Source organism: Ascaphus truei, chromosome 1 (genome assembly GCF_040206685.1).
Source record: "Ascaphus truei isolate aAscTru1 chromosome 1, aAscTru1.hap1, whole genome shotgun sequence".
Lineage (NCBI taxonomy): Eukaryota > Metazoa > Chordata > Amphibia > Anura > Ascaphidae > Ascaphus > Ascaphus truei.
Genome location: NC_134483.1, coordinates 293,342,425 through 293,486,603, shown reverse-complemented (window position 1 = coordinate 293,486,603; position 144,179 = coordinate 293,342,425).

Here is a 144,179-nt window from a genome sequence, read left to right as displayed (position 1 = left end):
AAGCAGGGCATTCTGGCAGCCAAGTGGCTTGTCCTTTATTAGTGAGCCTGGTTACCCCCTCTCGGAACCACAGACTTAGAAATCGCCAGCTCATATACAGTGCATAAAATATATTTATATATATACCCTTATACTGTACACCATTTTAATAAAAAATATCACAAACTTCTTCTAAGTCCCTCGGGAAGAGTGAAAGACGCGCACGTTCATTTTCAGAGCTCCAAGACCTTCCTATAAGAAGTTAGCCAAAAAGTAGCTTCGAAAAACGCTTAGGTTAAGTTTCAGAGTTGCTTCTAATGTACCAATGCTGGACTTAGACATAATTTCACTCTCACAACATTATGGCTGGTTGGAGACAGTCCGAACCACAAGTACCGGGTCCATGGTTCTGGCCGTATACTGGGGGGACGGGGACGACTCCCATTAACCCCTGACTATACCGGGGATACGCTTATCACAATGCCTATCTGGTCTGTGCTGAAGCAGGGCATTCTGGCAGCCAAGTGGCTTGACCTTTATTAGTGAGCCTGGTTACCCCCTCTCGGAACCACAGACTTAGAAATCGCCAGCTCATATACAGTGCATAAAATATATTTATATATATACCCTTATACACCATTTTAATAAAAAATATCACAAAATTCTTCTAAGTCCCTCGGGAAGAGTGAAAGACGCGCACGTTCATTTTGTGAGCTCCTAGACCTTCCTATAAGAAGTTAGCCAAAAAGTAGCTTCGAAAAACGCTTAGGTTGAGTTTCAGAGTTGCTTCTAATGTACCAAAGCTGGACTTAGACATAATTTCACTCTCACAACATTATGGCTGGTTGGAGACAGTCCGAACCACAAGTACCAGGTCCATGGTTCTGGGAGTATACTGGGGGGGACGGGGACGACTCCCATTAACCCCTGACTATACCGGGGATACGCTTATCACAATGCCTTTCTGGTCTGTGCTGAAGCAGGGCATTCTGGCAGCCAAGTGGCTTGACCTTTATTAGTGAGCCTGGTTACCCCCTCTCGGAACCACAGACTTAGAAATCGCCAGCTCATATACAGTGCATAAAATATATTTATATATATACCCTTATACACCATTTTAATTAAAAAATATCACAAAATTCTTCTAAGTCCCTCGGGAAGAGTGAAAGACGCGCACGTTCATTTTGAGAGCTCCTAGACCTTCCTATAAGAAGTTAGCCAAAAAGTAGCTTCGAAAAACGCTTAGGTTGAGTTTCAGAGTTGCTTCTAATGTACCAAAGCTGGACTTAGACATAATTTCACTCTCACAACATTATGGCTGGTTGGAGACAGTCCGAACCACAAGTACCGGGTCCATGGTTCTGGGCGTATACTGGGGGGGACGGGGACGACTCCCATTAACCTCTGACTATACCGGGGATACGCTTATCACAATGACTTTCTGGTCTGTGCTGAAGCAGGGCATTCTGGCAGCCAAGTGGCTTGACCTTTATTAGTGAGCCTGGTTACCCCCTCTCGGAACCACAGACTTAGAAATCGCCAGCTCATATACAGTGCATAAAATATATTTATATATATACCCTTATACACCATTTTAATAAAAAATATCACAAACTTCTTCTAAGTCCCTCGGGAAGAGTGAAAGACGCGCACGTTCATTTTCAGAGCTCCAAGACCTTCCTATAAGAAGTTAGCCAAAAAGTAGCTTCGAAAAACGCTTAGGTTGAGTTTCAGAGTTGCTTCTAATGTACCAAAGCTGGACTTAGACATAATTTCACTCTCACAACATTATGGCTGGTTGGAGACAGTCCGAACCACAAGTACCAGGTCCATTGTTCTGGGCGTATACTGGGGGGGACGGGGACGACTCCCATTAACCCCTGACTATACCGGGGATACGCTTATCACAATGCCTTTTTGGTCTGTGCTGAAGCAGGGCATTCTGGCAGCCAAGTGGCTTGACCTTTATTAGTGAGCCTGGTTACCCCCTCTCGGAACCACAGACTTAGAAATCGCCAGCTCATATACAGTGCATAAAATATATTTATATATATACCCTTATACACCATTTTAATTAAAAAATATCACAAAATTCTTCTAAGTCCCTCGGGAAGAGTGAAAGACGCGCACGTTCATTTTTAGAGCTCCTAGACCTTCCTATAAGAAGTTAGCCAAAAAGTAGCTTCGAAAAACGCTTAGGTTAAGTTTCAGAGTTGCTTCTAATGTACCACAGCTGGACTTAGACATAATTTCACTCTCACAACATTATGGCTGGTTGGAGACAGTCCGAACCACAAGTACCGGGTCCATGGTTCTGGGCGTATACTGGGGGGGACGGGGACGACTCCCATTAACCCCTGACTATACCGGGGATACACTTATCACAATGACTTTCTGGTCTGTGCTGAAGCAGGGCATTCTGGCAGCCAAGTGGCTTGACCTTTATTAGTGAGCCTGGTTACCCCCTCTCGGAACCACAGACTTAGAAATCGCCAGCTCATATACAGTGCATAAAATATATTTATATATATACCCTTATACTGTACACCATTTTAATAAAAAATATCACAAACTTCTTCTAAGTCCCTCGGGAAGAGTGAAAGACGCGCACGTTCATTTTCAGAGCTCCAAGACCTTCCTATAAGAAGTTAGCCAAAAAGTAGCTTCGAAAAACGCTTAGGTTAAGTTTCAGAGTTGCTTCTAATGTACCAATGCTGGACTTAGACATAATTTCACTCTCACAACATTATGGCTGGTTGGAGACAGTCCGAACCACAAGTACCGGGTCCATGGTTCTGGCCGTATACTGGGGGGACGGGGACGACTCCCATTAACCCCTGACTATACCGGGGATACGCTTATCACAATGCCTATCTGGTCTGTGCTGAAGCAGGGCATTCTGGCAGCCAAGTGGCTTGACCTTTATTAGTGAGCCTGGTTACCCCCTCTCGGAACCACAGACTTAGAAATCGCCAGCTCATATACAGTGCATAAAATATATTTATATATATACCCTTATACACCATTTTAATAAAAAATATCACAAAATTCTTCTAAGTCCCTCGGGAAGAGTGAAAGACGCGCACGTTCATTTTGTGAGCTCCTAGACCTTCCTATAAGAAGTTAGCCAAAAAGTAGCTTCGAAAAACGCTTAGGTTGAGTTTCAGAGTTGCTTCTAATGTACCAAAGCTGGACTTAGACATAATTTCACTCTCACAACATTATGGCTGGTTGGAGACAGTCCGAACCACAAGTACCAGGTCCATGGTTCTGGGAGTATACTGGGGGGGACGGGGACGACTCCCATTAACCCCTGACTATACCGGGGATACGCTTATCACAATGCCTTTCTGGTCTGTGCTGAAGCAGGGCATTCTGGCAGCCAAGTGGCTTGACCTTTATTAGTGAGCCTGGTTACCCCCTCTCGGAACCACAGACTTAGAAATCGCCAGCTCATATACAGTGCATAAAATTTATTTATATATATACCCTTATACACCATTTTAATTAAAAAATATCACAAAATTCTTCTAAGTCCCTCGGGAAGAGTGAAAGACGCGCACGTTCATTTTGAGAGCTCCTAGACCTTCCTATAAGAAGTTAGCCAAAAAGTAGCTTCGAAAAACGCTTAGGTTGAGTTTCAGAGTTGCTTCTAATGTACCAAAGCTGGACTTAGACATAATTTCACTCTCACAACATTATGGCTGGTTGGAGACAGTCCGAACCACAAGTACCGGGTCCATGGTTCTGGGCGTATACTGGGGGGGACGGGGACGACTCCCATTAACCCCTGACTATACCGGGGATACGCTTATCACAATGACTTTCTGGTCTGTGCTGAAGCAGGGCATTCTGGCAGCCAAGTGGCTTGACCTTTATTAGTGAGCCTGGTTACCCCCTCTCGGAACCACAGACTTAGAAATCGCCAGCTCATATACAGTGCATAAAATATATTTATATATATACCCTTATACACCATTTTAATAAAAAATATCACAAAATTCTTCTAAGTCCCTCGGGAAGAGTGAGAGACGCGCACGTTCATTTTCAGAGCTCCAAGACCTTCCTATAAGAAGTTAGCCAAAAAGTAGCTTCGAAAAACGCTTAGGTTAAGTTTCAGAGTTGCTTCTAATGTACCAATGCTGGACTTAGACATAATTTCACTCTCACAACATTATGGCTGGTTGGAGACAGTCCGAACCACAAGTACCGGGTCCATGGTTCTGGGCGTATACTGGGGGGGACGGGGACGACTCCCATTAACCCCTGACTATACCGGGGATACGCTTATCACAATGACTTTCTGGTCTGTGCTGAAGCAGGGCATTCTGGCAGCCAAGTGGCTTGACCTTTATTAGTGAGCCTGGTTACCCCCTCTCGGAACCACAGACTTAGAAATCGCCAGCTCATATACAGTGCATAAAATATATTTATATATATACCCTTATACACCATTTTAATAAAAAATATCACAAACTTCTTCTAAGTCCCTCGGGAAGAGTGAGAGACGCGCACGTTCATTTTCAGAGCTCCAAGACCTTCCTATAAGAAGTTAGCTAAAAAGTAGCTTCGAAAAACGCTTAGGTTAAGTTTCAGAGTTGCTTCTAATGTACCAATGCTGGACTTAGACATAATTTCACTCTCACAACATTATGGCTGGTTGGAGACAGTCCGAACCACAAGTACCGGGTCCATGGTTCTGGCCGTAAACTGGGGGGACGGGGACGACTCCCATTAACCCCTGACTATACCGGGGATACGCTTATCACAATGCCTTTCTGGTCTGTGCTGAAGCAGGGCATTCTGGCAGCCAAGTGGCTTGACCTTTATTAGTGAGCCTGGTTACCCCCTCTCGGAACCACAGACTTAGAAATCGCCAGCTCATATACAGTGCATAAAATATATTTATATATATACCCTTATACACCATTTTAATAAAAAATATCACAAAATTCTTCTAAGTCCCTCGGGAAGAGTGAAAGACGCGCACGTTCATTTTCAGAGCTCCAAGACCTTCCTATAAGAAGTTAGCCAAAAAGTAGCTTCGAAAAACGCTTAGGTTAAGTTTCAGAGTTGCTTCTAATGTACCAATGCTGGACTTAGACATAATTTCACTCTCACAACATTATGGCTGGTTGGAGACAGTCCGAACCACAAGTACCGGGTCCATGGTTCTGGCCGTATACTGGGGGGACGGGGACGACTCCCATTAACCCCTGACTATACCGGGGATACGCTTATCACAATGCCTTTCTGGTCTGTGCTGAAGCAGGGCATTCTGGCAGCCAAGTGGCTTGACCTTTATTAGTGAGCCTGGTTACCCCCTCTCGGAACCACAGACTTAGAAATCGCCAGCTCATATACAGTGCATAAAATATATTTATATATATACCCTTATACACCATTTTAATAAAAAATATCACAAACTTCTTCTAAGTCCCTCGGGAAGAGTGAGAGACGCGCACGTTCATTTTCAGAGCTCCAAGACCTTCCTATAAGAAGTTAGCTAAAAAGTAGCTTCGAAAAACGCTTAGGTTAAGTTTCAGAGTTGCTTCTAATGTACCAATGCTGGACTTAGACATAATTTCACTCTCACAACATTATGGCTGGTTGGAGACAGTCCGAACCACAAGTACCGGGTCCATGGTTCTGGCCGTATACTGGGGGGACGGGGACGACTCCCATTAACCCCTGACTATACCGGGGATACGCTTATCACAATGCCTTTCTGGTCTGTGCTGAAGCAGGGCATTCTGGCAGCCAAGTGGCTTGACCTTTATTAGTGAGCCTGGTTACCCCCTCTCGGAACCACAGACTTAGAAATCGCCAGCTCATATACAGTGCATAAAATATATTTATATATATACCCTTATACACCATTTTAATAAAAAATATCACAAACTTCTTCTAAGTCCCTCGGGAAGAGTGAGAGACGCGCACGTTCATTTTCAGAGCTCCAAGACCTTCCTATAAGAAGTTAGCTAAAAAGTAGCTTCGAAAAACGCTTAGGTTGAGTTTCAGAGTTGCTTCTAATGTACCAAAGCTGGACTTAGACATAATTTCACTCTCACAACATTATGGCTGGTTGGAGACAGTCCGAACCACAAGTACCGGGTCCATGGTTCTGGCCGTATACTGGGGGGACGGGGACGACTCCCATTAACCCCTGACTATACCGGGGATACGCTTATCACAATGCCTTTCTGGTCTGTGCTGAAGCAGGGCATTCTGGCAGCCAAGTGGCTTGACCTTTATTAGTGAGCCTGGTTACCCCCTCTCGGAACCACAGACTTAGAAATCGCCAGCTCATATACAGTGCATAAAATATATTTATATATATACCCTTATACACCATTTTAATAAAAAATATCACAAACTTCTTCTAAGTCCCTCGGGAAGAGTGAGAGACGCGCACGTTCATTTTCAGAGCTCCAAGACCTTCCTATAAGAAGTTAGCTAAAAAGTATCTTCGAAAAACGCTTAGGTTAAGTTTCAGAGTTGCTTCTAATGTACCAATGCTGGACTTAGACATAATTTCACTCTCACAACATTATGGCTGGTTGGAGACAGTCCGAACCACAAGTACCGGGTCCATGGTTCTGGCCGTATACTGGGGGGACGGGGACGACTCCCATTAACCCCTGACTATACCGGGGATACGCTTATCACAATGCCTTTCTGGTCTGTGCTGAAGCAGGGCATTCTGGCAGCCAAGTGGCTTGACCTTTATTAGTGAGCCTGGTTACCCCCTCTCGGAACCACAGACTTAGAAATCGCCAGCTCATATACAGTGCATAAAATATATTTATATATATACCCTTATACACCATTTTAATAAAAAATATCACAAAATTCTTCTAAGTCCCTCGGGAAGAGTGAAAGACGCGCACGTTCATTTTGAGAGCTCCTAGACCTTCCTATAAGAAGTTAGCCAAAAAGTAGCTTCGAAAAACGCTTAGGTTGAGTTTCAGAGTTGCTTCTAATGTACCAAAGCTGGACTTAGACATAATTTCACTCTCACAACATTATGGCTGGTTGGAGACAGTCCGAACCACAAGTACCGGGTCCATGGTTCTGGGCGTATACTGGGGGGGACGGGGACGACTCCCATTAACCCCTGACTATACCGGGGATACGCTTATCACAATGACTTTCTGGTCTGTGCTGAAGCAGGGCATTCTGGCAGCCAAGTGGCTTGACCTTTATTAGTGAGCCTGGTTACCCCCTCTCGGAACCAGAGACTTAGAAATCGCCAGCTCATATACAGTGCATAAAATATATTTATATATATACCCTTATACACCATTTTAATAAAAAATATCACAAAATTCTTCTAAGTCCCTCGGGAAGAGTGAAAGACGCGCACGTTCATTTTCAGAGCTCCAAGACCTTCCTATAAGAAGTTAGCCAAAAAGTAGCTTCGAAAAACGCTTAGGTTAAGTTTCAGAGTTGCTTCTAATGTACCAATGCTGGACTTAGACATAATTTCACTCTCACAACATTATGGCTGGTTGGAGACAGTCCGAACCACAAGTACCGGGTCCATGGTTCTGGCCGTATACTGGGGGGACGGGGACGACTCCCATTAACCCCTGACTATACCGGGGATACGCTTATCACAATGCCTTTCTGGTCTGTGCTGAAGCAGGGCATTCTGGCAGCCAAGTGGCTTGACCTTTATTAGTGAGCCTGGTTACCCCCTCTCGGAACCACAGACTTAGAAATCGCCAGCTCATATACAGTGCATAAAATATATTTATATATATACCCTTATACACCATTTTAATAAAAAAATATCACAAACTTCTTCTAAGTCCCTCGGGAAGAGTGAGAGACGCGCACGTTCATTTTCAGAGCTCCAAGACCTTCCTATAAGAAGTTAGCTAAAAAGTAGCTTCGAAAAACGCTTAGGTTAAGTTTCAGAGTTGCTTCTAATGTACCAATGCTGGACTTAGACATAATTTCACTCTCACAACATTATGGCTGGTTGGAGACAGTCCGAACCACAAGTACCGGGTCCATGGTTCTGGCCGTATACTGGGGGGACGGGGACGACTCCCATTAACCCCTGACTATACCGGGGATACGCTTATCACAATGACTTTCTGGTCTGTGCTGAAGCAGGGCATTCTGGCAGCCAAGTGGCTTGACCTTTATTAGTGAGCCTGGTTACCCCCTCTCGGAACCACAGACTTAGAAATCGCCAGCTCATATACAGTGCATAAAATATATTTATATATATACCCTTATACACCATTTTAATAAAAAATATCACAAACTTCTTCTAAGTCCCTCGGGAAGAGTGAAAGACGCGCACGTTCATTTTTAGAGCTCCTAGACCTTCCTATAAGAAGTTAGCCAAAAAGTAGCTTCGAAAAACGCTTAGGTTAAGTTTCAGAGTTGCTTCTAATGTACCACAGCTGGACTTAGACATAATTTCACTCTCACAACATTATGGCTGGTTGGAGACAGTCCGAACCACAAGTACCGGGTCCATGGTTCTGGGCGTATACTGGGGGGGACGGGGACGACTCCCATTAACCCCTGACTATACCGGGGATACACTTATCACAATGACTTTCTGGTCTGTGCTGAAGCAGGGCATTCTGGCAGCCAAGTGGCTTGACCTTTATTAGTGAGCCTGGTTACCCCCTCTCGGAACCACAGACTTAGAAATCGCCAGCTCATATACAGTGCATAAAATATATTTATATATATACCCTTATACTGTACACCATTTTAATAAAAAATATCACAAACTTCTTCTAAGTCCCTCGGGAAGAGTGAAAGACGCGCACGTTCATTTTCAGAGCTCCAAGACCTTCCTATAAGAAGTTAGCCAAAAAGTAGCTTCGAAAAACGCTTAGGTTAAGTTTCAGAGTTGCTTCTAATGTACCAATGCTGGACTTAGACATAATTTCACTCTCACAACATTATGGCTGGTTGGAGACAGTCCGAACCACAAGTACCGGGTCCATGGTTCTGGCCGTATACTGGGGGGACGGGGACGACTCCCATTAACCCCTGACTATACCGGGGATACGCTTATCACAATGCCTTTCTGGTCTGTGCTGAAGCAGGGCATTCTGGCAGCCAAGTGGCTTGACCTTTATTAGTGAGCCTGGTTACCCCCTCTCGGAACCACAGACTTAGAAATCGCCAGCTCATATACAGTGCATAAAATATATTTATATATATACCCTTATACACCATTTTAATAAAAAATATCACAAAATTCTTCTAAGTCCCTCGGGAAGAGTGAAAGACGCGCACGTTCATTTTGAGAGCTCCTAGACCTTCCTATAAGAAGTTAGCCAAAAAGTAGCTTCGAAAAACGCTTAGGTTAAGTTTCAGAGTTGCTTCTAATGTACCAAAGCTGGACTTAGACATAATTTCACTCTCACAACATTATGGCTGGTTGGAGACACTCCGAACCACAATTACCGGGTCCATGGTTCTGGGCGTATACTGGGGGGGACGGGGACGACTCCCATTAACCCCTGACTATACCGGGGATACGCTTATCACAATGACTTTCTGGTCTGTGCTGAAGCAGGGCATTCTGGCAGCCAAGTGGCTTGACCTTTATCAGTGAGCCTGGTTACCCCCTCTCGGAACCACAGACTTAGAAATCGCCAGCTCATATACAGTGCATAAAATATATTTATATATATACCCTTATACACCATTTTAATAAAAAATATCACAAAATTCTTCTAAGTCCCTCGGGAAGAGTGAAAGACGCGCACGTTCATTTTGAGAGCTCCTAGACCTTCCTATAAGAAGTTAGCCAAAAAGTAGCTTCGAAAAACGCTTAGGTTGAGTTTCAGAGTTGCTTCTAATGTACCAAAGCTGGACTTAGACATAATTTCACTCTCACAACATTATGGCTGGTTGGAGACAGTCCGAACCACAAGTACCAGGTCCATGGTTCTGGGAGTATACTGGGGGGGACGGGGACGACTCCCATTAACCCCTGACTATACCGGGGATACGCTTATCACAATGCCTTTCTGGTCTGTGCTGAAGCAGGGCATTCTGGCAGCCAAGTGGCTTGACCTTTATTAGTGAGCCTGGTTACCCCCTCTCGGAACCACAGACTTAGAAATCGCCAGCTCATATACAGTGCATAAAATATATTTATATATATACCCTTATACACCATTTTAATTAAAAAATATCACAAAATTCTTCTAAGTCCCTCGGGAAGAGTGAAAGACGCGCACGTTCATTTTGAGAGCTCCTAGACCTTCCTATAAGAAGTTAGCCAAAAAGTAGCTTCGAAAAACGCTTAGGTTGAGTTTCAGAGTTGCTTCTAATGTACCAAAGCTGGACTTAGACATAATTTCACTCTCACAACATTATGGCTGGTTGGAGACAGTCCGAACCACAAGTACCGGGTCCATGGTTCTGGGCGTATACTGGGGGGGACGGGGACGACTCCCATTAACCCCTGACTATACCGGGGATACGCTTATCACAATGACTTTCTGGTCTGTGCTGAAGCAGGGCATTCTGGCAGCCAAGTGGCTTGACCTTTATCAGTGAGCCTGGTTACCCCCTCTCGGAACCACAGACTTAGAAATCGCCAGCTCATATACAGTGCATAAAATATATTTATATATATACCCTTATACACCATTTTAATAAAAAATATCACAAAATTCTTCTAAGTCCCTCGGGAAGAGTGAAAGACGCGCACGTTCATTTTGAGAGCTCCTAGACCTTCCTATAAGAAGTTAGCCAAAAAGTAGCTTCGAAAAACGCTTAGGTTGAGTTTCAGAGTTGCTTCTAATGTACCAAAGCTGGACTTAGACATAATTTCACTCTCACAACATTATGGCTGGTTGGAGACAGTCCGAACCACAAGTACCAGGTCCATGGTTCTGGGAGTATACTGGGGGGGACGGGGACGACTCCCATTAACCCCTGACTATACCGGGGATACGCTTATCACAATGACTTTCTGGTCTGTGCTGAAGCAGGGCATTCTGGCAGCCAAGTGGCTTGACCTTTATTAGTGAGCCTGGTTACCCCCTCTCGGAACCACAGACTTAGAAATCGCCAGCTCATATACAGTGCATAAAATATATTTATATATATACCCTTATACACCATTTTAATAAAAAATATCACAAAATTCTTCTAAGTCCCTCGGGAAGAGTGAAAGACGCGCACGTTCATTTTCAGAGCTCCAAGACCTTCCTATAAGAAGTTAGCCAAAAAGTAGCTTCGAAAAACGCTTAGGTTAAGTTTCAGAGTTGCTTCTAATGTACCAATGCTGGACTTAGACATAATTTCACTCTCACAACATTATGGCTGGTTGGAGACACTCCGAACCACAAGTACCGGGTCCATGGTTCTGGCCGTATACTGGGGGGACGGGGACGACTCCCATTAACCCCTGACTATACCGGGGATACGCTTATCACAATGCCTTTCTGGTCTGTGCTGAAGCAGGGCATTCTGGCAGCCAAGTGGCTTGACCTTTATTAGTGAGCCTGGTTACCCCCTCTCGGAACCACAGACTTAGAAATCGCCAGCTCATATACAGTGCATAAAATATATTTATATATATACCCTTATACACCATTTTAATAAAAAATATCACAAAATTCTTCTAAGTCCCTCGGGAAGAGTGAAAGACGCGCACGTTCATTTTGAGAGCTCCTAGACCTTCCTATAAGAAGTTAGCCAAAAAGTAGCTTCGAAAAACGCTTAGGTTAAGTTTCAGAGTTGCTTCTAATGTACCAAAGCTGGACTTAGACATAATTTCACTCTCACAACATTATGGCTGGTTGGAGACACTCCGAACCACAATTACCGGGTCCATGGTTCTGGGCGTATACTGGGGGGGACGGGGACGACTCCCATTAACCCCTGACTATACCGGGGATACGCTTATCACAATGACTTTCTGGTCTGTGCTGAAGCAGGGCATTCTGGCAGCCAAGTGGCTTGACCTTTATCAGTGAGCCTGGTTACCCCCTCTCGGAACCACAGACTTAGAAATCGCCAGCTCATATACAGTGCATAAAATATATTTATATATATACCCTTATACACCATTTTAATAAAAAATATCACAAAATTCTTCTAAGTCCCTCGGGAAGAGTGAAAGACGCGCACGTTCATTTTGAGAGCTCCTAGACCTTCCTATAAGAAGTTAGCCAAAAAGTAGCTTCGAAAAACGCTTAGGTTGAGTTTCAGAGTTGCTTCTAATGTACCAAAGCTGGACTTAGACATAATTTCACTCTCACAACATTATGGCTGGTTGGAGACAGTCCGAACCACATGTACCAGGTCCATGGTTCTGGGAGTATACTGGGGGGGACGGGGACGACTCCCATTAACCCCTGACTATACCGGGGATACGCTTATCACAATGCCTTTCTGGTCTGTGCTGAAGCAGGGCATTCTGGCAGCCAAGTGGCTTGACCTTTATTAGTGAGCCTGGTTACCCCCTCTCGGAACCACAGACTTAGAAATCGCCAGCTCATATACAGTGCATAAAATATATTTATATATATACCCTTATACACCATTTTAATTAAAAAATATCACAAAATTCTTCTAAGTCCCTCGGGAAGAGTGAAAGACGCGCACGTTCATTTTGAGAGCTCCTAGACCTTCCTATAAGAAGTTAGCCAAAAAGTAGCTTCGAAAAACGCTTAGGTTGAGTTTCAGAGTTGCTTCTAATGTACCAAAGCTGGACTTAGACATAATTTCACTCTCACAACATTATGGCTGGTTGGAGACAGTCCGAACCACAAGTACCGGGTCCATGGTTCTGGGCGTATACTGGGGGGGACGGGGACGACTCCCATTAACCCCTGACTATACCGGGGATACGCTTATCACAATGACTTTCTGGTCTGTGCTGAAGCAGGGCATTCTGGCAGCCAAGTGGCTTGACCTTTATTAGTGAGCCTGGTTACCCCCTCTCGGAACCACAGACTTAGAAATCGCCAGCTCATATACAGTGCATAAAATATATTTATATATATACCCTTATACACCATTTTAATAAAAAATATCACAAAATTCTTCTAAGTCCCTCGGGAAGAGTGAGAGACGCGCACGTTCATTTTCAGAGTTCCAAGACCTTCCTATAAGAAGTTAGCCAAAAAGTAGCTTCGAAAAACGCTTAGGTTAAGTTTCAGAGTTGCTTCTAATGTACCAATGCTGGACTTAGACATAATTTCACTCTCACAACATTATGGCTGGTTGGAGACAGTCCGAACCACAAGTACCGGGTCCATGGTTCTGGGCGTATACTGGGGGTAACGGGGACGACTCCCATTAACCCCTGACTATACCGGGGATACGCTTATCACAATGACTTTCTGGTCTGTGCTGAAGCAGGGCATTCTGGCAGCCAAGTGGCTTGACCTTTATTAGTGAGCCTGGTTACCCCCTCTCGTAACCACAGACTTAGAAATCGCCAGCTCATATACAGTGCATAAAATATATTTATATATATACCCTTATACACCATTTTAATAAAAAATATCACAAAATTCTTCTAAGTCCCTCGGGAAGAGTGAAAGACGCGCACGTTCATTTTGAAAGCTCCTAGACCTTCCTATAAGAAGTTAGCCAAAAAGTAGCTTCGAAAAACGCTTAGGTTGAGTTTCAGAGTTGCTTCTAATGTACCAAAGCTGGACTTAGACATAATTTCACTCTCACAACATTATGGCTGGTTGGAGACAGTCCGAACCACAAGTACCGGGTCCATGGTTCTGGGCGTATACTGGGGGGGACGGGGACGACTCCCATTAACCCCTGACTATACCGGGGATACGCTTATCACAATGACTTTCTGGTCTGTGCTGAAGCAGGGCATTCTGGCAGCCAAGTGGCTTGACCTTTATTAGTGAGCCTGGTTACCCCCTCTCGGAACCACAGACTTAGAAATCGCCAGCTCATATACAGTGCATAAAATATATTTATATATATACCCTTATACACCATTTTAATAAAAAATATCACAAAATTCTTCTAAGTCCCTCGGGAAGAGTGAAAGACGCGCACGTTCATTTTGAGAGCTCCTAGACCTTCCTATAAGAAGTTAGCCAAAAAGTAGCTTCGAAAAATGCTTAGGTTGAGTTTCAGAGTTGCTTCTAATGTACCAAAGCTGGACTTAGACATAATTTCACTCTCACAACATTATGGCTGGTTGGAGACAGTCCGAACCACAAGTACCGGGTCCATGGTTCTGGGCGTATACTGGGGGGGACGGGGACGACTCCCATTAACCCCTGACTATACCGGGGATACGCTTATCACAATGACTTTCTGGTCTGTGCTGAAGCAGGGCATTCTGGCAGCCAAGTGGCTTGACCTTTATTAGTGAGCCTGGTTACCCCCTCTCGGAACCACAGACTTAGAAATCGCCAGCTCATATACAGTGCATAAAATATATTTATATATATACCCTTATACACCATTTTAATAAAAAATATCACAAAATTCTTCTAAGTCCCTCGGGAAGAGTGAAAGACGCGCACGTTCATTTTGAGAGCTCCTAGACCTTCCTATAAGAAGTTAGCCAAAAAGTAGCTTCGAAAAACGCTTAGGTTGAGTTTCAGAGTTGCTTCTAATGTACCAAAGCTGGACTTAGACATAATTTCACTCTCACAACATTATGGCTGGTTGGAGACAGTCCGAACCACAAGTACCGGGTCCATGGTTCTGGGCGTATACTGGGGGGGACGGGGACGACTCCCATTAACCCCTGACTATACCGGGGATACGCTTATCACAATGACTTTCTGGTCTGTGCTGAAGCAGGGCATTCTGGCAGCCAAGTGGCTTGACCTTTATTAGTGAGCCTGGTTACCCCCTCTCGGAACCACAGACTTAGAAATCGCCAGCTCATATACAGTGCATAAAATATATTTATATATATACCCTTATACACCATTTTAATAAAAAATATCACAAAATTCTTCTAAGTCCCTCGGGAAGAGTGAAAGACGCGCACGTTCATTTTGAGAGCTCCTAGACCTTCCTATAAGAAGTTAGCCAAAAAGTAGCTTCGAAAAACGCTTAGGTTGAGTTTCAGAGTTGCTTCTAATGTACCAAAGCTGGACTTAGACATAATTTCACTCTCACAACATTATGGCTGGTTGGAGACAGTCCGAACCACAAGTACCGGGTCCATGGTTCTGGGCGTATACTGGGGGGGACGGGGACGACTCCCATTAACCCCTGACTATACCGGGGATACGCTTATCACAATGACTTTCTGGTCTGTGCTGAAGCAGGGCATTCTGGCAGCCAAGTGGCTTGACCTTTATTAGTGAGCCTGGTTACCCCCTCTCGGAACCACAGACTTAGAAATCGCCAGCTCATATACAGTGCATAAAATATATTTATATATATACCCTTATACACCATTTTAATAAAAAATATCACAAAATTCTTCTAAGTCCCTCGGGAAGAGTGAAAGACGCGCACGTTCATTTTCAGAGCTCCAAGACCTTCCTATAAGAAGTTAGCCAAAAAGTAGCTTCGAAAAACGCTTAGGTTAAGTTTCAGAGTTGCTTCTAATGTACCAATGCTGGACTTAGACATAATTTCACTCTCACAACATTATGGCTGGTTGGAGACAGTCCGAACCACAAGTACCGGGTCCATGGTTCTGGCCGTATACTGGGGGGGACGGGGACGACGCCCATTAACCCCTGACTATACCGGGGATACGCTTATCACAATGACTTTCTGGTCTGTGCTGAAGCAGGGCCTTCTGGCAGCCAAGTGGCTTGACCTTTATTAGTGAGCCTGGTTACCCCCTCTCGGAACCACAGACTTAGAAATCGCCAGCTCATATACAGTGCATAAAATATATTTATATATATACCCTTATACACCATTTTAATAAAAAATATCACAAAATTCTTCTAAGTCCCTCGGGAAGAGTGAAAGACGCGCACGTTCATTTTGAGAGCTCCTAGACCTTCCTATAAGAAGTTAGCCAAAAAGTAGCTTCGAAAAACGCTTAGGTTGAGTTTCAGAGTTGCTTCTAATGTACCAAAGCTGGACTTAGACATAATTTCACTCTCACAACATTATGGCTGGTTGGAGACAGTCCGAACCACAAGTACCGGGTCCATGGTTCTGGCCGTATACTGGGGGGGACGGGGACGACTCCCATTAACCCCTGACTATACCGGGGATACGCTTATCACAATGACTTTCTGGTCTGTGCTGAAGCAGGGCATTCTGGCAGCCAAGTGGCTTGACCTTTATTAGTGAGCCTGGTTACCCCCTCTCGGAACCACAGACTTAGAAATCGCCAGCTCATATACAGTGCATAAAATATATTTATATATATACCCTTATACACCATTTTAATAAAAAATATCACAAAATTCTTCTAAGTCCCTCGGGAAGAGTGAAAGACGCGCACGTTCATTTTGAAAGCTCCTAGACCTTCCTATAAGAAGTTAGCCAAAAAGTAGCTTCGAAAAACGCTTAGGTTGAGTTTCAGAGTTGCTTCTAATGTACCAAAGCTGGACTTAGACATAATTTCACTCTCAAAACATTATGGCTGGTTGGAGACAGTCCGAACCACAAGTACCGGGTCCATGGTTCTGGGCGTATACTGGGGGGGACGGGGACGACTCCCATTAACCCCTGACTATACCGGGGATACGCTTATCACAATGACTTTCTGGTCTGTGCTGAAGCAGGGCATTCTGGCAGCCAAGTGGCTTGACCTTTATTAGTGAGCCTGGTTAACCCCTCTCGGAACCACAGACTTAGAAATCGCCAGCTCATATACAGTGCATAAAATATATTTATATATACTGTATACCCTTATACACCATTTTAATTAAAAAATATCACAAAATTCTTCTAAGTCCCTCGGGAAGAGTGAAAGACGCGCACGTTCATTTTTAGAGCTCCTAGACCTTCCTATAAGAAGTTAGCCAAAAAGTAGCTTCGAAAAACGCTTAGGTTAAATTTCAGAGTTGCTTCTAATGTACCAAAGCTGGACTTAGACATAATTTCACTCTCACAACATTATGGCTGGTTGGAGACAGTCCGAACCACAAGTACCGGGTCCATGGTTCTGGGCGTATACTGGGGGGGACGGGGACGACTCCCATTAACCCCTGACTATACCGGGGATACGCTTATCACAATGACTTTCTGGTCTGTGCTGAAGCAGGGCATTCTGGCAGCCAAGTGGCTTGACCTTTATTAGTGAGCCTGGTTACCCCCTCTCGGAACCACAGACTTAGAAATCGCCAGCTCATATACAGTGCATAAAATATATTTATATATATACCCTTATACACCATTTTAATAAAAAATATCACAAAATTCTTCTAAGTCCCTCGGGAAGAGTGAAAGACGCGCACGTTCATTTTGAGAGCTCCTAGACCTTCCTATAAGAAGTTAGCCAAAAAGTAGCTTCGAAAAACGCTTAGGTTGAGTTTCAGAGTTGCTTCTAATGTACCAAAGCTGGACTTAGACATAATTTCACTCTCACAACATTATGGCTGGTTGGAGACAGTCCGAACCACAAGTACCGGGTCCATGGTTCTGGGCGTATACTGGGGGGGACGGGGACGACTCCCATTAACCCCTGACTATACCGGGGATACGCTTATCACAATGACTTTCTGGTCTGTGCTGAAGCAGGGCATTCTGGCAGCCAAGTGGCTTGACCTTTATTAGTGAGCCTGGTTACCCCCTCTCGGAACCACAGACTTAGAAATCGCCAGCTCATATACAGTGCATAAAATATATTTATATATATACCCTTATACACCATTTTAATAAAAAATATCACAAAATTCTTCTAAGTCCCTCGGGAAGAGTGAAAGACGCGCACGTTCATTTTCAGAGCTCCAAGACCTTCCTATAAGAAGTTAGCCAAAAAGTAGCTTCGAAAAACGCTTAGGTTAAGTTTCAGAGTTGCTTCTAATGTACCAATGCTGGACTTAGACATAATTTCACTCTCACAACATTATGGCTGGTTGGAGACAGTCCGAACCACAAGTACCGGGTCCATGGTTCTGGCCGTATACTGGGGGGGACGGGGACGACGCCCATTAACCCCTGACTATACCGGGGATACGCTTATCACAATGACTTTCTGGTCTGTGCTGAAGCAGGGCCTTCTGGCAGCCAAGTGGCTTGACCTTTATTAGTGAGCCTGGTTACCCCCTCTCGGAACCACAGACTTAGAAATCGCCAGCTCATATACAGTGCATAAAATATTTATATATATACCCTTATACACCATTTTAATAAAAAATATCACAAAATTCTTCTAAGTCCCTCGGGAAGAGTGAAAGACGCGCACGTTCATTTTGAGAGCTCCTAGACCTTCCTATAAGAAGTTAGCCAAAAAGTAGCTTCGAAAAACGCTTAGGTTGAGTTTCAGAGTTGCTTCTAATGTACCAAAGCTGGACTTAGACATAATTTCACTCTCACAACATTATGGCTGGTTGGAGACAGTCCGAACCACAAGTACCGGGTCCATGGTTCTGGGCGTATACTGGGGGGGACGGGGACGACTCCCATTAACCCCTGACTATACCGGGGATACGCTTATCACAATGACTTTCTGGTCTGTGCTGAAGCAGGGCATTCTGGCAGCCAAGTGGCTTGACCTTTATTAGTGAGCCTGGTTACCCCCTCTCGGAACCACAGACTTAGAAATCGCCAGCTCATATACAGTGCATAAAATATATTTATATATATACCCTTATACACCATTTTAATAAAAAATATCACAAAATTCTTCTAAGTCCCTCGGGAAGAGTGAAAGACGCGCACGTTCATTTTGAAAGCTCCTAGACCTTCCTATAAGAAGTTAGCCAAAAAGTAGCTTCGAAAAACGCTTAGGTTGAGTTTCAGAGTTGCTTCTAATGTACCAAAGCTGGACTTAGACATAATTTCACTCTCAAAACATTATGGCTGGTTGGAGACAGTCCGAACCACAAGTACCGGGTCCATGGTTCTGGGCGTATACTGGGGGGGACGGGGACGACTCCCATTAACCCCTGACTATACCGGGGATACGCTTATCACAATGACTTTCTGGTCTGTGCTGAAGCAGGGCATTCTGGCAGCCAAGTGGCTTGACCTTTATTAGTGAGCCTGGTTAACCCCTCTCGGAACCACAGACTTAGAAATCGCCAGCTCATATACAGTGCATAAAATATATTTATATATACTGTATACCCTTATACACCATTTTAATTAAAAAATATCACAAAATTCTTCTAAGTCCCTCGGGAAGAGTGAAAGACGCGCACGTTCATTTTTAGAGCTCCTAGACCTTCCTATAAGAAGTTAGCCAAAAAGTAGCTTCGAAAAACGCTTAGGTTAAGTTTCAGAGTTGCTTCTAATGTACCAAAGCTGGACTTAGACATAATTTCACTCTCACAACATTATGGCTGGTTGGAGACAGTCCGAACCACAAGTACCGGGTCCATGGTTCTGGCCGTATACTGGGGGGACGGGGACGACTCCCATTAACCCCTGACTATACCGGGGATACGCTTATCACAATGCCTTTCTGGTCTGTGCTGAAGCAGGGCATTCTGGCAGCCAAGTGGCTTGACCTTTATTAGTGAGCCTGGTTACCCCCTCTCGGAACCACAGACTTAGAAATCGCCAGCTCATATACAGTGCATAAAATATATTTATATATATACCCTTATACACCATTTTAATAAAAAATATCACAAAATTCTTCTAAGTCCCTCGGGAAGAGTGAAAGACGCGCACGTTCATTTTGAGAGCTCCTAGACCTTCCTATAAGAAGTTAGCCAAAAAGTAGCTTCGAAAAACGCTTAGGTTGAGTTTCAGAGTTGCTTCTAATGTACCAAAGCTGGACTTAGACATAATTTCACTCTCACAACATTATGGCTGGTTGGAGACAGTCCGAACCACAAGTACCGGGTCCATGGTTCTGGGCGTATACTGGGGGGGACGGGGACGACTCCCATTAACCCCTGACTATACCGGGGATACGCTTATCACAATGACTTTCTGGTCTGTGCTGAAGCAGGGCATTCTGGCAGCCAAGTGGCTTGACCTTTATTAGTGAGCCTGGTTACCCCCTCTCGGAACCACAGACTTAGAAATCGCCAGCTCATATACAGTGCATAAAATATATTTATATATATACCCTTATACACCATTTTAATAAAAAATATCACAAAATTCTTCTAAGTCCCTCGGGAAAAGTGAAAGACGCGCACGTTCATTTTGAGAGCTCCTAGACCTTACTATAAGAAGTTAGCCAAAAAGTAGCTTCGAAAAACGCTTAGGTTGAGTTTCAGAGTTGCTTCTAATGTACCAAAGCTGGACTTAGACATAATTTCACTCTCACAACATTATGGCTGGTTGGAGACAGTCCGAACCACAAGTACCGGGTCCATGGTTCTGGGCGTATACTGGGGGGGACGGGGACGACTCCCATTAACCCCTGACTATACCGGGGATACGCTTATCACAATGACTTTCTGGTCTGTGCTGAAGCAGGGCATTCTGGCAGCCAAGTGGCTTGACCTTTATTAGTGAGCCTGGTTACCCCCTCTCGGAACCACAGACTTAGAAATCGCCAGCTCATATACAGTGCATAAAATATATTTATATAATATACCTTTATACACCATTTTAATAAAAAATATCACAAAATTCTTCTAAGTCCCTCGGGAAGAGTGAAAGACGCGCACGTTCATTTTGAAAGCTCCTAGACCTTCCTATAAGAAGTTAGCCAAAAAGTAGCTTCGAAAAACGCTTAGGTTGAGTTTCAGAGTTGCTTCTAATGTACCAAAGCTGGACTTAGACATAATTTCACTCTGACAACATTATGGCTGGTTGGAGACAGTCCGAACCACAAGTACCGGGTCCATGGTTCTGGGCGTATACTGGGGGGGACGGGGACGACTCCCATTAACCCCTGACTATACCGGGGATACGCTTATCACAATGACTTTCTGGTCTGTGCTGAAGCAGGGCATTCTGGCAGCCAAGTGGCTTGACCTTTATTAGTGAGCCTGGTTAACCCCTCTCGGAACCACAGACTTAGAAATCGCCAGCTCATATACAGTGCATAAAATATATTTATATATACTGTATACCCTTATACACCATTTTAATTAAAAAATATCACAAAATTCTTCTAAGTCCCTCGGGAAGAGTGAAAGACGCGCACGTTCATTTTTAGAGCTCCTAGACCTTCCTATAAGAAGTTAGCCAAAAAGTAGCTTCGAAAAACGCTTAGGTTAAGTTTCAGAGTTGCTTCTAATGTACCAAAGCTGGACTTAGACATAATTTCACTCTCACAACATTATGGCTGGTTGGAGACAGTCCGAACCACAAGTACCGGGTCCATGGTTCTGGCCGTATACTGGGGGGACGGGGACGACTCCCATTAACCCCTGACTATACCGGGGATACGCTTATCACAATGCCTTTCTGGTCTGTGCTGAAGCAGGGCATTCTGGCAGCCAAGTGGCTTGACCTTTATTAGTGAGCCTGGTTACCCCCTCTCGGAACCACAGACTTAGAAATCGCCAGCTCATATACAGTGCATAAAATATATTTATATATATACCCTTATACACCATTTTAATAAAAAATATCACAAAATTCTTCTAAGTCCCTCGGGAAGAGTGAAAGACGCGCACGTTCATTTTGAGAGCTCCTAGACCTTCCTATAAGAAGTTAGCCAAAAAGTAGCTTCGAAAAACGCTTAGGTTGAGTTTCAGAGTTGCTTCTAATGTACCAAAGCTGGACTTAGACATAATTTCACTCTCACAACATTATGGCTGGTTGGAGACAGTCCGAACCACAAGTACCGGGTCCATGGTTCTGGGCGTATACTGGGGGGGACGGGGACGACTCCCATTAACCCCTGACTATACCGGGGATACGCTTATCACAATGACTTTCTGGTCTGTGCTGAAGCAGGGCATTCTGGCAGCCAAGTGGCTTGACCTTTATTAGTGAGCCTGGTTACCCCCTCTCGGAACCACAGACTTAGAAATCGCCAGCTCATATACAGTGCATAAAATATATTTATATATATACCCTTATACACCATTTTAATAAAAAATATCACAAAATTCTTCTAAGTCCCTCGGGAAAAGTGAAAGACGCGCACGTTCATTTTGAGAGCTCCTAGACCTTACTATAAGAAGTTAGCCAAAAAGTAGCTTCGAAAAACGCTTAGGTTGAGTTTCAGAGTTGCTTCTAATGTACCAAAGCTGGACTTAGACATAATTTCACTCTCACAACATTATGGCTGGTTGGAGACAGTCCGAACCACAAGTACCGGGTCCATGGTTCTGGGCGTATACTGGGGGGGACGGGGACGACTCCCATTAACCCCTGACTATACCGGGGATACGCTTATCACAATGACTTTCTGGTCTGTGCTGAAGCAGGGCATTCTGGCAGCCAAGTGGCTTGACCTTTATTAGTGAGCCTGGTTACCCCCTCTCGGAACCACAGACTTAGAAATCGCCAGCTCATATACAGTGCATAAAATATATTTATATAATATACCCTTATACACCATTTTAATAAAAAATATCACAAAATTCTTCTAAGTCCCTCGGGAAGAGTGAAAGACGCGCACGTTCATTTTGAAAGCTCCTAGACCTTCCTATAAGAAGTTAGCCAAAAAGTAGCTTCGAAAAACGCTTAGGTTGAGTTTCAGAGTTGCTTCTAATGTACCAAAGCTGGACTTAGACATAATTTCACTCTGACAACATTATGGCTGGTTGGAGACAGTCCGAACCACAAGTACCGGGTCCATGGTTCTGGGCGTATACTGGGGGGGACGGGGACGACTCCCATTAACCCCTGACTATACCGGGGATACGCTTATCACAATGACTTTCTGGTCTGTGCTGAAGCAGGGCATTCTGGCAGCCAAGTGGCTTGACCTTTATTAGTGAGCCTGGTTAACCCCTCTCGGAACCACAGACTTAGAAATCGCCAGCTCATATACAGTGCATAAAATATATTTATATATACTGTATACCCTTATACACCATTTTAATTAAAAAATATCACAAAATTCTTCTAAGTCCCTCGGGAAGAGTGAAAGACGCGCACGTTCATTTTTAGAGCTCCTAGACCTTCCTATAAGAAGTTAGCCAAAAAGTAGCTTCGAAAAACGCTTAGGTTAAGTTTCAGAGTTGCTTCTAATGTACCAAAGCTGGACTTAGACATAATTTCACTCTCACAACATTATGGCTGGTTGGAGACAGTCCGAACCACAAGTACCGGGTCCATGGTTCTGGGCGTATACTGGGGGGGACGGGGACGACTCCCATTAACCCCTGACTATACCGGGGATACGCTTATCACAATGACTTTCTGGTCTGTGCTGAAGCAGGGCATTCTGGCAGCCAAGTGGCTTGACCTTTATTAGTGAGCCTGGTTACCCCCTCTCGGAACCACAGACTTAGAAATCGCCAGCTCATATACAGTGCATAAAATATATTTATATATATACCCTTATACACCATTTTAATAAAAAATATCACAAAATTCTTCTAAGTCCCTCGGGAAGAGTGAAAGACGCGCACGTTCATTTTGAAAGCTCCTAGACCTTCCTATAAGAAGTTAGCCAAAAAGTAGCTTCGAAAAACGCTTAGGTTGAGTTTCAGAGTTGCTTCTAATGTACCAAAGCTGGACTTAGACATAATTTCACTCTCAAAACATTATGGCTGGTTGGAGACAGTCCGAACCACAAGTACCGGGTCCATGGTTCTGGGCGTATACTGGGGGGGACGGGGACGACTCCCATTAACCCCTGACTATACCGGGGATACGCTTATCACAATGACTTTCTGGTCTGTGCTGAAGCAGGGCATTCTGGCAGCCAAGTGGCTTGACCTTTATTAGTGAGCCTGGTTAACCCCTCTCGGAACCACAGACTTAGAAATCGCCAGCTCATATACAGTGCATAAAATATATTTATATATACTGTATACCCTTATACACCATTTTAATTAAAAAATATCACAAAATTCTTCTAAGTCCCTCGGGAAGAGTGAAAGACGCGCACGTTCATTTTTAGAGCTCCTAGACCTTCCTATAAGAAGTTAGCCAAAAAGTAGCTTCGAAAAACGCTTAGGTTAAATTTCAGAGTTGCTTCTAATGTACCAAAGCTGGACTTAGACATAATTTCACTCTCACAACATTATGGCTGGTTGGAGACAGTCCGAACCACAAGTACCGGGTCCATGGTTCTGGGCGTATACTGGGGGGGACGGGGACGACTCCCATTAACCCCTGACTATACCGGGGATACGCTTATCACAATGACTTTCTGGTCTGTGCTGAAGCAGGGCATTCTGGCAGCCAAGTGGCTTGACCTTTATTAGTGAGCCTGGTTACCCCCTCTCGGAACCACAGACTTAGAAATCGCCAGCTCATATACAGTGCATAAAATATATTTATATATATACCCTTATACACCATTTTAATAAAAAATATCACAAAATTCTTCTAAGTCCCTCGGGAAGAGTGAAAGACGCGCACGTTCATTTTGAGAGCTCCTAGACCTTCCTATAAGAAGTTAGCCAAAAAGTAGCTTCGAAAAACGCTTAGGTTGAGTTTCAGAGTTGCTTCTAATGTACCAAAGCTGGACTTAGACATAATTTCACTCTCACAACATTATGGCTGGTTGGAGACAGTCCGAACCACAAGTACCGGGTCCATGGTTCTGGGCGTATACTGGGGGGGACGGGGACGACTCCCATTAACCCCTGACTATACCGGGGATACGCTTATCACAATGACTTTCTGGTCTGTGCTGAAGCAGGGCATTCTGGCAGCCAAGTGGCTTGACCTTTATTAGTGAGCCTGGTTACCCCCTCTCGGAACCACAGACTTAGAAATCGCCAGCTCATATACAGTGCATAAAATATATTTATATATATACCCTTATACACCATTTTAATAAAAAATATCACAAAATTCTTCTAAGTCCCTCGGGAAGAGTGAAAGACGCGCACGTTCATTTTCAGAGCTCCAAGACCTTCCTATAAGAAGTTAGCCAAAAAGTAGCTTCGAAAAACGCTTAGGTTAAGTTTCAGAGTTGCTTCTAATGTACCAATGCTGGACTTAGACATAATTTCACTCTCACAACATTATGGCTGGTTGGAGACAGTCCGAACCACAAGTACCGGGTCCATGGTTCTGGCCGTATACTGGGGGGGACGGGGACGACGCCCATTAACCCCTGACTATACCGGGGATACGCTTATCACAATGACTTTCTGGTCTGTGCTGAAGCAGGGCCTTCTGGCAGCCAAGTGGCTTGACCTTTATTAGTGAGCCTGGTTACCCCCTCTCGGAACCACAGACTTAGAAATCGCCAGCTCATATACAGTGCATAAAATATATTTATATATATACCCTTATACACCATTTTAATAAAAAATATCACAAAATTCTTCTAAGTCCCTCGGGAAGAGTGAAAGACGCGCACGTTCATTTTGAGAGCTCCTAGACCTTCCTATAAGAAGTTAGCCAAAAAGTAGCTTCGAAAAACGCTTAGGTTGAGTTTCAGAGTTGCTTCTAATGTACCAAAGCTGGACTTAGACATAATTTCACTCTCACAACATTATGGCTGGTTGGAGACAGTCCGAACCACAAGTACCGGGTCCATGGTTCTGGGCGTATACTGGGGGGGACGGGGACGACTCCCATTAACCCCTGACTATACCGGGGATACGCTTATCACAATGACTTTCTGGTCTGTGCTGAAGCAGGGCATTCTGGCAGCCAAGTGGCTTGACCTTTATTAGTGAGCCTGGTTACCCCCTCTCGGAACCACAGACTTAGAAATCGCCAGCTCATATACAGTGCATAAAATATATTTATATATATACCCTTATACACCATTTTAATAAAAAATATCACAAAATTCTTCTAAGTCCCTCGGGAAGAGTGAAAGACGCGCACGTTCATTTTGAAAGCTCCTAGACCTTCCTATAAGAAGTTAGCCAAAAAGTAGCTTCGAAAAACGCTTAGGTTGAGTTTCAGAGTTGCTTCTAATGTACCAAAGCTGGACTTAGACATAATTTCACTCTCAAAACATTATGGCTGGTTGGAGACAGTCCGAACCACAAGTACCGGGTCCATGGTTCTGGGCGTATACTGGGGGGGACGGGGACGACTCCCATTAACCCCTGACTATACCGGGGATACGCTTATCACAATGACTTTCTGGTCTGTGCTGAAGCAGGGCATTCTGGCAGCCAAGTGGCTTGACCTTTATTAGTGAGCCTGGTTAACCCCTCTCGGAACCACAGACTTAGAAATCGCCAGCTCATATACAGTGCATAAAATATATTTATATATACTGTATACCCTTATACACCATTTTAATTAAAAAATATCACAAAATTCTTCTAAGTCCCTCGGGAAGAGTGAAAGACGCGCACGTTCATTTTTAGAGCTCCTAGACCTTCCTATAAGAAGTTAGCCAAAAAGTAGCTTCGAAAAACGCTTAGGTTAAGTTTCAGAGTTGCTTCTAATGTACCAAAGCTGGACTTAGACATAATTTCACTCTCACAACATTATGGCTGGTTGGAGACAGTCCGAACCACAAGTACCGGGTCCATGGTTCTGGCCGTATACTGGGGGGACGGGGACGACTCCCATTAACCCCTGACTATACCGGGGATACGCTTATCACAATGCCTTTCTGGTCTGTGCTGAAGCAGGGCATTCTGGCAGCCAAGTGGCTTGACCTTTATTAGTGAGCCTGGTTACCCCCTCTCGGAACCACAGACTTAGAAATCGCCAGCTCATATACAGTGCATAAAATATATTTATATATATACCCTTATACACCATTTTAATAAAAAATATCACAAAATTCTTCTAAGTCCCTCGGGAAGAGTGAAAGACGCGCACGTTCATTTTGAGAGCTCCTAGACCTTCCTATAAGAAGTTAGCCAAAAAGTAGCTTCGAAAAACGCTTAGGTTGAGTTTCAGAGTTGCTTCTAATGTACCAAAGCTGGACTTAGACATAATTTCACTCTCACAACATTATGGCTGGTTGGAGACAGTCCGAACCACAAGTACCGGGTCCATGGTTCTGGGCGTATACTGGGGGGGACGGGGACGACTCCCATTAACCCCTGACTATACCGGGGATACGCTTATCACAATGACTTTCTGGTCTGTGCTGAAGCAGGGCATTCTGGCAGCCAAGTGGCTTGACCTTTATTAGTGAGCCTGGTTACCCCCTCTCGGAACCACAGACTTAGAAATCGCCAGCTCATATACAGTGCATAAAATATATTTATATATATACCCTTATACACCATTTTAATAAAAAATATCACAAAATTCTTCTAAGTCCCTCGGGAAAAGTGAAAGACGCGCACGTTCATTTTGAGAGCTCCTAGACCTTACTATAAGAAGTTAGCCAAAAAGTAGCTTCGAAAAACGCTTAGGTTGAGTTTCAGAGTTGCTTCTAATGTACCAAAGCTGGACTTAGACATAATTTCACTCTCACAACATTATGGCTGGTTGGAGACAGTCCGAACCACAAGTACCGGGTCCATGGTTCTGGGCGTATACTGGGGGGGACGGGGACGACTCCCATTAACCCCTGACTATACCGGGGATACGCTTATCACAATGACTTTCTGGTCTGTGCTGAAGCAGGGCATTCTGGCAGCCAAGTGGCTTGACCTTTATTAGTGAGCCTGGTTACCCCCTCTCGGAACCACAGACTTAGAAATCGCCAGCTCATATACAGTGCATAAAATATATTTATATAATATACCCTTATACACCATTTTAATAAAAAATATCACAAAATTCTTCTAAGTCCCTCGGGAAGAGTGAAAGACGCGCACGTTCATTTTGAAAGCTCCTAGACCTTCCTATAAGAAGTTAGCCAAAAAGTAGCTTCGAAAAACGCTTAGGTTGAGTTTCAGAGTTGCTTCTAATGTACCAAAGCTGGACTTAGACATAATTTCACTCTGACAACATTATGGCTGGTTGGAGACAGTCCGAACCACAAGTACTGGGTCCATGGTTCTGGGCGTATACTGGGGGGGACGGGGACGACTCCCATTAACCCCTGACTATACCGGGGATACGCTTATCACAATGACTTTCTGGTCTGTGCTGAAGCAGGGCATTCTGGCAGCCAAGTGGCTTGACCTTTATTAGTGAGCCTGGTTAACCCCTCTCGGAACCACAGACTTAGAAATCGCCAGCTCATATACAGTGCATAAAATATATTTATATATACTGTATACCCTTATACACCATTTTAATTAAAAAATATCACAAAATTCTTCTAAGTCCCTCGGGAAGAGTGAAAGACGCGCACGTTCATTTTTAGAGCTCCTAGACCTTCCTATAAGAAGTTAGCCAAAAAGTAGCTTCGAAAAACGCTTAGGTTAAGTTTCAGAGTTGCTTCTAATGTACCAAAGCTGGACTTAGACATAATTTCACTCTCACAACATTATGGCTGGTTGGAGACAGTCCGAACCACAAGTACCGGGTCCATGGTTCTGGCCGTATACTGGGGGGACGGGGACGACTCCCATTAACCCCTGACTATACCGGGGATACGCTTATCACAATGCCTTTCTGGTCTGTGCTGAAGCAGGGCATTCTGGCAGCCAAGTGGCTTGACCTTTATTAGTGAGCCTGGTTACCCCCTCTCGGAACCACAGACTTAGAAATCGCCAGCTCATATACAGTGCATAAAATATATTTATATATATACCCTTATACACCATTTTAATAAAAAATATCACAAAATTCTTCTAAGTCCCTCGGGAAGAGTGAAAGACGCGCACGTTCATTTTGAGAGCTCCTAGACCTTCCTATAAGAAGTTAGCCAAAAAGTAGCTTCGAAAAACGCTTAGGTTGAGTTTCAGAGTTGCTTCTAATGTACCAAAGCTGGACTTAGACATAATTTCACTCTCAAAACATTATGGCTGGTTGGAGACAGTCCGAACCACAAGTACCGGGTCCATGGTTCTGGGCGTATACTGGGGGGGACGGGGACGACTCCCATTAACCCCTGACTATACCGGGGATACGCTTATCACAATGACTTTCTGGTCTGTGCTGAAGCAGGGCATTCTGGCAGCCAAGTGGCTTGACCTTTATTAGTGAGCCTGGTTAACCCCTCTCGGAACCACAGACTTAGAAATCGCCAGCTCATATACAGTGCATAAAATATATTTATATATACTGTATACCCTTATACACCATTTTAATTAAAAAATATCACAAAATTCTTCTAAGTCCCTCGGGAAGAGTGAAAGACGCGCACGTTCATTTTTAGAGCTCCTAGACCTTCCTATAAGAAGTTAGCCAAAAAGTAGCTTCGAAAAACGCTTAGGTTAAGTTTCAGAGTTGCTTCTAATGTACCAAAGCTGGACTTAGACATAATTTCACTCTCACAACATTATGGCTGGTTGGAGACAGTCCGAACCACAAGTACCGGGTCCATGGTTCTGGCCGTATACTGGGGGGACGGGGACGACTCCCATTAACCCCTGACTATACCGGGGATACGCTTATCACAATGCCTTTCTGGTCTGTGCTGAAGCAGGGCATTCTGGCAGCCAAGTGGCTTGACCTTTATTAGTGAGCCTGGTTACCCCCTCTCGGAACCACAGACTTAGAAATCGCCAGCTCATATACAGTGCATAAAATATATTTATATATATACCCTTATACACCATTTTAATAAAAAATATCACAAAATTCTTCTAAGTCCCTCGGGAAGAGTGAAAGACGCGCACGTTCATTTTGAGAGCTCCTAGACCTTCCTATAAGAAGTTAGCCAAAAAGTAGCTTCGAAAAACGCTTAGGTTGAGTTTCAGAGTTGCTTCTAATGTACCAAAGCTGGACTTAGACATAATTTCACTCTCACAACATTATGGCTGGTTGGAGACAGTCCGAACCACAAGTACCGGGTCCATGGTTCTGGGCGTATACTGGGGGGGACGGGGACGACTCCCATTAACCCCTGACTATACCGGGGATACGCTTATCACAATGACTTTCTGGTCTGTGCTGAAGCAGGGCATTCTGGCAGCCAAGTGGCTTGACCTTTATTAGTGAGCCTGGTTACCCCCACTCGGAACCACAGACTTAGAAATCGCCAGCTCATATACAGTGCATAAAATATATTTATATATATACCCTTATACACCATTTTAATAAAAAATATCACAAAATTCTTCTAAGTCCCTCGGGAAAAGTGAAAGACGCGCACGTTCATTTTGAGAGCTCCTAGACCTTACTATAAGAAGTTAGCCAAAAAGTAGCTTCGAAAAACGCTTAGGTTGAGTTTCAGAGTTGCTTCTAATGTACCAAAGCTGGACTTAGACATAATTTCACTCTCACAACATTATGGCTGGTTGGAGACAGTCCGAACCACAAGTACCGGGTCCATGGTTCTGGGCGTATACTGGGGGGGACGGGGACGACTCCCATTAACCCCTGACTATACCGGGGATACGCTTATCACAATGACTTTCTGGTCTGTGCTGAAGCAGGGCATTCTGGCAGCCAAGTGGCTTGACCTTTATTAGTGAGCCTGGTTACCCCCTCTCGGAACCACAGACTTAGAAATCGCCAGCTCATATACAGTGCATAAAATATATTTATATAATATACCCTTATACACCATTTTAATAAAAAATATCACAAAATTCTTCTAAGTCCCTCGGGAAGAGTGAAAGACGCGCACGTTCATTTTGAAAGCTCCTAGACCTTCCTATAAGAAGTTAGCCAAAAAGTAGCTTCGAAAAACGCTTAGGTTGAGTTTCAGAGTTGCTTCTAATGTACCAAAGCTGGACTTAGACATAATTTCACTCTGACAACATTATGGCTGGTTGGAGACAGTCCGAACCACAAGTACCGGGTCCATGGTTCTGGGCGTATACTGGGGGGGGACGGGGACGACTCCCATTAACCCCTGACTATACCGGGGATACGCTTATCACAATGACTTTCTGGTCTGTGCTGAAGCAGGGCATTCTGGCAGCCAAGTGGCTTGACCTTTATTAGTGAGCCTGGTTAACCCCTCTCGGAACCACAGACTTAGAAATCGCCAGCTCATATACAGTGCATAAAATATATTTATATATACTGTATACCCTTATACACCATTTTAATTAAAAAATATCACAAAATTCTTCTAAGTCCCTCGGGAAGAGTGAAAGACGCGCACGTTCATTTTTAGAGCTCCTAGACCTTCCTATAAGAAGTTAGCCAAAAAGTAGCTTCGAAAAACGCTTAGGTTAAGTTTCAGAGTTGCTTCTAATGTACCAAAGCTGGACTTAGACATAATTTCACTCTCACAACATTATGGCTGGTTGGAGACAGTCCGAACCACAAGTACCGGGTCCATGTTTCTGGCCGTATACTGGGGGGACGGGGACGACTCCCATTAACCCCTGACTATACCGGGGATACGCTTATCACAATTCCTTTCTGGTCTGTGCTGAAGCAGGGCATTCTGGCAGCCAAGTGGCTTGACCTTTATTAGTGAGCCTGGTTACCCCCTCTCGGAACCACAGACTTAGAAATCGCCAGCTCATATACAGTGCATAAAATATATTTATATATATACCCTTATACACCATTTTAATAAAAAATATCACAAAATTCTTCTAAGTCCCTCGGGAAGAGTGAAAGACGCGCACGTTCATTTTGAGAGCTCCTAGACCTTCCTATAAGAAGTTAGCCAAAAAGTAGCTTCGAAAAACGCTTAGGTTGAGTTTCAGAGTTGCTTCTAATGTACCAAAGCTGGACTTAGACATAATTTCACTCTCACAACATTATGGCTGGTTGGAGACAGTCCGAACCACAAGTACCGGGTCCATGGTTCTGGGCGTATACTGGGGGGGACGGGGACGACTCCCATTAACCCCTGACTATACCGGGGATACGCTTATCACAATGACTTTCTGGTCTGTGCTGAAGCAGGGCATTCTGGCAGCCAAGTGGCTTGACCTTTATTAGTGAGCCTGGTTACCCCCTCTCGTAACCACAGACTTAGAAATCGCCAGCTCATATACAGTGCATAAAATATATTTATATATATACCCTTATACACCATTTTAATAAAAAATATCACAAAATTCTTCTAAGTCCCTCGGGAAGAGTGAAAGACGCGCACGTTCATTTTGAAAGCTCCTAGACCTTCCTATAAGAAGTTAGCCAAAAAGTAGCTTCGAAAAACGCTTAGGTTGAGTTTCAGAGTTGCTTCTAATGTACCAAAGCTGGACTTAGACATAATTTCACTCTCACAACATTATGGCTGGTTGGAGACAGTCCGAACCACAAGTACCGGGTCCATGGTTCTGGGCGTATACTGGGGGGGACGGGGACGACTCCCATTAACCCCTGACTATACCGGGGATACGCTTATCACAATGACTTTCTGGTCTGTGCTGAAGCAGGGCATTCTGGCAGCCAAGTGGCTTGACCTTTATTAGTGAGCCTGGTTAACCCCTCTCGGAACCACAGACTTAGAAATCGCCAGCTCATATACAGTGCATAAAATATATTTATATATATACCCTTATACACCATTTTAATTAAAAAATATCACAAAATTCTTCTAAGTCCCTCGGGAAGAGTGAAAGACGCGCACGTTCATTTTTAGAGCTTCTAGACCTTCCTATAAGAAGTTAGCCAAAAAGTAGCTTCGAAAAACGCTTAGGTTAAGTTTCAGAGTTGCTTCTAATGTACCAAAGCTGGACTTAGACATAATTTCACTCTCACAACATTATGGCTGGTTGGAGACAGTCCGAAACACAAGTACCGGGTCCATGGTTCTGGGCGTATACTGGGGGGGACGGGGACGACTCCCATTAACCCCTGACTATACCGGGGATACGCTTATCACAATGACTTTCTGGTCTGTGCTGAAGCAGGGCATTCTGGCAGCCAAGTGGCTTGACCTTTATTAGTGAGCCTGGTTACCCCCTCTCGGAACCACAGACTTAGAAATCGCCAGCTCATATACAGTGCATAAAATATATTTATATATATACCCTTATACACCATTTTAATAAAAAATATCACAAAATTCTTCTAAGTCCCTCGGGAAGAGTGAAAGACGCGCACGTTCATTTTCAGAGCTCCAAGACCTTCCTATAAGAAGTTAGCCAAAAAGTAGCTTCGAAAAACGCTTAGGTTAAGTTTCAGAGTTGCTTCTAATGTACCAATGCTGGACTTAGACATAATTTCACTCTCACAACATTATGGCTGGTTGGAGACAGTCCGAACCACAAGTACCGGGTCCATGGTTCTGGGCGTATACTGGGGGGGACGGGGACGACTCCCATTAACCCCTGACTATACCGGGGATACGCTTATCACAATGACTTTCTGGTCTGTGCTGAAGCAGGGCCTTCTGGCAGCCAAGTGACTTGACCTTTATTAGTGAGCCTGGTTACCCCCTCTCGGAACCACAGACTTAGAAATCGCCAGCTCATATACAGTGCATAAAATATATTTATATATATACCCTTATACACCATTTTAATAAAAAATATCACAAACTTCTTCTAAGTCCCTCGGGAAGAGTGAAAGACGCGCACGTTCATTTTCAGAGCTCCAAGACCTTCCTATAAGAAGTTAGCCAAAAAGTAGCTTCGAAAAACGCTTAGGTTAAGTTTCAGAGTTGCTTCTAATGTACCAAAGCTGGACTTAGACATAATTTCACTCTCACAACATTATGGCTGGTTGGAGACAGTCCGAACCACAAGTACCGGGTCCATGGTTCTGGGCGTATACTGGGGGGGACGGGGACGACTCCCATTAACCCCTGACTATACCGGGAATACGCTTATCACAATGACTTTCTGGTCTGTGCTGAAGCAGGGCATTCTGGCAGCCAAGTGGCTTGACCTTTATTAGTGAGCCTGGTTACCCCCTCTCGGAACCACAGACTTAGAAATCGCCAGCTCATATACAGTGCATAAAATATATTTATATATATACCCTTATACACCATTTTAATAAAAAATATCACAAAATTCTTCTAAGTCCCTCGGGAAGAGTGAAAGACGCGCACGTTCATTTTGAGAGCTCCTAGACCTTCCTATAAGAAGTTAGCCAAAAAGTAGCTTCGAAAAACGCTTAGGTTGAGTTTCAGAGTTGCTTCTAATGTACCAAAGCTGGACTTAGACATAATTTCACTCTCACAACATTATGGCTGGTTGGAGACAGTCCGAACCACAAGTACCGGGTCCATGGTTCTGGGCGTATACTGGGGGGGACGGGGACGACTCCCATTAACCCCTGACTATACCGGGGATACGCTTATCACAATGACTTTCTGGTCTGTGCTGAAGCAGGGCATTCTGGCAGCCAAGTGGCTTGACCTTTATTAGTGAGCCTGGTTACCCCCTCTCGTAACCACAGACTTAGAAATCGCCAGCTCATATACAGTGCATAAAATATATTTATATATATACCCTTATACACCATTTTAATAAAAAATATCACAAAATTCTTCTAAGTCCCTCGGGAAGAGTGAAAGACGCGCACGTTCATTTTGAAAGCTCCTAGACCTTCCTATAAGAAGTTAGCCAAAAAGTAGCTTCGAAAAACGCTTAGGTTGAGTTTCAGAGTTGCTTCTAATGTACCAAAGCTGGACTTAGACATAATTTCACTCTCACAACATTATGGCTGGTTGGAGACAGTCCGAACCACAAGTACCGGGTCCATGGTTCTGGGCGTATACTGGGGGGGACGGGGACGACTCCCATTAACCCCTGACTATACCGGGAATACGCTTATCACAATGACTTTCTGGTCTGTGCTGAAGCAGGGCATTCTGGCAGCCAAGTGGCTTGACCTTTATTAGTGAGCCTGGTTACCCCCTCTCGGAACCACAGACTTAGAAATCGCCAGCTCATATACAGTGCATAAAATATATTTATATATATACCCTTATACACCATTTTAATAAAAAATATCACAAAATTCTTCTAAGTCCCTCGGGAAGAGTGAAAGACGCGCACGTTCATTTTGAGAGCTCCTAGACCTTCCTATAAGAAGTTAGCCAAAAAGTAGCTTCGAAAAACGCTTAGGTTGAGTTTCAGAGTTGCTTCTAATGTACCAAAGCTGGACTTAGACATAATTTCACTCTCACAACATTATGGCTGGTTGGAGACAGTCCGAACCACAAGTACCGGGTCCATGGTTCTGGGCGTATACTGGGGGGGACGGGGACGACTCCCATTAACCCCTGACTATACCGGGGATACGCTTATCACAATGACTTTCTGGTCTGTGCTGAAGCAGGGCATTCTGGCAGCCAAGTGGCTTGACCTTTATTAGTGAGCCTGGTTACCCCCTCTCGTAACCACAGACTTAGAAATCGCCAGCTCATATACAGTGCATAAAATATATTTATATATATACCCTTATACACCATTTTAATAAAAAATATCACAAAATTCTTCTAAGTCCCTCGGGAAGAGTGAAAGACGCGCACGTTCATTTTGAAAGCTCCTAGACCTTCCTATAAGAAGTTAGCCAAAAAGTAGCTTCGAAAAACGCTTAGGTTGAGTTTCAGAGTTGCTTCTAATGTACCAAAGCTGGACTTAGACATAATTTCACTCTCACAACATTATGGCTGGTTGGAGACAGTCCGAACCACAAGTACCGGGTCCATGGTTCTGGGCGTATACTGGGGGGGACGGGGACGACTCCCATTAACCCCTGACTATACCGGGGATACGCTTATCACAATGACTTTCTGGTCTGTGCTGAAGCAGGGCATTCTGGCAGCCAAGTGGCTTGACCTTTATTAGTGAGCCTGGTTAACCCCTCTCGGAACCACAGACTTAGAAATCGCCAGCTCATATACAGTGCATAAAATATATTTATATATATACCCTTATACACCATTTTAATTAAAAAATATCACACAATTCTTCTAAGTCCCTCGGGAAGAGTGAAAGACGCGCACGTTCATTTTTAGAGCTTCTAGACCTTCCTATAAGAAGTTAGCCAAAAAGTAGCTTCGAAAAACGCTTAGGTTAAGTTTCAGAGTTGCTTCTAATGTACCAAAGCTGGACTTAGACATAATTTCACTCTCACAACATTATGGCTGGTTGGAGACAGTCCGAACCACAAGTACCGGGTCCATGGTTCTGGGCGTATACTGGGGGGGACGGGGACGACTCCCATTAACCCCTGACTATACCGGGGATACGCTTATCACAATGACTTTCTGGTCTGTGCTGAAGCAGGGCATTCTGGCAGCCAAGTGGCTTGACCTTTATTAGTGAGCCTGGTTACCCCCTCTCGGAACCACAGACTTAGAAATCGCCAGCTCATATACAGTGCATAAAATATATTTATATATATACCCTTATACACCATTTTAATAAAAAATATCACAAAATTCTTCTAAGTCCCTCGGGAAGAGTGAAAGACGCGCACGTTCATTTTGAGAGCTCCTAGACCTTCCTATAAGAAGTTAGCCAAAAAGTAGCTTCGAAAAACGCTTAGGTTGAGTTTCAGAGTTGCTTCTAATGTACCAAAGCTGGACTTAGACATAATTTCACTCTCACAACATTATGGCTGGTTGGAGACAGTCCGAAACACAAGTACCGGGTCCATGGTTCTGGGCGTATACTGGGGGGGACGGGGACGACTCCCATTAACCCCTGACTATACCGGGGATACGCTTATCACAATGACTTTCTGGTCTGTGCTGAAGCAGGGCATTCTGGCAGCCAAGTGGCTTGACCTTTATTAGTGAGCCTGGTTACCCCCTCTCGGAACCACAGACTTAGAAATCGCCAGCTCATATACAGTGCATAAAATATATTTATATATATACCCTTATACACCATTTTAATAAAAAATATCACAAAATTCTTCTAAGTCCCTCGGGAAGAGTGAAAGACGCGCACGTTCATTTTGAGAGCTCCTAGACCTTCCTATAAGAAGTTAGCCAAAAAGTAGCTTCGAAAAACGCTTAGGTTGAGTTTCAGAGTTGCTTCTAATGTACCAAAGCTGGACTTAGACGTAATTTCACTCTCACAACATTATGGCTGGTTGGAGACAGTCCGAACCACAAGTACCGGGTCCATGGTTTTGGGCGTATACTGGGGGGGACGGGGACGACTCCCATTAACCCCTGACTATACCGGGAATACGCTTATCACAATGACTTTCTGGTCTGTGCTGAAGCAGGGCATTCTGGCAGCCAAGTGGCTTGACCTTTATTAGTGAGCCTGGTTACCCCCTCTCGGAACCACAGACTTAGAAATCGCCAGCTCATATACAGTGCATAAAATATATTTATATATATACCCTTATACACCATTTTAATAAAAAATATCACAAAATTCTTCTAAGTCCCTCGGGAAGAGTGAAAGACGCGCACGTTCATTTTGAGAGCTCCTAGACCTTCCTATAAGAAGTTAGCCAAAAAGTAGCTTCGAAAAACGCTTAGGTTGAGTTTCAGAGTTGCTTCTAATGTACCAAAGCTGGACTTAGACATAATTTCACTCTCACAACATTATGGCTGGTTGGAGACAGTCCGAACCACAAGTACCGGGTCCATGGTTCTGGGCGTATACTGGGGGGGACGGGGACGACTCCCATTAACCCCTGACTATACCGGGGATACGCTTATCACAATGACTTTCTGGTCTGTGCTGAAGCAGGGCATTCTGGCAGCCAAGTGGCTTGACCTTTATTAGTGAGCCTGGTTACCCCCTCTCGTAACCACAGACTTAGAAATCGCCAGCTCATATACAGTGCATAAAATATATTTATATATATACCCTTATACACCATTTTAATAAAAAATATCACAAAATTCTTCTAAGTCCCTCGGGAAGAGTGAAAGACGCGCACGTTCATTTTGAAAGCTCCTAGACCTTCCTATAAGAAGTTAGCCAAAAAGTAGCTTCGAAAAACGCTTAGGTTGAGTTTCAGAGTTGCTTCTAATGTACCAAAGCTGGACTTAGACATAATTTCACTCTCACAACATTATGGCTGGTTGGAGACAGTCCGAACCACAAGTACCGGGTCCATGGTTCTGGGCGTATACTGGGGGGGACGGGGACGACTCCCATTAACCCCTGACTATACCGGGGATACGCTTATCACAATGACTTTCTGGTCTGTGCTGAAGCAGGGCATTCTGGCAGCCAAGTGGCTTGACCTTTATTAGTGAGCCTGGTTAACCCCTCTCGGAACCACAGACTTAGAAATCGCCAGCTCATATACAGTGCATAAAATATATTTATATATATACCCTTATACACCATTTTAATTAAAAAATATCACACAATTCTTCTAAGTCCCTCGGGAAGAGTGAAAGACGCGCACGTTCATTTTTAGAGCTTCTAGACCTTCCTATAAGAAGTTAGCCAAAAAGTAGCTTCGAAAAACGCTTAGGTTAAGTTTCAGAGTTGCTTCTAATGTACCAAAGCTGGACTTAGACATAATTTCACTCTCACAACATTATGGCTGGTTGGAGACAGTCCGAACCACAAGTACCGGGTCCATGGTTCTGGGCGTATACTGGGGGGGACGGGGACGACTCCCATTAACCCCTGACTATACCGGGGATACGCTTATCACAATGACTTTCTGGTCTGTGCTGAAGCAGGGCATTCTGGCAGCCAAGTGGCTTGACCTTTATTAGTGAGCCTGGTTACCCCCTCTCGGAACCACAGACTTAGAAATCGCCAGCTCATATACAGTGCATAAAATATATTTATATATATACCCTTATACACCATTTTAATAAAAAATATCACAAAATTCTTCTAAGTCCCTCGGGAAGAGTGAAAGACGCGCACGTTCATTTTGAGAGCTCCTAGACCTTCCTATAAGAAGTTAGCCAAAAAGTAGCTTCGAAAAACGCTTAGGTTGAGTTTCAGAGTTGCTTCTAATGTACCAAAGCTGGACTTAGACATAATTTCACTCTCACAACATTATGGCTGGTTGGAGACAGTCCGAAACACAAGTACCGGGTCCATGGTTCTGGGCGTATACTGGGGGGGACGGGGACGACTCCCATTAACCCCTGACTATACCGGGGATACGCTTATCACAATGACTTTCTGGTCTGTGCTGAAGCAGGGCATTCTGGCAGCCAAGTGGCTTGACCTTTATTAGTGAGCCTGGTTACCCCCTCTCGGAACCACAGACTTAGAAATCGCCAGCTCATATACAGTGCATAAAATATATTTATATATATACCCTTATACACCATTTTAATAAAAAATATCACAAAATTCTTCTAAGTCCCTCGGGAAGAGTGAAAGACGCGCACGTTCATTTTGAGAGCTCCTAGACCTTCCTATAAGAAGTTAGCCAAAAAGTAGCTTCGAAAAACGCTTAGGTTGAGTTTCAGAGTTGCTTCTAATGTACCAAAGCTGGACTTAGACGTAATTTCACTCTCACAACATTATGGCTGGTTGGAGACAGTCCGAACCACAAGTACCGGGTCCATGGTTTTGGGCGTATACTGGGGGGGACGGGGACGACTCCCATTAACCCCTGACTATACCGGGGATACGCTTATCACAACGACTTTCTGGTCTGTGCTGAAGCAGGGCATTCTGGCAGCCAAGTGGCTTGACCTTTATTAGTGAGCCTGGTTACCCCCTCTCGGAACCACAGACTTAGAAATCGCCAGCTCATATACAGTGCATAAAATATATTTATATATATACCCTTATACACCATTTTAATAAAAAATATCACAAAATTCTTCTAAGTCCCTCGGGAAGAGTGAAAGACGCGCACGTTCATTTTCAGAGCTCCAAGACCTTCCTATAAGAAGTTAGCCAAAAAGTAGCTTCGAAAAACGCTTAGGTTAAGTTTCAGAGTTGCTTCTAATGTACCAATGCTGGACTTAGACATAATTTCACTCTCACAACATTATGGCTGGTTGGAGACAGTCCGAACCACAAGTACCGGGTCCATGGTTCTGGCCGTATACTGGGGGGGACGGGGACGACTCCCATTAACCCCTGACTATACCGGGGATACGCTTATCACAATGACTTTCTGGTCTGTGCTGAAGCAGGGCCTTCTGGCAGCCAAGTGACTTGACCTTTATTAGTGAGCCTGGTTACCCCCTCTCGGAACCACAGACTTAGAAATCGCCAGCTCATATACAGTGCATAAAATATATTTATATATATACCCTTATACACCATTTTAATAAAAAATATCACAAACTTCTTCTAAGTCCCTCGGGAAGAGTGAAAGACGCGCACGTTCATTTTCAGAGCTCCAAGACCTTCCTATAAGAAGTTAGCCAAAAAGTAGCTTCGAAAAACGCTTAGGTTAAGTTTCAGAGTTGCTTCTAATGTACCAAAGCTGGACTTAGACATAATTTCACTCTCACAACATTATGGCTGGTTGGAGACAGTCCGAACCACAAGTACCGGGTCCATGGTTCTGGCCGTATACTGGGGGGACGGGGACGACTCCCATTAACCCCTGACTATACCGGGGATACGCTTATCACAATGCCTTTCTGGTCTGTGCTGAAGCAGGGCATTCTGGCAGCCAAGTGGCTTGACCTTTATTAGTGAGCCTGGTTACCCCCTCTCGGAACCACAGACTTAGAAATCGCCAGCTCATATACAGTGCATAAAATATATTTATATATATACCCTTATACACCATTTTAATAAAAAATATCACAAAATTCTTCTAAGTCCCTCGGGAAGAGTGAAAGACGCGCACGTTCATTTTGAGAGCTCCTAGACCTTCCTATAAGAAGTTAGCCAAAAAGTAGCTTCGAAAAACGCTTAGGTTGAGTTTCAGAGTTGCTTCTAATGTACCAAAGCTGGACTTAGACATAATTTCACTCTCACAACATTATGGCTGGTTGGAGACAGTCCGAACCACAAGTACCGGGTCCATGGTTCTGGGCGTATACTGGGGGGGACGGGGACGACTCCCATTAACCCCTGACTATACCGGGGATACGCTTATCACAATGACTTTCTGGTCTGTGCTGAAGCAGGGCATTCTGGCAGCCAAGTGGCTTGACCTTTATTAGTGAGCCTGGTTACCCCCTCTCGGAACCACAGACTTAGAAATCGCCAGCTCATATACAGTGCATAAAATATATTTATATATATACCCTTATACACCATTTTAATAAAAATATCACAAAATTCTTCTAAGTCCCTCGGGAAGAGTGAAAGACGCGCACGTTCATTTTGAGAGCTCCTAGACCTTCCTATAAGAAGTTAGCCAAAAAGTAGCTTCGAAAAACGCTTAGGTTGAGTTTCAGAGTTGCTTCTAATGTACCAAAGCTGGACTTAGACATAATTTCACTCTCACAACATTATGGCTGGTTGGAGACAGTCCGAACCACAAGTACCGGGTCCATGGTTCTGGGCGTATACTGGGGGGGACGGGGACGACTCCCATTAACCCCTGACTATACCGGGGATACGCTTATCACAATGACTTTCTGGTCTGTGCTGAAGCAGGGCATTCTGGCAGCCAAGTGGCTTGACCTTTATTAGTGAGCCTGGTTACCCCCTCTCGGAACCACAGACTTAGAAATCGCCAGCTCATATACAGTGCATAAAATATATTTATATATATACCCTTATACACCATTTTAATAAAAAATATCACAAAATTCTTCTAAGTCCCTCGGGAAGAGTGAAAGACGCGCACGTTCATTGTGAGAGCTCCTAGACCTTCCTATAAGAAGTTAGCCAAAAAGTAGCTTCGAAAAACGCTTAGGTTGAGTTTCAGAGTTGCTTCTAATGTACCAAAGCTGGACTTAGACATAATTTCACTCTCACAACATTATGGCTAGTTGGAGACAGTCCGAACCACAAGTACCGGGTCCATGGTTTTGGGCGTATACTGGGGGGGACGGGGACGACTCCCATTAACCCCTGACTATACCGGGGATACGCTTATCACAATGACTTTCTGGTCTGTGCTGAAGCAGGGCATTCTGGCAGCCAAGTGGCTTGACCTTTATTAGTGAGCCTGGTTACCCCCTCTCGGAACCACAGACTTAGAAATCGCCAGCTCATATACAGTGCATAAAATATATTTATATATATACCCTTATACACCATTTTAATAAAAAATATCACAAAATTCTTCTAAGTCCCTCGGGAAGAGTGAAAGACGCGCACGTTCATTTTCAGAGCTCCAAGACCTTCCTATAAGAAGTTAGCCAAAAAGTAGCTTCGAAAAACGCTTAGGTTAAGTTTCAGAGTTGCTTCTAATGTACCAATGCTGGACTTAGACATAATTTCACTCTAACAACATTATGGCTGGTTGGAGACAGTCCGAACCACAAGTACCGGGTCCATGGTTCTGGCCGTATACTGGGGGGGACGGGGACGACTCCCATTAACCCCTGACTATACCGGTGATACGCTTATCACAATGACTTTCTGGTCTGTGCTGAAGCAGGGCCTTCTGGCAGCCAAGTGACTTGACCTTTATTAGTGAGCCTGGTTACCCCCTCTCGGAACCACAGACTTAGAAATCGCCAGCTCATATACAGTGCATAAAATATATTTATATATATACCCTTATACACCATTTTAATAAAAAATATCACAAACTTCTTCTAAGTCCCTCGGGAAGAGTGAAAGACGCGCACGTTCATTTTCAGAGCTCCAAGACCTTTCTATAAGAAGTTAGCCAAAAAGTAGCTTCGAAAAACGCTTAGGTTAAGTTTCAGAGTTGCTTCTAATGTACCAAAGCTGGACTTAGACATAATTTCACTCTCACAACATTATGGCTGGTTGGAGACAGTCCGAACCACAAGTACCGGGTCCATGGTTCTGGCCGTATACTGGGGGGACGGGGACGACTCCCATTAACCCCTGACTATACCGGGGATACGCTTATCACAATGCCTTTCTGGTCTGTGCTGAAGCAGGGCATTCTGGCAGCCAAGTGGCTTGACCTTTATTAGTGAGCCTGGTTACCCCCTCTCGGAACCACAGACTTAGAAATCGCCAGCTCATATACAGTGCATAAAATATATTTATATATATACCCTTATACACCATTTTAATAAAAAATATCACAAAATTCTTCTAAGTCCCTCGGGAAGAGTGAAAGACGCGCACGTTCATTTTGAGAGCTCCTAGACCTTCCTATAAGAAGTTAGCCAAAAAGTAGCTTCGAAAAACGCTTAGGTTGAGTTTCAGAGTTGCTTCTAATGTACCAAAGCTGGACTTAGACATAATTTCACTCTCACAACATTATGGCTGGTTGGAGACAGTCCGAACCACAAGTACCGGGTCCATGGTTCTGGGCGTATACTGGGGGGGACGGGGACGACTCCCATTAACCCCTGACTATACCGGATATACGCTTATCACAATGACTTTCTGGTCTGTGCTGAAGCAGGGCATTCTGGCAGCCAAGTGGCTTGACCTTTATTAGTGAGCCTGGTTACCCCCTCTCGGAACCACAGACTTAGAAATCGCCAGCTCATATACAGTGCATAAAATATATTTATATATATACCCTTATACACCATTTTAATAAAAAATATCACAAAATTCTTCTAAGTCCCTCGGGAAGAGTGAAAGACGCGGACGTTCATTTTGAGAGCTCCTAGACCTTCCTATAAGAAGTTAGCCAAAAAGTAGCTTCGAAAAACGCTTAGGTTGAGTTTCAGAGTTGCTTCTAATGTACCAAAGCTGGACTTAGACATAATTTCACTCTCACAACATTATGGCTGGTTGGAGACAGTCCGAACCACAAGTACCGGGTCCATGGTTCTGGCCGTATACTGGGGGGACGGGGACGACTCCCATTAACCCCTGACTATACCGGGGATACGCTTATCACAATGCCTTTCTGGTCTGTGCTGAAGCAGGGCATTCTGGCAGCCAAGTGGCTTGACCTTTATTAGTGAGCCTGGTTACCCCCTCTCGGAACCACAGACTTAGAAATCGCCAGCTCATATACAGTGCATAAAATATATTTATATATATACCCTTATACACCATTTTAATAAAAAATATCACAAAATTCTTCTAAGTCCCTCGGGAAGAGTGAAAGACGCGCACGTTCATTTTCAGAGCTCCTACTGTAGACCTTCCTATAAGAAGTTAGCCAAAAAGTAGCTTCGAAAAACGCTTAGGTTGAGTTTCAGAGTTGCTTCTAATGTACCAAAGCTGGACTTAGACATAATTTCACTCTCACAACATTATGGCTGGTTGGAGACAGTCCGAACCACAAGTACCGGGTCCATGGTTCTGGCCGTATACTGGGGGGGACGGGGACGACTCCCATTAACCCCTGACTATACCGGGGATACGCTTATCACAATGACTTTCTGGTCTGTGCTGAAGCAGGGCATTCTGGCAGCCAAGTGGCTTGACCTTTATTAGTGAGCCTGGTTACCCCCTCTCGGAACCACAGACTTAGAAATCGCCAGCTCATATACAGTGCATAAAATATATTTATATATATACCCTTATACACCATTTTAATAAAAAATATCACAAAATTCTTCTAAGTCCCTCGGGAAGAGTGAAAGACGCGGACGTTCATTTTGAGAGCTCCTAGACCTTCCTATAAGAAGTTAGCCAAAAAGTAGCTTCGAAAAACGCTTAGGTTGAGTTTCAGAGTTGCTTCTAATGTACCAAAGCTGGACTTAGACATAATTTCACTCTCACAACATTATGGCTGGTTGGAGACAGTCCGAACCACAAGTACCGGGTCCATGGTTCTGGCCGTATACTGGGGGGACGGGGACGACTCCCATTAACCCCTGACTATACCGGGGATACGCTTATCACAATGCCTTTCTGGTCTGTGCTGAAGCAGGGCATTCTGGCAGCCAAGTGGCTTGACCTTTATTAGTGAGCCTGGTTACCCCCTCTCGGAACCACAGACTTAGAAATCGCCAGCTCATATACAGTGCATAAAATATATTTATATATATACCCTTATACACCATTTTAATAAAAAATATCACAAAATTCTTCTAAGTCCCTCGGGAAGAGTGAAAGACGCGCACGTTCATTTTGAGAGCTCCTAGACCTTCCTATAAGAAGTTAGCCAAAAAGTAGCTTCGAAAAACGCTTAGGTTGAGTTTCAGAGTTGCTTCTAATGTACCAAAGCTGGACTTAGACATAATTTCACTCTCACAACATTATGGCTGGTTGGAGACAGTCCGAACCACAAGTACCGGGTCCATGGTTCTGGGCGTATACTGGGGGGGACGGGGACGACTCCCATTAACCCCTGACTATACCGGGGATACGCTTATCACAATGACTTTCTGGTCTGTGCTGAAGCAGGGCATTCTGGCAGCCAAGTGGCTTGACCTTTATTAGTGAGCCTGGTTACCCCTCTCGGAACCACAGACTTAGAAATCGCCAGCTCATATACAGTGCATAAAATATATTTATATAATATACCCTTATACACCATTTTAATAAAAAATATCACAAAATTCTTCTAAGTCCCTCGGGAAGAGTGAAAGACGCGCACGTTCATTTTGAAAGCTCCTAGACCTTCCTATAAGAAGTTAGCCAAAAAGTAGCTTCGAAAAACGCTTAGGTTGAGTTTCAGAGTTGCTTCTAATGTACCAAAGCTGGACTTAGACATAATTTCACTCTCACAACATTATGGCTGGTTGGAGACAGTCCGAACCACAAGTACCGGGTCCATGGTTCTGGGCGTATACTGGGGGGGACGGGGACGACTCCCATTAACCCCTGACTATACCGGGGATACGCTTATCACAATGACTTTCTGGTCTGTGCTGAAGCAGGGCATTCTGGCAGCCAAGTGGCTTGACCTTTATTAGTGAGCCTGGTTAACCCCTCTCGGAACCACAGACTTAGAAATCGCCAGCTCATATACAGTGCATAAAATATATTTATATATATACCCTTATACACCATTTTAATTAAAAAATATCACAAAATTCTTCTAAGTCCCTCGGGAAGAGTGAAAGACGCGCACGTTCATTTTTAGAGCTCCTAGACCTTCCTATAAGAAGTTAGCCAAAAAGTAGCTTCGAAAAACGCTTAGGTTAAGTTTCAGAGTTGCTTCTAATGTACCAAAGCTGGACTTAGACATAATTTCACTCTCACAACATTATGGATGGTTGGAGACAGTCCGAACCACAAGTACCGGGTCCATGGTTCTGGCCGTATACTGGGGGGACGGGGACGACTCCCATTAACCCCTGACTATACCGGGGATACGCTTATCACAATGCCTTTCTGGTCTGTGCTGAAGCAGGGCATTCTGGCAGCCAAGTGGCTTGACCTTTATTAGTGAGCCTGGTTACCCCCTCTCGGAACCACAGACTTAGAAATCGCCAGCTCATATACAGTGCATAAAATATATTTATATATATACCCTTATACACCATTTTAATAAAAAATATCACAAAATTCTTCTAAGTCCCTCGGGAAGAGTGAAAGACGCGCACGTTCATTTTGAGAGCTCCTAGACCTTCCTATAAGAAGTTAGCCAAAAAGTAGCTTCGATAAACGCTTAGGTTGAGTTTCAGAGTTGCTTCTAATGTACCAAAGCTGGACTTAGACATAATTTCACTCTCACAACATTATGGCTGGTTGGAGACAGTCCGAACCACAAGTACCGGGTCCATGGTTCTGGGCGTATACTGGGGGGGACGGGGACGACTCCCATTAACCCCTGACTATACCGGGGATACGCTTATCACAATGACTTTCTGGTCTGTGCTGAAGCAGGGCATTCTGGCAGCCAAGTGGCTTGACCTTTATTAGTGAGCCTGGTTACCCCCTCTCGGAACCACAGACTTAGAAATCGCCAGCTCATATACAGTGCATAAAATATATTTATATATATACCCTTATACACCATTTTAATAAAAAATATCACAAAATTCTTCTAAGTCCCTCGGGAAGAGTGAAAGACGCGCACGTTCATTTTGAGAGCTCCTAAACCTTCCTATAAGAAGTTAGCCAAAAAGTAGCTTCGAAAAACGCTTAGGTTGAGTTTCAGAGTTGCTTCTAATGTACCAAAGCTGGACTTAGACATAATTTCACTCTCACAACATTATGGCTGGTTGGAGACAGTCCGAACCACAAGTACCGGGTCCATGGTTCTGGGCGTATACTGGGGGGGACGGGGACGACTCCCATTAACCCCTGACTATACCGGATATACGCTTATCACAATGACTTTCTGGTCTGTGCTGAAGCAGGGCATTCTGGCAGCCAAGTGGCTTGACCTTTATTAGTGAGCCTGGTTACCCCCTCTCGGAACCACAGACTTAGAAATCGCCAGCTCATATACAGTGCATAAAATATATTTATATATATACCCTTATACACCATTTTAATAACAAATATCACAAAATTCTTCTAAGTCCCTCGGGAAGAGTGAAAGACGCGCACGTTCATTTTCAGAGCTCCTAGACCTTCCTATAAGAAGTTAGCCAAAAAGTAGCTTCGAAAAACGCTTAGGTTGAGTTTCAGAGTTGCTTCTAATGTACCAAAGCTGGACTTAGACATAATTTCACTCTCACAACATTATGGCTGGTTGGAGACAGTCCGAACCACAAGTACCGGGTCCATGGTTCTGGGCGTATACTGGGGGGGACGGGGACGACTCCCATTAACCCCTGACTATACCGGGGATACGCTTATCACAATGACTTTCTGGTCTGTGCTGAAGCAGGGCATTCTGGCAGCCAAGTGGCTTGACCTTTATTAGTGAGCCTGGTTAACCCCTCTCGGAACCACAGACTTAGAAATCGCCAGCTCATATACAGTGCATAAAATATATTTATATATATACCCTTATACACCATTTTAATTAAAAAATATCACAAAATTCTTCTAAGTCCCTCGGGAAGAGTGAAAGACGCGCACGTTCATTTTTAGAGCTCCTAGACCTTCCTATAAGAAGTTAGCCAAAAAGTAGCTTCGAAAAACGCTTAGGTAAAGTTTCAGAGTTGCTTCTAATGTACCAAAGCTGGACTTAGACATAATTTCACTCTCACAACATTATGGCTGGTTGGAGACAGTCCGAACCACAAGTACCGGGTCCATGGTTCTGGGCGTATACTGGGGGGGACGGGGACGACTCCCATTAACCCCTGACTATACCGGGGATACGCTTATCACAATGACTTTCTGGTCTGTGCTGAAGCAGGGCATTCTGGCAGCCAAGTGGCTTGACCTTTATTAGTGAGCCTGGTTACCCCCTCTCGGAACCACAGACTTAGAAATCGCCAGCTCATATACAGTGCATAAAATATATTTATATATATACCCTTATACACCATTTTAATAAAAAATATCACAAAATTCTTCTAAGTCCCTCGGGAAGAGTGAAAGACGCGCACGTTCATTTTGAGAGCTCCTAGACCTTCCTATAAGAAGTTAGCCAAAAAGTAGCTTCGAAAAACGCTTAGGTTGAGTTTCAGAGTTGCTTCTAATGTACCAAAGCTGGACTTAGACATAATTTCACTCTCACAACATTATGGCTGGTTGGAGACAGTCCGAACCACAAGTACCGGGTCCATGGTTCTGGGCGTATACTGGGGGGGACGGGGACGACTCCCATTAACCCCTGACTATACCGGATATACGCTTATCACAATGACTTTCTGGTCTGTGCTGAAGCAGGGCATTCTGGCAGCCAAGTGGCTTGACCTTTATTAGTGAGCCTGGTTACCCCCTCTCGGAACCACAGACTTAGAAATCGCCAGCTCATATACAGTGCATAAAATATATTTATATATACCCTTATACACCATTTTAATAAAAAATATCACAAAATTCTTCTAAGTCCCTCGGGAAGAGTGAAAGACGCGCACGTTCATTTTCAGAGCTCCTACACCTTCCTATAAGAAGTTAGCCAAAAAGTAGCTTCGAAAAACCCTTAGGTTGAGTTTCAGAGTTGCTTCTAATGTACCAAAGCTGGACTTAGACATAATTTCACTCTCACAACATTATGGCTGGTTGGAGACAGTCCGAACCACAAGTACCGGGTCCATGGTTCTGGCCGTATACTGGGGGGGACGGGGACGACTCCCATTAACCCCTGACTATACCGGGGATACGCTTATCACAATGACTTTCTGGTCTGTGCTGAAGCAGGGCATTCTGGCAGCCAAGTGGCTTGACCTTTATTAGTGAGCCTGGTTACCCCCTCTCGGAACCACAGACTTAGAAATCGCCAGCTCATATACAGTGCATAAAATATATTTATATATATACCCTTATACACCATTTTAATAAAAAATATCACAAAATTCTTCTAAGTCCCTCGGGAAGAGTGAAAGACGCGGACGTTCATTTTGAGAGCTCCTAGACCTTCCTATAAGAAGTTAGCCAAAAAGTAGCTTCGAAAAACGCTTAGGTTGAGTTTCAGAGTTGCTTCTAATGTACCAAAGCTGGACTTAGACATAATTTCACTCTCACAACATTATGGCTGGTTGGAGACAGTCCGAACCACAAGTACCGGGTCCATGGTTCTGGCCGTATACTGGGGGGACGGGGACGACTCCCATTAACCCCTGACTATACCGGGGATACGCTTATCACAATGCCTTTCTGGTCTGTGCTGAAGCAGGGCATACTGGCAGCCAAGTGGCTTGACCTTTATTAGTGAGCCTGGTTACCCCCTCTCGGAACCACAGACTTAGAAATCGCCAGCTCATATACAGTGCATAAAATATATTTATATATATACCCTTATACACCATTTTAATAAAAAATATCACAAAATTCTTCTAAGTCCCTCGGGAAGAGTGAAAGACGCGCACGTTCATTTTGAGAGCTCCTAGACCTTCCTATAAGAAGTTAGCCAAAAAGTAGCTTCGAAAAACGCTTAGGTTGAGTTTCAGAGTTGCTTCTAATGTATCAAAGCTGGACTTAGACATAATTTCACTCTCACAACATTATGGCTGGTTGGAGACAGTCCGAACCACAAGTACCGGGTCCATGGTTCTGGGCGTATACTGGGGGGGACGGGGACGACTCCCATTAACCCCTGACTATACCGGGGATACGCTTATCACAATGACTTTCTGGTCTGTGCTGAAGCAGGGCATTCTGGCAGCCAAGTGGCTTGACCTTTATTAGTGAGCCTGGTTACCCCCTCTCGGAACCACAGACTTAGAAATCGCCAGCTCATATACAGTGCATAAAATATATTTATATATATACCCTTATACACCATTTTAATAAAAAATATCACAAAATTCTTCTAAGTCCCTCGGGAAGAGTGAAAGACGCGCACGTTCATTTTGAGAGCTCCTAGACCTTCCTATAAGAAGTTAGCCAAAAAGTAGCTTCGAAAAACGCTTAGGTTGAGTTTCAGAGTTGCTTCTAATGTACCAAAGCTGGACTTAGACATAATTTCACTCTCACAACATTATGGCTGGTTGGAGACAGTCCGAACCACAAGTACCGGGTCCATGGTTCTGGGCGTATACTGGGGGGGACGGGGACGACTCCCATTAACCCCTGACTATACCGGGGATACGCTTATCACAATGACTTTCTGGTCTGTGCTGAAGCAGGGCATTCTGGCAGCCAAGTGGCTTGACCTTTATTAGTGAGCCTGGTTACCCCCTCTCGGAACCACAGACTTAGAAATCGCCAGCTCATATACAGTGCATAAAATATATTTATATATATACCCTTATACACCATTTTAATAAAAAATATCACAAAATTCTTCTAAGTCCCTCGGAAAGAGTGAAAGACGCGCACGTTCATTTTCAGAGCTCCAAGACCTTCCTATAAGAAGTTAGCCAAAAAGTAGCTTCGAAAAACGCTTAGGTTAAGTTTCAGAGTTGCTTCTAATGTACCAATGCTGGACTTAGACATAATTTCACTCTCACAACATTATGGCTGGTTGGAGACAGTCCGAACCACAAGTACCGGGTCCATGGTTCTGGCCGTATACTGGGGGGGACGGGGACGACTCCCATTAACCCCTGACTATACCGGGGATACGCTTATCACAATGACTTTCTGGTCTGTGCTGAAGCAGGGCCTTCTGGCAGCCAAGTGACTTGACCTTTATTAGTGAGCCTGGTTACCCCCTCTCGGAACCACAGACTTAGAAATCGCCAGCTCATATACAGTGCATAAAATATATTTATATATATACCCTTATACACCATTTTAATAAAAAATATCACAAACTTCTTCTAAGTCCCTCGGGAAGAGTGAAAGACGCGCACGTTCATTTTCAGAGCTCCAAGACCTTCCTATAAGAAGTTAGCCAAAAAGTAGCTTCGAAAAACGCTTAGGTTAAGTTTCAGAGTTGCTTCTAATGTACCAAAGCTGGACTTAGACATAATTTCACTCTCACAACATTATGGCTGGTTGGAGACAGTCCGAACCACAAGTACCGGGTCCATGGTTCTGGCCGTATACTGGGGGGACGGGGACGACTCCCATTAACCCCTGACTATACCGGGGATAAGTTTATCACAATGCCTTTCTGGTCTGTGCTGAAGCAGGGCATTCTGGCAGCCAAGTGGCTTGACCTTTATTAGTGAGCCTGGTTACCCCCTCTCGGAACCACAGACTTAGAAATCGCCAGCTCATATACAGTGCATAAAATATATTTATATATATACTGTACCCTTATACACCATTTTAATAAAAAATATCACAAAATTCTTCTAAGTCCCTCGGGAAGAGTGAAAGACGCGCACGTTCATTTTGAGAGCTCCTAGACCTTCCTATAAGAAGTTAGCCAAAAAGTAGCTTCGAAAAACGCTTAGGTTGAGTTTCAGAGTTGCTTCTAATGTACCAAAGCTGGACTTAGACATAATTTCACTCTCACAACATTATGGCTGGTTGGAGACAGTCCGAACCACAAGTACCGGGTCCATGGTTCTGGGCGTATACTGGGGGGGACGGGGACGACTCCCATTAACCCCTGACTATACCGGATATACGCTTATCACAATGACTTTCTGGTCTGTGCTGAAGCAGGGCATTCTGGCAGCCAAGTGGCTTGACCTTTATTAGTGAGCCTGGTTACCCCCTCTCGGAACCACAGACTTAGAAATCGCCAGCTCATATACAGTGCATAAAATATATTTATATATATACCCTTATACACCATTTTAATAAAAAATATCACAAAATTCTTCTAAGTCCCTCGGGAAGAGTGAAAGACGCGCACGTTCATTTTGAGAGCTCCTAGACCTTCCTATAAGAAGTTAGCCAAAAAGTAGCTTCGAAAAACGCTTAGGTTGAGTTTCAGAGTTGCTTCTAATGTACCAAAGCTGGACTTAGACATAATTTCACTCTCACAACATTATGGCTGGTTGGAGACAGTCCGAACCACAAGTACCGGGTCCATGGTTCTGGGCGTATACTGGGGGGGACGGGGACGACTCCCATTAACCCCTGACAATACCGGGGATACGCTTATCACAATGACTTTCTGGTCTGTGCTGAAGCAGGGCATTCTGGCAGCCAAGTGGCTTGACCTTTATTAGTGAGCCTGGTTACCCCCTCTCGGAACCACAGACTTAGAAATCGCCAGCTCATATACAGTGCATAAAATATATTTATATATATACCCTTATACACCATTTTAATAAAAAATATCACAAAATTCTTCTAAGTCCCTCGGGAAGAGTGAAAAACGCGCACGTTCATTTTGAGAGCTCCTAGACCTTCCTATAAGAAGTTAGCCAAAAAGTAGCTTCGAAAAACGCTTAGGTTGAGTTTCAGAGTTGCTTCTAATGTACCAAAGCTGGACTTAGACATAATTTCACTCTCACAACATTATGGCTGGTTGGAGACAGTCCGAACCACAAGTACCGGGTCCATGGTTCTGGGCGTATACTGGGGGGGACGGGGACGACTCCCATTAACCCCTGACTATACCGGGGATACGCTTATCACAATGACTTTCTGGTCTGTGCTGAAGCAGGGCATTCTGGCAGCCAAGTGGCTTGACCTTTATTAGTGAGCCTGGTTACCCCCTCTCGGAACCACAGACTTAGAAATCGCCAGCTCATATACAGTGCATAAAATATATTTATATATATACCCTTATACACCATTTTAATAAAAAATATCACAAACTTCTTCTAAGTCCCTCGGGAAGAGTGAAAGACGCGCACGTTCATTTTCAGAGCTCCAAGACCTTCCTATAAGAAGTTAGCCAAAAAGTAGCTTCGAAAAACGCTTAGGTTAAGTTTCAGAGTTGCTTCTAATGTACCAATGCTGGACTTAGACATAATTTCACTCTCACAACATTATGGCTGGTTGGAGACAGTCTGAACCACAAGTACCGGGTCCATGGTTCTGGGCGTATACTGGGGGGACGGGGACGACTCCCATTAACCCCTGACTATACCGGATATACGCTTATCACAATGACTTTCTGGTCTGTGCTGAAGCAGGGCATTCTGGCAGCCAAGTGGCTTGACCTTTATTAGTGAGCCTGGTTACCCCCTCTCGGAACCACAGACTTAGAAATCGCCAGCTCATATACAGTGCATAAAATATATTTATATATATACCCTTATACACCATTTTAATAAAAAATATCACAAAATTCTTCTAAGTCCCTCGGGAAGAGTGAAAGACGCGCACGTTCATTTTCAGAGCTCCTACACCTTCCTATAAGAAGTTAGCCAAAAAGTAGCTTCGAAAAACGCTTAGGTTGAGTTTCAGAGTTGCTTCTAATGTACCAAAGCTGGACTTAGACATAATTTCACTCTCACAACATTATGGCTGGTTGGAGACAGTCCGAACCACAAGTACCGGGTCCATGGTTCTGGCCGTATACTGGGGGGGACGGGGACGACTCCCATTAACCCCTGACTATACCGGGGATACGCTTATCACAATGACTTTCTGGTCTGTGCTGAAGCAGGGCATTCTGGCAGCCAAGTGGCTTGACCTTTATTAGTGAGCCTGGTTACCCCCTCTCGGAACCACAGACTTAGAAATCGCCAGCTCATATACAGTGCATAAAATATATTTATATATATACCCTTATACACCATTTTAATAAAAAATATCACAAAATTCTTCTAAGTCCCTCGGGAAGAGTGAAAGACGCGGACGTTCATTTTGAGAGCTCCTAGACCTTCCTATAAGAAGTTAGCCAAAAAGTAGCTTCGAAAAACGCTTAGGTTGAGTTTCAGAGTTGCTTCTAATGTACCAAAGCTGGACTTAGACATAATTTCACTCTCACAACATTATGGCTGGTTGGAGACAGTCCGAACCACAAGTACCGGGTCCATGGTTCTGGGCGTATACTGGGGGGGACGGGGACGACTCCCATTAACCCCTGACTATACCGGATATACGCTTATCACAATGACTTTCTGGTCTGTGCTGAAGCAGGGCATTCTGGCAGCCAAGTGGCTTGACCTTTATTAGTGAGCCTGGTTACCCCCTCTCGGAACCACAGACTTAGAAATCGCCAGCTCATATACAGTGCATAAAATATATTTATATATATACCCTTATACACCATTTTAATAAAAAATATCACAAAATTCTTCTAAGTCCCTCGGGAAGAGTGAAACACGCGCACGTTCATTTTGAGAGCTCCTAGACCTTCCTATAAGAAGTTAGCCAAAAAGTAGCTTCGAAAAACGCTTAGGTTGAGTTTCAGAGTTGCTTCTAATGTACCAAAGCTGGACTTAGACATAATTTCACTCTCACAACATTATGGCTGGTTGGAGACAGTCCGAACCACAAGTACCGGGTCCATGGTTCTGGGCGTATACTGGGGGGGACGGGGACGACTCCCATTAACCCCTGACTATACCGGGGATACGCTTATCACAATGACTTTCTGGTCTGTGCTGAAGCAGGGCATTCTGGCAGCCAAGTGGCTTGACCTTTATTAGTGAGCCTGGTTACCCCCTCTCGGAACCACAGACTTAGAAATCGCCAGCTCATATACAGTGCATAAAATATATTTATATATATACCCTTATACACCATTTTAATAAAAAATATCACAAAATTCTTCTAAGTCCCTCGGGAAGAGTGAAAGACGCGCACGTTCATTTTGAGAGCTCCTAGACCTTCCTATAAGAAGTTAGCCAAAAAGTAGCTTCGAAAAACGCTTAGGTTGAGTTTCAGAGTTGCTTCTAATGTACCAAAGCTGGACTTAGACATAATTTCACTCTCACAACATTATGGCTGGTTGGAGACAGTCCGAACCACAAGTACCGGGTCCATGGTTCTGGGCGTATACTGGGGGGGACGGGGACGACTCCCATTAACCCCTGACTATACCGGGGATACGCTTATCACAATGACTTTCTGGTCTGTGCTGAAGCAGGGCATTCTGGCAGCCAAGTGGCTTGACCTTTATTAGTGAGCCTGGTTACCCCCTCTCGGAACCACAGACTTAGAAATCGCCAGCTCATATACAGTGCATAAAATATATTTATATATATACCCTTATACACCATTTTAATAAAAAATATCACAAACTTCTTCTAAGTCCCTCGGGAAGAGTGAAAGACGCGCACGTTCATTTTCAGAGCTCCAAGACCTTCCTATAAGAAGTTAGCCAAAAAGTAGCTTCGAAAAACGCTTAGGTTAAGTTTCAGAGTTGCTTCTAATGTACCAATGCTGGACTTAGACATAATTTCACTCTCACAACATTATGGCTGGTTGGAGACAGTCTGAACCACAAGTACCGGGTCCATGGTTCTGGGCGTATACTGGGGGGACGGGGACGACTCCCATTAACCCCTGACTATACCGGATATACGCTTATCACAATGACTTTCTGGTCTGTGCTGAAGCAGGGCATTCTGGCAGCCAAGTGGCTTGACCTTTATTAGTGAGCCTGGTTACCCCCTCTCGGAACCACAGACTTAGAAATCGCCAGCTCATATACAGTGCATAAAATATATTTATATATATACCCTTATACACCATTTTAATAAAAAATATCACAAAATTCTTCTAAGTCCCTCGGGAAGAGTGAAAGACGCGCACGTTCATTTTCAGAGCTCCTACACCTTCCTATAAGAAGTTAGCCAAAAAGTAGCTTCGAAAAACGCTTAGGTTGAGTTTCAGAGTTGCTTCTAATGTACCAAAGCTGGACTTAGACATAATTTCACTCTCACAACATTATGGCTGGTTGGAGACAGTCCGAACCACAAGTACCGGGTCCATGGTTCTGGCCGTATACTGGGGGGGACGGGGACGACTCCCATTAACCCCTGACTATACCGGGGATACGCTTATCACAATGACTTTCTGGTCTGTGCTGAAGCAGGGCATTCTGGCAGCCAAGTGGCTTGACCTTTATTAGTGAGCCTGGTTACCCCCTCTCGGAACCACAGACTTAGAAATCGCCAGCTCATATACAGTGCATAAAATATATTTATATATATACCCTTATACACCATTTTAATAAAAAATATCACAAAATTCTTCTAAGTCCCTCGGGAAGAGTGAAAGACGCGGACGTTCATTTTGAGAGCTCCTAGACCTTCCTATAAGAAGTTAGCCAAAAAGTAGCTTCGAAAAACGCTTAGGTTGAGTTTCAGAGTTGCTTCTAATGTACCAAAGCTGGACTTAGACATAATTTCACTCTCACAACATTATGGCTGGTTGGAGACAGTCCGAACCACAAGTACCGGGTCCATGGTTCTGGCCGTATACTGGGGGGACGGGGACGACTCCCATTAACCCCTGACTATACCGGGGATACGCTTATCACAATGCCTTTCTGGTCTGTGCTGAAGCAGGGCATACTGGCAGCCAAGTGGCTTGACCTTTATTAGTGAGCCTGGTTACCCCCTCTCGGAACCACAGACTTAGAAATCGCCAGCTCATATACAGTGCATAAAATATATTTATATATATACCCTTATACACCATTTTAATAAAAAATATCACAAAATTCTTCTAAGTCCCTCGGGAAGAGTGAAAGACGCGCACGTTCATTTTGAGAGCTCCTAGACCTTCCTATAAGAAGTTAGCCAAAAAGTAGCTTCGAAAAACGCTTAGGTTGAGTTTCAGAGTTGCTTCTAATGTATCAAAGCTGGACTTAGACATAATTTCACTCTCACAACATTATGGCTGGTTGGAGACAGTCCGAACCACAAGTACCGGGTCCATGGTTCTGGGCGTATACTGGGGGGGACGGGGACGACTCCCATTAACCCCTGACTATACCGGGGATACGCTTATCACAATGACTTTCTGGTCTGTGCTGAAGCAGGGCATTCTGGCAGCCAAGTGGCTTGACCTTTATTAGTGAGCCTGGTTACCCCCTCTCGGAACCACAGACTTAGAAATCGCCAGCTCATATACAGTGCATAAAATATATTTATATATATACCCTTATACACCATTTTAATAAAAAATATCACAAAATTCTTCTAAGTCCCTCGGGAAGAGTGAAAGACGCGCACGTTCATTTTGAGAGCTCCTAGACCTTCCTATAAGAAGTTAGCCAAAAAGTAGCTTCGAAAAACGCTTAGGTTGAGTTTCAGAGTTGCTTCTAATGTACCAAAGCTGGACTTAGACATAATTTCACTCTCACAACATTATGGCTGGTTGGAGACAGTCCGAACCACAAGTACCGGGTCCATGGTTCTGGGCGTATACTGGGGGGGACGGGGACGACTCCCATTAACCCCTGACTATACCGGGGATACGCTTATCACAATGACTTTCTGGTCTGTGCTGAAGCAGGGCATTCTGGCAGCCAAGTGGCTTGACCTTTATTAGTGAGCCTGGTTACCCCCTCTCGGAACCACAGACTTAGAAATCGCCAGCTCATATACAGTGCATAAAATATATTTATATATATACCCTTATACACCATTTTAATAAAAAATATCACAAAATTCTTCTAAGTCCCTCGGGAAGAGTGAAAGACGCGCACGTTCATTTTCAGAGCTCCAAGACCTTCCTATAAGAAGTTAGCCAAAAAGTAGCTTCGAAAAACGCTTAGGTTAAGTTTCAGAGTTGCTTCTAATGTACCAATGCTGGACTTAGACATAATTTCACTCTCACAACATTATGGCTGGTTGGAGACAGTCCGAACCACAAGTACCGGGTCCATGGTTCTGGCCGTATACTGGGGGGGACGGGGACGACTCCCATTAACCCCTGACTATACCGGGGATACGCTTATCACAATGACTTTCTGGTCTGTGCTGAAGCAGGGCCTTCTGGCAGCCAAGTGACTTGACCTTTATTAGTGAGCCTGGTTACCCCCTCTCGGAACCACAGACTTAGAAATCGCCAGCTCATATACAGTGCATAAAATATATTTATATATATACCCTTATACACCATTTTAATAAAAAATATCACAAACTTCTTCTAAGTCCCTCGGGAAGAGTGAAAGACGCGCACGTTCATTTTCAGAGCTCCAAGACCTTCCTATAAGAAGTTAGCCAAAAAGTAGCTTCGAAAAACGCTTAGGTTAAGTTTCAGAGTTGCTTCTAATGTACCAAAGCTGGACTTAGACATAATTTCACTCTCACAACATTATGGCTGGTTGGAGACAGTCCGAACCACAAGTACCGGGTCCATGGTTCTGGCCGTATACTGGGGGGACGGGGACGACTCCCATTAACCCCTGACTATACCGGGGATACGCTTATCACAATGCCTTTCTGGTCTGTGCTGAAGCAGGGCATTCTGGCAGCCAAGTGGCTTGACCTTTATTAGTGAGCCTGGTTACCCCCTCTCGGAACCACAGACTTAGAAATCGCCAGCTCATATACAGTGCATAAAATATATTTATATATATACCCTTATACACCATTTTAATAAAAAATATCACAAAATTCTTCTAAGTCCCTCGGGAAGAGTGAAAGACGCGCACGTTCATTTTGAGAGCTCCTAGACCTTCCTATAAGAAGTTAGCCAAAAAGTAGCTTCGAAAAACGCTTAGGTTGAGTTTCAGAGTTGCTTCTAATGTACCAAAGCTGGACTTAGACATAATTTCACTCTCACAACATTATGGCTGGTTGGAGACAGTCCGAACCACAAGTACCGGGTCCATGGTTCTGGGCGTATACTGGGGGGGACGGGGACGACTCCCATTAACCCCTGACTATACCGGATATACGCTTATCACAATGACTTTCTGGTCTGTGCTGAAGCAGGGCATTCTGGCAGCCAAGTGGCTTGACCTTTATTAGTGAGCCTGGTTACCCCCTCTCGGAACCACAGACTTAGAAATCGCCAGCTCATATACAGTGCATAAAATATATTTATATATATACCCTTATACACCATTTTAATAAAAAATATCACAAAATTCTTCTAAGTCCCTCGGGAAGAGTGAAACACGCGCACGTTCATTTTGAGAGCTCCTAGACCTTCCTATAAGAAGTTAGCCAAAAAGTAGCTTCGAAAAACGCTTAGGTTGAGTTTCAGAGTTGCTTCTAATGTACCAAAGCTGGACTTAGACATAATTTCACTCTCACAACATTATGGCTGGTTGGAGACAGTCCGAACCACAAGTACCGGGTCCATGGTTCTGGGCGTATACTGGGGGGGACGGGGACGACTCCCATTAACCCCTGACTATACCGGGGATACGCTTATCACAATGACTTTCTGGTCTGTGCTGAAGCAGGGCATTCTGGCAGCCAAGTGGCTTGACCTTTATTAGTGAGCCTGGTTACCCCCTCTCGGAACCACAGACTTAAAAATCGCCAGCTCATATACAGTGCATAAAATATATTTATATATATACCCTTATACACCATTTTAATAAAAAATATCACAAAATTCTTCTAAGTCCCTCGGGAAGAGTGAAAGACGCGCACGTTCATTTTGAAAGCTCCTAGACCTTCCTATAAGAAGTTAGCCAAAAAGTAGCTTCGAAAAACGCTTAGGTTGAGTTTCAGAGTTGCTTCTAATGTACCAAAGCTGGACTTAGACATAATTTCACTCTCACAACATTATGGCTGGTTGGAGACAGTCCGAACCACAAGTACCGGGTCCATGGTTCTGGGCGTATACTGGGGGGACGGGGACGACTCCCATTAACCCCTGACTATACCGGATATACGCTTATCACAATGACTTTCTGGTCTGTGCTGAAGCAGGGCATTCTGGCAGCCAAGTGGCTTGACCTTTATTAGTGAGCCTGGTTACCCCCTCTCGGAACCACAGACTTAGAAATCGCCAGCTCATATACAGTGCATAAAATATATTTATATATATACCCTTATACACCATTTTAATAAAAAATATCACAAAATTCTTCTAAGTCCCTCGGGAAGAGTGAAAGACGCGCACGTTCATTTTCAGAGCTCCTACACCTTCCTATAAGAAGTTAGCCAAAAAGTAGCTTCGAAAAACGCTTAGGTTGAGTTTCAGAGTTGCTTCTAATGTACCAAAGCTGGACTTAGACATAATTTCACTCTCACAACATTATGGCTGGTTGGAGACAGTCCGAACCACAAGTACCGGGTCCATGGTTCTGGCCGTATACTGGGGGGGACGGGGACGACTCCCATTAACCCCTGACTATACCGGGGATACGCTTATCACAATGACTTTCTGGTCTGTGCTGAAGCAGGGCATTCTGGCAGCCAAGTGGCTTGACCTTTATTAGTGAGCCTGGTTACCCCCTCTCGGAACCACAGACTTAGAAATCGCCAGCTCACATACAGTGCATAAAATATATTTATATATATACCCTTATACACCATTTTAATAAAAAATATCACAAAATTCTTCTAAGTCCCTCGGGAAGAGTGAAAGACGCGGACGTTCATTTTGAGAGCTCCTAGACCTTCCTATAAGAAGTTAGCCAAAAAGTAGCTTCGAAAAACGCTTAGGTTGAGTTTCAGAGTTGCTTCTAATGTACCAAAGCTGGACTTAGACATAATTTCACTCTCACAACATTATGGCTGGTTGGAGACAGTCCGAACCACAAGTACCGGGTCCATGGTTCTGGCCGTATACTGGGGGGACGGGGACGACTCCCATTAACCCCTGACTATACCGGGGATACGCTTATCACAATGCCTTTCTGGTCTGTGCTGAAGCAGGGCATACTGGCAGCCAAGTGGCTTGACCTTTATTAGTGAGCCTGGTTACCCCCTCTCGGAACCACAGACTTAGAAATCGCCAGCTCATATACAGTGCATAAAATATATTTATATATATACCCTTATACACCATTTTAATAAAAAATATCACAAAATTCTTCTAAGTCCCTCGGGAAGAGTGAAAGACGCGCACATTCATTTTGAGAGCTCCTAGACCTTCCTATAAGAAGTTAGCCAAAAAGTAGCTTCGAAAAACGCTTAGGTTGAGTTTCAGAGTTGCTTCTAATGTATCAAAGCTGGACTTAGACATAATTTCACTCTCACAACATTATGGCTGGTTGGAGACAGTCCGAACCACAAGTACCGGGTCCATGGTTCTGGGCGTATACTGGGGGGGACGGGGACGACTCCCATTAACCCCTGACTATACCGGGGATACGCTTATCACAATGACTTTCTGGTCTGTGCTGAAGCAGGGCATTCTGGCAGCCAAGTGGCTTGACCTTTATTAGTGAGCCTGGTTACCCCCTCTCGGAACCACAGACTTAGAAATCGCCAGCTCATATACAGTGCATAAAATATATTTATATATATACCCTTATACACCATTTTAATAAAAAATATCACAAAATTCTTCTAAGTCCCTCGGGAAGAGTGAAAGACGCGCACGTTCATTTTCAGAGCTCCAAGACCTTCCTATAAGAAGTTAGCCAAAAAGTAGCTTCGAAAAACGCTTAGGTTAAGTTTCAGAGTTGCTTCTAATGTACCAAAGCTGGACTTAGACATAATTTCACTCTCACAACATTATGGCTGGTTGGAGACAGTCCGAACCACAAGTACCGGGTCCATGGTTCTGGCCGTATACTGGGGGGACGGGGACGACTCCCATTAACCCCTGACTATACCGGGGATACGCTTATCACAATGCCTTTCTGGTCTGTGCTGAAGCAGGGCATTCTGGCAGCCAAGTGGCTTGACCTTTATTAGTGAGCCTGGTTACCCCCTCTCGGAACCACAGACTTAGAAATCGCCAGCTCATATACAGTGCATAAAATATATTTATATATATACCCTTATACACCATTTTAATAAAAAATATCACAAAATTCTTCTAAGTCCCTCGGGAAGAGTGAAAGACGCGCACGTTCATTTTGAGAGCTCCTAGACCTTCCTATAAGAAGTTAGCCAAAAAGTAGCTTCGAAAAACGCTTAGGTTGAGTTTCAGAGTTGCTTCTAATGTACCAAAGCTGGACTTAGACATAATTTCACTCTCACAACATTATGGCTGGTTGGAGACAGTCCGAACCACAAGTACCGGGTCCATGGTTCTGGGCGTATACTGGGGGGGACGGGGACGACTCCCATTAACCCCTGACTATACCGGATATACGCTTATCACAATGACTTTCTGGTCTGTGCTGAAGCAGGGCATTCTGGCAGCCAAGTGGCTTGACCTTTATTAGTGAGCCTGGTTACCCCCTCTCGGAACCACAGACTTAGAAATCGCCAGCTCATATACAGTGCATAAAATATATTTATATATATACCCTTATACACCATTTTAATAAAAAATATCACAAAATTCTTCTAAGTCCCTCGGGAAGAGTGAAACACGCGCACGTTCATTTTGAGAGCTCCTAGACCTTCCTATAAGAAGTTAGCCAAAAAGTAGCTTCGAAAAACGCTTAGGTTGAGTTTCAGAGTTGCTTCTAATGTACCAAAGCTGGACTTAGACATAATTTCACTCTCACAACATTATGGCTGGTTGGAGACAGTCCGAACCACAAGTACCGGGTCCATGGTTCTGGGCGTATACTGGGGGGGACGGGGACGACTCCCATTAACCCCTGACTATACCGGGGATACGCTTATCACAATGACTTTCTGGTCTGTGCTGAAGCAGGGCATTCTGGCAGCCAAGTGGCTTGACCTTTATTAGTGAGCCTGGTTACCCCCTCTCGGAACCACAGACTTAAAAATCGCCAGCTCATATACAGTGCATAAAATATATTTATATATATACCCTTATACACCATTTTAATAAAAAATATCACAAAATTCTTCTAAGTCCCTCGGGAAGAGTGAAAGACGCGCACGTTCATTTTGAAAGCTCCTAGACCTTCCTATAAGAAGTTAGCCAAAAAGTAGCTTCGAAAAACGCTTAGGTTGAGTTTCAGAGTTGCTTCTAATGTACCAAAGCTGGACTTAGACATAATTTCACTCTCACAACATTATGGCTGGTTGGAGACAGTCCGAACCACAAGTACCGGGTCCATGGTTCTGGGCGTATACTGGGGGGGACGGGGACGACTCCCATTAACCCCTGACTATACCGGGGATACGCTTATCACAATGACTTTCTGGTCTGTGCTGAAGCAGGGCATTCTGGCAGCCAAGTGGCTTGACCTTTATTAGTGAGCCTGGTTACCCCCTCTCGGAACCACAGACTTAGAAATCGCCAGCTCATATACAGTGCATAAAATATATTTATATATATACCCTTATACACCATTTTAATAAAAAATATCACAAAATTCTTCTAAGTCCCTCGGGAAGAGTGAAAGACGCGCACGTTCATTTTGAGAGCTCCTAGACCTTCCTATAAGAAGTTAGCCAAAAAGTAGCTTCGAAAAACGCTTAGGTTGAGTTTCAGAGTTGCTTCTAATGTACCAAAGCTGGACTTAGACATAATTTCACTCTCACAACATTATGGCTGGTTGGAGACAGTCCGAACCACAAGTACCGGGTCCATGGTTCTGGGCGTATACTGGGGGGGACGGGGACGACTCCCATTAACCCCTGACTATACCGGGGATACGCTTATCACAATGACTTTCTGGTCTGTGCTGAAGCAGGGCATTCTGGAAGCCAAGTGGCTTGACCTTTATTAGTGAGCCTGGTTACCCCCTCTCGGAACCACAGACTTAGAAATCGCCAGCTCATATACAGTGCATAAAATATATTTATATATATACCCTTATACACCATTTTAATAAAAAATATCACAAAATTCTTCTAAGTCCCTCGGGAAGAGTGAAAGACGCGCACGTTCATTTTGAGAGCTCCTAGACCTTCCTATAAGAAGTTAGCCAAAAAGTAGCTTCGAAAAACGCTTAGGTTGAGTTTCAGAGTTGCTTCTAATGTACCAAAGCTGGACTTAGACATAATTTCACTCTCACAACATTATGGCTGGTTGGAGACAGTCCGAACCACAAGTACCGGGTCCATGGTTCTGGGCGTATACTGGGGGGGACGGGGACGACTCCCATTAACCCCTGACTATACCGGGGATACGCTTATCACAATGACTTTCTGGTCTGTGCTGAAGCAGGGCATTCTGGCAGCCAAGTGGCTTGACCTTTATTAGTGAGCCTGGTTACCCCCTCTCGGAACCACAGACTTAGAAATCGCCAGCTCATATACAGTGCATAAAATATATTTATATATATACCCTTATACACCATTTTAATAAAAAATATCACAAAATTCTTCTAAGTCCCTCGGGAAGAGTGAAAGACGCGCACGTTCATTTTCAGAGCTCCAAGACCTTCCTATAAGAAGTTAGCCAAAAAGTAGCTTCGAAAAACGCTTAGGTTAAGTTTCAGAGTTGCTTCTAATGTACCAATGCTGGACTTAGACATAATTTCACTCTCACAACATTATGGCTGGTTGGAGACAGTCCGAACCACAAGTACCGGGTCCATGGTTCTGGCCGTATACTGGGGGGGACGGGGACGACTCCCATTAACCCCTGACTATACCGGGGATACGCTTATCACAATGACTTTCTGGTCTGTGCTGAAGCAGGGCCTTCTGGCAGCCAAGTGACTTGACCTTTATTAGTGAGCCTGGTTACCACCTCTCGGAACCACAGACTTAGAAATCGCCAGCTCATATACAGTGCATAAAATATATTTATATATATACCCTTATACACCATTTTAATAAAAAATATCACAAACTTCTTCTAAGTCCCTCGGGAAGAGTGAAAGACGCGCACATTCATTTTCAGAGCTCCAAGACCTTCCTATAAGAAGTTAGCCAAAAAGTAGCTTCGAAAAACGCTTAGGTTAAGTTTCAGAGTTGCTTCTAATGTACCAAAGCTGGACTTAGACATAATTTCACTCTCACAACATTATGGCTGGTTGGAGACAGTCCGAACCACAAGTACCGGGTCCATGGTTCTGGCCGTATACTGGGGGGACGGGGACGACTCCCATTAACCCCTGACTATACCGGGGATACGCTTATCACAATGCCTTTCTGGTCTGTGCTGAAGCAGGGCATTCTGGCAGCCAAGTGGCTTGACCTTTATTAGTGAGCCTGGTTACCCCCTCTCGGAACCACAGACTTAGAAATCGCCAGCTCATACTGTATACAGTGCATAAAATATATTTATATATATACCCTTATACACCATTTTAATAAAAAATATCACAAAATTCTTCTAAGTCCCTCGGGAAGAGTGAAAGACGCGCACGTTCATTTTGAAAGCTCCTAGACCTTCCTATAAGAAGTTAGCCAAAAAGTAGCTTCGAAAAACGCTTAGGTTGAGTTTCAGAGTTGCTTCTAATGTACCAAAGCTGGACTTAGACATAATTTCACTCTCACAACATTATGGCTGGTTGGAGACAGTCCGAACCACAAGTACCGGGTCCATGGTTCTGGGCGTATACTGGGGGGGACGGGGACGACTCCCATTAACCCCTGACTATACCGGATATACGCTTATCACAATGACTTTCTGGTCTGTGCTGAAGCAGGGCATTCTGGCAGCCAAGTGGCTTGACCTTTATTAGTGAGCCTGGTATCCCCCTCTCGGAACCACAGACTTAGAAATCGCCAGCTCATATACAGTGCATAAAATATATTTATATATATACCCTTATACACCATTTTAATAAAAAATATCACAAAATTCTTCTAAGTCCCTCGGGAAGAGTGAAAGACGCGCACGTTCATTTTCAGAGCTCCTAGACCTTCCTATAAGAAGTTAGCCAAAAAGTAGCTTCGAAAAACGCTTAGGTTGAGTTTCAGAGTTGCTTCTAATGTACCAAAGCTGGACTTAGACATAATTTCACTCTCACAACATTATGGCTGGTTGGAGACAGTCCGAACCACAAGTACCGGGTCCATGGTTCTGGCCGTATACTGGGGGGGATGGGGACGACTCCCATTAACCCCTGACTATACCGGGGATACGCTTATCACAATGACTTTCTGGTCTGTGCTGAAGCAGGGCATTCTGGCAGCCAAGTGGCTTGACCTTTATTAGTGAGCCTGGTTACCCCCTCTCGGAACCACAGACTTAGAAATCGCCAGCTCATATACAGTGCATAAAATATATTTATATATATACCCTTATACACCATTTTAATAAAAAATATCACAAAATTCTTCTAAGTCCCTCGGGAAGAGTGAAAGACGCGGACGTTCATTTTGAGAACTCCTAGACCTTCCTATAAGAAGTTAGCCAAAAAGTAGCTTCGAAAAACGCTTAGGTTGAGTTTCAGAGTTGCTTCTAATGTACCAAAGCTGGACTTAGACATAATTTCACTCTCACAACATTATGGCTGGTTGGAGACAGTCCGAACCACAAGTACCGGGTCCAATGTTTCTGGGCGTATACTGGGGGGGACGGGGACGACTCCCATTAACCCCTGACTATACCGGGGATACGCTTATCACAATGACTTTCTGGTCTGTGCTGAAGCAGGGCATTCTGGCAGCCAAGTGGCTTGACCTTTATTAGTGAGCCTGGTTACCCCCTCTCGGAACCACAGACTTAGAAATCGCCAGCTCATATACAGTGCATAAAATATATTTATATATATACCCTTATACACCATTTTAATTAAAAAATATCACAAAATTCTTCTAAGTCCCTCGGGAAGAGTGAAAGACGCGCACGTTCATTTTCAGAGCTCCAAGACCTTCCTATAAGAAGTTAGCCAAAAAGTAGCTTCGAAAAACGCTTAGGTTAAGTTTCAGAGTTGCTTCTAATGTACCAAAGCTGGACTTAGACATAATTTCACTCTCACAACATTATGGCTGGTTGGAGACAGTCCGAACCACAAGTACCGGGTCCATGGTTCTGGGCGTATACTGGGGGGGACGGGGACGACTCCCATTAACCCCTGACTATACCGGGGATACGCTTATCACAATGACTTTCTGGTCTGTGCTGAAGCAGGGCATTCTGGCAGCCAAGTGGCTTCACCTTTATTAGTGAGCCTGGTTACCCCCTCTCGGAACCACAGACTTAGAAATCGCCAGCTCATATACAGTGCATAAAATATATTTATATACTGTATATATACCCTTATACACCATTTTAATAAAAAATATCACAAACTTCTTCTAAGTCCCTCGGGAAGAGTGAAAGACGCGCACGTTCATTTTCAGAGCTCCAAGACCTTCCTATAAGAAGTTAGCCAAAAAGTAGCTTCGAAAAACGCTTAGGTTAAGTTTCAGAGTTGCTTCTAATGTACCAAAGCTGGACTTAGACATAATTTCACTCTCACAACATTATGGCTGGTTGGAGACAGTCCGAACCACAAGTACCGGGTCCATGGTTCTGGCCGTATACTGGGGGGACGGGGACGACTCCCATTAACCCCTGACTATACCGGGGATACGCTTATCACAATGCCTTTCTGGTCTGTGCTGAAGCAGGGCATTCTGGCAGCCAAGTGGCTTGACCTTTATTAGTGAGCCTGGTTACCCCCTCTCGGAACCACAGACTTAGAAATCGCCAGCTCATATACAGTGCATAAAATATTTTTATATATGTATACCCTTATACACCATTTTAATAAAAAATATCACAAAATTCTTCTAAGTCCCTCGGGAAGAGTGAAAGACGCGCACGTTCATTTTCAGAGCTCCAAGACCTTCCTATAAGAAGTTAGCCAAAAAGTAGCTTCGAAAAACGCGTAGGTTAAGTTTCAGAGTTGCTTCTAATGTACCAAAGCTGGACTTAGACATAATTTCACTCTCACAACATTGTGGCTGGTTGGAGACAGTCCGAACCACAAGTACCGGGTCCATGGTTCTGGCCGTATACTGGGGGGACGGGGACGACTCCCATTAACCCCTGACTATACCGGGGATACGCTTATCACAATGCCTTTCTGGTCTGTGCTGAAGCAGGGCATTCTGGCAGCCAAGTGGCTTGACCTTTATTAGTGAGCCTGGTTACCCCCTCTCGGAACCACAGACTTAGAAATCGCCAGCTCATATACAGTGCATAAAATATATTTATATATATACCCTTATACACCATTTTAATAAAAAATATCACAAAATTCTTCTAAGTCCCTCTGGAAGAGTGAAAGACGCGCACGTTCATTTTGAGAGCTCCTAGACCTTCCTATAAGAAGTTAGCCAAAAAGTAGCTTCGAAAAACGCTTAGGTTGAGTTTCAGAGTTGCTTCTAATGTACCAAAGCTGGACTTAGACATAATTTCACTCTCACAACATTATGGCTGGTTGGAGACAGTCCGAACCACAAGTACCGGGTCCATGGTTCTGGGCGTATACTGGGGGGGACGGGGGGGACTCCCATTAACCCCTGACTATACCGGATATACGCTTATCACAATGACTTTCTGGTCTGTGCTGAAGCAGGGCATTCTGGCAGCCAAGTGGCTTGACCTTTATTAGTGAGCCTGGTTACCCCCTCTCGGAACCACAGACTTAGAAATCGCCAGCTCATATACAGTGCATAAAATATATTTATATATATACCCTTATACACCATTTTAATAAAAAATATCACAAAATTCTTCTAAGTCCCTCGGGAAGAGTGAAAGACGCGCACGTTAATTTTCAGAGCTCCTAGACCTTCCTATAAGAAGTTAGCCAAAAAGTAGCTTCGAAAAACGCTTAGGTTGAGTTTCAGAGTTGCTTCTAATGTACCAAAGCTGGACTTAGACATAATTTCACTCTCACAACATTATGGCTGGTTGGAGACAGTCCGAACCACAAGTACCGGGTCCATGGTTCTGGCCGTATACTGGGGGGGGACGGGGACGACTCCCATTAACCCCTGACTATACCGGGGATACGCTTATCACAATGACTTTCTGGTCTGTGCTGAAGCAGGGCATTCTGGCAGCCAAGTGGCTTGACCTTTATTAGTGAGCCTGGTTACCCCCTCTCGGAACCACAGACTTAGAAATCGCCAGCTCATATACAGTGCATAAAATATATTTATATATATACCCTTATACACCATTTTAATAAAAAATATCACAAAATTCTTCTAAGTCCCTCGGGAAGAGTGAAAGACGCGGACGTTCATTTTGAGAGCTCCTAGACCTTCCTATAAGAAGTTAGCCAAAAAGTAGCTTCGAAAAACGCTTAGGTTGAGTTTCAGAGTTGCTTCTAATGTACCAAAGCTGGACTTAGACATAATTTCACTCTCACAACATTATGGCTGGTTGGAGACAGTCCGAACCACAAGTACCGGGTCCATGGTTCTGGGCGTATACTGGGGGGGACGGGGACGACTCCCATTAACCCCTGACTATACCGGGGATACGCTTATCACAATGACTTTCTGGTCTGTGCTGAAGCAGGGCATTCTGGCAGCCAAGTGGCTTGACCTTTATTAGTGAGCCTGGTTACCCCCTCTCGGAACCACAGACTTAGAAATCGCCAGCTCATATACAGTGCATAAAATATATTTATATATATACCCTTATACACCATTTTAATAAAAAATATCACAAAATTCTTCTAAGTCCCTCGGGAAGAGTGAAAGACGCGCACGTTCATTTTCAGAGCTCCAAGACCTTCCTATAAGAAGTTAGCCAAAAAGTAGCTTCGAAAAACGCTTAGGTTAAGTTTCAGAGTTGCTTCTAATGTACCAAAGCTGGACTTAGACATAATTTCACTCTCACAACATTATGGCTGGTTGGAGACAGTCCGAACCACAAGTACCGGGTCCATGGTTCTGGCCGTATACTGGGGGGACGGGGACGACTCCCATTAACCCCTGACTATACCGGGGATACGCTTATCACAATGCCTTTCTGGTCTGTGCTGAAGCAGGGCATTCTGGCAGCCAAGTGGCTTGACCTTTATTAGTGAGCCTGGTTACCCCCTCTCGGAACCACAGACTTAGAAATCGCCAGCTCATATACAGTGCATAAAATATATTTATATATATACCCTTATACACCATTTTAATAAAAAATATCACAAACTTCTTCTAAGTCCCTCGGGAAGAGTGAAAGACGCGCACGTTCATTTTCAGAGCTCCAAGACCTTCCTATAAGAAGTTAGCCAAAAAGTAGCTTCGAAAAACGCTTAGGTTAAGTTTCAGAGTTGCTTCTAATGTACCAAAGCTGGACTTAGACATAATTTCACTCTCACAACATTATGGCTGGTTGGAGACAGTCCGAACCACAAGTACCGGGTCCATGGTTCTGGCCGTATACTGGGGGGACGGGGACGACTCCCATTAACCCCTGACTATACCGGGGATACGCTTATCACAATGCCTTTCTGGTCTGTGCTGAAGCAGGGCATTCTGGCAGCCAAGTGGCTTGACCTTTATTAGTGAGCCTGGTTACCCCCTCTCGGAACCACAGACTTAGAAATCGCCAGCTCATATACAGTGCATAAAATATATTTATATATGTATACCCTTATACACCATTTTAATAAAAAATATCACAAAATTCTTCTAAGTCCCTCGGGAAGAGTGAAAGACGCGCACGTTCATTTTGAGAGCTCCTAGACCTTCCTATAAGAAGTTAGCCAAAAAGTAGCTTCGAAAAACGCTTAGGTTGAGTTTCAGAGTTGCTTCTAATGTACCAAAGCTGGACTTAGACATAATTTCACTCTCACAACATTATGGCTGGTTGGAGACAGTCCGAACCACAAGTACCGGGTCCATGGTTCTGGGCGTATACTGGGGGGGACGGGGACGACTCCCATTAACCCCTGACTATACCGGGGATACGCTTATCACAATGACTTTCTGGTCTGTGCTGAAGCAGGGCATTCTGGCAGCCAAGTGGCTTGACCTTTATTAGTGAGCCTGGTTACCCCCTCTCGGAACCACAGACTTAGAAATCGCCAGCTCATATACAGTGCATAAAATATATTTATATATATACCCTTATACACCATTTTAATAAAAAATATCACAAACTTCTTCTAAGTCCCTCGGGAAGAGTGAAAGACGCGCACGTTCATTTTCAGATCTCCAAGACCTTCCTATAAGAAGTTAGCCAAAAAGTAGCTTCGAAAAACGCTTAGGTTAAGTTTCAGAGTTGCTTCTAATGTACCAAAGCTGGACTTAGACATAATTTCACTCTCACAACATTATGGCTGGTTGGAGACAGTCCGAACCACAAGTACCGGGTCCATGGTTCTGGCCGTATACTGGGGGGACGGGGACGACTCCCATTAACCCCTGACTATACCGGGGATACGCTTATCACAATGCCTTTCTGGTCTGTGCTGAAGCAGGGCATTCTGGCAGCCAAGTGGCTTGACCTTTATTAGTGAGCCTGGTTACCCCCTCTCGGAACCACAGACTTAGAAATCGCCAGCTCATATACAGTGCATAAAATATATTTATATATGTATACCCTTATACACCATTTTAATAAAAAATATCACAAAATTCTTCTAAGTCCCTCGGGAAGAGTGAAAGACGCGCACGTTCATTTTGAGAGCTCCTAGACCTTCCTATAAGAAGTTAGCCAAAAAGTAGCTTCGAAAAACGCTTAGGTTGAGTTTCAGAGTTGCTTCTAATGTACCAAAGCTGGACTTAGACATAATTTCACTCTCACAACATTATGGCTGGTTGGAGACAGTCCGAACCACAAGTACCGGGTCCATGGTTCTGGGCGTATACTGGGGGGGACGGGGACGACTCCCATTAACCCCTGACTATACCGGATATACGCTTATCACAATGACTTTCTGGTCTGTGCTGAAGCAGGGCATTCTGGCAGCCAAGTGGCTTGACCTTTATTAGTGAGCCTGGTTACCCCCTCTCGGAACCACAGACTTAGAAATCGCCAGCTCATATACAGTGCATAAAATATATTTATATATATACCCTTATACACCATTTTAATAAAAAATATCACAAAATTCTTCTAAGTCCCTCGGGAAGAGTGAAAGACGCGCACGTTCATTTTCAGAGCTCCTAGACCTTCCTATAAGAAGTTAGCCAAAAAGTAGCTTCGAAAAACGCTTAGGTTGAGTTTCAGAGTTGCTTCTAATGTACCAAAGCTGGACTTAGACATAATTTCACTCTCACAACATTATGGCTGGTTGGAGACAGTCCGAACCACAAGTACCGGGTCCATGGTTCTGGCCGTATACTGGGGGGGACGGGGACGACTCCCATTAACCCCTGACTATACCGGGGATACGCTTATCACAATGACTTTCTGGTCTGTGCTGAAGCAGGGCATTCTGGCAGCCAAGTGGCTTGACCTTTATTAGTGAGCCTGGTTACCCCCTCTCGGAACCACAGACTTAGAAATCGCCAGCTCATATACAGTGCATAAAATATATTTATATATATACCCTTATACACCATTTTAATAAAAAATATCACAAACTTCTTCTAAGTCCCTCGGGAAGAGTGAAAGACGCGCACGTTCATTTTCAGATCTCCAAGACCTTCCTATAAGAAGTTAGCCAAAAAGTAGCTTCGAAAAACGCTTAGGTTAAGTTTCAGAGTTGCTTCTAATGTACCAAAGCTGGACTTAGACATAATTTCACTCTCACAACATTATGGCTGGTTGGAGACAGTCCGAACCACAAGTACCGGGTCCATGGTTCTGGCCGTATACTGGGGGGACGGGGACGACTCCCATTAACCCCTGACTATACCGGGGATACGCTTATCACAATGCCTTTCTGGTCTGTGCTGAAGCAGGGCATTCTGGCAGCCAAGTGGCTTGACCTTTATTAGTGAGCCTGGTTACCCCCTCTCGGAACCACAGACTTAGAAATCGCCAGCTCATATACAGTGCATAAAATATATTTATATATGTATACCCTTATACACCATTTTAATAAAAAATATCACAAAATTCTTCTAAGTCCCTCGGGAAGAGTGAAAGACGCGCACGTTCATTTTCAGAGCTCCAAGACCTTCCTATAAGAAGTTAGCCAAAAAGTAGCTTCGAAAAACGCGTAGGTTAAGTTTCAGAGTTGCTTCTAATGTACCAAAGCTGGACTTAGACATAATTTCACTCTCACAACATTATGGCTGGTTGGAGACAGTCCGAACCACAAGTACCGGGTCCATGGTTCTGGCCGTATACTGGGGGGACGGGGACGACTCCCATTAACCCCTGACTATACCGGGGATACGCTTATCACAATGCCTTTCTGGTCTGTGCTGAAGCAGGGCATTCTGGCAGCCAAGTGGCTTGACCTTTATTAGTGAGCCTGGTTACCCCCTCTCGGAACCACAGACTTAGAAATCGCCAGCTCATATACAGTGCATAAAATATATTTATATATATACCCTTATACACCATTTTAATAAAAAATATCACAAAATTCTTCTAAGTCCCTCTGGAAGAGTGAAAGACGCGCACGTTCATTTTGAGAGCTCCTAGACCTTCCTATAAGAAGTTAGCCAAAAAGTAGCTTCGAAAAACGCTTAGGTTGAGTTTCAGAGTTGCTTCTAATGTACCAAAGCTGGACTTAGACATAATTTCACTCTCACAACATTATGGCTGGTTGGAGACAGTCCGAACCACAAGTACCGGGTCCATGGTTCTGGGCGTATACTGGGGGGGACGGGGACGACTCCCATTAACCCCTGACTATACCGGATATACGCTTATCACAATGACTTTCTGGTCTGTGCTGAAGCAGGGCATTCTGGCAGCCAAGTGGCTTGACCTTTATTAGTGAGCCTGGTTACCCCCTCTCGGAACCACAGACTTAGAAATCGCCAGCTCATATACAGTGCATAAAATATATTTATATATATACCCTTATACACCATTTTAATAAAAAATATCACAAAATTCTTCTAAGTCCCTCGGGAAGAGTGAAAGACGCGCACGTTCATTTTCAGAGCTCCTAGACCTTCCTATAAGAAGTTAGCCAAAAAGTAGCTTCGAAAAACGCTTAGGTTGAGTTTCAGAGTTGCTTCTAATGTACCAAAGCTGGACTTAGACATAATTTCACTCTCACAACATTATGGCTGGTTGGAGACAGTCCGAACCACAAGTACCGGGTCCATGGTTCTGGCCGTATACTGGGGGGGACGGGGACGACTCCCATTAACCCCTGACTATACCGGGGATACGCTTATCACAATGACTTTCTGGTCTGTGCTGAAGCAGGGCATTCTGGCAGCCAAGTGGCTTGACCTTTATTAGTGAGCCTGGTTACCCCCTCTCGGAACCACAGACTTAGAAATCGCCAGCTCATATACAGTGCATAAAATATATTTATATATATACCCTTATACACCATTTTAATAAAAAATATCACAAAATTCTTCTAAGTCCCTCGGGAAGAGTGAAAGACGCGCACGTTCATTTTGAGAGCTCCTAGACCTTCCTATAAGAAGTTAGCCAAAAAGTAGCTTCGAAAAACGCTTAGGTTGAGTTTCAGAGTTGCTTCTAATGTACCAAAGCTGGACTTAGACATAATTTCACTCTCACAACATTATGGCTGGTTGGAGACAGTCCGAACCACAAGTACCGGGTCCATGGTTCTGGGCGTATACTGGGGGGGACGGGGACGACTCCCATTAACCCCTGACTATACCGGGGATACGCTTATCACAATGACTTTCTGGTCTGTGCTGAAGCAGGGCATTCTGGCAGCCAAGTGGCTTGACCTTTATTAGTGAGCCTGGTTACCCCCTCTCGGAACCACAGACTTAGAAATCGCCAGCTCATATACAGTGCATAAAATATATTTATATATATACCCTTATACACCATTTTAATAAAAAATATCACAAAATTCTTCTAAGTCCCTCGGGAAGAGTGAAAGACGCGCACGTTCATTTTCAGAGCTCCAAGACCTTCCTATAAGAAGTTAGCCAAAAAGTAGCTTCGAAAAACGCTTAGGTTAAGTTTCAGAGTTGCTTCTAATGTACCAATGCTGGACTTAGACATAATTTCACTCTCACAACATTATGGCTGGTTGGAGACAGTCCGAACCACAAGTACCGGGTCCATGGTTCTGGCCGTATACTGGGGGGGACGGGGACGACTCCCATTAACCCCTGACTATACCGGGGATACGCTTATCACAATGACTTTCTGGTCTGTGCTGAAGCAGGGCATTCTGGCAGCCAAGTGGCTTGACCTTTATTAGTGAGCCTGGTTACCCCCTCTCGGAACCACAGACTTAGAAATCGCCAGCTCATATACAGTGCATAAAATATATTTATATATATACCCTTATACACCATTTTAATAAAAAATATCACAAAATTCTTCTAAGTCCCTCGGGAAGAGTGAAAGACGCGGACGTTCATTTTGAGAGCTCCTAGACCTTCCTATAAGAAGTTAGCCAAAAAGTAGCTTCGAAAAACGCTTAGGTTGAGTTTCAGAGTTGCTTCTAATGTACCAAAGCTGGACTTAGACATAATTTCACTCTCACAACATTATGGCTGGTTGGAGACAGTCCGAACCACAAGTACCGGGTCCATGGTTCTGGGCGTATACTGGGGGGGACGGGGACGACTCCCATTAACCCCTGACTATACCGGGGATACGCTTATCACAATGACTTTCTGGTCTGTGCTGAAGCAGGGCATTCTGGCAGCCAAGTGGCTTGACCTTTATTAGTGAGCCTGGTTACCCCCTCTCGGAACCACAGACTTAGAAATCGCCAGCTCATATACAGTGCATAAAATATATTTATATATATACCCTTATACACCATTTTAATAAAAAATATCACAAAATTCTTCTAAGTCCCTCGGGAAGAGTGAAAGACGCGCACGTTCATTTTCAGAGCTCCAAGACCTTCCTATAAGAAGTTAGCCAAAAAGTAGCTTCGAAAAACGCTTAGGTTAAGTTTCAGAGTTGCTTCTAATGTACCAATGCTGGACTTAGACATAATTTCACTCTCACAACATTATGGCTGGTTGGAGACAGTCCGAACCACAAGTACCGGGTCCATGGTTCTGGCCGTATACTGGGGGGGGACGGGGACGACTCCCATTAACCCCTGACTATACCGGGGATACGCTTATCACAATGACTTTCTGGTCTGTGCTGAAGCAGGGCATTCTGGCAGCCAAGTGGCTTGACCTTTATTAGTGAGCCTGGTTACCCCCTCTCGGAACCACAGACTTAGAAATCGCCAGCTCATATACAGTGCATAAAATATATTTATATATATACCCTTATACACCATTTTAATAAAAAATATCACAAACTTCTTCTAAGTCCCTCGGGAAGAGTGAAAGACGCGCACGTTCATTTTCAGAGCTCCAAGACCTTCCTATAAGAAGTTAGCCAAAAAGTAGCTTCGAAAAACGCTTAGGTTAAGTTTCAGAGTTGCTTCTAATGTACCAAAGCTGGACTTAGACATAATTTCACTCTCACAACATTATGGCTGGTTGGAGACAGTCCGAACCACAAGTACCGGGTCCATGGTTCTGGCCGTATACTGGGGGGGACGGGGACGACTCCCATTAACCCCTGACTATACCGGGGATACGCTTATCACAATGCCTTTCTGGTCTGTGCTGAAGCAGGGCATTCTGGCAGCCAAGTGGCTTGACCTTTATTAGTGAGCCTGGTTACCCCCTCTCGGAACCACAGACTTAGAAATCGCCAGCTCATATACAGTGCATAAAATATATTTATATATGTATACCCTTATACACCATTTTAATAAAAAATATCACAAAATTCTTCTAAGTCCCTCGGGAAGAGTGAAAGACGCGCACGTTCATTTTGAGAGCTCCTAGACCTTCCTATAAGAAGTTAGCCAAAAAGTAGCTTCGAAAAACGCTTAGGTTGAGTTTCAGAGTTGCTTCTAATGTACCAAAGCTGGACTTAGACATAATTTCACTCTCACAACATTATGGCTGGTTGGAGACAGTCCGAACCACAAGTACCGGGTCCATGGTTCTGGGCGTATACTGGGGGGGACGGGGACGACTCCCATTAACCCCTGACTATACCGGGGATACGCTTATCACAATGACTTTCTGGTCTGTGCTGAAGCAGGGCATTCTGGCAGCCAAGTGGCTTGACCTTTATTAGTGAGCCTGGTTACCCCCTCTCGGAACCACAGACTTAGAAATCGCCAGCTCATATACAGTGCATAAAATATATTTATATATATACCCTTATACACCATTTTAATTAAAAAATATCACAAAATTCTTCTAAGTCACTCGGAAAGAGAGAAAGACGCGCACGTTCATTTTTAGAGCTCCTAGACCTTCCTATAAGAAGTTAGCCAAAAAGTAGCTTCGAAAAACGCTTAGGTTAAGTTTCAGAGTTGCTTCTAATGTACCAAAGCTGGACTTAGACATAATTTCACTCTCACAACATTATGGCTGGTTGGAGACAGTCCGAACCACAAGTACCGGGTCCATGGTTCTCGGCGTATACTGGGGGGGACGGGGACGACTCCCATTAACCCCTGACTATACCGGGGATACGCTTATCACAATGCCTTTCTGGTCTGTGCTGAAGCAGGGCATTCTGGCAGCCAAGTGGCTTGACCTTTATTAGTGAGCCTGGTTACCCCCTCTCGGAACCACAGACTTAGAAATCGCCAGCTCATATACAGTGCATAAAATATATTTATATATATACCCTTATACACCATTTTAATAAAAAATATCACAAAATTCTTCTAAGTCCCTCTGGAAGAGTGAAAGACGCGCACGTTCATTTTGAGAGCTCGTAGACCTTCCTATAAGAAGTTAGCCAAAAAGTAGCTTCGAAAAACGCTTAGGTTGAGTTTCAGAGTTGCTTCTAATGTACCAAAGCTGGACTTAGACATAATTTCACTCTCACAACATTATGGCTGGTTGGAGACAGTCCGAACCACAAGTACCGGGTCCATGGTTCTGGGCGTATACTGGGGGGGACGGGGACGACTCCCATTAACCCCTGACTATACCGGATATACGCTTATCACAATGACTTTCTGGTCTGTGCTGAAGCAGGGCATTCTGGCAGCCAAGTGGCTTGACCTTTATTAGTGAGCCTGGTTACCCCCTCTCGGAACCACAGACTTAGAAATCGCCAGCTCATATACAGTGCATAAAATATATTTATATATATACCCTTATACACCATTTTAATAAAAAATATCACAAAATTCTTCTAAGTCCCTCGGGAAGAGTGAAAGACGCGCACGTTCATTTTCAGAGCTCCTAGACCTTCCTATAAGAAGTTAGCCAAAAAGTAGCTTCGAAAAACGCTTAGGTTGAGTTTCAGAGTTGCTTCTAATGTACCAAAGCTGGACTTAGACATAATTTCACTCTCACAACATTATGGCTGGTTGGAGACAGTCCGAACCACAAGTACCGGGTCCATGGTTCTGGGCGTATACTGGGGGGGACGGGGACGACTCCCATTAACCCCTGACTATACCGGGGATACGCTTATCACAATGACTTTCTGGTCTGTGCTGAAGCAGGGCATTCTGGCAGCCAAGTGGCTTGACCTTTATTAGTGAGCCTGGTTACCCCCTCTCGGAACCACAGACTTAGAAATCGCCAGCTCATATACAGTGCATAAAATATATTTATATATATACCCTTAAACACCATTTTAATAAAAAATATCACAAAATTCTTCTAAGTCCCTCGGGAAGAGTGAAAGACGCGCACGTTCATTTTCAGAGCTCCAAGACCTTCCTATAAGAAGTTAGCCAAAAAGTAGCTTCGAAAAACGCTTAGGTTAAGTTTCAGAGTTGCTTCTAATGTACCAATGCTGGACTTAGACATAATTTCACTCTCACAACATTATGGCTGGTTGGAGACAGTCCGAACCACAAGTACCGGGTCCATGGTTCTGGCCGTATACTGGGGGGGACGGGGACGACTCCCATTAACCCCTGACTATACCGGGGATACGCTTATCACAATGACTTTCTGGTCTGTGCTGAAGCAGGGCATTCTGGCAGCCAAGTGGCTTGACCTTTATTAGTGAGCCTGGTTACCCCCTCTCGGAACCACAGACTTAGAAATCGCCAGCTCATATACAGTGCATAAAATATATTTATATATATACCCTTATACACCATTTTAATAAAAAATATCACAAACTTCTTCTAAGTCCCTCGGGAAGAGTGAAAGACGCGCACGTTCATTTTGAGAGCTCCTAGACCTTCCTATAAGAAGTTAGCCAAAAAGTAGCTTCGAAAAACGCTTAGGTTGAGTTTCAGAGTTGCTTCTAATGTACCAAAGCTGGACTTAGACATAATTTCACTCTCACAACATTATGGCTGGTTGGAGACAGTCCGAACCACAAGTACCGGGTCCATGGTTCTGGGCGTATACTGGGGGGGACGGGGACGACTCCCATTAACCCCTGACTATACCGGGGATACGCTTATCACAATGACTTTCTGGTCTGTGCTGAAGCAGGGCATTCTGGCAGCCAAGTGGCTTGACCTTTATTAGTGAGCCTGGTTACCCCCTCTCGGAACCACAGACTTAGAAATCGCCAGCTCATATACAGTGCATAAAATATATTTATATATATACCCTTATACACCATTTTAATAAAAAATATCACAAAATTCTTCTAAGTCCCTCGGGAAGAGTGAAAGACGCGCACGTTCATTTTCAGAGCTCCAAGACCTTCCTATAAGAAGTTAGCCAAAAAGTAGCTTCGAAAAACGCTTAGGTTAAGTTTCAGAGTTGCTTCTAATGTACCAATGCTGGACTTAGACATAATTTCACTCTCACAACATTATGGCTGGTTGGAGACAGTCCGAACCACAAGTACCGGGTCCATGGTTCTGGCCGTATACTGGGGGGGGACGGGGACGACTCCCATTAACCCCTGACTATACCGGGGATACGCTTATCACAATGACTTTCTGGTCTGTGCTGAAGCAGGGCATTCTGGCAGCCAAGTGGCTTGACCTTTATTAGTGAGCCTGGTTACCCCCTCTCGGAACCACAGACTTAGAAATCGCCAGCTCATATACAGTGCATAAAATATATTTATATATATACCCTTATACACCATTTTAATAAAAAATATCACAAACTTCTTCTAAGTCCCTCGGGAAGAGTGAAAGACGCGCACGTTCATTTTCAGAGCTCCAAGACCTTCCTATAAGAAGTTAGCCAAAAAGTAGCTTCGAAAAACGCTTAGGTTAAGTTTCAGAGTTGCTTCTAATGTACCAAAGCTGGACTTAGACATAATTTCACTCTCACAACATTATGGCTGGTTGGAGACAGTCCGAACCACAAGTACCGGGTCCATGGTTCTGGCCGTATACTGGGGGGACGGGGACGACTCCCATTAACCCCTGACTATACCGGGGATACGCTTATCACAATGCCTTTCTGGTCTGTGCTGAAGCAGGGCATTCTGGCAGCCAAGTGGCTTGACCTTTATTAGTGAGCCTGGTTACCCCCTCTCGGAACCACAGACTTAGAAATCGCCAGCTCATATACAGTGCATAAAATATATTTATATATGTATACCCTTATACACCATTTTAATAAAAAATATCACAAAATTCTTCTAAGTCCCTCGGGAAGAGTGAAAGACGCGCACGTTCATTTTGAGAGCTCCTAGACCTTCCTATAAGAAGTTAGCCAAAAAGTAGCTTCGAAAAACGCTTAGGTTGAGTTTCAGAGTTGCTTCTAATGTACCAAAGCTGGACTTAGACATAATTTCACTCTCACAACATTATGGCTGGTTGGAGACAGTCCGAACCACAAGTACCGGGTCCATGGTTCTGGGCGTATACTGGGGGGGACGGGGACGACTCCCATTAACCCCTGACTATACCGGGGATACGCTTATCACAATGACTTTCTGGTCTGTGCTGAAGCAGGGCATTCTGGCAGCCAAGTGGCTTGACCTTTATTAGTGAGCCTGGTTACCCCCTCTCGGAACCACAGACTTAGAAATCGCCAGCTCATATACAGTGCATAAAATATATTTATATATATACCCTTATACACCATTTTAATAAAAAATATCACAAAATTCTTCTAAGTCACTCGGAAAGAGTGAAAGACGCGCACGTTCATTTTTAGAGCTCCTAGACCTTCCTATAAGAAGTTAGCCAAAAAGTAGCTTCGAAAAACGCTTAGGTTAAGTTTCAGAGTTGCTTCTAATGTACCAAAGCTGGACTTAGACATAATTTCACTCTCACAACATTATGGCTGGTTGGAGACAGTCCGAACCACAAGTACCGGGTCCATGGTTCTCGGCGTATACTGGGGGGGACGGGGACGACTCCCATTAACCCCTGACTATACCGGGGATACGCTTATCACAATGCCTTTCTGGTCTGTGCTGAAGCAGGGCATTCTGGCAGCCAAGTGGCTTGACCTTTATTAGTGAGCCTGGTTACCCCCTCTCGGAACCACAGACTTAGAAATCGCCAGCTCATATACAGTGCATAAAATATATTTATATATATACCCTTATACACCATTTTAATAAAAAATATCACAAAATTCTTCTAAGTCCCTCTGGAAGAGTGAAAGACGCGCACGTTCATTTTGAGAGCTCCTAGACCTTCCTATAAGAAGTTAGCCAAAAAGTAGCTTCGAAAAACGCTTAGGTTGAGTTTCAGAGTTGCTTCTAATGTACCAAAGCTGGACTTAGACATAATTTCACTCTCACAACATTATGGCTGGTTGGAGACAGTCCGAACCACAAGTACCGGGTCCATGGTTCTGGGCGTATACTGGGGGGGACGGGGACGACTCCCATTAACCCCTGACTATACCGGATATACGCTTATCACAATGACTTTCTGGTCTGTGCTGAAGCAGGGCATTCTGGCAGCCAAGTGGCTTGACCTTTATTAGTGAGCCTGGTTACCCCCTCTCGGAACCACAGACTTAGAAATCGCCAGCTCATATACAGTGCATAAAATATATTTATATATATACCCTTATACACCATTTTAATAAAAAATATCACAAAATTCTTCTAAGTCCCTCGGGAAGAGTGAAAGACGCGCACGTTCATTTTCAGAGCTCCTAGACCTTCCTATAAGAAGTTAGCCAAAAAGTAGCTTCGAAAAACGCTTAGGTTGAGTTTCAGAGTTGCTTCTAATGTACCAAAGCTGGACTTAGACATAATTTCACTCTCACAACATTATGGCTGGTTGGAGACAGTCCGAACCACAAGTACCGGGTCCATGGTTCTGGGCGTATACTGGGGGGGACGGGGACGACTCCCATTAACCCCTGACTATACCGGGGATACGCTTATCACAATGACTTTCTGGTCTGTGCTGAAGCAGGGCATTCTGGCAGCCAAGTGGCTTGACCTTTATTAGTGAGCCTGGTTACCCCCTCTCGGAACCACAGACTTAGAAATCGCCAGCTCATATACAGTGCATAAAATATATTTATATATATACCCTTAAACACCATTTTAATAAAAAATATCACAAAATTCTTCTAAGTCCCTCGGGAAGAGTGAAAGACGCGCACGTTCATTTTCAGAGCTCCAAGACCTTCCTATAAGAAGTTAGCCAAAAAGTAGCTTCGAAAAACGCTTAGGTTAAGTTTCAGAGTTGCTTCTAATGTACCAATGCTGGACTTAGACATAATTTCACTCTCACAACATTATGGCTGGTTGGAGACAGTCCGAACCACAAGTACCGGGTCCATGGTTCTGGCCGTATACTGGGGGGGACGGGGACGACTCCCATTAACCCCTGACTATACCGGGGATACGCTTATCACAATGACTTTCTGGTCTGTGCTGAAGCAGGGCATTCTGGCAGCCAAGTGGCTTGACCTTTATTAGTGAGCCTGGTTACCCCCTCTCGGAACCACAGACTTAGAAATCGCCAGCTCATATACAGTGCATAAAATATATTTATATATATACCCTTATACACCATTTTAATAAAAAATATCACAAACTTCTTCTAAGTCCCTCGGGAAGAGTGAAAGACGCGCACGTTCATTTTCAGAGCTCCAAGACCTTCCTATAAGAAGTTAGCCAAAAAGTAGCTTCGAAAAACGCTTAGGTTAAGTTTCAGAGTTGCTTCTAATGTACCAAAGCTGGACTTAGACATAATTTCACTCTCACAACATTATGGCTGGTTGGAGACAGTCCGAACCACAAGTACCGGGTCCATGGTTCTTGCCGTATACTGGGGGGACGGGGACGACTCCCATTAACCCCTGACTATACCGGGGATACGCTTATCACAATGCCTTTCTGGTCTGTGCTGAAGCAGGGCATTCTGGCAGCCAAGTGGCTTGACCTTTATTAGTGAGCCTGGTTACCCCCTCTCGGAACCACAGACTTAGAAATCGCCAGCTCATATACAGTGCATAAAATATATTTATATATGTATACCCTTATACACCATTTTAATAAAAAATATCACAAAATTCTTCTAAGTCCCTCGGGAAGAGTGAAAGACGCGCACGTTCATTTTGAGAGCTCCTAGACCTTCCTATAAGAAGTTAGCCAAAAAGTAGCTTCGAAAAACGCTTAGGTTGAGTTTCAGAGTTGCTTCTAATGCACCAAAGCTGGACTTAGACATAATTTCACTCTCACAACATTATAGCTGGTTGGAGACAGTCCGAACCACAAGTACCGGGTCCATGGTTCTGGGCGTATACTGGGGGGGACGGGGACGACTCCCATTAACCCCTGACTATACCGGGGATACGCTTATCACAATGACTTTCTGGTCTGTGCTGAAGCAGGGCATTCTGGCAGCCAAGTGGCTTGACCTTTATTAGTGAGCCTGGTTACCCCCTCTCGGAACCACAGACTTAGAAATCGCCAGCTCATATACAGTGCATAAAATATATTTATATATATACCCTTATACACCATTTTAATTAAAAAATATCACAAAATTCTTCTAAGTCCCTCGGGAAGAGTGAAAGACGCGCACGTTCATTTTTAGAGCTCCTAGACCTTCCTATAAGAAGTTAGCCAAAAAGTAGCTTCGAAAAACGCTTAGGTTAAGTTTCAGAGTTGCTTCTAATGTACCAAAGCTGGACTTAGACATAATTTCACTCTCACAACATTATGGCTGGTTGGAGAAAGTCCGAACCACAAGTACCGGGTCCATGGTTCTCGGCGTATACTGGGGGGGACGGGGACGACTCCCATTAACCCCTGACTATACCGGGGATACGCTTATCACAATGACTTTCTGGTCTGTGCTGAAGCAGGGCATTCTGGCAGCCAAGTGGCTTGACCTTTATTAGTGAGCCTGGTTACCCCCTCTCGGAACCACAGACTTAGAAATCGCCAGCTCATATACAGTGCATAAAATATATTTATATATATACCCTTATACACCATTTTAATAAAAAATATCACAAACTTCTTCTAAGTCCCTCGGGAAGAGTGAAAGACGCGCACGTTCATTTTCAGAGCTCCAAGACCTTCCTATAAGAAGTTAGCCAAAAAGTAGCTTCGAAAAACGCTTAGGTTAAGTTTCAGAGTTGCTTCTAATGTACCAAAGCTGGACTTAGACATAATTTCACTCTCACAACATTATGGCTGGTTGGAGACAGTCCGAACCACAAGTACCGGGTCCATGGTTCTTGCCGTATACTGGGGGGACGGGGACGACTCCCATTAACCCCTGACTATACCGGGGATACGCTTATCACAATGCCTTTCTGGTTTGTGCTGAAGCAGGGCATTCTGGCAGCCAAGTGGCTTGACCTTTATTAGTGAGCCTGGTTACCCCCTCTCGGAACCACAGACTTAGAAATCGCCAGCTCATATACAGTGCATAAAATATATTTATATATGTATACCCTTACAGTATACACCATTTTAATAAAATATATCACAAAATTCTTCTAAGTCCCTCGGGAAGAGTGAAAGACGCGCACGTTCATTTTGAGAGCTCCTAGACCTTCCTATAAGAAGTTAGCCAAAAAGTAGCTTCGAAAAACGCTTAGGTTGAGTTTCAGAGTTGCTTCTAATGTACCAAAGCTGGACTTAGACATAATTTCACTCTCACAACATTATGGCTGGTTGGAGACAGTCCGAACCACAAGTACCGGGTCCATGGTTCTGGGCGTATACTGGGGGGGACGGGGACGACTCCCATTAACCCCTGACTATACCGGGGATACGCTTATCACAATGACTTTCTGGTCTGTGCTGAAGCAGGGCATTCTGGCAGCCAAGTGGCTTGACCTTTATTAGTGAGCCTGGTTACCCCCTCTCGGAACCACAGACTTAGAAATCGCCAGCTCATATACAGTGCATAAAATATATTTATATATATACCCTTATACACCATTTTAATTAAAAAATATCACAAAATTCTTCTAAGTCCCTCGGGAAGAGTGAAAGACGCGCACGTTCATTTTTAGAGCTCCTAGACCTTCCTATAAGAAGTTAGCCAAAAAGTAGCTTCGAAAAACGCTTAGGTTAAGTTTCAGAGTTGCTTCTAATGTACCAAAGCTGGACTTAGACATAATTTCACTCTCACAACATTATGGCTGGTTGGAGACAGTCCGAACCACAAGTACCGGGTCCATGGTTCTCGGCGTATACTGGGGGGGACGGGGACGACTCCCATTAACCCCTGACTATACCGGGGATACGCTTATCACAATGACTTTCTGGTCTGTGCTGAAGCAGGGCATTCTGGCAGCCAAGTGGCTTGACCTTTATTAGTGAGCCTGGTTACCCCCTCTCGGAACCACAGATTTAGAAATCGCCAGCTCATATACAGTGCATAAAATATATTTATATATATACCCTTATACACCATTTTAATAAAAAATATCACAAAATTCTTCTAAGTCCCTCGGGAAGAGTGAAAGACGCGCACGTTCATTTTGAGAGCTCCTAGACCTTCCTATAAAGTGTTAGCCAAAAAGTAGCTTCGAAAAACGCTTAGGTTGAGTTTCAGAGTTGCTTCTAATGTACCAAAGCTGGACTTAGACATAATTTCACTCTCACAACATTATGGCTGGTTGGAGACAGTCCGAACCACAAGTACCGGGTCCATGGTTCTGGGCGTATACTGGGGGGGACGGGGACGACTCCCATTAACCCCTGACTATACCGGGGATACGCTTATCACAATGACTTTCTGGTCTGTGCTGAAGCAGGGCATTCTGGCAGCCAAGTGGCTTGACCTTTATTAGTGAGCCTGGTTACCCCCTCTCGGAACCACAGACTTAGAAATCGCCAGCTCATATACAGTGCATAAAATATATTTATATATATACCCTTATACACCATTTTAATAAAAAATATCACAAAATTCTTCTAAGTCCCTCGGGAAGAGTGAAAGACGCGCACGTTCATTTTGAGAGCTCCTAGACCTTCCTATAAGAAGTTAGCCAAAAAGTAGCTTCGAAAAACGCTTAGGTTGAGTTTCAGAGTTGCTTCTAATGTACCAAAGCTGGACTTAGACATAATTTCACTCTCACAACATTATGGCTGGTTGGAGACAGTCCGAACCACAAGTACCGGGTCCATGGTTCTGGGCGTATACTGGGGGGGACGGGGACGACTCCCATTAACCCCTGACTATACCGGGGATACGCTTATCACAATAACTTTCTGGTCTGTGCTGAAGCAGGGCCTTCTGGCAGCCAAGTGGCTTGACCTTTATTAGTGAGCCTGGTTACCCCCTCTCGGAACCACAGACTTAGAAATCGCCAGCTCATATACAGTGCATAAAATATATTTATATATATACCCTTATACACTATTTTAATAAAAAATATCACAAACTTCTTCTAAGTCCCTCGGGAAGAGTGAAAGACGCGCACGTTCATTTTCAGAGCTCCTAGACCTTCCTATAAGAAGTTAGCCAAAAAGTAGCTTCGAAAAACGCTTAGGTTGAGTTTCAGAGTTGCTTCTAATGTACCAAAGGTGGACTTAGACATAATTTCACTCTCACAACATTATGGCTGGTTGGAGACAGTCCGAACCACAAGTACCGGGTCCATGGTTCTGGGCGTATACTGGGGGGGACGGGGACGACTCCCATTAACCCCTGACTATACCGGGGATACGCTTATCACAATGACTTTCTGGTCTGTGCTGAAGCAGGGCATTCTGGCAGCCAAGTGGCTTGACCTTTATTAGTGAGCCTGGTTACCCCCTCTCGGAACCACAGACTTAGAAATCGCCAGCTCATATACAGTGCATAAAATATATTTATATATATACCCTTATACACCATTTTAATTAAAAAATATCACAAAATTCTTCTAAGTCCCTCGGGAAGAGTGAAAGACGCGCACGTTCATTTTTAGAGCTCCTAGACCTTCCTATAAGAAGTTAGCCAAAAAGTAGCTTCGAAAAACGCTTAGGTTAAGTTTCAGAGTTGCTTCTAATGTACCAAAGCTGGACTTAGACATAATTTCACTCTCACAACATTATGGCTGGTTGGAGACAGTCCGAACCACAAGTACCGGGTCCATGGTTCTGGGCGTATACTGGGGGGGACGGGGACGACTCCCATTAACCCCTGACTATACCGGGGATACGCTTATCACAATGACTTTCTGGTCTGTGCTGAAGCAGGGCATTCTGGCAGCCAAGTGGCTTGACCTTTATTAGTGAGCCTGGTTACCCCCTCTCGGAACCACAGACTTAGAAATCGCCAGCTCATATACAGTGCATAAAATATATTTATATATATACCCTTATACACCATTTTAATAAAAAATATCACAAACTTCTTCTAAGTCCCTCGGGAAGAGTGAAAGACGCGCACGTTCATTTTCAGAGCTCCAAGACCTTCCTATAAGAAGTTAGCCAAAAAGTAGCTTCGAAAAACGCTTAGGTTAAGTTTCAGAGTTGCTTCTAATGTACCAATGCTGGACTTAGACATAATTTCACTCTCACAACATTATGGCTGGTTGGAGACAGTCCGAACCACAAGTACCGGGTCCATGGTTCTGGCCGTATACTGGGGGGGACGGGGACGACTCCCATTAACCCCTGACTATACCGGGGATACGCTTATCACAATGACTTTCTGGTCTGTGCTGAAGCAGGGCCTTCTGGCAGCCAAGTGGCTTGACCTTTATTAGTGAGCCTGGTTACCCCCTCTCGGAACCACAGACTTAGAAATCGCCAGCTCATATACAGTGCATAAAATATATTTATATATATACCCTTATACACCATTTTAATAAAAAATATCACAAACTTCTTCTAAGTCCCTCGGGAAGAGTGAAAGACGCGCACGTTCATTTTAAGAGCTCCAAGACCTTCCTATAATAAGTTAGCCAAAAAGTAGCTTCGAAAAACGCTTAGGTTAAGTTTCAGAGTTGCTTCTAATGTACCAAAGCTGGACTTAGACATAATTTCACTCTCACAACATTATGGCTGGTTGGAGACAGTCCGAACCACAAGTACCGGGTCCATGGTTCTGGCCGTATACTGGGGGGACGGGGGGGACTCCCATTAACCCCTGACTATACCGGGGATACGCTTATCACAATGCCTTTCTGGTCTGTGCTGAAGCAGGGCATTCTGGCAGCCAAGTGGCTTGACCTTTATTAGTGAGCCTGGTTACCCCCTCTCGGAACCACAGACTTAGAAATCGCCAGCTCATATACAGTGCATAAAATATATTTATATATATACCCTTATACACCATTTTAATAAAAAATATCACAAAATTCTTCTAAGTCCCTCGGGAAGAGTGAAAGACGCGCACGTTCATTTTGAGAGCTCCTAGACCTTCCTATAAGAAGTTAGCCAAAAAGTAGCTTCGAAAAACGCTTAGGTTGAGTTTCAGAGTTGCTTCTAATGTACCAAAGCTGGACTTAGACATAATTTCACTCTCACAACATTATGGCTGGTTGGAGACAGTCCGAACCACAAGTACCGGGTCCATGGTTCTGGGCGTATACTGGGGGGGACGGGGACGACTCCCATTAACCCCTGACTATACCGGGGATACGCTTATCACAATGACTTTCTGGTCTGTGCTGAAGCAGGGCATTCTGGCAGCCAAGTGGCTTGACCTTTATTAGTGAGCCTGGTTACCCCCTCTCGGAACCACAGACTTAGAAATCGCCAGCTCATATACAGTGCATAAAATATATTTATATATATACCCTTATACACCATTTTAATTAAAAAATATCACAAAATTCTTCTAAGTCCCTCGGGAAGAGTGAAAGACGCGCACGTTCATTTTTAGAGCTCCTAGACCTTCCTATAAGAAGTTAGCCAAAAAGTAGCTTCGAAAAACGCTTAGGTTAAGTTTCAGAGTTGCTTCTAATGTACCAAAGCTGGACTTAGACATAATTTCACTCTCACAACATTATGGCTGGTTGGAGACAGTCCGAACCACAAGTACCGGGTCCATGGTTCTGGGCGTATACTGGGGGGGACGGGGACGACTCCCATTAACCCCTGACTATACCGGGGATACGCTTATCACAATGACTTTCTGGTCTGTGCTGAAGCAGGGCATTCTGGCAGCCAAGTGGCTTGACCTTTATTAGTGAGCCTGGTTACCCCCTCTCGGAACCACAGACTTAGAAATCGCCAGCTCATATACAGTGCATAAAATATATTTATATATATACCCTTATACACCATTTTAATAAAAAATATCACAAAATTCTTCTAAGTCCCTCGGGAAGAGTGAAAGACGCGCACGTTCATTTTGAGAGCTCCTAGACCTTCCTATAAGAAGTTAGCCAAAAAGTAGCTTCGAAAAACGCTTAGGTTGAGTTTCAGAGTTGCTTCTAATGTACCAAAGCTGGACTTAGACATAATTTCACTCTCACAACATTATGGCTGGTTGGAGACAGTCCGAACCACAAGTACCGGGTCCATGGTACTGGGCGTATACTGGGGGGGACGGGGACGACTCCCATTAACCCCTGACTATACCGGGGATACGCTTATCACAATGACTTTCTGGTCTGTGCTGAAGCAGGGCATTCTGGCAGCCAAGTGGCTTGACCTTTATTAGTGAGCCTGGTTACCCCCTCTCGGAACCACAGACTTAGAAATCGCCAGCTCATATACAGTGCATAAAATATATTTATATATATACCATTATACACCATTTTAATTAAAAAATATCACAAAATTCTTCTAAGTCCCTCGGGAAGAGTGAAAGACGCGCACGTTCATTTTTAGAGCTCCTAGACCTTCCTATAAGAAGTTAGCCAAAAAGTAGCTTCGAAAAACGCTTAGGTTAAGTTTCAGAGTTGCTTCTAATGTACCAAAGCTGGACTTAGACATAATTTCACTCTCACAACATTATGGCTGGTTGGAGACAGTCCGAACCACAAGTACCGGGTCCATGGTTCTGGGCGTATACTGGGGGGGACGGGGACGACTCCCATTAACCCCTGACTATACCGGGGATACGCTTATCACAATGACTTTCTGGTCTGTGCTGAAGCAGGGCATTCTGGCAGCCAAGTGGCTTGACCTTTATTAGTGAGCCTGGTTACCCCCTCTCGGAACCACAGACTTAGAAATCGCCAGCTCATATACAGTGCATAAAATATATTTATATATATACCCTTATACACCATTTTAATAAAAAATATCACAAAATTCTTCTAAGTCCCTCGGGAAGAGTGAAAGACGCGCACGTTCATTTTGAGAGCTCCTAGACCTTCCTATAAGAAGTTAGCCAAAAAGTAGCTTCGAAAAACGCTTAGGTTGAGTTTCAGAGTTGCTTCTAATGTACCAAAGCTGGACTTAGACATAATTTCACTCTCACAACATTATGGCTGGTTGGAGACAGTCCGAACCACAAGTACCGGGTCCATGGTTCTGGGCGTATACTGGGGGGGACGGGGACGACTCCCATTAACCCCTGACTATACCGGGGATACGCTTATCACAATAACTTTCTGGTCTGTGCTGAAGCAGGGCCTTCTGGCAGCCAAGTGGCTTGACCTTTATTAGTGAGCCTGGTTACCCCCTCTCGGAACCACAGACTTAGAAATCGCCAGCTCATATACAGTGCATAAAATATATTTATATATATACCCTTATACACTATTTTAATAAAAAATATCACAAACTTCTTCTAAGTCCCTCGGGAAGAGTGAAAGACGCGCACGTTCATTTTCAGAGCTCCTAGACCTTCCTATAAGAAGTTAGCCAAAAAGTAGCTTCGAAAAACGCTTAGGTTGAGTTTCAGAGTTGCTTCTAATGTACCAAAGCTGGACTTAGACATAATTTCACTCTCACAACATTATGGCTGGTTGGAGACAGTCCGAACCACAAGTACCGGGTCCATGGTTCTGGGCGTATACTGGGGGGGACGGGGACGACTCCCATTAACCCCTGACTATACCGGGGATACGCTTATCACAATGACTTTCTGGTCTGTGCTGAAGCAGGGCATTCTGGCAGCCAAGTGGCTTGACCTTTATTAGTGAGCCTGGTTACCCCCTCTCGGAACCACAGACTTAGAAATCGCCAGCTCATATACAGTGCATAAAATATATTTATATATATACCCTTATACACCATTTTAATTAAAAAATATCACAAAATTCTTCTAAGTCCCTCGGGAAGAGTGAAAGACGCGCACGTTCATTTTTAGAGCTCCTAGACCTTCCTATAAGAAGTTAGCCAAAAAGTAGCTTCGAAAAACGCTTAGGTTAAGTTTCAGAGTTGCTTCTAATGTACCAAAGCTGGACTTAGACATAATTTCACTCTCACAACATTATGGCTGGTTGGAGACAGTCCGAACCACAAGTACCGGGTCCATGGTTCTGGGCGTATACTGGGGGGGACGGGGACGACTCCCATTAACCCCTGACTATACCGGGGATACGCTTATCACAATGACTTTCTGGTCTGTGCTGAAGCAGGGCATTCTGGCAGCCAAGTGGCTTGACCTTTATTAGTGAGCCTGGTTACCCCCTCTCGGAACCACAGACTTAGAAATCGCCAGCTCATATACAGTGCATAAAATATATTTATATATATACCCTTATACACCATTTTAATAAAAAATATCACAAAATTCTTCTAAGTCCCTCGGGAAGAGTGAAAGACGCGCACGTTCATTTTCAGAGCTCCAAGACCTTCCTATAAGAAGTTAGCCAAAAAGTAGCTTCGAAAAACGCTTAGGTTAAGTTTCAGAGTTGCTTCTAATGTACCAATGCTGGACTTAGACATAATTTCACTCTCACAACATTATGGCTGGTTGGAGACAGTCCGAACCACAAGTACCGGGTCCATGGTTCTGGCCGTATACTGGGGGGGACGGGGACGACTCCCATTAACCCCTGACTATACCGGGGATACGCTTATCACAATGACTTTCTGGTCTGTGCTGAAGCAGGGCCTTCTGGCAGCCAAGTGGCTTGACCTTTATTAGTGAGCCTGGTTACCCCCTCTCGGAACCACAGACTTAGAAATCGCCAGCTCATATACAGTGCATAAAATATATTTATATATATACCCTTATACACCATTTTAATAAAAAATATCTCAAACTTCTTCTAAGTCCCTCGGGAAGAGTGAAAGACGCGCACGTTCATTTTAAGAGCTCCAAGACCTTCCTATAATAAGTTAGCCAAAAAGTAGCTTCGAAAAACGCTTAGGTTAAGTTTCAGAGTTGCTTCTAATGTACCAAAGCTGGACTTAGACATAATTTCACTCTCACAACATTATGGCTGGTTGGAGACAGTCCGAACCACAAGTACCGGGTCCATGGTTCTGGCCGTATACTGGGGGGACGGGGACGACTCCCATTAACCCCTGACTATACCGGGGATACGCTTATCACAATGCCTTTCTGGTCTGTGCTGAAGCAGGGCATTCTGGCAGCCAAGTGGCTTGACCTTTATTAGTGAGCCTGGTTACCCCCTCTCGGAACCACAGACTTAGAAATCGCCAGCTCATATACAGTGCATAAAATATATTTATATATATACCCTTATACACCATTTTAATAAAAAATATCACAAAATTCTTCTAAGTCCCTCGGGAAGAGTGAAAGACGCGCACGTTCATTTTGAGAGCTCCTAGACCTTCCTATAAGAAGTTAGCCAAAAAGTAGCTTCGAAAAACGCTTAGGTTGAGTTTCAGAGTTGCTTCTAATGTACCAAAGCTGGACTTAGACATAATTTCACTCTCACAACATTATGGCTGGTTGGAGACAGTCCGAACCACAAGTACCGGGTCCATGGTTCTGGGCGTATACTGGGGGGGACGGGGACGACTCCCATTAACCCCTGACTATACCGGGGATACGCTTATCACAATGACTTTCTGGTCTGTGCTGAAGCAGGGCATTCTGGCAGCCAAGTGGCTTGACCTTTATTAGTGAGCCTGGTTACCCCCTCTCGGAACCACAGACTTAGAAATCGCCAGCTCATATACAGTGCATAAAATATATTTATATATATACCCTTATACACCATTTTAATAAAAAATATCACAAAATTCTTCTAAGTCCCTCGGGAAGAGTGAAAGACGCGCACGTTCATTTTGAAAGCTCCTAGACCTTCCTATAAGAAGTTAGCCAAAAAGTAGCTTCGAAAAACGCTTAGGTTGAGTTTCAGAGTTGCTTCTAATGTACCAAAGCTGGACTTAGACATAATTTCACTCTCACAACATTATGGCTGGTTGGAGACAGTCCGAACCACAAGTACCGGGTCCATGGTTCTGGGCGTATACTGGGGGGGACGGGGACGACTCCCATTAACCCCTGACTATACCGGGGATACGCTTATCACAATGACTTTCTGGTCTGTGCTGAAGCAGGGCATTCTGGCAGCCAAGTGGCTTGACCTTTATTAGTGAGCCTGGTTACCCCCTCTCGGAACCACAGACTTAGAAATCGCCAGCTCATATACAGTGCATAAAATATATTTATATATATACCCTTATACACCATTTTAATTAAAAAATATCACAAAATTCTTCTAAGTCCCTCGGGAAGAGTGAAAGACGCGCACGTTCATTTTTAGAGCTCCTAGACCTTCCTATAAGAAGTTAGCCAAAAAGTAGCTTCGAAAAACGCTTAGGTTAAGTTTCAGAGTTGCTTCTAATGTACCAAAGCTGGACTTAGACATAATTTCACTCTCACAACATTATGGCTGGTTGGAGACAGTCCGAACCACAAGTACCGGGTCCATGGTTCTGGGCGTATACTGGGGGGGACGGGGACGACTCCCATTAACCCCTGACTATACCGGGGATACGCTTATCACAATGACTTTCTGGTCTGTGCTGAAGCAGGGCATTCTGGCAGCCAAGTGGCTTGACCTTTATTAGTGAGCCTGGTTACCCCCTCTCGGAACCACAGACTTAGAAATCGCCAGCTCATATACAGTGCATAAAATATATTTATATATATACCCTTATACACCATTTTAATAAAAAATATCACAAAATTCTTCTAAGTCCCTCGGGAAGAGTGAAAGACGCGCACGTTCATTTTGAGAGCTCCTAGACCTTCCTATAAGAAGTTAGCCAAAAAGTAGCTTCGAAAAACGCTTAGGTTGAGTTTCAGAGTTGCTTCTAATGTACCAAAGCTGGACTTAGACATAATTTCACTCTCACAACATTATGGCTGGTTGGAGACAGTCCGAACCACAAGTACCGGGTCCATGGTTCTGGGCGTATACTGGGGGGGACGGGGACGACTCCCATTAACCCCTGACTATACCGGGGATACGCTTATCACAATGACTTTCTGGTCTGTGCTGAAGCAGGGCATTCTGGCAGCCAAGTGGCTTGACCTTTATTAGTGAGCCTGGTTACCCCCTCTCGGAACCACAGACTTAGAAATCGCCAGCTCATATACAGTGCATAAAATATATTTATATATATATATACCCTTATACACCATTTTAATAAAAAATATCACAAAATTAATCTAAGTCCCTCGGGAAGAGTGAAAGACGCGCACGTTCATTTTCAGAGCTCCAAGACCTTCCTATAAGAAGTTAGCCAAAAAGTAGCTTCGAAAAACGCTTAGGTTAAGTTTCAGAGTTGCTTCTAATGTACCAATGCTGGACTTAGACATAATTTCACTCTCACAACATTATGGCTGGTTGGAGACAGTCCGAACCACAAGTACCGGGTCCATGGTTCTGGGCGTATACTGGGGGGGACGGGGACGACTCCCATTAACCCCTGACTATACCGGGGATACGCTTATCACAATGACTTTCTGGTCTGTGCTGAAGCAGGGCCTTCTGGCAGCCAAGTGGCTTGACCTTTATTAGTGAGCCTGGTTACCCCCTCTCGGAACCACAGACTTAGAAATCGCCAGCTCATATACAGTGCATAAAATATATTTATATATATACCCTTATACACCATTTTAATAAAAAATATCACAAACTTCTTCTAAGTCCCTCGGGAAGAGTGAAAGACGCGCACGTTCATTTTCAGAGCTCCAAGACCTTCCTATAAGAAGTTAGCCAAAAAGTAGCTTCGAAAAACGCTTAGGTTAAGTTTCAGAGTTGCTTCTAATGTACCAAAGCTGGACTTAGACATAATTTCACTCTCACAACATTATGGCTGGTTGGAGACAGTCCGAACCACAAGTACCGGGTCCATGGTTCTGGCCGTATACTGGGGGGACGGGGACGACTCCCATTAACCCCTGACTATACCGGGGATACGCTTATCACAATGCCTTTCTGGTCTGTGCTGAAGCAGGGCATTCTGGCAGCCAAGTGGCTTGACCTTTATTAGTGAGCCTGGTTACCCCCTCTCGGAACCACAGACTTAGAAATCGCCAGCTCATATACAGTGCATAAAATATATTTATATATATACCCTTATACACCATTTTAATAAAAAATATCACAAAATTCTTCTAAGTCCCTCGGGAAGAGTGAAAGACGCGCACGTTCATTTTGAGAGCTCCTAGACCTTCCTATAAGAAGTTAGCCAAAAAGTAGCTTCGAAAAACGCTTAGGTTGAGTTTCAGAGTTGCTTCTAATGTACCAAAGCTGGACTTAGACATAATTTCACTCTCACAACATTATGGCTGGTTGGAGACAGTCCGAACCACAAGTACCGGGTCCATGGTTCTGGGCGTATACTGGGGGGGACGGGGACGACTCCCATTAACCCCTGACTATACCGGATATACGCTTATCACAATGACTTTCTGGTCTGTGCTGAAGCAGGGCATTCTGGCAGCCAAGTGGCTTGACCTTTATTAGTGAGCCTGGTTACCCCCTCTCGGAACCACAGACTTAGAAATCGCCAGCTCATATACAGTGCATAAAATATTTTTATATATATACCCTTATACACCATTTTAATAAAAAATATCACAAAATTCTTCTAAGTCCCTCGGGAAGAGTGAAAGACGCGCACGTTCATTTTCAGAGCTCCTAGACCTTCCTATAAGAAGTTAGCCAAAAAGTAGCTTCGAAAAACGCTTAGGTTGAGTTTCAGAGTTGCTTCTAATGTACCAAAGCTGGACTTAGACATAATTTCACTCTCACAACATTATGGCTGGTTGGAGACAGTCCGAACCACAAGTACCGGGTCCATGGTTCTGGCCGTATACTGGGGGGGACGGGGACGACTCCCATTAACCCCTGACTATACCGGGGATACGCTTATCACAATGACTTTCTGGTCTGTGCTGAAGCAGGGCATTCTGGCAGCCAAGTGGCTTGACCTTTATTAGTGAGCCTGGTTACCCCCTCTCGGAACCACAGACTTAGAAATCGCCAGCTCATATACAGTGCATAAAATATATTTATATATATACCCTTATACACCATTTTAATAAAAAATATCACAAAATTCTTCTAAGTCCCTCGGGAAGAGTGAAAGACGCGCACGTTCATTTTCAGAGCTCCAAGACCTTCCTATAAGAAGTTAGCCAAAAAGTAGCTTCGAAAAACGCTTAGGTTAAGTTTCAGAGTTGCTTCTAATGTACCAATGCTGGACTTAGACATAATTTCACTCTCACAACATTATGGCTGGTTGGAGACAGTCCGAACCACAAGTACCGGGTCCATGGTTCTGGGCGTATACTGGGGGGACGGGGACGACTCCCATTAACCCCTGACTATACCGGGGATACGCTTATCACAATGCCTTTCTGGTCTGTGCTGAAGCAGGGCATTCTGGCAGCCAAGTGGCTTGACCTTTATTAGTGAGCCTGGTTACCCCCTCTCGGAACCACAGACTTAGAAATCGCCAGCTCATATACAGTGCATAAAATATATTTATATATATACCCTTATACACCATTTTAATTAAAAAATATCACAAAATTCTTCTAAGTCCCTAGGGAAGAGTGAAAGACGCGCACGTTCATTTTGAGAGCTCCTAGACCTTCCTATAAGAAGTTAGCCAAAAAGTAGCTTCGAAAAACGCTTAGGTTGAGTTTCAGAGTTGCTTCTAATGTACCAAAGCTGGACTTAGACATAATTTCACTCTCACAACATTATGGCTGGTTGGAGACAGTCCGAACCACAAGTACCGGGTCCATGGTTCTGGGCGTATACTGGGGGGACGGGGACGACTCCCATTAACCCCTGACTATACCGGGGATACGCTTATCACAATGCCTTTCTGGTCTGTGCTGAAGCAGGGCATTCTGGCAGCCAAGTGGCTTGACCTTTATTAGTGAGCCTGGTTACCCCCTCTCGGAACCACAGACTTAGAAATCGCCAGCTCATATACAGTGCATAAAATATATTTATATATATACCCTTATACACCATTTTAATTAAAAAATATCACAAAATTCTTCTAAGTCCCTAGGGAAGAGTGAAAGACGCGCACGTTCATTTTGAGAGCTCCTAGACCTTCCTATAAGAAGTTAGCCAAAAAGTAGCTTCGAAAAACGCTTAGGTTGAGTTTCAGAGTTGCTTCTAATGTACCAAAGCTGGACTTAGACATAATTTCACTCTCACAACATTATGGCTGGTTGGAGACAGTCCGTACCACAAGTACCGGGTCCATGGTTCTGGGCGTATACTGGGGGGGACGGGGACGACTCCCATTAACCCCTGACTATACCGGGGATACGCTTATCACAATGACTTTCTGGTCTGTGCTGAAGCAGGGCATTCTGGCAGCCAAGTGGCTTGACCTTTATTAGTGAGCCTGGTTACCCCCTCTCGGAACCACAGACTTAGAAATCGCCAGCTCATATACAGTGCATAAAATATATTTATATATATACCCTTATACACCATTTTAATTAAAAAATATCACAAAATTCTTCTAAGTCCCTCGGGAAGAGTGAAAGACGCGCACGTTCATTTTGAGAGCTCCTAGACCTTCCTATAAGAAGTTAGCCAAAAAGTAGCTTCGAAAAACGCTTAGGTTGAGTTTCAGAATTGCTTCTAATGTACCAAAGCTGGACTTAGACATAATTTCACTCTCACAACATTATGGCTGGTTGGAGACAGTCCGAACCACAAGTACCGGGTCCATGGTTCTGGGCGTATACTGGGGGGGACGGGGACGACTCCCATTAACCCCTGACAATACCGGGGATACGCTTATCACAATGACTTTCTGGTCTGTGCTGAAGCAGGGCATTCTGGCAGCCAAGTGGCTTGACCTTTATTAGTGAGCCTGGTTACCCCCTCTCGGAACCACAGACTTAGAAATCGCCAGCTCATATACAGTGCATAAAATATATTTATATATATACCCTTATACACCATTTTAATAAAAAATATCACAAACTTCTTCTAAGTCCCTCGGGAAGAGTGAGAGACGCGCACTTTCATTTTCAGAGCTCCAAGACCTTCCTATAAGAAGTTAGCTAAAAAGTATCTTCGAAAAACGCTTAGGTTAAGTTTCAGAGTTGCTTCTAATGTACCAATGCTGGACTTAGACATAATTTCACTCTCACAACATTATGGCTGGTTGGAGACAGTCCGAACCACAAGTACCAGGTCCATGGTTCTGGCCGTATACTGGGGGGACGGGGACGACTCCCATTAACCCCTGACTATACCGGGGATACGCTTATCACAATGCCTTTCTGGTCTGTGCTGAAGCAGGGCATTCTGGCAGCCAAGTGGCTTGACCTTTATTAGTGAGCCTGGTTACCCCCTCTCGGAACCACAGACTTAGAAATCGCCAGCTCATATACAGTGCATAAAATATATTTATATATATACCCTTATACACCATTTTAATTAAAAAATATCACAAAATTCTTCTAAGTCCCTAGGGAAGAGTGAAAGACGCGCACGTTCATTTTGAGAGCTCCTAGACCTTCCTATAAGAAGTTAGCCAAAAAGTAGCTTCGAAAAACGCTTAGGTTGAGTTTCAGAGTTGCTTCTAATGTACCAAAGCTGGACTTAGACATAATTTCACTCTCACAACATTATGGCTGGTTGGAGACAGTCCGAACCACAAGTACCGGGTCCATGGTTCTGGGCGTATACTGGGGGGGACGGGGACGACTGCCATTAACCCCTGACTTTACCGGGGATACGCTTATCACAATGACTTTCTGGTCTGTGCTGAAGCAGGGCATTCTGGCAGCCAAGTGGCTTGACCTTTATTAGTGAGCCTGGTTACCCCCTCTCGGAACCACAGACTTAGAAATCGCCAGCTCATATACAGTGCATAAAATATATTTATATATATACCCTTATACACCATTTTAATAAAAAATATCACAAACTTCTTCTAAGTCCCTCGGGAAGAGTGAGAGACGCGCACGTTCATTTTCAGAGCTCCAAGACCTTCCTATAAGAAGTTAGCTAAAAAGTATCTTCGAAAAACGCTTAGGTTAAGTTTCAGAGTTGCTTCTAATGTACCAATGCTGGACTTAGACATAATTTCACTCTCACAACATTATGGCTGGTTGGAGACAGTCCGAACCACAAGTACCGGGTCCATGGTTCTGGACGTATACTGGGGGGACGGGGACGACTCCCATTAACCCCTGACTATACCGGGGATACGCTTATCACAATGCCTTTCTGGTCTGTGCTGAAGCAGGGCATTCTGGCAGCCAAGTGGCTTGACCTTTATTAGTGAGCCTGGTTACCCCCTCTCGGAACCACAGACTTAGAAATCGCCAGCTCATATACAGTGCATAAAATATATTTATATATATACCCTTATACACCATTTTAATAAAAAATATCACAAAATTCTTCTAAGTCCCTCGGGAAGAGTGAAAGACGCGCACGTTCATTTTCAGAGCTCCAAGACCTTCCTATAAGAAGTTAGCCAAAAAGTAGCTTCGAAAAACGCTTAGGTTAAGTTTCAGAGTTGCTTCTAATGTACCAATGCTGGACTTAGACATAATTTCACTCTCACAACATTATGGCTGGTTGGAGACAGTCCGAACCACAAGTACCAGGTCCATGGTTCTGGGCGTATACTGGGGGGGACGGGGGGGACTCCCATTAACCCCTGACTATACCGGGGATACGCTTATCACAATGCCTTTCTGGTCTGTGCTGAAGCAGGACATTCTGGCAGCCAAGTGGCTTGACCTTTATTAGTGAGCCTGGTTACCCCCTCTCGGAACCACAGACTTAGAAATCGCCAGCTCATATACAGTGCATAAAATATATTTATATATATACCCTTATACACCATTTTAATTAAAAAATATCACAAAATTCTTCTAAGTCCCTCGGGAAGAGTGAAAGACGCGCACGTTCATTTTGAGAGCTCCTAGACCTTCCTATAAGAAGTTAGCCAAAAAGTAGCTTCGAAAAACGCTTAGGTTGAGTTTCAGAGTTGCTTCTAATGTACCAAAGCTGGACTTAGACATAATTTCACTCTCACAACATTATGGCTGGTTGGAGACAGTCCGAACCACAAGTACCGGGTCCATGGTTCTGGGCGTATACTGGGGGGGACGGGGACGACTCCCATTAACCCCTGACTATACCGGGGATACGCTTATCACAATGACTTTCTGGTCTGTGCTGAAGCAGGGCATTCTGGCAGCCAAGTGGCTTGACCTTTATTAGTGAGCCTGGTTACCCCCTCTCGGAACCACAGACTTAGAAATCGCCAGCTCATATACAGTGCATAAAATATATTTATATATATACCCTTATACACCATTTTAATTAAAAAATATCACAAAATTCTTCTAAGTCCCTCGGGAAGAGTGAAAAACGCGCACGTTCATTTTGAGAGCTCCTAGACCTTCCTATAAGAAGTTAGCCAAAAAGTAGCTTCGAAAAACGCTTAGGTTGAGTTTCAGAGTTGCTTCTAATGTACCAAAGCTGGACTTAGACATAATTTCACTCTCACAACATTATGGCTGGTTGGAGACAGTCCGAACCACAAGTACCGGGTCCATGGTTCTGGGCGTATACTGGGGGGGACGGGGACGACTCCCATTAACCCCTGACTATACCGGGGATACGCTTATCACAATGACTTTCTGGTCTGTGCTGAAGCAGGGCATTCTGGCAGCCAAGTGGCTTGACCTTTATTAGTGAGCCTGGTTACCCCCTCTCGGAACCACAGACTTAGAAATCGCCAGCTCATATACAGTGCATAAAATATATTTATATATACAGTATACCCTTATACACCATTTTAATAAAAAAATATCACAAACTTCTTCTAAGTCCCTCGGGAAGAGTGAGAGACGCGCACGTTCATTTTCAGAGCTCCAAGACCTTCCTATAAGAAGTTAGCTAAAAAGTATCTTCGAAAAACGCTTAGGTTAAGTTTCAGAGTTGCTTCTAATGTACCAATGCTGGACTTAGACATAATTTCACTCTCACAACATTATGGCTGGTTGGAGACAGTCCGAACCACAAGTACCGGGTCCATGGTTCTGGCCGTATACTGGGGGGACGACTCCCATTAACCCCTGACTATACCGGGGATACGCTTATCACAATGCCTTTCTGGTCTGTGCTGAAGCAGGGCATTCTGGCAGCCAAGTGGCTTGACCTTTATTAGTGAGCCTGGTTACCCCCTCTCGGAACCACAGACTTAGAAATCGCCAGCTCATATACAGTGCATAAAATATATTTATATATATACCCTTATACACCATTTTAATTAAAAAATATCACAAAATTCTTCTAAGTCCCTAGGGAAGAGTGAAAGACGCGCACGTTCATTTTGAGAGCTCCTAGACCTTCCTATAAGAAGTTAGCCAAAAAGTAGCTTCGAAAAACGCTTAGGTTGAGTTTCAGAGTTGCTTCTAATGTACCAAAGCTGGACTTAGACATAATTTCACTCTCACAACATTATGGCTGGTTGGAGACAGTCCGAACCACAAGTACCGGGTCCATGGTTCTGGGCGTATACTGGGGGGGACGGGGACGACTGCCATTAACCCCTGACTATACCGGGGATACGCTTATCACAATGACTTTCTGGTCTGTGCTGAAGCAGGTCATTCTGGCAGCCAAGTGGCTTGACCTTTATTAGTGAGCCTGGTTACCCCCTCTCGGAACCACAGACTTAGAAATCGCCAGCTCATATACAGTGCATAAAATATATTTATATATATACCCTTATACACCATTTTAATAAAAAATATCACAAACTTCTTCTAAGTCCCTCGGGAAGAGTGAGAGACGCGCACGTTCATTTTCAGAGCTCCAAGACCTTCCTATAAGAAGTTAGCTAAAAAGTATCTTCGAAAAACGCTTAGGTTAAGTTTCAGAGTTGCTTCTAATGTACCAATGCTGGACTTAGACATAATTTCACTCTCACAACATTATGGCTGGTTGGAGACAGTCCGAACCACAAGTACCGGGTCCATGGTTCTGGCCGTATACTGGGGGGACGGGGACGACTCCCATTAACCCCTGACTATACCGGGGATACGCTTATCACAATGCCTTTCTGGTCTGTGCTGAAGCAGGGCATTCTGGCAGCCAAGTGGCTTGACCTTTATTAGTGAGCCTGGTTACCCCCTCTCGGAACCACAGACTTAGAAATCGCCAGCTCATATACAGTGCATAAAATATATTTATATATATACCCTTATACACCATTTTAATTAAAAAATATCACAAAATTCTTCTAAGTCCCTAGGGAAGAGTGAAAGACGCGCACGTTCATTTTGAGAGCTCCTAGACCTTCCTATAAGAAGTTAGCCAAAAAGTAGCTTCGAAAAACGCTTAGGTTGAGTTTCAGAGTTGCTTCTAATGTACCAAAGCTGGACTTAGACATAATTTCACTCTCACAACATTATGGCTGGTTGGAGACAGTCCGAACCACAAGTACCGGGTCCATGGTTCTGGGCGTATACTGGGGGGACGGGGACGACTCCCATTAACCCCTGACTATACCGGGGATACGCTTATCACAATGCCTTTCTGGTCTGTGCTGAAGCAGGGCATTCTGGCAGCCAAGTGGCTTGACCTTTATTAGTGAGCCTGGTTACCCCCTCTCGGAACCACAGACTTAGAAATCGCCAGCTCATATACAGTGCATAAAATATATTTATATATATACCCTTATACACCATTTTAATTAAAAAATATCACAAAATTCTTCTAAGTCCCTAGGGAAGAGTGAAAGACGCGCACGTTCATTTTGAGAGCTCCTAGACCTTCCTATAAGAAGTTAGCCAAAAAGTAGCTTCGAAAAACGCTTAGGTTGAGTTTCAGAGTTGCTTCTAATGTACCAAAGCTGGACTTAGACATAATTTCACTCTCACAACATTATGGCTGGTTGGAGACAGTCCGAACCACAAGTACCGGGTCCATGGTTCTGGGCGTATACTGGGGGGACGGGGACGACTCCCATTAACCCCTGACTATACCGGGGATACGCTTATCACAATGCCTTTCTGGTCTGTGCTGAAGCAGGGCATTCTGGCAGCCAAGTGGCTTGACCTTTATTAGTGAGCCTGGTTACCCCCTCTCGGAACCACAGACTTAGAAATCGCCAGCTCATATACAGTGCATAAAATATATTTATATATATACCCTTATACACCATTTTAATTAAAAAATATCACAAAATTCTTCTAAGTCCCTAGGGAAGAGTGAAAGACGCGCACGTTCATTTTGAGAGCTCCTAGACCTTCCTATAAGAAGTTAGCCAAAAAGTAGCTTCGAAAAACGCTTAGGTTGAGTTTCAGAGTTGCTTCTAATGTACCAAAGCTGGACTTAGACATAACTTCACTCTCACAACATTATGGCTGGTTGGAGACAGTCCGAACCACAAGTACCGGGTCCATGGTTCTGGGCGTATACTGGGGGGACGGGGACGACTCCCATTAACCCCTGACTATACCGGGGATACGCTTATCACAATGCCTTTCTGGTCTGTGCTGAAGCAGGGCATTCTGGCAGCCAAGTGGCTTGACCTTTATTAGTGAGCCTGGTTACCCCCTCTCGGAACCACAGACTTAGAAATCGCCAGCTCATATACAGTGCATAAAATATATTTATATATATACCCTTATACACCATTTTAATTAAAAAATATCACAAAATTCTTCTAAGTCCCTAGGGAAGAGTGAAAGACGCGCACGTTCATTTTGAGAGCTCCTAGACCTTCCTATAAGAAGTTAGCCAAAAAGTAGCTTCGAAAAACGCTTAGGTTGAGTTTCAGAGTTGCTTCTAATGTACCAAAGCTGGACTTAGACATAATTTCACTCTCACAACATTATGGCTGGTTGGAGACAGTCCGAACCACAAGTACCGGGTCCATGGTTCTGGGCGTATACTGGGGGGACGGGGACGACTCCCATTAACCCCTGACTATACCGGGGATACGCTTATCACAATGCCTTTCTGGTCTGTGCTGAAGCAGGGCATTCTGGCAGCCAAGTGGCTTGACCTTTATTAGTGAGCCTGGTTACCCCCTCTCGGAACCACAGACTTAGAAATCGCCAGCTCATATACAGTGCATAAAATATATTTATATATATACCCTTATACACCATTTTAATTAAAAAATATCACAAAATTCTTCTAAGTCCCTAGGGAAGAGTGAAAGACGCGCACGTTCATTTTGAGAGCTCCTAGACCTTCCTATAAGAAGTTAGCCAAAAAGTAGCTTCGAAAAACGCTTAGGTTGAGTTTCAGAGTTGCTTCTAATGTACCAAAGCTGGACTTAGACATAATTTCACTCTCACAACATTATGGCTGGTTGGAGACAGTCCGAACCACAAGTACCGGGTCCATGGTTCTGGGCGTATACTGGGGGGGACGGGGACGACTCCCATTAACCCCTGACTATACCGGGGATACGCTTATCACAATGACTTTCTGGTCTGTGCTGAAGCAGGTCATTCTGGCAGCCAAGTGGCTTGACCTTTATTAGCGAGCCTGGTTACCCCCTCTCGGAACCACAGACTTAGAAATCGCCAGCTCATATACAGTGCATAAAATATATTTATATATATACCCTTATACACCATTTTAATAAAAAATATCACAAACTTCTTCTAAGTCCCTCGGGAAGAGTGAGAGACGCGCACGTTCATTTTCAGAGCTCCAAGACCTTCCTATAAGAAGTTAGCTAAAAAGTATCTTCGAAAAACGCTTAGGTTAAGTTTCAGAGTTGCTTCTAATGTACCAAAGCTGGACTTAGACATAATTTCACTCTCACAACATTATGGCTGGTTGGAGACAGTCCGAACCACAAGTACCGGGTCCATGGTTCTGGGCGTATACTGGGGGGACGGGGACGACTCCCATTAACCCCTGACTATACCGGGGATACGCTTATCACAATGCCTTTCTGGTCTGTGCTGAAGCAGGACATTCTGGCAGCCAAGTGGCTTGACCTTTATTAGTGAGCCTGGTTACCCCCTCTCGGAACCACAGACTTAGAAATCGCCAGCTCATATACAGTGCATAAAATATATTTATATATATACCCTTATACACCATTTTAATTAAAAAATATCACAAAATTCTTCTAAGTCCCTCGGGAAGAGTGAAAGACGCGCACGTTCATTTTGAGAGCTCCTAGACCTTCCTATAAGAAGTTAGCCAAAAAGTAGCTTCGAAAAACGCTTAGGTTGAGTTTCAGAGTTGCTTCTAATGTACCAAAGCTGGACTTAGACATAATTTCACTCTCACAACATTATGGCTGGTTGGAGACAGTCCGAACCACAAGTACCGGGTCCATGGTTCTGGGCGTATACTGGGGGGGACGGGGACGACTCCCATTAACCCCTGACTATACCGGGGATACGCTTATCACAATGACTTTCTGGTCTGTGCTGAAGCAGGGCATTCTGGCAGCCAAGTGGCTTGACCTTTATTAGTGAGCCTGGTTACCCCCTCTCGGAACCACAGACTTAGAAATCGCCAGCTCATATACAGTGCATAAAATATATTTATATATATACCCTTATACACCATTTTAATTAAAAAATATCACAAAATTCTTCTAAGTCCCTCGGGAAGAGTGAAAAACGCGCACGTTCATTTTGAGAGCTCCTAGACCTTCCTATAAGAAGTTAGCCAAAAAGTAGCTTCGAAAAACGCTTAGGTTGAGTTTCAGAGTTGCTTCTAATGTACCAAAGCTGGACTTAGACATAATTTCACTCTCACAACATTATGGCTGGTTGGAGACAGTCCGAACCACAAGTACCGGGTCCATGGTTCTGGGCGTATACTGGGGGGGACGGGGACGACTCCCATTAACCCCTGACTATACCGGGGATACGCTTATCACAATGACTTTCTGGTCTGTGCTGAAGCAGGGCATTCTGGCAGCCAAGTGGCTTGACCTTTATTAGTGAGCCTGGTTACCCCCTCTCGGAACCACAGACTTAGAAATCGCCAGCTCATATACAGTGCATAAAATATATTTATATATACAGTATACCCTTATACACCATTTTAATAAAAAAATATCACAAACTTCTTCTAAGTCCCTCGGGAAGAGTGAGAGACGCGCACGTTCATTTTCAGAGCTCCAAGACCTTCCTATAAGAAGTTAGCTAAAAAGTATCTTCGAAAAACGCTTAGGTTAAGTTTCAGAGTTGCTTCTAATGTACCAATGCTGGACTTAGACATAATTTCACTCTCACAACATTATGGCTGGTTGGAGACAGTCCGAACCACAAGTACCGGGTCCATGGTTCTGGCCGTATACTGGGGGGACGACTCCCATTAACCCCTGACTATACCGGGGATACGCTTATCACAATGCCTTTCTGGTCTGTGCTGAAGCAGGGCATTCTGGCAGCCAAGTGGCTTGACCTTTATTAGTGAGCCTGGTTACCCCCTCTCGGAACCACAGACTTAGAAATCGCCAGCTCATATACAGTGCATAAAATATATTTATATATATACCCTTATACACCATTTTAATTAAAAAATATCACAAAATTCTTCTAAGTCCCTAGGGAAGAGTGAAAGACGCGCACGTTCATTTTGAGAGCTCCTAGACCTTCCTATAAGAAGTTAGCCAAAAAGTAGCTTCGAAAAACGCTTAGGTTGAGTTTCAGAGTTGCTTCTAATGTACCAAAGCTGGACTTAGACATAATTTCACTCTCACAACATTATGGCTGGTTGGAGACAGTCCGAACCACAAGTACCGGGTCCATGGTTCTGGGCGTATACTGGGGGGGACGGGGACGACTGCCATTAACCCCTGACTATACCGGGGATACGCTTATCACAATGACTTTCTGGTCTGTGCTGAAGCAGGTCATTCTGGCAGCCAAGTGGCTTGACCTTTATTAGTGAGCCTGGTTACCCCCTCTCGGAACCACAGACTTAGAAATCGCCAGCTCATATACAGTGCATAAAATATATTTATATATATACCCTTATACACCATTTTAATAAAAAATATCACAAACTTCTTCTAAGTCCCTCGGGAAGAGTGAGAGACGCGCACGTTCATTTTCAGAGCTCCAAGACCTTCCTATAAGAAGTTAGCTAAAAAGTATCTTCGAAAAACGCTTAGGTTAAGTTTCAGAGTTGCTTCTAATGTACCAATGCTGGACTTAGACATAATTTCACTCTCACAACATTATGGCTGGTTGGAGACAGTCCGAACCACAAGTACCGGGTCCATGGTTCTGGCCGTATACTGGGGGGACGGGGACGACTCCCATTAACCCCTGACTATACCGGGGATACGCTTATCACAATGCCTTTCTGGTCTGTGCTGAAGCAGGGCATTCTGGCAGCCAAGTGGCTTGACCTTTATTAGTGAGCCTGGTTACCCCCTCTCGGAACCACAGACTTAGAAATCGCCAGCTCATATACAGTGCATAAAATATATTTATATATATACCCTTATACACCATTTTAATTAAAAAATATCACAAAATTCTTCTAAGTCCCTAGGGAAGAGTGAAAGACGCGCACGTTCATTTTGAGAGCTCCTAGACCTTCCTATAAGAAGTTAGCCAAAAAGTAGCTTCGAAAAACGCTTAGGTTGAGTTTCAGAGTTGCTTCTAATGTACCAAAGCTGGACTTAGACATAATTTCACTCTCACAACATTATGGCTGGTTGGAGACAGTCCGAACCACAAGTACCGGGTCCATGGTTCTGGGCGTATACTGGGGGGACGGGGACGACTCCCATTAACCCCTGACTATACCGGGGATACGCTTATCACAATGCCTTTCTGGTCTGTGCTGAAGCAGGGCATTCTGGCAGCCAAGTGGCTTGACCTTTATTAGTGAGCCTGGTTACCCCCTCTCGGAACCACAGACTTAGAAATCGCCAGCTCATATACAGTGCATAAAATATATTTATATATATACCCTTATACACCATTTTAATTAAAAAATATCACAAAATTCTTCTAAGTCCCTAGGGAAGAGTGAAAGACGCGCACGTTCATTTTGAGAGCTCCTAGACCTTCCTATAAGAAGTTAGCCAAAAAGTAGCTTCGAAAAACGCTTAGGTTGAGTTTCAGAGTTGCTTCTAATGTACCAAAGCTGGACTTAGACATAATTTCACTCTCACAACATTATGGCTGGTTGGAGACAGTCCGAACCACAAGTACCGGGTCCATGGTTCTGGGCGTATACTGGGGGGACGGGGACGACTCCCATTAACCCCTGACTATACCGGGGATACGCTTATCACAATGCCTTTCTGGTCTGTGCTGAAGCAGGGCATTCTGGCAGCCAAGTGGCTTGACCTTTATTAGTGAGCCTGGTTACCCCCTCTCGGAACCACAGACTTAGAAATCGCCAGCTCATATACAGTGCATAAAATATATTTATATATATACCCTTATACACCATTTTAATTAAAAAATATCACAAAATTCTTCTAAGTCCCTAGGGAAGAGTGAAAGACGCGCACGTTCATTTTGAGAGCTCCTAGACCTTCCTATAAGAAGTTAGCCAAAAAGTAGCTTCGAAAAACGCTTAGGTTGAGTTTCAGAGTTGCTTCTAATGTACCAAAGCTGGACTTAGACATAACTTCACTCTCACAACATTATGGCTGGTTGGAGACAGTCCGAACCACAAGTACCGGGTCCATGGTTCTGGGCGTATACTGGGGGGACGGGGACGACTCCCATTAACCCCTGACTATACCGGGGATACGCTTATCACAATGCCTTTCTGGTCTGTGCTGAAGCAGGGCATTCTGGCAGCCAAGTGGCTTGACCTTTATTAGTGAGCCTGGTTACCCCCTCTCGGAACCACAGACTTAGAAATCGCCAGCTCATATACAGTGCATAAAATATATTTATATATATACCCTTATACACCATTTTAATTAAAAAATATCACAAAATTCTTCTAAGTCCCTAGGGAAGAGTGAAAGACGCGCACGTTCATTTTGAGAGCTCCTAGACCTTCCTATAAGAAGTTAGCCAAAAAGTAGCTTCGAAAAACGCTTAGGTTGAGTTTCAGAGTTGCTTCTAATGTACCAAAGCTGGACTTAGACATAATTTCACTCTCACAACATTATGGCTGGTTGGAGACAGTCCGAACCACAAGTACCGGGTCCATGGTTCTGGGCGTATACTGGGGGGACGGGGACGACTCCCATTAACCCCTGACTATACCGGGGATACGCTTATCACAATGCCTTTCTGGTCTGTGCTGAAGCAGGGCATTCTGGCAGCCAAGTGGCTTGACCTTTATTAGTGAGCCTGGTTACCCCCTCTCGGAACCACAGACTTAGAAATCGCCAGCTCATATACAGTGCATAAAATATATTTATATATATACCCTTATACACCATTTTAATTAAAAAATATCACAAAATTCTTCTAAGTCCCTAGGGAAGAGTGAAAGACGCGCACGTTCATTTTGAGAGCTCCTAGACCTTCCTATAAGAAGTTAGCCAAAAAGTAGCTTCGAAAAACGCTTAGGTTGAGTTTCAGAGTTGCTTCTAATGTACCAAAGCTGGACTTAGACATAATTTCACTCTCACAACATTATGGCTGGTTGGAGACAGTCCGAACCACAAGTACCGGGTCCATGGTTCTGGGCGTATACTGGGGGGGACGGGGACGACTCCCATTAACCCCTGACTATACCGGGGATACGCTTATCACAATGACTTTCTGGTCTGTGCTGAAGCAGGTCATTCTGGCAGCCAAGTGGCTTGACCTTTATTAGCGAGCCTGGTTACCCCCTCTCGGAACCACAGACTTAGAAATCGCCAGCTCATATACAGTGCATAAAATATATTTATATATATACCCTTATACACCATTTTAATAAAAAATATCACAAACTTCTTCTAAGTCCCTCGGGAAGAGTGAGAGACGCGCACGTTCATTTTCAGAGCTCCAAGACCTTCCTATAAGAAGTTAGCTAAAAAGTATCTTCGAAAAACGCTTAGGTTAAGTTTCAGAGTTGCTTCTAATGTACCAAAGCTGGACTTAGACATAATTTCACTCTCACAACATTATGGCTGGTTGGAGACAGTCCGAACCACAAGTACCGGGTCCATGGTTCTGGGCGTATACTGGGGGGACGGGGACGACTCCCATTAACCCCTGACTATACCGGGGATACGCTTATCACAATGCCTTTCTGGTCTGTGCTGAAGCAGGGCATTCTGGCAGCCAAGTGGCTTGACCTTTATTAGTGAGCCTGGTTACCCCCTCTCGGAACCACAGACTTAGAAATCGCCAGCTCATATACAGTGCATAAAATATATTTATATATATACCCTTATACACCATTTTAATTAAAAAATATCACAAAATTCTTCTAAGTCCCTAGGGAAGAGTGAAAGACGCGCACGTTCATTTTGAGAGCTCCTAGACCTTCCTATAAGAAGTTAGCCAAAAAGTAGCTTCGAAAAACGCTTAGGTTGAGTTTCAGAGTTGCTTCTAATGTACCAAAGCTGGACTTAGACATAATTTCACTCTCACAACATTATGGCTGGTTGGAGACAGTCCGAACCACAAGTACCGGGTCCATGGTTCTGGGCGTATACTGGGGGGGACGGGGACGACTGCCATTAACCCCTGACTATACCGGGGATACGCTTATCACAATGACTTTCTGGTCTGTGCTGAAGCAGGTCATTCTGGCAGCCAAGTGGCTTGACCTTTATTAGCGAGCCTGGTTACCCCCTCTCGGAACCACAGACTTAGAAATCGCCAGCTCATATACAGTGCATAAAATATATTTATATATATACCCTTATACACCATTTTAATAAAAAATATCACAAACTTCTTCTAAGTCCCTCGGGAAGAGTGAGAGACGCGCACGTTCATTTTCAGAGCTCCAAGACCTTCCTATAAGAAGTTAGCTAAAAAGTATCTTCGAAAAACGCTTAGGTTAAGTTTCAGAGTTGCTTCTAATGTACCAATGCTGGACTTAGACATAATTTCACTCTCACAACATTATGGCTGGTTGGAGACAGTCCGAACCACAAGTACCGGGTCCATGGTTCTGGCCGTATACTGGGGGGACGGGGACGACTCCCATTAACCCCTGACTATACCGGGGATACGCTTATCACAATGCCTTTCTGGTCTGTGCTGAAGCAGGGCATTCTGGCAGCCAAGTGGCTTGACCTTTATTAGTGAGCCTGGTTACCCCCTCTCGGAACCACAGACTTAGAAATCGCCAGCTCATATACAGTGCATAAAATATATTTATATATATACCCTTATACACCATTTTAATTAAAAAATATCACAAAATTCTTCTAAGTCCCTAGGGAAGAGTGAAAGACGCGCACGTTCATTTTGAGAGCTCCTAGACCTTCCTATAAGAAGTTAGCCAAAAAGTAGCTTCGAAAAACGCTTAGGTTGAGTTTCAGAGTTGCTTCTAATGTACCAAAGCTGGACTTAGACATAATTTCACTCTCACAACATTATGGCTGGTTGGAGACAGTCCGAACCACAAGTACCGGGTCCATGGTTCTGGGCGTATACTGGGGGGGACGGGGACGACTGCCATTAACCCCTGACTATACCGGGGATACGCTTATCACAATGACTTTCTGGTCTGTGCTGAAGCAGGTCATTCTGGCAGCCAAGTGGCTTGACCTTTATTAGCGAGCCTGGTTACCCCCTCTCGGAACCACAGACTTAGAAATCGCCAGCTCATATACAGTGCATAAAATATATTTATATATATACCCTTATACACCATTTTAATAAAAAATATCACAAACTTCTTCTAAGTCCCTCGGGAAGAGTGAGAGACGCGCACGTTCATTTTCAGAGCTCCAAGACCTTCCTATAAGAAGTTAGCTAAAAAGTATCTTCGAAAAACGCTTAGGTTAAGTTTCAGAGTTGCTTCTAATGTACCAAAGCTGGACTTAGACATAATTTCACTCTCACAACATTATGGCTGGTTGGAGACAGTCCGAACCACAAGTACCGGGTCCATGGTTCTGGGCGTATACTGGGGGGGACGGGGACGACTGCCATTAACCCCTGACTATACCGGGGATACGCTTATCACAATGACTTTCTGGTCTGTGCTGAAGCAGGTCATTCTGGCAGCCAAGTGGCTTGACCTTTATTAGCGAGCCTGGTTACCCCCTCTCGGAACCACAGACTTAGAAATCGCCAGCTCATATACAGTGCATAAAATATATTTATATATATACCCTTATACACCATTTTAATAAAAAATATCACAAACTTCTTCTAAGTCCCTCGGGAAGAGTGAGAGACGCGCACGTTCATTTTCAGAGCTCCAAGACCTTCCTATAAGAAGTTAGCTAAAAAGTATCTTCGAAAAACGCTTAGGTTAAGTTTCAGAGTTGCTTCTAATGTACCAATGCTGGACTTAGACATAATTTCACTCTCACAACATTATGGCTGGTTGGAGACAGTCCGAACCACAAGTACCGGGTCCATGGTTCTGGGCGTATACTGGGGGGACGGGGACGACTCCCATTAACCCCTGACTATACCGGGGATACGCTTATCACAATGCCTTTCTGGTCTGTGCTGAAGCAGGGCATTCTGGCAGCCAAGTGGCTTGACCTTTATTAGTGAGCCTGGTTACCCCCTCTCGGAACCACAGACTTAGAAATCGCCAGCTCATATACAGTGCATAAAATATATTTATATATATACCCTTATACACCATTTTAATTAAAAAATATCACAAAATTCTTCTAAGTCCCTAGGGAAGAGTGAAAGACGCGCACGTTCATTTTGAGAGCTCCTAGACCTTCCTATAAGAAGTTAGCCAAAAAGTAGCTTCGAAAAACGCTTAGGTTGAGTTTCAGAGTTGCTTCTAATGTACCAAAGCTGGACTTAGACATAATTTCACTCTCACAACATTATGGCTGGTTGGAGACAGTCCGAACCACAAGTACCGGGTCCATGGTTCTGGGCGTATACTGGGGGGGACGGGGACGACTGCCATTAACCCCTGACTATACCGGGGATACGCTTATCACAATGACTTTCTGGTCTGTGCTGAAGCAGGTCATTCTGGCAGCCAAGTGGCTTGACCTTTATTAGCGAGCCTGGTTACCCCCTCTCGGAACCACAGACTTAGAAATCGCCAGCTCATATACAGTGCATAAAATATATTTATATATATACCCTTATACACCATTTTAATAAAAAATATCACAAACTTCTTCTAAGTCCCTCGGGAAGAGTGAGAGACGCGCACGTTCATTTTCAGAGCTCCAAGACCTTCCTATAAGAAGTTAGCTAAAAAGTATCTTCGAAAAACGCTTAGGTTAAGTTTCAGAGTTGCTTCTAATGTACCAATGCTGGACTTAGACATAATTTCACTCTCACAACATTATGGCTGGTTGGAGACAGTCCGAACCACAAGTACCGGGTCCATGGTTCTGGCCGTATACTGGGGGGACGGGGACGACTCCCATTAACCCCTGACTATACCGGGGATACGCTTATCACAATGCCTTTCTGGTCTGTGCTGAAGCAGGGCATTCTGGCAGCCAAGTGGCTTGACCTTTATTAGTGAGCCTGGTTACCCCCTCTCGGAACCACAGACTTAGAAATCGCCAGCTCATATACAGTGCATAAAATATATTTATATATATACCCTTATACACCATTTTAATTAAAAAATATCACAAAATTCTTCTAAGTCCCTAGGGAAGAGTGAAAGACGCGCACGTTCATTTTGAGAGCTCCTAGACCTTCCTATAAGAAGTTAGCCAAAAAGTAGCTTCGAAAAACGCTTAGGTTGAGTTTCAGAGTTGCTTCTAATGTACCAAAGCTGGACTTAGACATAATTTCACTCTCACAACATTATGGCTGGTTGGAGACAGTCCGAACCACAAGTACCGGGTCCATGGTTCTGGGCGTATACTGGGGGGACGGGGACGACTCCCATTAACCCCTGACTATACCGGGGATACGCTTATCACAATGCCTTTCTGGTCTGTGCTGAAGCAGGGCATTCTGGCAGCCAAGTGGCTTGACCTTTATTAGTGAGCCTGGTTACCCCCTCTCGGAACCACAGACTTAGAAATCGCCAGCTCATATACAGTGCATAAAATATATTTATATATATACCCTTATACACCATTTTAATTAAAAAATATCACAAAATTCTTCTAAGTCCCTAGGGAAGAGTGAAAGACGCGCACGTTCATTTTGAGAGCTCCTAGACCTTCCTATAAGAAGTTAGCCAAAAAGTAGCTTCGAAAAACGCTTAGGTTGAGTTTCAGAGTTGCTTCTAATGTACCAAAGCTGGACTTAGACATAATTTCACTCTCACAACATTATGGCTGGTTGGAGACAGTCCGAACCACAAGTACCGGGTCCATGGTTCTGGGCGTATACTGGGGGGACGGGGACGACTCCCATTAACCCCTGACTATACCGGGGATACGCTTATCACAATGCCTTTCTGGTCTGTGCTGAAGCAGGGCATTCTGGCAGCCAAGTGGCTTGACCTTTATTAGTGAGCCTGGTTACCCCCTCTCGGAACCACAGACTTAGAAATCGCCAGCTCATATACAGTGCATAAAATATATTTATATATATACCCTTATACACCATTTTAATTAAAAAATATCACAAAATTCTTCTAAGTCCCTAGGGAAGAGTGAAAGACGCGCACGTTCATTTTGAGAGCTCCTAGACCTTCCTATAAGAAGTTAGCCAAAAAGTAGCTTCGAAAAACGCTTAGGTTGAGTTTCAGAGTTGCTTCTAATGTACCAAAGCTGGACTTAGACATAATTTCACTCTCACAACATTATGGCTGGTTGGAGACAGTCCGAACCACAAGTACCGGGTCCATGGTTCTGGGCGTATACTGGGGGGGGACGGGGACGACTGCCATTAACCCCTGACTATACCGGGGATACGCTTATCACAATGACTTTCTGGTCTGTGCTGAAGCAGGTCATTCTGGCAGCCAAGTGGCTTGACCTTTATTAGCGAGCCTGGTTACCCCCTCTCGGAACCACAGACTTAGAAATCGCCAGCTCATATACAGTGCATAAAATATATTTATATATATACCCTTATACACCATTTTAATAAAAAAATATCACAAACTTCTTCTAAGTCCCTCGGGAAGAGTGAGAGACGCGCACGTTCATTTTCAGAGCTCCAAGACCTTCCTATAAGAAGTTAGCTAAAAAGTATCTTCGAAAAACGCTTAGGTTAAGTTTCAGAGTTGCTTCTAATGTACCAAAGCTGGACTTAGACATAATTTCACTCTCACAACATTATGGCTGGTTGGAGACAGTCCGAACCACAAGTACCGGGTCCATGGTTCTGGGCGTATACTGGGGGGACGGGGACGACTCCCATTAACCCCTGACTATACCGGGGATACGCTTATCACAATGCCTTTCTGGTCTGTGCTGAAGCAGGGCATTCTGGCAGCCAAGTGGCTTGACCTTTATTAGTGAGCCTGGTTACCCCCTCTCGGAACCACAGACTTAGAAATCGCCAGCTCATATACAGTGCATAAAATATATTTATATATATACCCTTATACACCATTTTAATTAAAAAATATCACAAAATTCTTCTAAGTCCCTAGGGAAGAGTGAAAGACGCGCACGTTCATTTTGAGAGCTCCTAGACCTTCCTATAAGAAGTTAGCCAAAAAGTAGCTTCGAAAAACGCTTAGGTTGAGTTTCAGAGTTGCTTCTAATGTACCAAAGCTGGACTTAGACATAATTTCACTCTCACAACATTATGGCTGGTTGGAGACAGTCCGAACCACAAGTACCGGGTCCATGGTTCTGGGCGTATACTGGGGGGGACGGGGACGACTGCCATTAACCCCTGACTATACCGGGGATACGCTTATCACAATGACTTTCTGGTCTGTGCTGAAGCAGGTCATTCTGGCAGCCAAGTGGCTTGACCTTTATTAGCGAGCCTGGTTACCCCCTCTCGGAACCACAGACTTAGAAATCGCCAGCTCATATACAGTGCATAAAATATATTTATATATATACCCTTATACACCATTTTAATAAAAAATATCACAAACTTCTTCTAAGTCCCTCGGGAAGAGTGAGAGACGCGCACGTTCATTTTCAGAGCTCCAAGACCTTCCTATAAGAAGTTAGCTAAAAAGTATCTTCGAAAAACGCTTAGGTTAAGTTTCAGAGTTGCTTCTAATGTACCAAAGCTGGACTTAGACATAATTTCACTCTCACAACATTATGGCTGGTTGGAGACAGTCCGAACCACAAGTACCGGGTCCATGGTTCTGGGCGTATACTGGGGGGACGGGGACGACTCCCATTAACCCCTGACTATACCGGGGATACGCTTATCACAATGCCTTTCTGGTCTGTGCTGAAGCAGGGCATTCTGGCAGCCAAGTGGCTTGACCTTTATTAGTGAGCCTGGTTACCCCCTCTCGGAACCACAGACTTAGAAATCGCCAGCTCATATACAGTGCATAAAATATATTTATATATATACCCTTATACACCATTTTAATTAAAAAATATCACAAAATTCTTCTAAGTCCCTAGGGAATAGTGAAAGACGCGCACGTTCATTTTGAGAGCTCCTAGACCTTCCTATAAGAAGTTAGCCAAAAAGTAGCTTCGAAAAACGCTTAGGTTGAGTTTCAGAGTTGCTTCTAATGTACCAAAGCTGGACTTAGACATAATTTCACTCTCACAACATTATGGCTGGTTGGAGACAGTCCGAACCACAAGTACCGGGTCCATGGTTCTGGGCGTATACTGGGGGGGACGGGGACGACTGCCATTAACCCCTGACTATACCGGGGATACGCTTATCACAATGACTTTCTGGTCTGTGCTGAAGCAGGTCATTCTGGCAGCCAAGTGGCTTGACCTTTATTAGCGAGCCTGGTTACCCCCTCTCGGAACCACAGACTTAGAAATCGCCAGCTCATATACAGTGCATAAAATATATTTATATATATACCCTTATACACCATTTTAATAAAAAATATCACAAACTTCTTCTAAGTCCCTCGGGAAGAGTGAGAGACGCGCACGTTCATTTTCAGAGCTCCAAGACCTTCCTATAAGAAGTTAGCTAAAAAGTATCTTCGAAAAACGCTTAGGTTAAGTTTCAGAGTTGCTTCTAATGTACCAATGCTGGACTTAGACATAATTTCACTCTCACAACATTATGGCTGGTTGGAGACAGTCCGAACCACAAGTACCGGGTCCATGGTTCTGGCCGTATACTGGGGGGACGGGGACGACTCCCATTAACCCCTGACTATACCGGGGATACGCTTATCACAATGCCTTTCTGGTCTGTGCTGAAGCAGGGCATTCTGGCAGCCAAGTGGCTTGACCTTTATTAGTGAGCCTGGTTACCCCCTCTCGGAACCACAGACTTAGAAATCGCCAGCTCATATACAGTGCATAAAATATATTTATATATATACCCTTATACACCATTTTAATTAAAAAATATCACAAAATTCTTCTAAGTCCCTAGGGAAGAGTGAAAGACGCGCACGTTCATTTTGAGAGCTCCTAGACCTTCCTATAAGAAGTTAGCCAAAAAGTAGCTTCGAAAAACGCTTAGGTTGAGTTTCAGAGTTGCTTCTAATGTACCAAAGCTGGACTTAGACATAATTTCACTCTCACAACATTATGGCTGGTTGGAGACAGTCCGAACCACAAGTACCGGGTCCATGGTTCTGGGCGTATACTGGGGGGGACGGGGACGACTGCCATTAACCCCTGACTATACCGGGGATACGCTTATCACAATGACTTTCTGGTCTGTGCTGAAGCAGGTCATTCTGGCAGCCAAGTGGCTTGACCTTTATTAGCGAGCCTGGTTACCCCCTCTCGGAACCACAGACTTAGAAATCGCCAGCTCATATACAGTGCATAAAATATATTTATATACTGTATATACCCTTATACACCATTTTAATAAAAAATATCACAAACTTCTTCTAAGTCCCTCGGGAAGAGTGAGAGACGCGCACGTTCATTTTCAGAGCTCCAAGACCTTCCTATAAGAAGTTAGCTAAAAAGTATCTTCGAAAAACGCTTAGGTTAAGTTTCAGAGTTGCTTCTAATGTACCAAAGCTGGACTTAGACATAATTTCACTCTCACAACATTATGGCTGGTTGGAGACAGTCCGAACCACAAGTACCGGGTCCATGGTTCTGGGCGTATACTGGGGGGACGGGGACGACTCCCATTAACCCCTGACTATACCGGGGATACGCTTATCACAATGCCTTTCTGGTCTGTGCTGAAGCAGGGCATTCTGGCAGCCAAGTGGCTTGACCTTTATTAGTGAGCCTGGTTACCCCCTCTCGGAACCACAGACTTAGAAATCGCCAGCTCATATACAGTGCATAAAATATATTTATATATATACCCTTATACACCATTTTAATTAAAAAATATCACAAAATTCTTCTAAGTCCCTAGGGAAGAGTGAAAGACGCGCACGTTCATTTTGAGAGCTCCTAGACCTTCCTATAAGAAGTTAGCCAAAAAGTAGCTTCGAAAAACGCTTAGGTTGAGTTTCAGAGTTGCTTCTAATGTACCAAAGCTGGACTTAGACATAATTTCACTCTCACAACATTATGGCTGGTTGGAGACAGTCCGAACCACAAGTACCGGGTCCATGGTTCTGGGCGTATACTGGGGGGGACGGGGACGACTGCCATTAACCCCTGACTATACCGGGGATACGCTTATCACAATGACTTTCTGGTCTGTGCTGAAGCAGGTCATTCTGGCAGCCAAGTGGCTTGACCTTTATTAGCGAGCCTGGTTACCCCCTCTCGGAACCACAGACTTAGAAATCGCCAGCTCATATACAGTGCATAAAATATATTTATATATATACCCTTATACACCATTTTAATAAAAAATATCACAAACTTCTTCTAAGTCCCTCGGGAAGAGTTAGAGACGCGCACGTTCATTTTCAGAGCTCCAAGACCTTCCTATAAGAAGTTAGCTAAAAAGTATCTTCGAAAAACGCTTAGGTTAAGTTTCAGAGTTGCTTCTAATGTACCAAAGCTGGACTTAGACATAATTTCACTCTCACAACATTATGGCTGGTTGGAGACAGTCCAAACCACAAGTACCGGGTCCATGGTTCTGGGCGTATACTGGGGGGACGGGGACGACTCCCATTAACCCCTGACTATACCGGGGATACGCTTATCACAATGCCTTTCTGGTCTGTGCTGAAGCAGGGCATTCTGGCAGCCAAGTGGCTTGACCTTTATTAGTGAGCCTGGTTACCCCCTCTCGGAACCACAGACTTAGAAATCGCCAGCTCATATACAGTGCATAAAATATATTTATATATATACCCTTATACACCATTTTAATTAAAAAATATCACAAAATTCTTCTAAGTCCCTAGGGAAGAGTGAAAGACGCGCACGTTCATTTTGAGAGCTCCTAGACCTTCCTATAAGAAGTTAGCCAAAAAGTAGCTTCGAAAAACGCTTAGGTTGAGTTTCAGAGTTGCTTCTAATGTACCAAAGCTGGACTTAGACATAATTTCACTCTCACAACATTATGGCTGGTTGGAGACAGTCCGAACCACAAGTACCGGGTCCATGGTTCTGGGCGTATACTGGGGGGGACGGGGACGACTGCCATTAACCCCTGACTATACCGGGGATACGCTTATCACAATGACTTTCTGGTCTGTGCTGAAGCAGGTCATTCTGGCAGCCAAGTGGCTTGACCTTTATTAGCGAGCCTGGTTACCCCCTCTCGGAACCACAGACTTAGAAATCGCCAGCTCATATACAGTGCATAAAATATATTTATATATATACCCTTATACACCATTTTAATAAAAAATATCACAAACTTCTTCTAAGTCCCTCGGGAAGAGTTAGAGACGCGCACGTTCATTTTCAGAGCTCCAAGACCTTCCTATAAGAAGTTAGCTAAAAAGTATCTTCGAAAAACGCTTAGGTTAAGTTTCAGAGTTGCTTCTAATGTACCAAAGCTGGACTTAGACATAATTTCACTCTCACAACATTATGGCTGGTTGGAGACAGTCCGAACCACAAGTACCGGGTCCATGGTTCTGGGCGTATACTGGGGGGACGGGGACGACTCCCATTAACCCCTGACTATACCGGGGATACGCTTATCACAATGCCTTTCTGGTCTGTGCTGAAGCAGGGCATTCTGGCAGCCAAGTGGCTTGACCTTTATTAGTGAGCCTGGTTACCCCCTCTCGGAACCACAGACTTAGAAATCGCCAGCTCATATACAGTGCATAAAATATATTTATATATATACCCTTATACACCATTTTAATTAAAAAATATCACAAAATTCTTCTAAGTCCCTAGGGAAGAGTGAAAGACGCGCACGTTCATTTTGAGAGCTCCTAGACCTTCCTATAAGAAGTTAGCCAAAAAGTAGCTTCGAAAAACGCTTAGGTTGAGTTTCAGAGTTGCTTCTAATGTACCAAAGCTGGACTTAGACATAATTTCACTCTCACAACATTATGGCTGGTTGGAGACAGTCCGAACCACAAGTACCGGGTCCATGGTTCTGGGCGTATACTGGGGGGGACGGGGACGACTGCCATTAACCCCTGACTATACCGGGGATACGCTTATCACAATGACTTTCTGGTCTGTGCTGAAGCAGGTCATTCTGGCAGCCAAGTGGCTTGACCTTTATTAGCGAGCCTGGTTACCCCCTCTCGGAACCACAGACTTAGAAATCGCCAGCTCATATACAGTGCATAAAATATATTTATATATATACCCTTATACACCATTTTAATAAAAAATATCACAAACTTCTTCTAAGTCCCTCGGGAAGAGTGAGAGACGCGCACGTTCATTTTCAGAGCTCCAAGACCTTCCTATAAGAAGTTAGCTAAAAAGTATCTTCGAAAAACGCTTAGGTTAAGTTTCAGAGTTGCTTCTAATGTACCAATGCTGGACTTAGACATAATTTCACTCTCACAACATTATGGCTGGTTGGAGACAGTCCGAACCACAAGTACCGGGTCCATGGTTCTGGCCGTATACTGGGGGGACGGGGACGACTCCCATTAACCCCTGACTATACCGGGGATACGCTTATCACAATGCCTTTCTGGTCTGTGCTGAAGCAGGGCATTCTGGCAGCCAAGTGGCTTGACCTTTATTAGTGAGCCTGGTTACCCCCTCTCGGAACCACAGACTTAGAAATCGCCAGCTCATATACAGTGCATAAAATATATTTATATATATACCCTTATACACCATTTTAATTAAAAAATATCACAAAATTCTTCTAAGTCCCTAGGGAAGAGTGAAAGACGCGCACGTTCATTTTGAGAGCTCCTAGACCTTCCTATAAGAAGTTAGCCAAAAAGTAGCTTCGAAAAACGCTTAGGTTGAGTTTCAGAGTTGCTTCTAATGTACCAAAGCTGGACTTAGACATAATTTCACTCTCACAACATTATGGCTGGTTGGAGACAGTCCGAACCACAAGTACCGGGTCCATGGTTCTGGGCGTATACTGGGGGGGACGGGGACGACTGCCATTAACCCCTGACTATACCGGGGATACGCTTATCACAATGACTTTCTGGTCTGTGCTGAAGCAGGTCATTCTGGCAGCCAAGTGGCTTGACCTTTATTAGCGAGCCTGGTTACCCCCTCTCGGAACCACAGACTTAGAAATCGCCAGCTCATATACAGTGCATAAAATATATTTATATATATACCCTTATACACCATTTTAATAAAAAATATCACAAACTTCTTCTAAGTCCCTCGGGAAGAGTGAGAGACGCGCACGTTCATTTTCAGAGCTCCAAGACCTTCCTATAAGAAGTTAGCTAAAAAGTATCTTCGAAAAACGCTTAGGTTAAGTTTCAGAGTTGCTTCTAATGTACCAAAGCTGGACTTAGACATAATTTCACTCTCACAACATTATGGCTGGTTGGAGACAGTCCGAACCACAAGTACCGGGTCCATGGTTCTGGGCGTATACTGGGGGGACGGGGACGACTCCCATTAACCCCTGACTATACCGGGGATACGCTTATCACAATGCCTTTCTGGTCTGTGCTGAAGCAGGGCATTCTGGCAGCCAAGTGGCTTGACCTTTATTAGTGAGCCTGGTTACCCCCTCTCGGAACCACAGACTTAGAAATCGCCAGCTCATATACAGTGCATAAAATATATTTATATATATACCCTTATACACCATTTTAATAAAAAATATCACAAAATTCTTCTAAGTCCCTCGGGAAGAGTGAAAGACGCGCACGTTCATTTTCAGAGCTCCAAGACCTTCCTATAAGAAGTTAGCCAAAAAGTAGCTTCGAAAAACGCTTAGGTTAAGTTTCAGAGTTGCTTCTAATGTACCAAAGCTGGACTTAGACATAATTTCACTCTCACAACATTATGGCTGGTTGGAGACAGTCCGAACCACAAGTACCGGGTCCATGGTTCTGGGCGTATACTGGGGGGACGGGGACGACTCCCATTAACCCCTGACTATACCGGGGATACGCTTATCACAATGCCTTTCTGGTCTGTGCTGAAGCAGGGCATTCTGGCAGCCAAGTGGCTTGACCTTTATTAGTGAGCCTGGTTACCCCCTCTCGGAACCACAGACTTAGAAATCGCCAGCTCATATACAGTGCATAAAATATATTTATATATATACCCTTATACACCATTTTAATTAAAAAATATCACAAAATTCTTCTAAGTCCCTAGGGAAGAGTGAAAGACGCGCACGTTCATTTTGAGAGCTCCTAGACCTTCCTATAAGAAGTTAGCCAAAAAGTAGCTTCGAAAAACGCTTAGGTTGAGTTTCAGAGTTGCTTCTAATGTACCAAAGCTGGACTTAGACATAATTTCACTCTCACAACATTATGGCTGGTTGGAGACAGTCCGAACCACAAGTACCGGGTCCATGGTTCTGGGCGTATACTGGGGGGGACGGGGACGACTGCCATTAACCCCTGACTATACCGGGGATACGCTTATCACAATGACTTTCTGGTCTGTGCTGAAGCAGGTCATTCTGGCAGCCAAGTGGCTTGACCTTTATTAGCGAGCCTGGTTACCCCCTCTCGGAACCACAGACTTAGAAATCGCCAGCTCATATACAGTGCATAAAATATATTTATATATATACCCTTATACACCATTTTAATAAAAAATATCACAAACTTCTTCTAAGTCCCTCGGGAAGAGTGAGAGACGCGCACGTTCATTTTCAGAGCTCCAAGACCTTCCTATAAGAAGTTAGCTAAAAAGTATCTTCGAAAAACGCTTAGGTTAAGTTTCAGAGTTGCTTCTAATGTACCAATGCTGGACTTAGACATAATTTCACTCTCACAACATTATGGCTGGTTGGAGACAGTCCGAACCACAAGTACCGGGTCCATGGTTCTGGCCGTATACTGGGGGGACGGGGACGACTCCCATTAACCCCTGACTATACCGGGGATACGCTTATCACAATGCCTTTCTGGTCTGTGCTGAAGCAGGGCATTCTGGCAGCCAAGTGGCTTGACCTTTATTAGTGAGCCTGGTTACCCCCTCTCGGAACCACAGACTTAGAAATCGCCAGCTCATATACAGTGCATAAAATATATTTATATATATACCCTTATACACCATTTTAATTAAAAAATATCACAAAATTCTTCTAAGTCCCTAGGGAAGAGTGAAAGACGCGCACGTTCATTTTGAGAGCTCCTAGACCTTCCTATAAGAAGTTAGCCAAAAAGTAGCTTCGAAAAACGCTTAGGTTGAGTTTCAGAGTTGCTTCTAATGTACCAAAGCTGGACTTAGACATAATTTCACTCTCACAACATTATGGCTGGTTGGAGACAGTCCGAACCACAAGTACCGGGTCCATGGTTCTGGGCGTATACTGGGGGGGACGGGGACGACTGCCATTAACCCCTGACTATACCGGGGATACGCTTATCACAATGACTTTCTGGTCTGTGCTGAAGCAGGTCATTCTGGCAGCCAAGTGGCTTGACCTTTATTAGTGAGCCTGGTTACCCCCTCTCGGAACCACAGACTTAGAAATCGCCAGCTCATATACAGTGCATAAAATATATTTATATATATACCCTTATACACCATTTTAATAAAAAATATCACAAACTTCTTCTAAGTCCCTCGGGAAGAGTGAGAGACGCGCACGTTCATTTTCAGAGCTCCAAGACCTTTCTATAAGAAGTTAGCTAAAAAGTATCTTCGAAAAACGCTTAGGTTAAGTTTCAGAGTTGCTTCTAATGTACCAATGCTGGACTTAGACATAATTTCACTCTCACAACATTATGGCTGGTTGGAGACAGTCCGAACCACAAGTACCAGGTCCATGGTTCTGGCCGTATACTGGGGGGACGGGGACGACTCCCATTAACCCCTGACTATAACGGGGATACGCTTATCACAATGCCTTTCTGGTCTGTGCTGAAGCAGGGCATTCTGGCAGCCAAGTGGCTTGACCTTTATTAGTGAGCCTGGTTACCCCCTCTCGGAACCACAGACTTAGAAATCGCCAGCTCATATACAGTGCATAAAATATATTTATATATATACCCTTATACACCATTTTAATTAAAAAATATCACAAAATTCTTCTAAGTCCCTAGGGAGGAGTGAAAGACGCGCACGTTCATTTTGAGAGCTCCTAGACCTTCCTATAAGAAGTTAGCCAAAAAGTAGCTTCGAAAAACGCTTAGGTTGAGTTTCAGAGTTGCTTCTAATGTACCAAAGCTGGACTTAGACATAATTTCACTCTCACAACATTATGGCTGGTTGGAGACAGTCCGAACCACAAGTACCGGGTCCATGGTTCTGGGCGTATACTGGGGGGGACGGGGACGACTGCCATTAACCCCTGACTATACCGGGGATACGCTTATCACAATGACTTTCTGGTCTGTGCTGAAGCAGGGCATTCTGGCAGCCAAGTGGCTTGACCTTTATCAGTGAGCCTGGTTACCCCCTCTCGGAACCACAGACTTAGAAATCGCCAGCTCATATACAGTGCATAAAATATATTTATATATATACCCTTATACACCATTTTAATAAAAAATATCACAAACTTCTTCTAAGTCCCTCGGGAAGAGTGAGAGACGCGCACGTTCATTTTCAGAGCTCCAAGACCTTCCTATAAGAAGTTAGCTAAAAAGTAGCTTCGAAAAACGCTTAGGTTAAGTTTCAGAGTTGCTTCTAATGTACCAATGCTGGACTTAGACATAATTTCACTCTCACAACATTATGGCTGGTTGGAGACAGTCCGAACCACAAGTACCAGGTCCATGGTTCTGGGCGTATACTGGGGGGGACGGGGACGACTGCCATTAACCCCTGACTATACCGGGGATACGCTTATCACAATGCCTTTCTGGTCTGTGCTGAAGCAGGGCATTCTGGCAGCCAAGTGGCTTGACCTTTATTAGTGAGCCTGGTTACCCCCTCTCGGAACCACAGACTTAGAAATCGCCAGCTCATATACAGTGCATAAAATATATTTATATATATACCCTTATACACCATTTTAATTAAAAAATATCACAAAATTCTTCTAAGTCCCTCGGGAAGAGTGAAAGACGCGCACGTTCATTTTGAGAGCTCCTAGACCTTCCTATAAGAAGTTAGCCAAAAAGTAGCTTCGAAAAACGCTTAGGTTGAGTTTCAGAGTTGCTTCTAATGTACCAAAGCTGGACTTAGACATAATTTCACTCTCACAACATTATGGCTGGTTGGAGACAGTCCGAACCACAAGTACCGGGTCCATGGTTCTGGGCGTATACTGGGGGGGACGGGGACGACTCCCATTAACCCCTGACTATACCGGGGATACGCTTATCACAATGACTTTCTGGTCTGTGCTGAAGCAGGGCATTCTGGCAGCCAAGTGGCTTGACCTTTATTAGTGAGCCTGGTTACCCCCTCTCGGAACCACAGACTTAGAAATCGCCAGCTCATATACAGTGCATAAAATATATTTATATATATACCCTTATACACCATTTTAATTAAAAAATATCACAAAATTCTTCTAAGTCCCTAGGGAAGAGTGAAAGACGCGCACGTTCATTTTGAGAGCTCCTAGACCTTCCTATAAGAAGTTAGCCAAAAAGTAGCTTCGAAAAACGCTTAGGTTGAGTTTCAGAGTTGCTTCTAATGTACCAAAGCTGGACTTAGACATAATTTCACTCTCACAACATTATGGCTGGTTGGAGACAGTCCGAACCACAAGTACCGGGTCCATGGTTCTGGGCGTATACTGGGGGGGACGGGGACGACTGCCATTAACCCCTGACTATACCGGGGATACGCTTATCACAATGACTTTCTGGTCTGTGCTGAAGCAGGTCATTCTGGCAGCCAAGTGGCTTGACCTTTATTAGTGAGCCTGGTTACCCCCTCTCGGAACCACAGACTTAGAAATCGCCAGCTCATATACAGTGCATAAAATATATTTATATATATACCCTTATACACCATTTTAATAAAAAATATCACAAACTTCTTCTAAGTCCCTCGGGAAGAGTGAGAGACGCGCACGTTCATTTTCAGAGCTCCAAGACCTTCCTATAAGAAGTTAGCTAAAAAGTATCTTCGAAAAACGCTTAGGTTAAGTTTCAGAGTTGCTTCTAATGTACCAATGCTGGACTTAGACATAATTTCACTCTCACAACATTATGGCTGGTTGGAGACAGTCCGAACCACAAGTACCGGGTCCATGGTTCTGGCCGTATACTGGGGGGACGGGGACGACTCCCATTAACCCCTGACTATACCGGGGATACGCTTATCACAATGCCTTTCTGGTCTGTGCTGAAGCAGGGCATTCTGGCAGCCAAGTGGCTTGACCTTTATTAGTGAGCCTGGTTACCCCCTCTCGGAACCACAGACTTAGAAATCGCCAGCTCATATACAGTGCATAAAATATATTTATATATATACCCTTATACACCATTTTAATTAAAAAATATCACAAAATTCTTCTAAGTCCCTAGGGAAGAGTGAAAGACGCGCACGTTCATTTTGAGAGCTCCTAGACCTTCCTATAAGAAGTTAGCCAAAAAGTAGCTTCGAAAAACGCTTAGGTTGAGTTTCAGAGTTGCTTCTAATGTACCAAAGCTGGACTTAGACATAATTTCACTCTCACAACATTATGGCTGGTTGGAGACAGTCCGAACCACAAGTACCGGGTCCATGGTTCTGGGCGTATACTGGGGGGGACGGGGACGACTGCCATTAACCCCTGACTATACCGGGGATACGCTTATCACAATGACTTTCTGGTCTGTGCTGAAGCAGGGCATTCTGGCAGCCAAGTGGCTTGACCTTTATTAGTGAGCCTGGTTACCCCCTCTCGGAACCACAGACTTAGAAATCGCCAGCTCATATACAGTGCATAAAATATATTTATATATATACCCTTATACACAATTTTAATAAAAAATATCACAAACTTCTTCTAAGTCCCTCGGGAAGAGTGAGAGACGCGCACGTTCATTTTCAGAGCTCCAAGACCTTCCTATAAGAAGTTAGCTAAAAAGTATCTTCGAAAAACGCTTAGGTTAAGTTTCAGAGTTGCTTCTAATGTACCAAAGCTGGACTTAGACATAATTTCACTCTCACAACATTATGGCTGGTTGGAGACAGTCCGAACCACAAGTACCGGGTCCATGGTTCTGGCCGTATACTGGGGGGACGGGGACGACTCCCATTAACCCCTGACTATACCGGGGATACGCTTATCACAATGCCTTTCTGGTCTGTGCTGAAGCAGGGCATTCTGGCAGCCAAGTGGCTTGACCTTTATTAGTGAGCCTGGTTACCCCCTCTCGGAACCACAGACTTAGAAATCGCCAGCTCATATACAGTGCATAAAATATATTTATATATATACCCTTATACACCATTTTAATAAAAAATATCACAAAATTCTTCTAAGTCCCTCGGGAAGAGTGAAAGACGCGCACGTTCATTTTGAGAGCTCCTAGACTTTCCTATAAGAAGTTAGACAAAAAGTAGCTTCGAAAAACGCTTAGGTTGAGTTTCAGAGTTGCTTCTAATGTACCAAAGCTGGACTTAGACATAATTTCACTCTCACAACATTATGGCTGGTTGGAGACAGTCCGAACCACAAGTACCGGGTCCATGGTTCTGGGCGTATACTGGGGGGGACGGGGACGACTCCCATTAACCCCTGACTATACCGGGGATACGCTTATCACAATGCCTTTCTGGTCTGTGCTGAAGCAGGGCATTCTGGCAGCCAAGTGGCTTGACCTTTATTAGTGAGCCTGGTTACCCCCTCTCGGAACCACAGACTTAGAAATCGCCAGCTCATATACAGTGCATAAAATATATTTATATATATACCCTTATACACCATTTTAATTAAAAAATATCACAAAATTCTTCTAAGTCCCTAGGGAAGAGTGAAAGACGCGCACGTTCATTTTGAGAGCTCCTAGACCTTCCTATAAGAAGTTAGCCAAAAAGTAGCTTCGAAAAACGCTTAGGTTGAGTTTCAGAGTTGCTTCTAATGTACCAAAGCTGGACTTAGACATAATTTCACTCTCACAACATTATGGCTGGTTGGAGACAGTCCGAACCACAAGTACCGGGTCCATGGTTCTGGGCGTATACTGGGGGGGACGGGGACGACTGCCATTAACCCCTGACTATACCGGGGATACGCTTATCACAATGACTTTCTGGTCTGTGCTGAAGCAGGGCATTCTGGCAGCCAAGTGGCTTGACCTTTATTAGTGAGCCTGGTTACCCCCTCTCGGAACCACAGACTTAGAAATCGCCAGCTCATATACAGTGCATAAAATATATTTATATATATACCCTTATACACCATTTTAATAAAAAATATCACAAACTTCTTCTAAGTCCCTCGGGAAGAGTGAGAGACGCGCACGTTCATTTTCAGAGCTCCAAGACCTTCCTATAAGAAGTTAGCTAAAAAGTATCTTCGAAAAACGCTTAGGTTAAGTTTCAGAGTTGCTTCTAATGTACCAAAGCTGGACTTAGACATAATTTCACTCTCACAACATTATGGCTGGTTGGAGACAGTCCGAACCACAAGTACCGGGTCCATGGTTCTGGCCGTATACTGGGGGGACGGGGACGACTCCCATTAACCCCTGACTATACCGGGGATACGCTTATCACAATGCCTTTCTGGTCTGTGCTGAAGCAGGGCATTCTGGCAGCCAAGTGGCTTGACCTTTATTAGTGAGCCTGGTTACCCCCTCTCGGAACCACAGACTTAGAAATCGCCAGCTCATATACAGTGCATAAAATATATTTATATATATACCCTTATACACCATTTTAATAAAAAATATCACAAAATTCTTCTAAGTCCCTCGGGAAGAGTGAAAGACGCGCACGTTCATTTTGAGAGCTCCTAGACTTTCCTATAAGAAGTTAGACAAAAAGTAGCTTCGAAAAACGCTTAGGTTGAGTTTCAGAGTTGCTTCTAATGTACCAAAGCTGGACTTAGACATAATTTCACTCTCACAACATTATGGCTGGTTGGAGACAGTCCGAACCACAAGTACCGGGTCCATGGTTCTGGGCGTATACTGGGGGGGACGGGGACGACTCCCATTAACCCCTGACTATACCGGGGATACGCTTATCACAATGCCTTTCTGGTCTGTGCTGAAGCAGGGCATTCTGGCAGCCAAGTGGCTTGACCTTTATTAGTGAGCCTGGTTACCCCCTCTCGGAACCACAGACTTAGAAATCGCCAGCTCATATACAGTGCATAAAATATATTTATATATATACCCTTATACACCATTTTAATTAAAAAATATCACAAAATTCTTCTAAGTCCCTAGGGAAGAGTGAAAGACGCGCACGTTCATTTTGAGAGCTCCTAGACCTTCCTATAAGAAGTTAGCCAAAAAGTAGCTTCGAAAAACGCTTAGGTTGAGTTTCAGAGTTGCTTCTAATGTACCAAAGCTGGACTTAGACATAATTTCACTCTCACAACATTATGGCTGGTTGGAGACAGTCCGAACCACAAGTACCGGGTCCATTGTTCTGGGCGTATACTGGGGGGGACGGGGACGACTGCCATTAACCCCTGACTATACCGGGGATACGCTTATCACAATGACTTTCTGGTCTGTGCTGAAGCAGGTCATTCTGGCAGCCAAGTGGCTTGACCTTTATTAGTGAGCCTGGTTACCCCCTCTCGGAACCACAGACTTAGAAATCGCCAGCTCATATACAGTGCATAAAATATATTTATATATATACCCTTATACACCATTTTAATAAAAAATATCACAAACTTCTTCTAAGTCCCTCGGGAAGAGTGAGAGACGCGCACGTTCATTTTCAGAGCTCCAAGACCTTCCTATAAGAAGTTAGCTAAAAAGTATCTTCGAAAAACGCTTAGGTTAAGTTTCAGAGTTGCTTCTAATGTACCAAAGCTGGACTTAGACATAATTTCACTCTCACAACATTATGGCTGGTTGGAGACAGTCCGAACCACAAGTACCGGGTCCATGGTTCTGGCCGTATACTGGGGGGACGGGGACGACTCCCATTAACCCCTGACTATACCGGGGATACGCTTATCACAATGCCTTTCTGGTCTGTGCTGAAGCAGGGCATTCTGGCAGCCAAGTGGCTTGACCTTTATTAGTGAGCCTGGTTACCCCCTCTCGGAACCACAGACTTAGAAATCGCCAGCTCATATACAGTGCATAAAATATATTTATATATATACCCTTATACACCATTTTAATAAAAAATATCACAAAATTCTTCTAAGTCCCTCGGGAAGAGTGAAAGACGCGCACGTTCATTTTGAGAGCTCCTAGACTTTCCTATAAGAAGTTAGACAAAAAGTAGCTTCGAAAAACGCTTAGGTTGAGTTTCAGAGTTGCTTCTAATGTACCAAAGCTGGACTTAGACATAATTTCACTCTCACAACATTATGGCTGGTTGGAGACAGTCCGAACCACAAGTACCGGGTCCATGGTTCTGGGCGTATACTGGGGGGGACGGGGACGACTCCCATTAACCCCTGACTATACCGGGGATACGCTTATCACAATGCCTTTCTGGTCTGTGCTGAAGCAGGGCATTCTGGCAGCCAAGTGGCTTGACCTTTATTAGTGAGCCTGGTTACCCCCTCTCGGAACCACAGACTTAGAAATCGCCAGCTCATATACAGTGCATAAAATATATTTATATATATACCCTTATACACCATTTTAATTAAAAAATATCACAAAATTCTTCTAAGTCCCTAGGGAAGAGTGAAAGACGCGCACGTTCATTTTGAGAGCTCCTAGACCTTCCTATAAGAAGTTAGCCAAAAAGTAGCTTCGAAAAACGCTTAGGTTGAGTTTCAGAGTTGCTTCTAATGTACCAAAGCTGGACTTAGACATAATTTCACTCTCACAACATTATGGCTGGTTGGAGACAGTCCGAACCACAAGTACCGGGTCCATTGTTCTGGGCGTATACTGGGGGGGACGGGGACGACTGCCATTAACCCCTGACTATACCGGGGATACGCTTATCACAATGACTTTCTGGTCTGTGCTGAAGCAGGTCATTCTGGCAGCCAAGTGGCTTGACCTTTATTAGTGAGCCTGGTTACCCCCTCTCGGAACCACAGACTTAGAAATCGCCAGCTCATATACAGTGCATAAAATATATTTATATATATACCCTTATACACCATTTTAATAAAAAATATCACAAACTTCTTCTAAGTCCCTCGGGAAGAGTGAGAGACGCGCACGTTCATTTTCAGAGCTCCAAGACCTTCCTATAAGAAGTTAGCTAAAAAGTATCTTCGAAAAACGCTTAGGTTAAGTTTCAGAGTTGCTTCTAATGTACCAAAGCTGGACTTAGACATAATTTCACTCTCACAACATTATGGCTGGTTGGAGACAGTCCGAACCACAAGTACCGGGTCCATGGTTCTGGCCGTATACTGGGGGGACGGGGACGACTCCCATTAACCCCTGACTATACCGGGGATACGCTTATCACAATGCCTTTCTGGTCTGTGCTGAAGCAGGGCATTCTGGCAGCCAAGTGGCTTGACCTTTATTAGTGAGCCTGGTTACCCCCTCTCGGAACCACAGACTTAGAAATCGCCAGCTCATATACAGTGCATAAAATATATTTATATATATACCCTTATACACCATTTTAATTAAAAAATATCACAAAATTCTTCTAAGTCCCTAGGGAAGAGTGAAAGACGCGCACGTTCATTTTGAGAGCTCCTAGACCTTCCTATAAGAAGTTAGCCAAAAAGTAGCTTCGAAAAACGCTTAGGTTGAGTTTCAGAGTTGCTTCTAATGTACCAAAGCTGGACTTAGACATAATTTCACTCTCACAACATTATGGCTGGTTGGAGACAGTCCGAACCACAAGTACCGGGTCCATGGTTCTGGGCGTATACTGGGGGGGACGGGGACGACTGCCATTAACCCCTGACTATACCGGGGATACGCTTATCACAATGACTTTCTGGTCTGTGCTGAAGCAGGTCATTCTGGCAGCCAAGTGGCTTGACCTTTATTAGCGAGCCTGGTTACCCCCTCTCGGAACCACAGACTTAGAAATCGCCAGCTCATATACAGTGCATAAAATATATTTATATATATACCCTTATACACCATTTTAATAAAAAATATCACAAACTTCTTCTAAGTCCCTCGGGAAGAGTTAGAGACGCGCACGTTCATTTTCAGAGCTCCAAGACCTTCCTATAAGAAGTTAGCTAAAAAGTATCTTCGAAAAACGCTTAGGTTAAGTTTCAGAGTTGCTTCTAATGTACCAAAGCTGGACTTAGACATAATTTCACTCTCACAACATTATGGCTGGTTGGAGACAGTCCAAACCACAAGTACCGGGTCCATGGTTCTGGGCGTATACTGGGGGGACGGGGACGACTCCCATTAACCCCTGACTATACCGGGGATACGCTTATCACAATGCCTTTCTGGTCTGTGCTGAAGCAGGGCATTCTGGCAGCCAAGTGGCTTGACCTTTATTAGTGAGCCTGGTTACCCCCTCTCGGAACCACAGACTTAGAAATCGCCAGCTCATATACAGTGCATAAAATATATTTATATATATACCCTTATACACCATTTTAATTAAAAAATATCACAAAATTCTTCTAAGTCCCTAGGGAAGAGTGAAAGACGCGCACGTTCATTTTGAGAGCTCCTAGACCTTCCTATAAGAAGTTAGCCAAAAAGTAGCTTCGAAAAACGCTTAGGTTGAGTTTCAGAGTTGCTTCTAATGTACCAAAGCTGGACTTAGACATAATTTCACTCTCACAACATTATGGCTGGTTGGAGACAGTCCGAACCACAAGTACCGGGTCCATGGTTCTGGGCGTATACTGGGGGGGACGGGGACGACTGCCATTAACCCCTGACTATACCGGGGATACGCTTATCACAATGACTTTCTGGTCTGTGCTGAAGCAGGTCATTCTGGCAGCCAAGTGGCTTGACCTTTATTAGCGAGCCTGGTTACCCCCTCTCGGAACCACAGACTTAGAAATCGCCAGCTCATATACAGTGCATAAAATATATTTATATATATACCCTTATACACCATTTTAATAAAAAATATCACAAACTTCTTCTAAGTCCCTCGGGAAGAGTTAGAGACGCGCACGTTCATTTTCAGAGCTCCAAGACCTTCCTATAAGAAGTTAGCTAAAAAGTATCTTCGAAAAACGCTTAGGTTAAGTTTCAGAGTTGCTTCTAATGTACCAAAGCTGGACTTAGACATAATTTCACTCTCACAACATTATGGCTGGTTGGAGACAGTCCGAACCACAAGTACCGGGTCCATGGTTCTGGGCGTATACTGGGGGGACGGGGACGACTCCCATTAACCCCTGACTATACCGGGGATACGCTTATCACAATGCCTTTCTGGTCTGTGCTGAAGCAGGGCATTCTGGCAGCCAAGTGGCTTGACCTTTATTAGTGAGCCTGGTTACCCCCTCTCGGAACCACAGACTTAGAAATCGCCAGCTCATATACAGTGCATAAAATATATTTATATATATACCCTTATACACCATTTTAATTAAAAAATATCACAAAATTCTTCTAAGTCCCTAGGGAAGAGTGAAAGACGCGCACGTTCATTTTGAGAGCTCCTAGACCTTCCTATAAGAAGTTAGCCAAAAAGTAGCTTCGAAAAACGCTTAGGTTGAGTTTCAGAGTTGCTTCTAATGTACCAAAGCTGGACTTAGACATAATTTCACTCTCACAACATTATGGCTGGTTGGAGACAGTCCGAACCACAAGTACCGGGTCCATGGTTCTGGGCGTATACTGGGGGGGACGGGGACGACTGCCATTAACCCCTGACTATACCGGGGATACGCTTATCACAATGACTTTCTGGTCTGTGCTGAAGCAGGTCATTCTGGCAGCCAAGTGGCTTGACCTTTATTAGCGAGCCTGGTTACCCCCTCTCGGAACCACAGACTTAGAAATCGCCAGCTCATATACAGTGCATAAAATATATTTATATATATACCCTTATACACCATTTTAATAAAAAATATCACAAACTTCTTCTAAGTCCCTCGGGAAGAGTGAGAGACGCGCACGTTCATTTTCAGAGCTCCAAGACCTTCCTATAAGAAGTTAGCTAAAAAGTATCTTCGAAAAACGCTTAGGTTAAGTTTCAGAGTTGCTTCTAATGTACCAATGCTGGACTTAGACATAATTTCACTCTCACAACATTATGGCTGGTTGGAGACAGTCCGAACCACAAGTACCGGGTCCATGGTTCTGGCCGTATACTGGGGGGACGGGGACGACTCCCATTAACCCCTGACTATACCGGGGATACGCTTATCACAATGCCTTTCTGGTCTGTGCTGAAGCAGGGCATTCTGGCAGCCAAGTGGCTTGACCTTTATTAGTGAGCCTGGTTACCCCCTCTCGGAACCACAGACTTAGAAATCGCCAGCTCATATACAGTGCATAAAATATATTTATATATATACCCTTATACACCATTTTAATTAAAAAATATCACAAAATTCTTCTAAGTCCCTAGGGAAGAGTGAAAGACGCGCACGTTCATTTTGAGAGCTCCTAGACCTTCCTATAAGAAGTTAGCCAAAAAGTAGCTTCGAAAAACGCTTAGGTTGAGTTTCAGAGTTGCTTCTAATGTACCAAAGCTGGACTTAGACATAATTTCACTCTCACAACATTATGGCTGGTTGGAGACAGTCCGAACCACAAGTACCGGGTCCATGGTTCTGGGCGTATACTGGGGGGGACGGGGACGACTGCCATTAACCCCTGACTATACCGGGGATACGCTTATCACAATGACTTTCTGGTCTGTGCTGAAGCAGGTCATTCTGGCAGCCAAGTGGCTTGACCTTTATTAGCGAGCCTGGTTACCCCCTCTCGGAACCACAGACTTAGAAATCGCCAGCTCATATACAGTGCATAAAATATATTTATATATATACCCTTATACACCATTTTAATAAAAAATATCACAAACTTCTTCTAAGTCCCTCGGGAAGAGTGAGAGACGCGCACGTTCATTTTCAGAGCTCCAAGACCTTCCTATAAGAAGTTAGCTAAAAAGTATCTTCGAAAAACGCTTAGGTTAAGTTTCAGAGTTGCTTCTAATGTACCAAAGCTGGACTTAGACATAATTTCACTCTCACAACATTATGGCTGGTTGGAGACAGTCCGAACCACAAGTACCGGGTCCATGGTTCTGGGCGTATACTGGGGGGACGGGGACGACTCCCATTAACCCCTGACTATACCGGGGATACGCTTATCACAATGCCTTTCTGGTCTGTGCTGAAGCAGGGCATTCTGGCAGCCAAGTGGCTTGACCTTTATTAGTGAGCCTGGTTACCCCCTCTCGGAACCACAGACTTAGAAATCGCCAGCTCATATACAGTGCATAAAATATATTTATATATATACCCTTATACACCATTTTAATTAAAAAATATCACAAAATTCTTCTAAGTCCCTAGGGAAGAGTGAAAGACGCGCACGTTCATTTTGAGAGCTCCTAGACCTTCCTATAAGAAGTTAGCCAAAAAGTAGCTTCGAAAAACGCTTAGGTTGAGTTTCAGAGTTGCTTCTAATGTACCAAAGCTGGACTTAGACATAATTTCACTCTCACAACATTATGGCTGGTTGGAGACAGTCCGAACCACAAGTACCGGGTCCATGGTTCTGGGCGTATACTGGGGGGGACGGGGACGACTGCCATTAACCCCTGACTATACCGGGGATACGCTTATCACAATGACTTTCTGGTCTGTGCTGAAGCAGGTCATTCTGGCAGCCAAGTGGCTTGACCTTTATTAGCGAGCCTGGTTACCCCCTCTCGGAACCACAGACTTAGAAATCGCCAGCTCATATACAGTGCATAAAATATATTTATATATATACCCTTATACACCATTTTAATAAAAAATATCACAAACTTCTTCTAAGTCCCTCGGGAAGAGTGAGAGACGCGCACGTTCATTTTCAGAGCTCCAAGACCTTCCTATAAGAAGTTAGCTAAAAAGTATCTTCGAAAAACGCTTAGGTTAAGTTTCAGAGTTGCTTCTAATGTACCAAAGCTGGACTTAGACATAATTTCACTCTCACAACATTATGGCTGGTTGGAGACAGTCCGAACCACAAGTACCGGGTCCATGGTTCTGGGCGTATACTGGGGGGACGGGGACGACTCCCATTAACCCCTGACTATACCGGGGATACGCTTATCACAATGCCTTTCTGGTCTGTGCTGAAGCAGGGCATTCTGGCAGCCAAGTGGCTTGACCTTTATTAGTGAGCCTGGTTACCCCCTCTCGGAACCACAGACTTAGAAATCGCCAGCTCATATACAGTGCATAAAATATATTTATATATATACCCTTATACACCATTTTAATTAAAAAATATCACAAAATTCTTCTAAGTCCCTAGGGAAGAGTGAAAGACGCGCACGTTCATTTTGAGAGCTCCTAGACCTTCCTATAAGAAGTTAGCCAAAAAGTAGCTTCGAAAAACGCTTAGGTTGAGTTTCAGAGTTGCTTCTAATGTACCAAAGCTGGACTTAGACATAATTTCACTCTCACAACATTATGGCTGGTTGGAGACAGTCCGAACCACAAGTACCGGGTCCATGGTTCTGGGCGTATACTGGGGGGGACGGGGACGACTGCCATTAACCCCTGACTATACCGGGGATACGCTTATCACAATGACTTTCTGGTCTGTGCTGAAGCAGGTCATTCTGGCAGCCAAGTGGCTTGACCTTTATTAGCGAGCCTGGTTACCCCCTCTCGGAACCACAGACTTAGAAATCGCCAGCTCATATACAGTGCATAAAATATATTTATATATATACCCTTATACACCATTTTAATAAAAAATATCACAAACTTCTTCTAAGTCCCTCGGGAAGAGTGAGAGACGCGCACGTTCATTTTCAGAGCTCCAAGACCTTCCTATAAGAAGTTAGCTAAAAAGTATCTTCGAAAAACGCTTAGGTTAAGTTTCAGAGTTGCTTCTAATGTACCAAAGCTGGACTTAGACATAATTTCACTCTCACAACATTATGGCTGGTTGGAGACAGTCCGAACCACAAGTACCGGGTCCATGGTTCTGGCCGTATACTGGGGGGACGGGGACGACTCCCATTAACCCCTGACTATACCGGGGATACGCTTATCACAATGCCTTTCTGGTCTGTGCTGAAGCAGGGCATTCTGGCAGCCAAGTGGCTTGACCTTTATTAGTGAGCCTGGTTACCCCCTCTCGGAACCACAGACTTAGAAATCGCCAGCTCATATACAGTGCATAAAATATATTTATATATATACCCTTATACACCATTTTAATTAAAAAATATCACAAAATTCTTCTAAGTCCCTAGGGAAGAGTGAAAGACGCGCACGTTCATTTTGAGAGCTCCTAGACCTTCCTATAAGAAGTTAGCCAAAAAGTAGCTTCGAAAAACGCTTAGGTTGAGTTTCAGAGTTGCTTCTAATGTACCAAAGCTGGACTTAGACATAATTTCACTCTCACAACATTATGGCTGGTTGGAGACAGTCCGAACCACAAGTACCGGGTCCATGGTTCTGGGCGTATACTGGGGGGGACGGGGACGACTGCCATTAACCCCTGACTATACCGGGGATACGCTTATCACAATGACTTTCTGGTCTGTGCTGAAGCAGGTCATTCTGGCAGCCAAGTGGCTTGACCTTTATTAGCGAGCCTGGTTACCCCCTCTCGGAACCACAGACTTAGAAATCGCCAGCTCATATACAGTGCATAAAATATATTTATATATATACCCTTATACACCATTTTAATAAAAAATATCACAAACTTCTTCTAAGTCCCTCGGGAAGAGTTAGAGACGCGCACGTTCATTTTCAGAGCTCCAAGACCTTCCTATAAGAAGTTAGCTAAAAAGTATCTTCGAAAAACGCTTAGGTTAAGTTTCAGAGTTGCTTCTAATGTACCAAAGCTGGACTTAGACATAATTTCACTCTCACAACATTATGGCTGGTTGGAGACAGTCCAAACCACAAGTACCGGGTCCATGGTTCTGGGCGTATACTGGGGGGACGGGGACGACTCCCATTAACCCCTGACTATACCGGGGATACGCTTATCACAATGCCTTTCTGGTCTGTGCTGAAGCAGGGCATTCTGGCAGCCAAGTGGCTTGACCTTTATTAGTGAGCCTGGTTACCCCCTCTCGGAACCACAGACTTAGAAATCGCCAGCTCATATACAGTGCATAAAATATATTTATATATATACCCTTATACACCATTTTAATTAAAAAATATCACAAAATTCTTCTAAGTCCCTAGGGAAGAGTGAAAGACGCGCACGTTCATTTTGAGAGCTCCTAGACCTTCCTATAAGAAGTTAGCCAAAAAGTAGCTTCGAAAAACGCTTAGGTTGAGTTTCAGAGTTGCTTCTAATGTACCAAAGCTGGACTTAGACATAATTTCACTCTCACAACATTATGGCTGGTTGGAGACAGTCCGAACCACAAGTACCGGGTCCATGGTTCTGGGCGTATACTGGGGGGGACGGGGACGACTGCCATTAACCCCTGACTATACCGGGGATACGCTTATCACAATGACTTTCTGGTCTGTGCTGAAGCAGGTCATTCTGGCAGCCAAGTGGCTTGACCTTTATTAGCGAGCCTGGTTACCCCCTCTCGGAACCACAGACTTAGAAATCGCCAGCTCATATACAGTGCATAAAATATATTTATATATATACCCTTATACACCATTTTAATAAAAAATATCACAAACTTCTTCTAAGTCCCTCGGGAAGAGTTAGAGACGCGCACGTTCATTTTCAGAGCTCCAAGACCTTCCTATAAGAAGTTAGCTAAAAAGTATCTTCGAAAAACGCTTAGGTTAAGTTTCAGAGTTGCTTCTAATGTACCAAAGCTGGACTTAGACATAATTTCACTCTCACAACATTATGGCTGGTTGGAGACAGTCCGAACCACAAGTACCGGGTCCATGGTTCTGGGCGTATACTGGGGGGACGGGGACGACTCCCATTAACCCCTGACTATACCGGGGATACGCTTATCACAATGCCTTTCTGGTCTGTGCTGAAGCAGGGCATTCTGGCAGCCAAGTGGCTTGACCTTTATTAGTGAGCCTGGTTACCCCCTCTCGGAACCACAGACTTAGAAATCGCCAGCTCATATACAGTGCATAAAATATATTTATATATATACCCTTATACACCATTTTAATTAAAAAATATCACAAAATTCTTCTAAGTCCCTAGGGAAGAGTGAAAGACGCGCACGTTCATTTTGAGAGCTCCTAGACCTTCCTATAAGAAGTTAGCCAAAAAGTAGCTTCGAAAAACGCTTAGGTTGAGTTTCAGAGTTGCTTCTAATGTACCAAAGCTGGACTTAGACATAATTTCACTCTCACAACATTATGGCTGGTTGGAGACAGTCCGAACCACAAGTACCGGGTCCATGGTTCTGGGCGTATACTGGGGGGGACGGGGACGACTGCCATTAACCCCTGACTATACCGGGGATACGCTTATCACAATGACTTTCTGGTCTGTGCTGAAGCAGGTCATTCTGGCAGCCAAGTGGCTTGACCTTTATTAGCGAGCCTGGTTACCCCCTCTCGGAACCACAGACTTAGAAATCGCCAGCTCATATACAGTGCATAAAATATATTTATATATATACCCTTATACACCATTTTAATAAAAAATATCACAAACTTCTTCTAAGTCCCTCGGGAAGAGTGAGAGACGCGCACGTTCATTTTCAGAGCTCCAAGACCTTCCTATAAGAAGTTAGCTAAAAAGTATCTTCGAAAAACGCTTAGGTTAAGTTTCAGAGTTGCTTCTAATGTACCAATGCTGGACTTAGACATAATTTCACTCTCACAACATTATGGCTGGTTGGAGACAGTCCGAACCACAAGTACCGGGTCCATGGTTCTGGCCGTATACTGGGGGGACGGGGACGACTCCCATTAACCCCTGACTATACCGGGGATACGCTTATCACAATGCCTTTCTGGTCTGTGCTGAAGCAGGGCATTCTGGCAGCCAAGTGGCTTGACCTTTATTAGTGAGCCTGGTTACCCCCTCTCGGAACCACAGACTTAGAAATCGCCAGCTCATATACAGTGCATAAAATATATTTATATATATACCCTTATACACCATTTTAATTAAAAAATATCACAAAATTCTTCTAAGTCCCTAGGGAAGAGTGAAAGACGCGCACGTTCATTTTGAGAGCTCCTAGACCTTCCTATAAGAAGTTAGCCAAAAAGTAGCTTCGAAAAACGCTTAGGTTGAGTTTCAGAGTTGCTTCTAATGTACCAAAGCTGGACTTAGACATAATTTCACTCTCACAACATTATGGCTGGTTGGAGACAGTCCGAACCACAAGTACCGGGTCCATGGTTCTGGGCGTATACTGGGGGGGACGGGGACGACTGCCATTAACCCCTGACTATACCGGGGATACGCTTATCACAATGACTTTCTGGTCTGTGCTGAAGCAGGTCATTCTGGCAGCCAAGTGGCTTGACCTTTATTAGCGAGCCTGGTTACCCCCTCTCGGAACCACAGACTTAGAAATCGCCAGCTCATATACAGTGCATAAAATATATTTATATATATACCCTTATACACCATTTTAATAAAAAATATCACAAACTTCTTCTAAGTCCCTCGGGAAGAGTGAGAGACGCGCACGTTCATTTTCAGAGCTCCAAGACCTTCCTATAAGAAGTTAGCTAAAAAGTATCTTCGAAAAACGCTTAGGTTAAGTTTCAGAGTTGCTTCTAATGTACCAAAGCTGGACTTAGACATAATTTCACTCTCACAACATTATGGCTGGTTGGAGACAGTCCGAACCACAAGTACCGGGTCCATGGTTCTGGGCGTATACTGGGGGGACGGGGACGACTCCCATTAACCCCTGACTATACCGGGGATACGCTTATCACAATGCCTTTCTGGTCTGTGCTGAAGCAGGGCATTCTGGCAGCCAAGTGGCTTGACCTTTATTAGTGAGCCTGGTTACCCCCTCTCGGAACCACAGACTTAGAAATCGCCAGCTCATATACAGTGCATAAAATATATTTATATATATACCCTTATACACCATTTTAATTAAAAAATATCACAAAATTCTTCTAAGTCCCTAGGGAAGAGTGAAAGACGCGCACGTTCATTTTGAGAGCTCCTAGACCTTCCTATAAGAAGTTAGCCAAAAAGTAGCTTCGAAAAACGCTTAGGTTGAGTTTCAGAGTTGCTTCTAATGTACCAAAGCTGGACTTAGACATAATTTCACTCTCACAACATTATGGCTGGTTGGAGACAGTCCGAACCACAAGTACCGGGTCCATGGTTCTGGGCGTATACTGGGGGGGACGGGGACGACTGCCATTAACCCCTGACTATACCGGGGATACGCTTATCACAATGACTTTCTGGTCTGTGCTGAAGCAGGTCATTCTGGCAGCCAAGTGGCTTGACCTTTATTAGCGAGCCTGGTTACCCCCTCTCGGAACCACAGACTTAGAAATCGCCAGCTCATATACAGTGCATAAAATATATTTATATATATACCCTTATACACCATTTTAATAAAAAATATCACAAACTTCTTCTAAGTCCCTCGGGAAGAGTGAGAGACGCGCACGTTCATTTTCAGAGCTCCAAGACCTTCCTATAAGAAGTTAGCTAAAAAGTATCTTCGAAAAACGCTTAGGTTAAGTTTCAGAGTTGCTTCTAATGTACCAAAGCTGGACTTAGACATAATTTCACTCTCACAACATTATGGCTGGTTGGAGACAGTCCGAACCACAAGTACCGGGTCCATGGTTCTGGGCGTATACTGGGGGGACGGGGACGACTCCCATTAACCCCTGACTATACCGGGGATACGCTTATCACAATGCCTTTCTGGTCTGTGCTGAAGCAGGGCATTCTGGCAGCCAAGTGGCTTGACCTTTATTAGTGAGCCTGGTTACCCCCTCTCGGAACCACAGACTTAGAAATCGCCAGCTCATATACAGTGCATAAAATATATTTATATATATACCCTTATACACCATTTTAATTAAAAAATATCACAAAATTCTTCTAAGTCCCTAGGGAAGAGTGAAAGACGCGCACGTTCATTTTGAGAGCTCCTAGACCTTCCTATAAGAAGTTAGCCAAAAAGTAGCTTCGAAAAACGCTTAGGTTGAGTTTCAGAGTTGCTTCTAATGTACCAAAGCTGGACTTAGACATAATTTCACTCTCACAACATTATGGCTGGTTGGAGACAGTCCGAACCACAAGTACCGGGTCCATGGTTCTGGGCGTATACTGGGGGGGACGGGGACGACTGCCATTAACCCCTGACTATACCGGGGATACGCTTATCACAATGACTTTCTGGTCTGTGCTGAAGCAGGTCATTCTGGCAGCCAAGTGGCTTGACCTTTATTAGCGAGCCTGGTTACCCCCTCTCGGAACCACAGACTTAGAAATCGCCAGCTCATATACAGTGCATAAAATATATTTATATATATACCCTTATACACCATTTTAATAAAAAATATCACAAACTTCTTCTAAGTCCCTCGGGAAGAGTGAGAGACGCGCACGTTCATTTTCAGAGCTCCAAGACCTTCCTATAAGAAGTTAGCTAAAAAGTATCTTCGAAAAACGCTTAGGTTAAGTTTCAGAGTTGCTTCTAATGTACCAATGCTGGACTTAGACATAATTT